General features: G+C 49.6%; 5 protein-coding genes, 3 long non-coding RNA genes and 1 pseudogene across 35 annotated transcripts; 4 read left to right on the forward strand and 5 right to left on the reverse strand.

Moving 5' to 3' along the window:
• Positions 1-52,560: 52,560 nt before the first annotated feature.
• Positions 52,561-55,537, reverse strand: ZBTB9 (zinc finger and BTB domain containing 9). Of its 2 annotated transcripts, none has more exons than XM_067753321.1 (2): positions 55,301-55,537; positions 52,561-55,045 (listed from the first exon to the last, which is right to left on the reverse strand). In XM_067753321.1, exon 2 carries the CDS (start codon positions 55,037-55,039, stop codon positions 53,630-53,632), a length of 1,410 nt encoding a protein of 469 aa, XP_067609422.1. In that variant the 5' UTR covers positions 55,040-55,045; positions 55,301-55,537; the 3' UTR covers positions 52,561-53,629. The 2 variants fall into 2 exon arrangements, with proteins under 2 accessions (XP_067609422.1, XP_067609421.1); XM_067753320.1 differs by having other exon boundaries at positions 55,284-55,536.
• Positions 55,538-55,690: 153 nt separating this feature from the next.
• Positions 55,691-61,083, forward strand: LOC137232115 (uncharacterized). Its single transcript, XR_010946876.1, has 3 exons — positions 55,691-55,856; positions 59,459-59,562; positions 60,990-61,083. It is a non-coding gene; the product is annotated as an uncharacterized lncRNA (long non-coding RNA).
• On the reverse strand, positions 56,058-58,159 carry LOC137231617 (GTP-binding nuclear protein Ran-like; annotated as a pseudogene).
• SYNGAP1 (synaptic Ras GTPase activating protein 1) lies at positions 57,355-90,898 on the reverse strand. 17 transcript variants are annotated; one of them, XR_010946873.1, is made up of 20 exons: positions 88,807-89,073; positions 85,384-85,505; positions 83,166-83,271; positions 76,792-76,883; positions 76,234-76,355; positions 73,795-73,948; positions 73,471-73,569; positions 71,457-72,083; positions 71,185-71,329; positions 70,823-70,967; positions 69,046-69,282; positions 68,714-68,915; positions 68,320-68,498; positions 67,627-67,668; positions 66,153-67,227; positions 65,545-65,718; positions 64,206-64,417; positions 62,982-63,072; positions 62,038-62,117; positions 59,153-59,284 (listed from the first exon to the last, which is right to left on the reverse strand). XR_010946873.1 is itself a non-coding variant. In XM_067753344.1 (19 exons), exons 1-19 carry the CDS (start codon positions 88,871-88,873, stop codon positions 59,138-59,140), a joined length of 4,038 nt encoding a protein of 1,345 aa, XP_067609445.1. In that variant the 5' UTR covers positions 88,874-89,073; the 3' UTR covers positions 57,355-59,137. The 17 variants fall into 17 exon arrangements, 15 of the variants coding, with proteins under 15 accessions (XP_067609445.1, XP_067609452.1, XP_067609450.1 ...); XR_010946874.1 differs by having other exon boundaries at positions 59,231-59,284; positions 62,982-63,085; XM_067753344.1 differs by lacking the exon at positions 62,038-62,117 and having other exon boundaries at positions 57,355-59,284.
• On the forward strand, positions 64,574-68,919 carry LOC137232116 (uncharacterized). Its single transcript, XR_010946877.1, has 2 exons — positions 64,574-65,136; positions 65,397-68,919. It is a non-coding gene; the product is annotated as an uncharacterized lncRNA (long non-coding RNA).
• On the forward strand, positions 72,079-72,582 carry LOC137232117 (uncharacterized). Its single transcript, XR_010946878.1, has 2 exons — positions 72,079-72,210; positions 72,342-72,582. It is a non-coding gene; the product is annotated as an uncharacterized lncRNA (long non-coding RNA).
• Positions 90,899-90,983: 85 nt separating the features above from the next.
• On the forward strand, positions 90,984-92,628 carry CUTA (cutA divalent cation tolerance homolog). Of its 6 annotated transcripts, none has more exons than XM_067753363.1 (6): positions 90,984-91,132; positions 91,534-91,742; positions 91,902-91,961; positions 92,071-92,116; positions 92,240-92,289; positions 92,407-92,628. In XM_067753363.1, exons 2-6 carry the CDS (start codon positions 91,561-91,563, stop codon positions 92,531-92,533), a joined length of 465 nt encoding a protein of 154 aa, XP_067609464.1. In that variant the 5' UTR covers positions 90,984-91,132; positions 91,534-91,560; the 3' UTR covers positions 92,534-92,628. The 6 variants fall into 6 exon arrangements, with proteins under 6 accessions (XP_067609464.1, XP_067609462.1, XP_067609466.1 ...); XM_067753361.1 differs by having other exon boundaries at positions 91,124-91,267; XM_067753365.1 differs by having other exon boundaries at positions 91,126-91,267; positions 91,583-91,742.
• A 96-nt stretch (positions 92,629-92,724) lies between these two features.
• PHF1 (PHD finger protein 1) lies at positions 92,725-98,268 on the reverse strand. 4 transcript variants are annotated; one of them, XM_067753356.1, is made up of 15 exons: positions 97,688-97,965; positions 96,781-96,959; positions 96,608-96,689; positions 96,412-96,507; positions 95,873-95,973; positions 95,629-95,777; positions 95,350-95,445; positions 95,080-95,148; positions 94,812-94,935; positions 94,634-94,701; positions 94,362-94,466; positions 94,065-94,254; positions 93,886-93,980; positions 93,533-93,613; positions 92,725-93,364 (listed from the first exon to the last, which is right to left on the reverse strand). In XM_067753356.1, the coding sequence occupies exons 2-15, from the start codon at positions 96,937-96,939 to the stop codon at positions 93,076-93,078; spliced, it is 1,704 nt and encodes a 567-aa protein (XP_067609457.1). In that variant the 5' UTR covers positions 96,940-96,959; positions 97,688-97,965; the 3' UTR covers positions 92,725-93,075. The 4 variants fall into 4 exon arrangements, 3 of the variants coding, with proteins under 3 accessions (XP_067609457.1, XP_067609459.1, XP_067609460.1); XM_067753358.1 differs by lacking the exons at positions 95,629-95,777; positions 97,688-97,965 and adding an exon at positions 98,059-98,268 and having other exon boundaries at positions 96,781-96,863; XM_067753359.1 differs by lacking the exon at positions 95,629-95,777 and having other exon boundaries at positions 97,688-97,968.
• An 868-nt stretch (positions 98,269-99,136) lies between these two features.
• On the reverse strand, positions 99,137-113,688 carry KIFC1 (kinesin family member C1). Of its 3 annotated transcripts, none has more exons than XM_067753354.1 (11): positions 113,513-113,688; positions 107,210-107,347; positions 106,957-107,050; positions 106,383-106,436; positions 106,220-106,270; positions 105,611-106,011; positions 104,156-104,935; positions 103,064-103,354; positions 102,889-102,962; positions 102,686-102,761; positions 99,137-99,242 (listed from the first exon to the last, which is right to left on the reverse strand). In XM_067753354.1, the coding sequence occupies exons 1-11, from the start codon at positions 113,522-113,524 to the stop codon at positions 99,198-99,200; spliced, it is 2,016 nt and encodes a 671-aa protein (XP_067609455.1). In that variant the 5' UTR covers positions 113,525-113,688; the 3' UTR covers positions 99,137-99,197. The 3 variants fall into 3 exon arrangements, with proteins under 3 accessions (XP_067609455.1, XP_067609454.1, XP_067609456.1); XM_067753353.1 differs by having other exon boundaries at positions 107,210-107,350; XM_067753355.1 differs by lacking the exon at positions 99,137-99,242 and adding an exon at positions 99,249-101,586 and having other exon boundaries at positions 107,210-107,350.
• Positions 113,689-115,799: the final 2,111 nt, after the last annotated feature.

The raw sequence follows: 115,799 nt of genomic DNA on the forward strand, positions 1-115,799 counted from the left end.
TTTCTTAACTTTGATCATTTTTTACTGACCTAAGAGGCTGGGAATGAGAAATAATTTTATTTTCCAACCCAGAAAATTCTGCCCCCCCCTTCACATTTCCTCCAAATTCTGCTTATAAGTTGACCAGTTCTTCCTTTAGCTCATCTCTTTCTTATAAAATTTTATCAAACACAGTTTAAGAAGGTAGGGTGGGCTTCCCTGGTGGCGCAGTGGTTGAGAATCCGCCTGCCAATGCAGGGGACATGGGTTTGAGCCCTGGTCTGGGAAGATCCCACATGCCTCGGATCAACTGGGCCCGTGAGCCACAACTACTGAGCCTGCGCGTCTGGAGCCTGTGCTCCGCAACAAGAGAGGCCACGACAGTGAGAGGCCCGCGCACCGCAATGAAGAGTGGCTCCCCCGCTCGCCACAACTAGAGAAAGCCCTCGCACAGAAATGAAGACCCAACACAGCCAAAAATAAATTAATTAATTAAAAAAAAAAACAAAGAAGGTAGGGTAGGGGGTCCCCCAGAGGAAGAGAACCAGACATAACCTTTTTAACATAAGAGAAACTTAAGCCATTCCATTTTGTAATCCAAGCCTGGCCACAATACTTGCCCTTGCCAAATAGGTCTGGTGGTTAATGATTCTAAGGGAACAAAAGAAGGTAAAAACAAACAGCTATTACCAGGCCAGGGAGATAACTTAACAATAGCAAAGATAATAAATCAGTTGTAAAGACTCCCAGTTCTGTTTCAACAGTAAAGGTTAGCCTGAAGCACATTCTTGAGCTGTTTTGCAGAATTCAAACCCCCTGGAGCACTCAACTACCAGATCAACTAAAACCTAAGGAATGATGACCTTTTCTGACTTTGGTAACAGTCAATCAACTAGAGCCTGGACTCTGTTGACCTTCGCCCCATTTCTGTGCTGAATTCTCTGCCCAAACCCCTTCATGAATATGCATGCACCCTTAGCTTAAAACTTACCTGATTTTGCTATTTGGTGAGACACTGCTTTGGAAAGGATCCCCAGTGTTCTCCTTACGTGCTGCAAGTGATGAATCCTGGCTTCTCTAGATCTTTGGCTTGGTTGTGTCTTTTGGCTGCGACCCACCAAGAGGCGACCCAGTTTTCAGTTACCAATAGTAAGATCCAGCTGACATTTTCTGCATTCTGCCTGGAAATTTCTTGGCTCAAGTCTACAAGTTCACTAGGTATATTTTCTATCACAGGTGACAGTTTTACTAATTGTTTGCCACTACATATACAGGTCACCATTTCTCCTTCTTTAACACTTTCTTAACTATTTTTCAGCCCCCCTGCCACCCTGTCCCAGAGCAAAAGTCACATATTTTAAGCTTTTGTTAAAAGCTTAACAAAAAATTGGTATTTCTGGTACCAATTTCTGTATCTGTTAGCTATTACTGAGACAGGAGAGGAGGGAAGAGGGTAAGGCACAACCCTTAAAGAATGACACAGCTGTTGAGAAAAACGATACTACAAAAGCTGGTTAGAACTGATTAGGCCCAAGTTGGCAGATGAGTCAACTTCCAGTGGACCTCGAGCCTCATTAAACACTCATTGTAATACATTAGCTAAATGACACACCCTCAGGTGACATGACAGTTCTGAGGCCGACTGTAAAAGGTCAAGAAGTGGGCAATAGTCCAATTCCTGGAAATCCCTGCCCCTTCTCCGAAATAGTTGGAATAATCCTCCCACTCATTAGCCTATGAAATTACCCAGCCTATGAGATTACCCAGCCCATTAAAAACTAACCACCCTATGTTTTGGGTTGCTCTCACCTTCTAAGATGGCCCACACTCTGCTGCGTGTGTATCTCTCTCAATAAACCTGCTTTCATTTTACTACGGCTCACTCTTGAATCCTTTTCTGCGTGAAGTCAAGGACCCTCACTTGGCGGTCCGTCCCAGGGACTCGCCCAAGACCTGGGATGTTACCATCCTCTCGCGCCCATTTTCCTGCAACATCTTTACAAAGAAAGAGAAGGAAGGTGGGCTTCTCTCTCTCCCCACTTGTCCTTTGACTGCAAAAATGTAGTCCACTTAGTTTTCAGGGCAGACCCCTCTGACTCACCTGCTTATATCCTTCTCAAGTGTCCTATACTAATAAATCCACTTCTTACCTATCACTTTGTCCCTCACCGAATTCTTTCAGTGCCAAGGCATAAAGAACCTGAGGTTTGTTACGTCCTGAGATGAGTTGTGTGGTTTCATTACTGCATAACAACTCCAGACCTTAGTGATTTAAAACAATAATTGTAGGGGCTTCCCTGGTGGCGCAGCGGTTAAGACTCTGCGCTCCCAATGCAGAGGGCCCGGGTTTGATACCTTGTCAAGGAACTAGATCCCACCTGCATGCTGCAACTAAGAGTTCACATGCCACAACTGAGGAGCCCACATGCCGCAACTAAAGACCCGATGCAACCAAAAAATAAATAAATAAATAAAACGATAATTGTAGATAATTTCTCACAACCAATGGTCAACTGAGCAGTTTTGTTGATTTAGATTGAGCTCACTAATGAATCTTCAGTTAGTCAATGGGTCTAGCTGGTGGCTGGCTGGTCTAGTATGACTTCTAGACTACTGGACTCTCTTCCATGTGTCTTTCTCACATCCCCCCAGCAACCAAGACATGTCCTCAAGCAAGACTGAGCACGTTCTTGAAGCAACTGCAGAAAAGTAAGAGAGGAAATGCCAACACGAAAGCACTTGTTTAATCTTCTGCAGGCCTACAGCCTGCTAACATCCTATTTGCCGACACCAAGTACCTGGCTAAGTCAGATGTAAGGGGTAGGGAAATGGGCTCTACATCCTTTTTTTTTTTTTTTTTGGACTGCACTGGGTGGCATGTGGGATCTTAGTTCCCCAATCAGGGATGGAACCCGTGCCTCCTGCAGTGGCAGCACAGAGTCTTAACCACTGGACGGCCAGGGAAGTCCCCTCTACGTCTGTTTTGAGAGGTATTATAAAGTCACAGGGCAAAGAATGTGGATACAGACAGAGGTCAAAAATTGGGATCACGAATGCAATCAATCTTATCACAAATTATTGACTGATTGATTGGCTAATTTTTCTTTTCTTTGAGAAACTAGATTGCTCTAAACCGATTTGATTTAAATATCAATCAAATAAGTATATTTTCTTCTTAAAATGTTTTTCTTAGGATCTTAAAAATCCTCTAATCCAAAAACACAAGTATATACACTATTTCTATTTTTAAAAGCAGTCAGACTTCCCTGGTGGCACAGTGGTTAGGAATCTGCCTGCCAGTGCAGGGGACACATGTTCGATCCCTGGTCCAGGAAGATCCCACATGTTGAGGAGCAACTAAGCCCATGCGCCACAACTACTGAAGCCTGCGTGCCCTAGAGCCCAAGCACCGCAACTACTGAGCCCACACGCCGCACCTACTGAAACCGTGTGCCGCAACAAGAGAAGCCACCGCAACAAGAAGCTGCACACTGCAAGGAAGAGAACACCCCGCTCGCGGCAACTAGAGAAAGCCTGCACGCAGCAATAAAGACCCAATGTAGCCAAAAAATAAATGAAAAATTAAAAAATACATATATTAAAAAAATTTGGCTAAAAAAAGAAAAAGCAGCCAAGGGACTTCCCTGGTGGTCCACTGTGTAAAACTCAGCGCTTCCAAGGCAGAGGGCCTGGGTTCGATCCCTAGTCAGGGAAGTAGATCCCACAGGCATGCCGCAATGAAGATCCATGTGCTACACGTGCCATAATGAAGACGTGCAGAGCCAAAATAAATAAATAAATAAATAAATCTGTTTTAAAAATTAAAAAAAAAAAAAGCAGTCAATCATCTCAAAACCCAACTGTGGGGCTTCCCTGGTGGTTCAGTGGTTTGGAATCTGCCTGTCAATGCAAGGGACACGGGAAGATCCCATATGTTGCAGAGCAACTAAGCCTGTGCGCCATAACTACTGAGCCTGAGCTCTAGAGCCCGCAAGCCACAACTACTGAGCCCACGTGCCACAACTACTGAAGCCTGCGCGCCTAGAGCCCGTGTTCTGCAACAAGAGAAGCCACGACAATGAGAAGCCCGCGCACCGCAATGAAGAGTAGCCCCTGCTCACCGCAACTAGAGAAAGCCCGCGCACAGCAACAAAGACCCAACACAGCCCAAAAATTAATTAATTAATTAATTTTTTAAAAACACAACCCAACTGTGGACAGTGGAGGAATCACAGTAAGGAGAGGTGTGCCTCCCTGGAGAAAGACGTTTTTCTTCCCTTTTACAAAACTGCTTCCCAAATATGCACACGCACCCCTGCCTTGCATTTGGAAAAAGAAGAGACTCTGGAACTTCTCAACATTTACCTGAGTTTTGGGGAAAGGTTGTGACACGAGGAAAGGAGAAAGGAAGAAATGAATATGTGTTGAGGTATTATGCTTATGACAGACATCTAAATTTGGCAGTACAGCTAAGATAGAAATTATTATGCCCGTTTTATGGACGAAGCAAAAAAAGTATAGGTAAAAGAAAAAAGTATACTAAAGAAGGAGAACATGATAGTATCAAGTAATAGTTGCATCATTCACTCTAAAGTATTCATTTTTTCCTTGCATAGATAAATAATATAAAGTAGTAAATATACTGTATTAGTTTTCTTTAAATCTAAGTTTACAGTTAGAAGGTAATTATCTGACCTTTCTCTAGTTGTAGGGGTAAATCAGGAAGATGGTTGTAGAATTGTGGCAAGAAAAATATGAACAGAAAGTATTTTATTCTATCACCTTGGGAAGAAAAATAGAAATGACTAAATAAAAACAACCCATAATGTTACTTCATTTATGCAATGGTTAGGGAAAAGATTTTGGAAGGTTGAGATAGTCTCTGTGTGTTTTTGTTTTTGTTTTTTTCCGTACGCGGGCCTCTCACTGTTGTGGCCTCTCCCGTTGCGGAGCACAGGCTCCGGACGCACAGGCTCCGGACGCGCAGGCTCAGCGGCCATGGCTCATGGGCCCAGCCAGCTCCGCGGCATGTGGGATCTTCCCAGACCGGGGCACGAACCCATGTCCCCTGCATCGGCAGGCGGACTCTCAACCACTGCGCCACCAGGGAAGCCCATAATTATCTATTTTAAATATAGCAATATGTACATGTCAATCCCAAACTCGCAGTCTATCCCCCCCCCACCCTAATCTTGTGATTTCAAACTGAATTGTGTAATTTATTTTAGACTTGTGATTTGAAGCTTGAAAAGTATAAGATAATTTGATTACATTTGTAAATGGTACGGATATCTTGAAGACAACTTGATATGCCACATTTAGAAGCTTGAATTATTAGGTTTAGGAGAGTTATTTACATGCTTAAGATTTTTTTCTTGTTTGACTTGTAAATCTGTCTATGAGGCATTTGAAGTGCTTGAAAAAAAGCAAGTATATTAAATTTGTAAATGTAGTTTAAATATTTAAGAGCATTTAATTAACTAACTTTGTAAATGGCATGAGTAATGTTCAAGCAAATCTAATATGTCAAACCCAAGGGCTAACTGAACATTAATCAAGGAACAAGTTATTGCTCTTATTTTTATACAAAAAATACAAGATTTCTAAACAGAACATTAAAGTAAGTTAAACTTAAGAAAATTTGTTTGTAAATTTAAAATTTTAATTGACAATTAAACATAAACAACTGCAAATAGTCGTTTCTCCTCTCAGATGTGTCCCTAGGATACATGCCTCCTTGGCAGCCGACTACCTTCATCTCACAGTGTTGTCCTTCCCCGATCTCTGACAGCCCTCGTTACTGGGAACTCTTTCACTGGGCCCTGTTTTTTATGGTTATTTAACTTTTATAAGAATGCACGGGGCCTTCCCTGGTGGTGCAGTGGTTAGGAATCCGCCGGCTAATGCAGGGGACACGGGTTCGATCTCTGGTCTGGGAAGATCCCATGTGCCGCGGAGCAACTAAGCCCGCGCGCCACAACTACTGAGCCCGTGTGCCACTACTGAAGCCCGCGGCCTAGAGCCTGTGCTCCGCAACAAGAGAAGCCACCGCAATGAGAAGCCCCCGCACGGCAAAGAAGAGTAGCCCCCCGCTCGCCGCAACAAGAAAGAAAAAAAAAAAGCCCGTGCGCATCAACGAAGACCCAACGCAGCCAACAATACATTTTTTTTAATTTAAAAAAAAAAAAAAAGAATTTTGAGAGTAGACTCACGTGAAGGGTTTAGCAAGTACCTGGCATGGAGTAAACCCTCAATGTTGGCTGTCCCTCCCAGCCCCATCATCTCTGTATTCCACAGCATCCACAAGCCTCAAGAAATACTCATTGAATATCCTTTCTCTTGATCCAGTATTTTCTAGGACTTTGGCTTTAAAAAAAATCTAAATAAAAAAAGCACTTTATGGTCAAAAATGCTCATCTGTGACAAAATTTCAAAGAGCTAAATATTAGGACAGTTTATTTCAACAGTAGGGAAATTGTTGAGCAATTTTATTTGTAATTTTATACACCACCTTGTTTCAAAAAAGGATTTAAGATGGTTTACAGAGGCCTAAACCAAAGAACAAGATAAAATACGTTTAAAACAAACAAGAAATATAAGGCAAAGGGATGGAAAACAATGATAGCAAAGTGGGAGGGGGCCAAGAGTAGGGTTAGCAATACAAAAAAATACACATGCTAAAGTCATATATCCTTGACCGGAAAGATTTGCTATAAGCTTTCTAGCAGCCAACACCACTCAAATTCAAAACTCGAAGGGTCCATAGGCCAAAAACTAACAAATTGCTCTCAAAAGTTAAACTCCTCTGGAAAGCGAGATCATATGAAGGTCCTCCTTTGATTAGAGTGGGGCTGTGTAATGAACCAGCACCATCCTCAAGAGCTGTTTGGAGAGAAAACACAAGGACGGGCTTCAGCACTTCCCAGAGGATAGGCAAAGACACAACTCCGCGCCTCCATTCTAAGGAAGGCCGGTATTCCCAGGCACAATCCAGGTGATTTGACATCGAATGAGTAAATAAAGGATGATAATCCAGTTAATGGACTATTACAATGCGCACCACAGTACAGAGGTGGGGAGAGGAGTGCTTCCGTGAAAGAATTAAGTGGAAAAACTGGAGATGACAAAAACACAAAAATATCAAACTATGTGTAGAAAATCATCAGAGTAAAATTCACTAAAATGTTAACTCGTTATTTCCGTATATTAGGAGTACCATTGCTTTTTTTTTCCTATTTATTATTAATTTTTAGATGTCCAATGGGAAATACAGTGGGTAAAAGTATCTTGAAAGATGACTCACATAAAATCTGAAGAGTGATTAGGCTAAGCCTCGAAGCAGCGTCGCCGCGCATCCTAATCCCGGGTCGCATGTTTACGGTAAAAGCCCTGTCCCGGGGTACCCAGGCGTCCCAGGGAGCCGCCCACAGAGACGCAGGGTCCTCCGCACAGCCTAGAGAGGACCGGAAGTCGGCTGGGGGCGGGGTCTGTGGCTCCTTCAGACTCCAGGTCCGCTGGTGGCTCGTCGCTTTGCCGCTAGAAGGGGTTCGGTCGAAATCGTGCTGTGGAGGGCAGACTAGCTGCACTCTATCCACCTGTGCTCCCCGTGACCTCAACTTGCCATGCCACCAGCGCCCGAGGTGACAGTGGGTGCAGGTCCTAAGCCCCTGGCGGGGGTCGACGCCGGCCGTGCATCGCCCCCTGCTTGGGGTCGTCGGAGCTCTGCCCCCCTCGGTGCCCCCCGACCGCCTTTTCTCAGGCCCGTCTATCCCCCACGTCTCTTGGCGAAGCAGGTGATAGGATGACCCCGGGCCATAGTGGACAAACCTTCAGTTCCAAGAGCCGGTGACCTTGGAGGATGTGGACGTGGGCTTTAGATACGAAGAGTGGAAGCGCCTGGACCCTCCTCGGAAGACTTTCTACGCGGACGGAATGCTAAAGAATTATGGAACCGTTATCGCACTGAGTAAGGGCTTTCCCGCGACCCACAGTCGGTCTGACTGGAAGGCTTAACTGCACTTTGTTTCTAACTGGGTCTTCCTCTGCACTCCCCGTCTCGTGTGTTGTGAAACGTTTCAGGGACTGGAGAGCTTCCCGAATTTGTCCAAGTAGACCTGTGAGTTCAAGTTTCTTTTTTTTTTTTGGCCGCATATGTACGTAACTTGCGGGATCTTAGTTTCCCGACCAGGGATCGAACCTGTGCCTAAACTCTGTAAGCGCTGAGTCCTAACCCCAGGATCGCCAGGGAAGTCCCCTGAGGTCAAGTTTCTAATTTCTTTGTTTGTATTTGGTTTTGTTTATGGGTTTTTTAGTATTTGTTTTTTTAGTCAGTATTTCTTTATTTTTTCTTTGCATTATTTATTTTTGATGTGGACCATTTTTAACATCTTTATTGAATTTGTTACAATATTGCTTTTTTTATGTTTTGATTTTTTGGCCACGAGGCATGTGGGATCTTAGCTCCCCAACCAGGGATCGAACCCTGAGGGTTCTGCATTGGAAGGCGAAGTCTTAACCACTGGACCACCAGGGAAGTCCCTGCATTATTTATTTTTATGTCAGGCAAAAGGCTTGGAATTTGCCTGTGTCCCTCATTGGTATGGCACTCTTCTGGTGGGTGTGCTGCTGGGTGGAGCCGTGCAGTTCCTGATCCCCCCACCCCCACCCCCCACCCCTCTCATGGACAGAGAGAGAGCCTAGAGGTGCTCCTGGGCCCCGAGGAAAGATATTTCTACTCGTAGACTCATGTTGCCCTATTCTTATCTGTTAAAAGTGGGCAGTTTTTCAGCATTCTCAGTTACTGCCTTTCTCATACCTGGAGTTCTCTATAAGCAGGATCCCAGGCCTGGGACCAACTGGTAGGTTTCTAGGGTGGCTGCCCACTGCTATTGCCTTTCATGTCATCCCAGACACACAAAAAAGATGTGCTCACCAGGACCACACTGCTTTCCAGGCCTCAGAATATTCTGACCCCAGAGACAGCGTATTTCTCCGACTTCCCCAAATATAAGAAATGAGCCTTGGGAATTCCCTGGCGGTCCACTGGTTAGGACTCAGTGCTTCCACTGCAGGAGGCAAGGGATCCCTGGTCCGGGAACTAAGAAACTAAGATCCTGCATGCCACATGGTGCAGCCAAAAAAAAAAGAAAAAAGAAATGAGTCCTTAGTTCCTTTTGTCACTGTAATCATGTAACAGAATGATTTAATTAGATTAAACTGGGGGGACATTAAGGTGGAAGACTCCTTTGCCAGCCCCTCATACTTTGTAGAAAAGGAGTCCCTGGGCTTCCCTGGTGGCACAGTGGTTAAGAATCTGCCTGCCAATGCAGGGGACACAGGTTCGAGCCCTGGTCCAGGAAGATCCCACATGCCACGGAGCAGCTAAGCCTGTGTGCCACAACTACTGAGCCTGCACTCTAGAGCCCGTGAGCCACAACTACTGAAGCCCGCGTGCCTAGAGCCCCTGCTCGGCAACAAGAGAAGCCACTGCAATGAGAAGCCTGCGCACCGCAACGATGAGTAGTCCCCGCTCACCGCAACTAGAGAAAGCCCGCGCATAGCAACAAAGACCCAACACAGCCAAAAAGAAAAAAAAGAAAAGTGGTCCCCTACCCCAAGTGCTGGAAAAAGTAAAGAATGGATAGAGTTGAACTCTGTCCTTGATATGAAAGTGGGGTGAAAAGAGATTCCCAGGATAGTATCTAAAAAGGAAAACCGGAAATACAGTGGACCCTTGAACAATATGGGTTTGAACAGGTCCACTTACAAACCGATTCTTTCCCTAAATATGTCCTGCAGTACTCTCTATCCTTAGTTGGTTGAATACACAGATGCGGAACCATGGGTATGGCAGCCCCACTGTAAAGTTATAGGTGGATTTTTGACAACTCAGAGGATTGGCACCCCTAACCCCATGTTCAAGGGTCAACCGTATAGACGAGGCTTTACCTGCCCATTGTGAGGCTTTACCTGCCCATTGTCTGTATTTCCGTAGTGACCAGCAGAAAACCTTTATCTTAGAAGCTTTTTTAGGTGAGAGTGGACTGCAAGAAAGCAGAAACCTGGGAATTCTTCAGCTAGTCCTGGGGAGAAAGGAAAGAAGGAAGGAAATGAGTATCTAGAGCCTGAGGGAAGGAGCCAAGGGGCAGGGACAAAGAGGAGGACAGCTTAACTGGGGCCCCCAGCAGAGTTGCCCTGATACCCTGATTTCTTGAAATGCTGACCCTTTTCCTTGCCCATAAATAGGATTTGCAGTTTATAAACCTGAGGTGCTAAGCCATTTGGAAAAAGGGGAGATCTGTGTATCTGGGCTGGACAAAGAACCAGAGTCAGATGGGTGAGTGCTGGAAGGCCTTGGGGCCACCGACCTGCCCTGCCTTCAACTTGTACTGATAATTACTCATAAGTAATTCCAAAGGCTTGTGAGTTCCATTGTTAAGAATATAGGCTCTTCCTGGTTGATTTTACTATTGCCAGTGATTATCCAGCCTTTTTCTCTCTGGTCTCATTCTGGTTCAAGGTTCCTGTGAAGGAAGGCTCAAGATGGTTATCTTTCCACCTTCATCAGGGCCCAATGGACTTAGGATTTCTAAATGAGCAGAGTGTAGCATTTACAGTTTTTATGTGCTCTATTTTTTTTTTAATAAATTTATTTTTTGGCTGCGTTGGGTCTTCCTTGCTGTGCACGGGCTTTCTCTAGTTGCAACGAGTGGGGGCTACTCTTTGTTGTGGTGCACGGGCTTCCCATTGCGGTGGCTTCTCTTTGCTCTGGAGCACAGGCTCCAGGCACGCAGGCTGCAGTAGTTGTGGCACGTGGGCTCAGTAGTTGTGGCTCGTGGGCTCTAGAGCGCAGGCTCAGTAGTTGTGGCACACAGGCTTAGTTGCTCCGCAGCATATGGGATCTTCCCAGACCAGGGCTTGAACCTGTGTCCCCTGCATTGGCAGGCGGATTCTTAACCACTGCGCCACCAGGGAAGTCCCATATGCTCTACTTAGAATTTGCATCTTCATCTTCCTTTGGAAATGGAAGCAGAGTAGAGAACGGGACTTGGATCTAGAACCCCCGAATTCTCAGAACCTTCATGTTCAAATAAGCACCACTCTGAATCCAGTGGCCCCTGTTCTGACATTGGACTGAGAAAAGGTGTCTGGGTGATGGTGCTGAGACCTCCAACCTTCCTCCTCACCTGTGTCCTCTTGGTGAAGCCATAGGTAATTCTCATCCAGGGGAATGGGAAGAGGACTGGAAAGTTCTCTCAACAGGAATGGCTCTTTTGTCCTTTGAAGATGAAGACCTTCCCTGGCTGCTTGGAGGACCAAGAGCCCACACCTGTTCTAGGCTCTCCTGGTTGCTGAGGAATCGGGCCCTGGCCTTAGTGCAGGACTGATGCGCCCCCGACATCGAGACAGCTTGGTGCTGCCTCTCCACAGGTTTCCTAAAGGCGAAAGGATGACTTCAACCACCAGACATTTAAACAGTTGGAGCTTTATTGCTGATAAGGTTAACCTAAACATTAAACTTAAACTGATTAGACTTCTGTTTAAAAAGTAAATCCAGGCTTCCCTGGTGGCGCAGTGGTTGAGAGTCCGCCTGCCGATACAAAGGACACGGGTTCAAATCCTGGTCCGAAAAGATCCCACCTGCCGCGGAGCGGCTGGGCCCATGAGCCATGGCCGCTGAGCTTGCGCGTCCGGAGCTTGTGCTCCGCACCGCAGCAGGAGAGGCCACAACAGTGCTCCACAACAGGAGAGGCCACAACGGTGAGAGGCCCGCGTACCGCAAAAAAAAAAAAAAAGCCAAAAAGTAAATCCAATAAAGTCATTGTTTTTATTCATTTTTGCCTCCATGGTCTTATGAGTAGAAGAGGTTGCTAATATATTTAAATAGTGCTACTAGGACTACAAATTATTAAGTAACCAATCAGAATTAGAGACTTTAAAAGTTAAAGGTCACTTTCCCAAGATGTAGTAACAATCTCTGAAGTCCAGGAGTCTTGAAAGACTCCTTAACAATAGTCTTAGGACTTCCCTGGTGGTGCAGTAGTTAAGAATCCGCCTGCCAATTCAGGGGACACGGGTTCGAGCCCTGGTCCTGGAAGATCCCACATGCCGCGGAGCAACTAAGCCCGTGCACCACAACTGCTGAAGCCCATGCACCTGGAGCCCATGCTCTGCAACAAGAGAAGCCACCGCGATGAGAAGCCCACGCACCACAAGGAAGAGTAGCCCCCGGTCTTCGCTAGAGAAAGTCCATGCGCAGCAACAAAGACCCAACGCAGCCAAAAATAATAAATAAATAAATTTATTTTTTTAAAAAAGGAAAAGGGCTGAATAAGATAATTATCGAACAGAACATGGGGATGTAATGGAATGCCATTTTCCATCTGTCACATCTGGAGGATTCTTGTTAAGTAGAACACACATCAAATTTAAGTCTCAGCTGATCCCAGCCATTCATGTCTTTAGGCCTGCAATCATAACCTCTTCTGTCACTGATGCACCAGTGGCTTTTGAGCCAGTGGCTGACCCATAACCCCTGGTGTCTAGTGAGGAAAGGGGAGCAGAGGGTGGCTGGTGGGATGGCCCCTGACCCTGCTGAGTCCATGTATAGCTTCTGCTCAGATCCTCCTCCCCTTCCCAGGCTGGTATGTTATCAGGAATCTCAGGAGGGACCAGGGGGCTAAGAGTCAGAGATCAGCTCATCTCTGCTGCCTTTTGTTTCGTCCAGGATGTCCAGAGAGGAAGACCCCAAACTCTTGTGTAGTCAGCCCTTGAAATAGGTCTTCTGAATTATTTGCTTAGGACACAGTCATTTTGATCTCAGGTGGCCTCAGCCTGCAGCGGCTTGAAGCAGGATTTCAGTTCCCAGCCAGAGACTGAAGTCAGGCCACGGCAGTGAGAGCGCTGAATCCTACTCACTAAACTAGTGACCAGTGACAAGGCTCTGGCCCTTCGGCTTTGCAGAAATGAATTCCCACAAAGACGGAAAGTAGTGAAACAAGTAAAGTGTTTATTCGGAGGAAAAAGAGTACGTGTGGATCGACACACAGGTGGGCTCAGAGAGTCACGCCCTCGTAGTAGTTTGAATCACTTATATGGGGCATTTCTTCCGGATTTCCTTTGGCCATTCATCTTGCTTTGCCTGGTTCTGAGTCCGTATTTGATTTATCTAAGGGTCCTCCCATGTGTGCGCACACGCCTCTTAGCCAAGGTGGATTCCAGTGAAGAGGCCTATGGGTAGCTTGACATCACCTACTATGCGGTGGCGCCCCCTCCCTTTTTGACCTTCAAGGAGCCTTTCTGTGCATGTGTAGTCAGGAAGGTCTCCTTGACCTTGAGAATGAGAAATATGTGCCCAGCCCTGAGCAGGGCTTAGCTCCTCCTCCTCTTCATCTTGGAGTATCTGTCCATAGGGTCAGACTCCAGCTGTTCAGCCTGGGGCCCATTTACCTCCTGCCTCAGTTTGAAGAGATTTCTTCCTGCCACATAAATAGATAATTTTCAGGTGAAGAGCTGGAATTTACCCTAGACCTTAGGGACAACTTCCATTTTAGTAGGTGGCCGTATGTCCCAATTTGCTTGAGGCAATTCCAGTTAAGACTCAATGGCCTGGTGCGATTATTAATAGCATTCTCTTTCACTGTCTGAAGTAAGAGTATTCCCATTGCAAAAATAAATCATACAGTCCGTAGAATTCTAGGACAGATCACATTTCTCCAGTATCAGTTCCTACTCTAAATTCCCTCCCCAGTCATTCTTTCTGACTGGAACCAGTCAGACTAACTTGCTTCCTGGTCCCCTGAACTGTGCAACCCAGGAATCCTTTTTCCCCACAGGTTGGTCATGCAATTGGTTTCTGTTGTTGCTGTGGCCACTGATGTTATGTGAGGATGAAAACTGTTCATTTGCTGTCTGCTTTAACAACAGCTCACTCAAAGGCTGAAAAATATTTGAAACCCAGTTGTAAACACCCTGAAGAAACTGGAGCATTGACTGGCGTGTCCTGTGCAAAAACCTGTAAAGTTCAGACCACTTTAAATTGTTCTTTTTTGTGAATAATGCACAAATTAGGGCAGCTCCAGGGTAGGTGTGGGCTATTAGGCCAGTGCAGGGTTTTAAAATAAGTTGAATTATAACACAACATTGTAAATCAATTATATCTGAATTTAAAAATTAAATAAATAAGTTGAATTGAAGTACTTCTGGGGAGTCCCCCCTCTCCAGGGAGCCATAGCCCCTAACCCTTTTGTCCAATTCCAGCTGCTTCTCTCATGTTTACCTTTCCTACCTGGTGCCAGTTTTGCCAGTTCAAAACTCACAAGACTTGTGAGTTTGTGAACTCAGCTCTAAGTTTCCTTTTCTGTCTTTGTTACCTGTTGTTCACATTGGAACAGGAGGGAAAAGCGTGCTGGCCTCTCAGCCTGGCTTGGCAAGTGGGGTCACCACAGGTGAGATAAACCTGGCCCCTTAGGCTCACACCCGTGTTTGCAAAACTATGCTATTTTCATTTCCATGCTAATAGCTGACCTTCACTGAGCAACTCCCACCTGCCTGGGCCTGTTCTGAGGGTTTACCTGTCTTGGTAACCTTAAGGGGGAGGTGCTTTTATCCCTATTTTATAGGTGAAGAAACTGGTACAGGGAGGTTGATTAACTTGCCTAAGGTAATCTGAGTGATAATTTTTTAAAAACTCATTGCTTCTCATTTTCCAATTATAGTAGCAATTATTGTTCATGACAGAAAATGTGGAAAATACAGAAAAATAGAGACGTAAATTTACAAAATTACAAAATAACACAAATCATCTCCAATTGCACCCTGAGACATAATCCCATGTTTAGTAAGGTTCTGCCAGTTTTTTTTTCCCTGAGTATATATATTTTTAAACATAGCTGGAATCATTTAGTACATCTGTTTTATAACCTGATTTTTAAAATGTCCTCAATTGTGAACATTTTCCCATGGCAGTATCTGCTCTTTTACGTCATGTTTTTTAATGCCTGCATCGTCTTCTACATATGTTCTATAATGAATTTTGTTCTTAACTGATTCCCTATTGTTGGACATTTATGTAACTTCCAAGCTGTTATAGTTAACCAGCATGCAGATTTACAACAAGAAATATATATCTGGCAAGCCAACAAGACTATTTCTGCAAGTTGGTCACACATCTTTTCCCTCTAAGAAAGTATGTGGAAAATCAAACTATATCACAGAATTCAAAAAAGGGGCTTTGATCTTAATAAGTGGGGTCCGCAAGCTAGGTGGTAGCCTGTTAAAACCTGTTTGGATAAGAATGTCTGCACTGCAGTCTTCCAAGTTACATCAAAGACCACACATGTCAGGGTCTCCTTATCCACACCTATACTGACCAGTACATGGGTTTTTCTTCCTGCCACATAAGTAGATCGTTTTCAGGTGAAGAGCTGGCATTTACCCTAGGATTCTGCATTTCTAACAAAGTATCACACTTCAAAGGCTTTACAGAGCTTTCTGCAAGCTCTGTCCAGTGACTCCTGTTTCCATTTCATTGGCCAGAACTGTATCCTGGAACCAGCTCTGGTGCAGAAAAGGCTGGGAGACATGGTCTTTTTAGCTGAGCACTTTGTCACCCTGAATACAATGTGTCTCTGTTAGTAGGAAAGAAGAGAATGGTGTTAGTAGGTGACTCTGATCACATTGGAAACTTTTTAAAAAATCTGTCCCATTAATAGTTACAGTTCATTTTTGGTAGAAGTGTGATTTCCACAGCCTACCCTGTATAGAAATATTTTCCCAAGGATGTTTTCTGTGAAACCAGAATAACTGTAATATTATGAAGTGATGGACCTTGTCATTCTTCCTGGCTACAAATTCTCTCTCCTATAGTTTCCCATTCTGGTTTGTGAAATAAGTGGTTTTTGGGAAGGGCTGGGATGAGCTCAGAGACACCAGCTCTCCTGCATGCCTTTGCTTATAAAGTACTCACCTTTTGCATTCAGCCTGTGTGCTGTTTTAACTCCAGATACAAAGATCTAATATCCTGTAGATCTATCACTATGTCAAAATAAAGAGCTAAAAAATCTTCAGATGTGGGCTTCCCTGGTGGTGCAGTGGTTGAGAGTCCGCCTGCCGATGCAGGGGACATGGGTTCGTGACCCGGTCCAGGAAGATCCCACGTGCCGCGGAGCGGCTGGGCCCGTGAGCCATGGCCCCTGAGCCTGCGCGTCCGGAGCCTGTGCTCCACAACGGAAGAGGCCACAACAGTGAGAGGCCTGCGTACCGCAAAAAAAAAAAAAAAAAAAAAATTCCAAGATCCTGATCCAACTGTATGAAATGTTTTTGAGATATTCTGGGTCATCTAGATCTAGCAGGTGAAACAAGAATGGCAGAATGTTTATGGCTGCAGTTTACTCTTTCTACTTTCGTGAATCTTAAAATTTTTCCAGGCAAAAAACTTTCTAAGAAAGTTGTTTTTTTTTTTTTTTTTTTTTTTTTTGCGGTACGCGGGCCTCTCACTGTTGTGGCCTCTCCCGCTGCGGAGCACAGGCTCCGGACGCGCAGGCTCAGCGGCCATGGCTCACAGGACCAGCCGCTCCGCGGCATGTGAGATCTTCCCGGACCGGGGCACGAACTCGTGTCCCCTGCATTGGCAGGCGGACTCTCAACCACTGTGCCACCAGGGAAGCCCTCTAAGAAAGTTTTTAAAAATTGAAAGATATCCAGAACATATAAAGTACTCCTACAATTCAACAACAGTAAAAAACTCCATTAAAAAATGGGCAAAGGACTTGAATAGACATTTCTCTAAAAGAAGTTACGCAAATAACTAATAAGCACATGAAAAGAAGCTCAACATCACTAATCATTAGGGGAATGCAAATCAAAACCACAATGAGATACCGCTTAACATCCATTAGGATGGCTAGTTATGAAAAAAACAGAAAATAACAAGTGTTGGTGAGGCTATGGAGAAATTGGAACCTTGTGCATTGCTGGTGCAGCTGCTATGAAAAATGTTATGGCAGTTCCTCTAAAAAATTAAAGATAGAACTACCATATGATCCAGCAATTCCACTTCTTGGTATATACCCAAAAGAACTGAAAACTTCAGTAGATATTTACACACCCATATTCATAGCAGCGTTATTCACAATGGCCAAAAGGTGGAAGCAACCCAGATATTCAGTGGATGACTGTATAAACAGTGTGGTATATATCAATATATGTATATTGTGATATATAGATATAGATATATAGATATCACATTGTGGGTGTGTGTATATATATATATATATATATATATATATACACTGTGAGTATATATATATATATATACTCTATATATATATACACACACAATGGAATGTTACTTGGGCTTAAAATGAAGGAAAGTCTGCCACATGCTACAACATGGATGAACTCTGAGGACGTTATGCTCATGAAATAAGACAATCACAAAAGGACAAATCCTGTTTGATTCCACTTATATGAGGTACCTAGAGGAATCAAGTTCTTAGAGACAGAAAGTAGAACGGTGGTTGCCAGGGCCTAGGAGGAAAGAGGGATGAGGAGTTAAGTTTAATGAGTATGGAGTTTCAGTTTGGGAAGATGGAGCAAGTTCTACAAGAGATAGATGGTGGTGATGGTTCCCTAGCAGACTGCATGTACCTAACGCCATGGAACTGTACACTTAAAAATTATTAAAGTGATATATTTTATGTTACACACATTTTGCCACAACCTTTTTAAAAAGAGTGATTGCTGGTTGGGTTCAGCCATGAGAAAGTCTTGTTTGGGATTGTTCTTTTGGCCTGGATGCGTTGGAGCAAAGCCATAGCCAATTACAGCCCTCATGTAACATGAGTGACAAATCAATCTCTGCTATTGTTTAAAAAATGAATACACTTTATGTTTATATTTTACCATAATAAAAATTTTTGAAAGAAAACTTTTTTTGATTATGAAAGTAATACAGGTTCTTTATGTTAAAAAAATGTGGAAAGCGAATACGTCTCTCAATTCTTTCCTTCAAGAGTTTAGAATAGATTTGTCCAGATTTTATGTATGAATATATGTTTTAAAAAGGATCAAGCTGAACTTTGTTCCACTTACAGCAACTTCCTGCATCATGAAGACATCTCCAAGTCTTTCTATATAGACCTACTTTACAGTGCGTGGTATTTCACTATGTACAATAGATATGCCGTATCTTTTTGGCCAATAGATGTACAATAGATATGCCGTATGTACAATAGATATGCCGTATCTTTTTGGCAATGGAGATTTATCATTTATGATACTTTTGTTTACTTGTTTAGCAGCCCAAGTTAAGATGGTTAGGGTGGACTACCCTGGTGGTCCAGTGGTTAAGATGCCACGCTCTCAATGCAGGGAGGCAATCCCTGGTCAGGCAACTAGATTCCCACATGTCTCAACTAAAGATCCCGTGTGCCGCAACTAAGACCCAGTGCAGCCAAAAAAAAAAAAAAAAAAAGGTTAGGGTACGTATGGGTAGATTTTAAAATTCTTAAAGTGAAGCCTAGATGGCTTACTCTCCCACTTGAGAGAGGTGGGATGCATTATTACCCTTAGAGTCTGGTTTCTGAAGCGGATTTGGATGCAGGTTCAGAACTGCAGGGCTGTGCACACTCCTCCCTTTGTAAATATTCCTGCCTTGTGTGTGTGGTCCCTCCCTGGTCATGGGAGTTGGTCAGGGCACAAAGCAGGGGGACTGCCTGTTTTTTTTTTTTTTTGGTCCAAATTCAAACTTTTGCTCTAGCTTCTGCTAGTTGTGACCCCAAAGTATCCACCCTCTGGTCATGGCCACTCCAGCCCTAGCACTTGGGTCTGGTAAGCCTGCTTCCGTTTGCTTCTTTCCCAAGACCTTGCCTTGCCACTCAAACAAGGTTTGCATTCCTTCCTGTGGTATAATAAATATATTTGGTATTTGTCCCCATTTCCTGGCACAGAGTTCCCAAAACCCCTGGAATTCCCTGAATGATAGCAGTGTCTTTTGTTAGCCGTAAGGAGCCCCTTTTGAGCACACTGGAGTTTATGCTAATGAGGTGGCTTAGGGTGGGGCCCTAGATGGCCTCAGGATGGGGCTGGACACCAGAAAGACCAAGTGATTGGAGGACTGGAACTTTCAGTCCCACCTTCCGACCTCTGGGAAGGGGGTGGTGCTGGATTTTAGCCTCTATTAAAAAACTCTTGGACAATGAGATTTGATGAGCTCTTTGGGGCTGGTGAACAAGAATGCACCCAGGGCTTCCCTGGTGGCACAGTGGTTAAGAATCCACCTGCCAATGCAGGGGACACAGGTTCACGCCCTGGTCTGGGAAGACCCCCACGTGCCGCGGAGCAACTAATCCCGTGTGCCACAACTACTGAGCCTGTACTCTAGAGCCTGCGAGCCACAACTACTGAGCCTGCGTGCCACAACTATTGAAGCCCATGCACCTAGAGCCCATGTTCTGCAACAAGAGAAGCCACTGCAATGAGAAACCCGTCGAAGAGTAGCCCCCGCTCGCCGCAACTAGAGAAAGCCTGAGGAACAAAGACCCAAGGCAGCCAAAAATAAATAAATAAATAAATTAAAAAAAAAAAAAAAAAAGAATGTGCCCACGTGCCAGGAGGGTGGCACAGCCTAGGTCCACACAGAGCAGAAGCGCTCTTCATCTGGCTGTTTACTCGTATCCTTTAATATCCTTTGTCATAAACTGGCCGGAGTGAGTACACTTTCCTGAGTTCTGAGAGAACCACTCTAGCAAATTAACCCAACCTGAGAGGGGGTCGTGGGAACCTCTGGTTTAGAGCTGGTCAGTCAGACAACCAGATGACAGACAACCTGGACTTGAGATTGTTGTCAGAAGTGGGGGCGGTCTTCTGGGACCGAGCCCTTGACCTGTGGGGTCCGACGCTCCAGGTAGAGAGTGTCTGAAATGAAGTAAATTGTGGGGTGAGAACTGCTTGGTGTAGGAACACCCTACTCCACCCAATCCTCCCCCCCACGCCCCCTCCCCCACATGCACTTGGTGACTAGAAGTATTGACAGTAGAGGAGGAAAGTAGAATTTTCCTCTTGCACTTCCTTTGCTCAGACATTTGCTGACCACACAGACATGACCACGCCCTTCCCAGCTGCAGAGTTTCCCTAGACTTGACCCCCGGCCTCTTGTTGGAGAGCTCTTCTTGCTCGTCAGACATAAACACAAGACTCAAAGCCTCCCCCTTACCCTGCTGAATCTGTCCGTGCCCCTCAGGGATTATTCTCCTGATGAGGTAGAAATCACGTGCTTCAGGATCACCTTTGAGGATGAGTGAGGCTGTGACCATACCCTTCACCCATGGGGACAGGCGCTGACCCCTCCGAGAGGAATCTCCATTAGGATGTGATGGGGAATTTGGGGAATGTGATCTGACTCAGTTCATTCCTTGCTAACCAAGTCATTGCTGCCACCCATGTGTTAGTGATGTGGTCTGAAGGTTTCCATTTAGTTAGTTTTAGTTTCTGACTCCTTGCAAACTGTATGGTCCCTTTTGATGAAAAATTGGCTATTTCTGCTTCTCCTTAATATTCAGTTCTCATGTTTTCCTCATTGGAAATGGGCAGCTTTCCTGTGCTCTGAGTCTACCCTCACCTCCCTGGCACCTGGGTCATCTGCCTGTGTATTGAAGGCCCTGCCTGTGGGAGTTTTACTTCTGTCCTGAGATGGTCGTCCTGCCTGTCTGTGCTTCCCAGCAAGCTCTCCAGTTGTGTCTCCAGCCATATCTGGCTCCCACTGACAGAAGGGCTAAGGCTGGTTTTGGTCTATTCTCTCCCCTTTCCTGTTTTTGGTGCTATGAACAGAATTTCACTTTTCCAACCTAATCTGATCATCCTCCTGGAACAAGGGAAGCATCCTGGGTACCACAACTGCAGGCAGATGAGGACAGAAGACTCACTCACAGGTGATGGGGGGAAGTCCACTAGCGCCCCCCCCCACCCCCGCCTTGTTACACAGCTCCTTCCCTTGTGCCATTTATAATGTTGAAGAATCCGAGGTGGAGTGCTGATTCAGATGAGTCCTCGTCTTCGCTTGGTCCCTAAGCCACTACGTGAGAATCTGATGGACACCCCCACATTAACACCTCGCCGTGCATTCCCCTCATCTGGGTGAGCCGCCTGCACAGAGGGGACAGTGGCCCAACGCCTGGTCAGTCTGTGTGTGGTGAAGACGCCAAAGACCTTCGGCCCTCAGCCGTTCCCCTTTACCTGCTGCTTTGTTTTCTCACCCCTTTCCGGCTGGGGCCCTACATCCCTGTTTCTTCCCCAGTGTTTTGTCCTGTCTTCTGTTCCCTCCCTTTTATTCTCCACGTAGCACCAGTACACTCTTTGTCTGCTGGCTCTTGGAAGTTTCTGTTTTGGTCCCCTTCCCGGTCCTTACTGTTCAGGGTTGTGGAGATAAGTGCTGGATGCTGTCATTCTCTCTTTGTTGCACTTGATTATTCTGTTCTTCTCAGGTTAATTTTTTTTCCCCCCCTCAGGTTAATTTTTGCTCAGGATGCAGATCAAGTCATGTGTTATTTGTCAGATGGTGAGAGCAGAACCAGGAATCAACTCTATAAGGCAGGGCCTTTCTGAGGACATGAAGTATGGAGGGAAGGCACTGTGAGGACTCCCAAAGGCTAGGCTCCAGAGATCTAATTTTGTAGAATCTCGTGGATCCCAAGAAACCACAAAAGGTCTTAGAAGAAAGGATCCTGCAGGTATAGTGCGTGCAGTAGGGATCCACCAGGAAGTCACAACTTGCTGCCTGGCAGAGAATCCTCACTGGAGAAAGGTTTGCTCTCACCTGTTCCGGCAGCCCGGAGGACTTCCACTGGCAAAGAATCTCGTAGATGTAAAGTGTGTGAGAAAGTGCTGAGAAACAGACACATGTTCTCATACATAAGGGCGCTCACGCCAGAGGGAAACCCCACACTCGCAGCGAGTATGGGGAATTCTTCGAGTCTAGTGCTGTGACCATCCCCTGTGGAGGGAAGGCCCAACAGCATGAGCAACGTGGCAGAATCATAGCCCTAGTCCCCAGCTTACACCACGCGGGGAGAAGTCTGAGTGCCGAGGGTGTGAAGAAAGGATCAGAATCACCGCTCAAGCTCATCAGTGCTTCATGATAGAGAAAGCTCCATGGGCGTCACAAGCATGGAAGAACTTTCTGAGATGTGAGGCCCTTTCTTCCCATCAATGAGCATACAGAATGGGAAGGAATACATCTGTAAGGAGTGCAGAGAGGCCTTTTCTCAGGAGGCCACTGTTACTGTCTGTTTGTTTTTTTAAAGATTTTTTTGAGTGGACCATTTTTAAAGTCTTTATCGAATGTGTTACAATATTGCTTCTGTTTTATGTTGTTTTTTTTGGCAGTGAGGCATGTGGAATCTTAGCTCCCTGACCAGGGATCAAACCTGCACCGCCTGCATTGGAAGGCGAAGTCTTAACCACTGGACCGCCAGGGAAGTCCCCAGGAGGCCACTGTTATTGTTGGTCAAACAGTCCACACTAGAGAGAAGCTGTATAGAACGTAAAGAATACAGGAGAGATTTCAGAGACGGGTCACACTTCATTACACACCAGAGTTCACATCCCAGGTGGGCCATGTACACACCACAAGTGTGGAAGAGCTGTCGTGTATATCACACTAACCTCTGTTCACTGCAGAGTTCACACCGGAGAGAAGCCCCATGGGTACAAAAGCTCCCAACACTTGGTTCTTCTGAGTAGTCACTCTGGGGAAAGCCTTGCACGTGTGGCGAGTGCAGAAAAGCCTTCAGGCATCGGCCCCATGTCACGGTCCATCAGCGTATTTATTCTGTGAAGAAGGCTTAAGAACGGTGTGGAAAAGCCTTCAGCCAAAAGTGGACTCTCAGGGTCCGTCAAGGAGTCCACCCATGGACTTCCCTGGTGGTGCAGTGGTTAAGAATCCTCCTGCCAATGCAGGGGACACAGGTTCAATCCCTGGTCTGGGAAGATCCCACATGCCGCAGAGCAACTAAGCCCGTGTGCCACAACTACTGAGCCCATGCACCGCAACTACTGAAGGCCATGCACCCTAGAGCCCGTGCTCCGCAACAAGAGAAGCCACTGCAATGAGAAGCCTGAGCACCACAATGAAGAGTAGCCCCCGCGAGCCACAACTAGAGAAAGCCCATGCGCAGCAACGAAGACCCAACGCAGCCAAACTTCTTCAACCTGGTGGGGGTTTCAGTATCTGTAAGACAGCTCACAGGATATGGCTCAGAATATTATCTGTAGCCCTTAAGAAGGCACTAAAAGTCCTTGACTATGCTTAATGACTAAACTATTATTATTTGGTCTCCTTTGACAGTTTTCCTTTGTTTCTGCATTGTCTCACTTCTCTGATTAAACTTATTCTTTGGCAAAAGTTTTTCCACGAACAAAAGGCAAGCTGAGGACATGGGGGGCATAGACCATAGGGCCCTGTTCCGTTTCAAGAGCGGAACTCGGAATGGGACACTGGGTTTGTCCAAGGGTGGTGTATTAGTCCCCTGGGGCCACCATGACAAATGACAACCAGCTGGTGGCTTGAAACAACAGGAATTTATCCTCACAATTCTGGAGGCCAGATGTCTAAAACCATAGTACCAGCAGGGCTGGGCTCCTTCCAAGGGCTCTAGGGGATCACTCTTTGCCTCCTCCAGCACCTGGAGGCTCCAGATGTTCCTTGGTTTGTGGCTGGAGCACTCCATTCTCTGCCTCCTTCTTCACAAGGCCCTCTATTCTGTCTGTATCTCTCCTTATGTGTCTCTCAGGACACTCACCATTGGATTTAGGGATCGCCCAATAATCCAGGACGATCTCAAGATTCTTAATTACATCTGCAAACACCTTTTTTTCTAAATCAGTTAACTTTCATAGGTTCCTGGGGTTGGGATGTGGACATATCTTTTGCGAGGCACCAATCAACCCACTCACTACAGGTTTAGTCGGTGGAGGGACGGTAAGGAAGCATGTGAGCCCGTTCTGGAGAGAACGGGGGCAGAGGGAGTGCAGACGGCAAGCATGTGTAGAGCTAGAGGGTAAGACTGAGTCACACTTGCCTGATGAAAGCAAGGATCCTGTTATACCCAACTCTCCGTGTCGGATGCAGCGCCCCCACACACACGTTCTCAGGAGGAGGAGATGGAGGAGGTGGGGAAGGAGTTGTATCACAGCATTCCTGTTACACAGCCATGGCCTTTCTGGAATCAGCCACTGCGGTGGGCGTCAGGTCTCTAGATGCCTGGAAGCAACACAAGCAACTGGGGGTTGAGGGGACAGCATTGCCAAAGCAGGTGGGCAGGAGCTAGAAGAGAACACATTTATAATGGCCCGAGCTCCTGTGGGCACCTCTGGAAGCCCTGAAGGTTACGCTGAAGGCTTTCAGAGACCGGGCTACCTTTGGTACTGAGGCAGCCATCCATAAAATAAATTGCATGTCCTCCTGCAGCCATGAGAGACTTGTCCTCACAGACCAAATCCAATCCCCCAGCTTCCAGGAGAAAGAAGCGGTCTACATGCAGGACACCTACATTACGCTTGGCATTAAGGCCAGTGCCCAGATCTCCAATGAATGGCAAAAGTCCGCCCCAGCTCTTTCCCATAGGATTGCTTAGACAGGGACACAAATAGTGGTGTGCTCTGGGGAATGGTAGGGTGAGGCAATCTCAGCCTTGAACAAAAGAGAAGGGGCATTGGCCAGAGTAGGCCAGATTTTGATGTGCAGACAAAAGATGGTGATGCCAGGATGAAATGACTCACTGGAAAGGGATAGCACCTGGAGGAAGATGGCTTGGGGGGCAGGATGTATTTCAGGTTAGTTGAAACATAACTTTTTCAAAAAGGTTTTCCAAGGCACCCTAAAGAAGTTGGGTGCCCTATTCTTTCAACTCACTTGTTCAGGGTCATCAGCTTACAAAGTTAGCTCCACAATGGCAGGGACTAGCTAGCATCCTGTCTAATGCAGCTGATGGAATGAACTGGAGGAGAAGGGGAGGGAGAAATAATCAGCTGTCTCCTGCATCTTCGTTCTGAGCAGTTGCTAGGTGATGTCTAGGAGGACCACTGCTGCTTGCTACCTGCAGGAGCTGTTCCCTGAGCTCTGCCCCCTGCACAGCACTGGATGGGGGAGGGGTGCAGAGGGAGGGTGCCTGGCCCTTTCCTGGACTCACTGAGGCTGGACTGCATGCAACCCTCCCTCCATAGGTTTGCCTCGCTGGCCTCTATCGTCACCCCAGCAATTGCTCATCACCTCCCAGCTCTTCCCCTTCTCTGTCCTCATCCCCAGACTGAGGAATGCCAAATCGAAGTGTTTCGAAGTGTTGAGTCACCCCCCCCCCAACCCCGTTTTTCTTTCTGCCTCTTTCAGCCAACCCTAGCTGAAGAAACGCTGCGGGGGCTGGCAGTGTCACCCCCAACACCAGCAGGAGCCCCGTATCTCCTGCCATCCTCCCATTGTCAGATGTACTTCAAACCATACGATGGAAGCAAACATTTCTGCTTGTTTTACATACACTTCTCACTGTGGATAAGATGGGCCGGACACGCAACTGTAATGTTTTCAGGGTTAGGGCTCTGCTCAACTGATCTTCTCATAACATCAATTTCTTTTTTTTTTTTTAACATCAATTTCTTTTGGAATTGAATTTGACACACAAAGTCCACATGGTTTGTAAAGCACAGGTTTAAAAAAATTTATAACCTATTTTTGGCTAAAGGAGGGTTGTAGAAAAATAGTTTCTATATAATCAAATAGTCATTTTTAAAAATTAAAGGGACTTCCCTGGTGGCACAGTGGTTAAGAATCCGCCTGCCAATGCAGGGGACACAGGTTCAATCCCCGGTCCAGGAAGATCCCGCATGCTGCGGAGCAACTAAGCCCGTGCGCCACAACTACTGAGACTGTGCGCTAGAGCCCACGAGCCACAACTACTGAGCCCACCTGCCACAACTACTGAAGCCCGCACGCCTAGAGCCCATGCTCTGCAACAAGAGAAGCCACCGCAATGAGAAGCCCGCACTGCAACGAGGAGTAGCCCCTGCTTGCTGCAAGTAGAGAAAGCTCACGCACAGTAACAAAGACCCAACACAGCCAAAAATTAATTAATTTAAAAAAAAAAAGATTATAGGCTAGTTCTAATAGGATTGCTGAAACGGGTGTATAACCTTGGAACATTTGAGAAGTATCCATTTCATTGCCTACTTATGTACCAATTGTGAAGTTTTTTCTAAGTGATGTTTCTTTGCTAGTTGTGGAGAGAGGGGAACGTCCCACAGTCACTTAGGGACCTGTCTCCACAAGTGGAGTGGACTTCTTTATAACCCAGGGTTTTGCTGGTGCGATGCTGCATTCAGCACGGCCTCAAAGTGATGTCCCAGTATCCTGCTACCCTCTCGACACATGGCACCAAATATGTAATCTGAAAATAAAAACGAGGATGGTTCCTGTTTTATAGACAATTTAAGAGGAAAACCCTTGAAATGGGAAGTCTTTTTTAAAATCAAACTTTGCTTCATCCCTCAAATTTCCTTGATCCTATTCTGTTCCTTACTTTATAAACTCATTACATATTTGATTTTAAATTTTATTAAGATAGGTTAATTTACCCTGTTAGAACCTTCTTAGAGTTTCTCCCCACCACACCTGCTGCTTGATACAGAATTTTTTGAGGGGTGGCATTAAAGGCATAGGACTAGACGGAGCTTTTTGAAAGCAGGGACCAATACTTGATCATTTCCGTATCCTCAGCACTTGACGTGAAGGCCTGACGGAATGAGGATTGAATTGAGCCAGGCCTGCCGTGCTTTCACGTGGCCATAAAGCAGCCAACCAGGTGCCTGCTCCTGGGAGGAGGTGGGCTCCGCAGTCTACCCGTCCCGCCCCTTGGACCCGGGCCCAGAGATGGGGTTACCAGCTGGGCGGCCCCCCAGACCCAGGCGGGCAGATGGCCCCAGCACCCTCGGCCCGAGAACGGCGGGGGCGACGCCAGAATGAGGCGGGGCGATGGGTGAGCGCGCCTCGACCCCCGGCCAAGGAGCCGGGGTGCAAGGAAGAGGAGAATCACCTCGAACCCGGGATGTGAGAAAGCTTACAAGGCTGGGAGGACAGGCAGGGAAAAGGTTTCCTTCCCTCAGAGGGAAAGGAAGGAGAGAGCCTGCTTTTGAAAACAAAACCCTCATCCCCACCCCCACCCACGTAACCAGATGGGCCCGGGAGGCCGATCTTCGACGGCAGAGGGTGGTATGGGGCCAGCAGATCCGCGCACAAACTGCACACGGCGCCGGCCTCGAGCCGCGGGAGAAGCAGGTTTATGAGCCCTGAAACCCTCTGAGATGAGAGAGATAATATCTATAAAATCCAGGATTGCTAGAAAGCCACAGACTTTCTTCTCCAAACTGCCGAAAATAAAAAGTTGGAAGTGAAATTAATAGCGCTGGGGATGAGAGAGGAACGAGGCCATGCACGTGTATCTTTAAAGCATCTTCTGGACACATTACATTCCGGGTGCTGACCTAAGCAATTTGCACTTCTTATGTCATTTAATCCTCACAACAACCCAAGGAGATAGGGGTTACAATCTTGTTTAATCAATGAGAAAATTCTCTTAGGTTAACTTGCCCAAAGTCACATCGCTGACTCAACAGGACCAGTTTAATAACTATGCCAGTAACTTTCAAACGTTTTGGATCCACAGTAAGGGATGTATTTTAGATCCAGAGCACATACATATAATATATAACTGAAAGGAAAATTTCATAAAATGTGTACCCTTCTTTCTTTTCTATGCATTCCGTTTTATTTAAAAGGAAATGCTGGTCCCGACCCGCTTAATGCATTTCATAATTCACTAAAGGGACAGCCCCCCACCCCCACCCCCCATCTGGAGAAACACTGTGTTACTACCTCCCAGCAGCAGAGGGGCTGGAGTGGACCCTGAAGAGGGCTTTGCCAGGCTCCCTTGAATTGCTGGCCTGAAGGGTAAATACCCTCCTCAGATAAACAGTGAGGATGTGAGGACTGTAAGGTCGTCTTGAATCTCCTGGCCCTGATGAATTACATTCCAGCAGAATGAGGGAACTTGCCTTGGAGACCTTTGAGGAAGTGCCACGGAGGAAACTGGCAGTGGATTAGGAACAAATAATAATCACTTATAAAGGGGCACTGCATGCATTCACAAGGAACAGGTCTCTGTCCTGGTGGGAATACTTCTACTAGTACTGTATACACCTGAACTTCAGCAAAGCGTTGGACTAATTTCCTAACAGCATCATGGAGAACTTGGGAAATGTAGGATGGTTTTTGGTTAAATAAATTTACTCCCAGTTGGCTGCCTATCCCAAACAGGGCTCAAAGGAGATAGTCCATGAGGGAGTTCTTTCTAAAAACAAAAGCAGTGAACAAGTGTTTTAGAATTTATATCATTTTTTTAATGGTTTTATTTTATTTTTGGCCGCATGGCATGTGAGATCTTTGTTCCCTAACCACGGATCGAACCGCACCCTCTGCATTGGAAACGCAGAGTCTTAACCACTGGGCCACCAGGGAAGTCCCTATATAATATTTAATTGCATCTGTCTCCTCCACTAGAATGTGAACCCTCTGAGGGTGGAGAACTTACTTCATTTGCCACTTCTGTACTCCCAGCGCTTAGCCCAGGCTCAGGCATTTAAATGCTCCTCAGTCACTCTTGGTGGAATGTGATCATTAATTGGTCAATATCTGCCTGAAAGAGACCTCCAGGGACATGGTCCAGGGCTCTGGCCTAAGTCCCCTCATGTTCCACATTCTTACCAGTTACTTGGACATGGGAATGGATGACATATTTATCAAAGTTTCAGGTGGCACAAAACTGGGACAGCCAAAGCACCGGATGACAGAATCAGGCTCCAAAAATAACCTAGCAGCCTGGAATGGTGGGCTGAATCAGGATGAAAAATAATAGAGATCTGTATTCTGCCTGAAGGTCTAAAACTTAACTTCATAAGCGCAGGATGAGGGGGTATCTGGTTTAACAGGAACACATGTGAGGGATTGGGGTTTTTATGGGAAGCTAACAAATGAAGCAGCAATGTGGTGAGGTCGCCGACGCTGCAGACTTAGCCTGTGAAAATGCAAGCTTGAGGCAGCGCCCCTCTACTTGGTGCAGGTCAAAGGAGGCTGGGAGAACTGGCTCTGTCTGAACAACAGTCATGAAGGATGATAATGACACATTGCAAGCCTTCTAGAGGAGGAGAGTACAGTAAATTTGCCCACACCAAAATCCAGGATTTCTGTTAATAAAGGACACCATCAAGGTACTGACAGGATAGAGAGCAGACTAGGAAAAGATATTACATTAAACGAGCAAGGAATTAATACCTACAGTGTTTAAGGAACACGTGCAAATCAACAAGAGAAAGGCAGGAGGCCGTGAGAAAAGAGGGCATTTCACAGAAAAGGAAACTTGAACTGCTTCCAGTGTCAGAAGAGATACTGGGATTCACAACTAATCAAAGAAATGCAGATGAAAACAACAGGACTTCTCTTTCAGGTAATAGCAGGGTAGCTCTCTCCAGCCACCCTCCTGCTGAAAACAACTAAGTAAGCTGGATAAAATGTTGAAAACATCCTCTGTAAAGAACTGACAAGATGGGACAGCATCACTCTGTAGGTCACCAGAACCAAAGAGGGAGGAGCCCAGAGGCTGCTCTCCCGCTAAGGAAGGACCTTTGCCCACTAGGGGAGGGTTGAACTTTCCTTTTGATGGAAGGACCTTTGCCCACTAGGGGAGGGTTGAACTTTCCTTTTGATGGAAGGACCTTTGCCCACTAGGGGAGGGTTGAACTTTCCTTTTGATGGCATCTAGAGATGAATGGGTCTCCATCACAGCCCAGGACCTGCCCTGGTGGGAAGTCAAACAGGAGACGCCTTCCCCCCAATAAGCCAGGATGAGGGTAAACTAGAAGTGGACCAACCTGCCAGAATGACAGCCTGGTTCTGTTTGCCTGGGTTACCCAGGGTATCCCAAGACTTGACTCTGGGTAGCTCAGTACCAACAATGTACCCAGGCTCCTGGAAGAAGCAAAACAAATTCTCTATGGAGGAAATTACCTTCATCCTCGCCCTCAAATTATCCCTACAAATGATTTTTCAAATAGAATGACCAGCATATAGTCAAAGATAACCTTGGGGCACAAGGAAATTAGGCTCCAGCCCACTGCCCTAGAAGCCCAATTTCTGTGGCTGCTAGACTCCAAATCTGACACCTGGTGGCAAGGGTGGCACAGAGTACGTGGCCATCAGCAGCTGTGTGTCCAGCACCCAGGGACTGTGTGAGGGGGTGACAGTGTGGGTGCATGTGTATGCCTCCAGAGTGCTGGAAAGTTCTTTCCCTGACAGAGCTGGTCAGGTTTTCTGATAATCTTCTAATTTTTCCAAAAATATGCTTGAAGAGGGCCACTTTTTCTAATTTGCTTAAAGGTGTCCTATGGCCTAGGGGCAGCCCCATGTAAAGACTTTAGATATTGAAACTATCTGATACAGACTATAAAATAACGAGGTATATGATCTTAAAGAAATAGGTTGAATATATCTGCAGGAAACAGGAAACTAGAAAAAGTAATATGGCAGGTTTGAAAAAGAACCAAATTGAACTTCTAGAAATGATAAATGCAGTAAGTGATGAGAAACTCATGTCAGTGAGATAACCACTCTACCAATCAGAGAGAGAAAAGTTAGAAGGAGGGAAGTACTCAACATTGGGCAGGATTCAGGGAGCTGGGAATCTTGGGCAATGCTTGCGGGTAGGTATAGAGTACTACCTTCTAGAGAGGCACCTATAGTGCTTTTGTGCAGTGGCGTGTGTACCCCCTGTCACCTAACAGTCCTGACCTTAGGGTCAGAGCTCAGAGAAACCCTTGCACAGGCCCATGCAGAGACAATTATGAGGGCCGCCATCCCAGCCTCGCACGGGCTGCAAGCAGCTGGGATGACGGCCCTCATGCAGCTGGCAGTGGCTTTATTAAGGCAGATGTGGAAAGAAGGTTTTCATTTAGGATAATTCACTCTGTAGCCTGTGGAAATTGAAAAAGGAAGAAGGTTTATCTTTAAGAGGCTCTAACTCAATAGGAAGCCAAGGTGATTTTTTTAGTTGAGACGATTACAAAATTCAGTTTTAAAATATTTTATTTGTATTGCTGTCATAGTATTAAAATCATCTAATTTGTTTTGTTAAAGTCAGTACACATTTGTCATAGAAGAAATAATCCAGATTATATGGCATGGCTGTTTTAGAAAAATAAAATAGTTTTATAATGTCAGTATTGTTTTGTAATGGTGGTTGGTCTTCTCACAGAGTCTGGTAAAAATAAACAGCCAAAATGCAAATCTGACCATTAGTTGGAGAGAGTTAATCTCCCAGTGACTTCAGTTATTTGCATCATCTATTTTTGCTAAGTACATTAACAAAATCATCTTTCCATTTTCTGTGGATACATTTGCAAAGTTGATTAACTTCATTTAGTTAATTATTTAACAGCATTATACTTTTTAAAGTCTGTATAATAAAATGTAACCTACAGCCAAATCTGGGATATGAAGATTATATATTAAATTTATATCAAATGACAAGTACCAACTTTTGGTGGACTGTTGATTAAATCAAGAGACCCAGACCTGTACCTTAAATAAACTCATACCATATATTTTAAATAGTGAATTGAGTCTACCTTATCAAAATCAGATTCCCTAACCCCAAATGCTGGGTGCAATTTATGTTGACAATATTTAAAACAGTTGGTAATTCCTGAACATCCCTGGCTCTTCCCTGGAAGATGACCCTCAGAAGAGCTTGACAGGCAGGAGGGGTGGGCCCAGAACCTAATGTTCCTAGTGGGCCCATCCCATCAGCCTGTCTGGGCCTGGGTAGCAAACACTGAAACTTATTGCTACCAATTGGCTTTAATGCTTCCCGGTTTATTGATGTAAAATTGTCTATGTTGAGGCTACATCTGCAAATTCCTTATTAAGGAATTAAATTTACACTTGTTTGCTTTGTTGGATTTGGAATGCTCAGCTCAGATACATTTTTATTCGATTCTGGGAGCTCTAGGGGTTTCTCATAAGTAAGCTAATTGCCTTTTTTGTACATAAACAAAATCCCAAATTGGAAAAATGAAAACTAAAATTTCTCTGCTTAAAATGCAATTCTTTCATAGTTTTATGCATTCTTTTTCCCTTTTCATTAATTATTTAACACATTTTTATGATCCATGGGGGTAACTGGCCTGAATTAAAATTGAAACTGGGAAAAAATACATATGAAGTCCAAATGATAATTCTTTTTTTCTAATAATAGTTTTGAGGGATAATGGAGTGAATCTGAAAGAGCATGAACTTTACAATCATCCAGACCTGGGTTTTAACTAGGGTTCCCCAATTAGCTATAAATTAATGACCTTGTTGCAGTTTCTGCTCCATAAAATAGGACTATCACCTTCCTTGCAGTTGTTATGAAGGTTAAAGATAATATGAGTAAAGTGCTTGGCACATGGAAGAAGTTTTTGATATTATTCCCTTGTGTGATTCTTGCCAGGGTTTGATGGCTTAAGCATGTCACTCTGGTGGGTTTTTTGTTTTGTTTGTTTATTTTTACACGGCATGACCTGGTGGATCATTCTGGCCCTTTTATGTATTCTTTTCAATGTGATTTTATTCTCACCTCGTCTTGAGACACACCATCATATGAGTTAATTTATCTGATCTTCACAATAGCCTATGAAGGTCTGTCTCAAGGTCATCAACATGAGCTCACAATCCAAAATCAGAAAACCTACAAGGAAATAATCCACAATGAATGAGAGTTTGCCTACATAACAAACAGCAGAATTAGACCCTCAAGCACTTCAGACAATGGAATTACAAGATTCAAGCTATAAGTATGATTAAAAATGATTAGTCATAAAACACAGAATCATGCTTCCCTGGTGGCACAGTGGTTAAGAATCCACCTGCCAATGCAGGGGACACGGGTTCGAGCCCTGGTCCGGGAAGATCCCACATGCCGTGGAGCAACTAAGCCTGCGAGCTACAGCTACTGAGCCCACACACCACAGGTACTGAAGCCCATGCACCTAGAGCCTGTGCTCCGCAACAAGCCACCACAATGAGAAGCCCACGCACCGCAACAAAGAGTAGCCCCTGCTCACCACAAGTAGAGAAAGCCCGCATGCAGCAATGAAGACCCAGTGCAGCCAAAAATAAAATAAATTTAAAATAAATTTAAAAAAAACAGAAACAAAGAATCAAAAGCATGAAATAAACAGAATGCTATAAAAAAGATTAGCCAGGTATCAATGATTACAAATGACGAATATAAACTCAATGGATTGGTTAAACAGAAGATTAGAAGTAGCTGAAGTTAGAATTGGGCATTGAAAGATAAATCTAACAAAAGTATCTAAAATGTAGACCAGAAAGATAATGAGATGAAAAATGTGTAAAAGAGAGGAAGAGGCATGGTGGATAGAATGAAATGTTCTAACAAATGCCTGAAAAAATTTTGAGCAGGAGAGAATAGAGAGAATGAGGGGGAGTGGAGAAAAAGGCTCATTTATTTACAGATTCATTCAACAACTATTTATAAGCACCTAATGTATGTCAGGCACTATTTTAGGCTCTTAAAACAGATAATGACATGATGAGAACAGATCATGGTTGATCATCATCCAGAACTGATTTTGGACAAGAATTCTCAGTGTCAGGAAATGAGTCCCAAGAGACACTAAATCCTCATCCAGATACATCAGAAAGAAACTGAAGAACTCAAAGACTGGGGGAATATTTGAAAAGAAAGCAGAAAGAAAACATATGTTTTCCACAAAGCAGTGAAGCCCAGACAAATAGCAAATTTCTCAACAGCAACTACAGAAACCAAAAGACAGTGCACTACTATCTTCATAGGTCTTGGAGGAAATATCTGGCAACTTAGACCATTAGACTAAGCTAAACCATCATTCGAGAATGAAGGTGACTTGAACAAACCCCCAGTATACAGTCTACTCCTGTTCAGGTTTACCTAAATTCTTATTGATTTTTTAGACAGTTGGAGAAATATGAATATAGACTTAGTATTAGATGGTGTAAGGAATTATTGTGTTATTAGTGATAGTGATATTGTGGTTAAGTAAGAAATGTCCTTATTTTCATAAGATGAATGAATACTCAAGAATTTAGGGGCAAAACGTCATGATGTGTGTAATAACTTTTAAAAAACCACAATGAGATATTATTTCACATAATGATATTGGCAAAAGTAAAAAAAAAAAAAAAATCTGAAAATACCAAGCATTGGGAAAAAGAAATATCTAGCTGCTGCTGGTGGAGGTGTAAATGGGCAAACTGGAGAGTAATTTGGTATCAAGTAATTTGGAAAAGCTGAAGATGAAATTGCCTCCTACCCAGCAGTACTACTCTTTAGATTTATATCCTAGAAAAATTCTCCTACCCGTGCAGAGGCATATTCTATGTGGTCCCAACTCATGCTAGTTAGAAGGGTTTTTATTTATTTATTTATTTAGGCTCTGCTGGGTCTTAGTTGCAGCACTTGGGATCTTCATTGTGGCATGTTTTTTCAGTTGCAGCATGCAGATTCTTAGTTGCAGCATGCGGACTTCTTAGTTTGGTATGCATGTGGGATCTAGTTCCCCGACCAGGGATAGAACCCGGGCCCCCTGCATTGGGAGTGCCGAGTCTTACCCACTGGACCACCAGGGAAGTCCCTAGTTAGAAGTTAAATGTATATGTCCACCATCTTCAGCATGCGTTTTTCCAACACTCTTCCCACTCTCTTTTTCATTGTATCCTCACTGGAATCTATCAATAGAAGTTCTGTCTAGAAAAAATCTGAAGCAAACTATTAACAAAGGACACAATTTTAGCATATAACTTTGTAGAAGAATACTTATATAACAAGTGGATCAGTAAGATATTACTGTCTTCTGATATGAATATTGCATCACCTGTGATGTGATCTAGCCAATAAAGTTTGATTTAAATCTAATCAAGCCTTTGGATCCAACTTGCAGTTTAAAGGAAATCTAGAGGAAAGAGAAACATGCTAAACACCACTACATGGAAGCAATCAGACCAGAACAGAAGGTGGGCTATTTCACAGGAAAACCAGCCTTGTCTATTCAGCTAATCGGTGTCATGAAAAAAACGACTGTTCAAAATTAGAAGGGGCTTAAGGGACACAATAAAGAAACTAATGCAGGGACTTCCCTGGTGGCACAGTGGTTAAGAATCTGCGTGCCAATGCAGGGGACGCGGGTTTGACCGCTGGTCCGGGAAGATCCCACATGCCGTGGAGCAACTAAGCCCGTGCGCCCCAACTACTGAGCCTGCACTCTAGAGCCTGCGAGCCACAACTACTGAGCCCACGTGCCACAACTACTGAAGCCCATGTGCCTAGAGTCCATGTTCAGCAACAAAGAGAAGCCACCGCAATGAGAAGCCCGCGCACCACAACAAAGAGTATCCCCCGCGCACCACAACAAAGAGTATCCCCCGCTCACCGCAACTAGAGAAAGCTCGCACGCAGCAACGAAGACCCAACGCAGCCAAAAATAAACAAATTTACTAAAAATAAATAAATTTATTAAAAATAAATAAACAAACAAATAATAAAGAGACACAGTGGGACTTCCCTGGTGGTCCAGTGGCTAAGACTCCATGCCCCAATGCAGGGGGCCTGGGTTCAATCCCTGGTCAGGGAACTACATCCCACATGCTGCAACTAACAGTTCACATGCCAAAACTAAAGACCCCACATGCTGCAACTAAAGATCCCGTATGCAACAAAGATCTATGCAACAAAGATCTATTCAACAAAGATCCCGCACGTGGCAACGAACACCCCGCATGCCGCAGCTAAGACCTGGCACAGCCAAATAAATAAATAAATAAACATTAAAAAAAGAGAGAGAGACACACACAGAAACGTTGAAAATAAATTGACAAAAATTAACCAAAAGAAAAAGCATTATTAGAAATGAAGGGGAGGGGCTTCCCTGGTGGCGCAGTGGTTGGGAGTCCGCCTGCCAATGCGGGGGACGCGGGTTCGATCCCTGGTCCGGGAGGATCCCACATGCCGCTGAGCGGCTGAGCCCGTGCGCCACAGCTACTGAGCCCACGTGCCACAACTACTGAGGCCCACGCGCCTAGAGCCCGTGCTCTGCAGCGGGAGGCGCCACCGCGATGAGAGGCCCGTGCACATTGCAACGAGGGGTGGCCCCCGCTCGCTGCAGCTGGAGGGAGCCTGCGTGCAGCGGCGAAGACCCAGCGCAGCCAATAAATAAATAAATAAATAATTTTAAAAAAAAAGAAATGAAGGGGAATCTCTACATAATCACAGATGATAAAATTCATAAGGAGGAATTAATAATTCTTAATTTGTATGCACAAAATCATAGTCTATAGATATGAAAAGCAAAAACTGACAGAATTATAAGGAGACGTTTATAATTTCTAACGACAATGGGAGATTTTTAACATATCTCTCAGAAATTTCTAGATCAAGCAAAGTAAGAAATATATTAGCACACCATAGATTAGCAAACTTGCATACAATTATAGAATTTACATTCCTATCAAGTACACATGGGACATTTACAAAAACGGCAAAAATTCACTATGTATTAGGACACAAAATAAGTCTTAACAAATTGCAAGGTTATTATCATATAAGACCATATGCTTAGACCACAAAGCAACTAAGCTAGAAACCTATTTTTTTAAAGATATTTTTAAAGCTCCATATTTTTATAAATTTGAAATACAGACACACAATTTCTAGATGAGTCACAGGTCCAGTAAAAGATACTACAGTAAAGAGATTATATATGGACAGTAGCTGCAGTCAGAATAACCACCAGATTAAGTTTATGATCGTCCACAATGATTTTTCTAAGATCCACCTGACTTTTGTAGAGGCCAAACTGTGAATTAAGTGGGGAGGCTTAAGAATCACGACCCCTGCATTTCCCCCAGGGATGCAGTATTGCTTCTGGTTCACTATCTTGGTAAGGGGTGGAAGTTCCAGAGACTTCCACTTAGCCCTCCCTACCACAGTTGACCCCATAATGATCCCATAGGGCAGAGGCAATGTGGGGATTCATCCAGCTGCCAAATATATCTAATCCAATTATACTTCCAGTAACCAGGGAAATAACCACAGGTCTGGATATTTCTTTTTCCCCAGTGTACAGTCATCTAGTAAATAGCTATAGGTCCCTTCGGGAAATGCTTGGAGGAAGATTAAGGTGTTTATTTGTGGCAGCAGTGCAAGGTCCTTCCTCAAGGGAACCTGGCCTTTTCAAAAGGCTCTGGGTCTGTGAACTGACTTAAGCCTCGGACTGGGCTAGAGGGCATCATTCTCCACTATGGTGACTCAAGTTAAGTTTTTGGGCTACCAGACCTAGAGTTTTTCCTGTTATATAGATCAAGCAATATTCTAGTAGGCTGATTATCTATTTTGTTCCTAGGGACACCATGATCAATTAGGTATCACTAAAGATCTTTGCAGACCAGAATGTTCTGATTACTGAAATACCTGTGATGCCCTTTACGGGTGATGGTTTAGTGCTTACACTTGGCCTCTGCTACAATGGAATATCATCATCTTCATTGAAATCAGGCATCTCCTACATGCATAACTGGCCTACAATGGACAGCAACCACAGAACTTTTCAAGGGTGTAGGTGATCCCCCCACTAATACAGGCATACCTCGGAAATATCGCAGGTTTGGTTCCAGAACACCTCAAAAAAGCGGCTACTGCAATAAAGCAAGTTACACAAACTTTTCGTTTTTCCAGTGCATATAAAAGTTACGTTTACAGGGACTTCCCTGGTCGTCCAGTTTGACTTCACACTCCCAGTGCAGGGGGCATGGGTTTTTTTTTTGTTGTTGTTGTTGTTTTTGAGGCAAGGAATACGACTTTATTCAGAAAGCCAGCAGACCAAGAAGATGGCAGACTACAGTCTCGAAATAACCATCTTCGAGGGCACGGGTTTGATCCCTGGTTGGGGAACTAAGGGGCTGCCGCAGGGTGTGGCCAAAAAAAAAAAAAAAAAGGAAAAAAAAGTTATGTTTACACTATACTATATAGTCTTTTTTTTTTAACTATATAGTTGATGTTCACTATTACATGTCTTGGGCATACAACATAGTGATTCACAATTTCTTTTAAAAATATTTTATTTATTTATTTACTTATTTGGCTGCTGCCGGGTCTTAGTTGTGGCAGGTGGGATCTTTGTTGCGGGATCCAGGATCTTTTTGTTTTTAGTTGTGGAATGCGGGATCTAGTTCCCTGACCAGGGATGGAACCCGGGCCCCCTGCATTGGGAGCATGGAGTCTTAACCGCTGGACCACCAGGGAAGTCCCTGATTCCCAATTTTTAAAGGTTATATTCCGTTTACAGTTATTATAAAATATTGGCTATATTCCTTGTGTTGTACTATGTATCTTTGTAGCTTATTTATTTTATAAATAGTACTTTGTACCTCTTAATCCCCTACCCCTATCTTGACCCTACCCCCTTCCCTCTCCCCACTGGTAACCACTAGTTTTTTCTCTGTATTTGTGAGTCTGTTTCTTTTTTTGTTATAATCACTAGTTTATTTCTCAGATTCCACATTTAAGTGATATCATACAGTATTTGTCTTTACCATGCTGTAAACAAAAGTGCTGTCATCCAGGCTTTGTAATTCCATTTACAGAGCACAGGCAGAGTAGATTTAGCATAATTCTTAAGGGCCCTACGGCTTTTGGAAGGGCAAATGAGCACTGGCTTCAACTTAGTCACCAGCTGCGTCAGCCCCTAACAAGAGAGTCAGCCTGTCCTTTGAAGCCAGACATTGACTACTGCTCTCTAGCTGTGAAAGTCCTAGATGGCATCTTCTTCCAATGTAAGGCTTTTTCATCTGCATTGAAAATGTGTTGTTTGGCATAGCCACTTTTATGAATTAGCTAGATCTTGTGGCTAACTTCCTGCAGCTTCTACATCAGCACTTCCTGCTTCACCTTGCACTTTCGTGTCACGGAGATGGCTTCTTTTCTTAAACTGCATGAACCAACTTCTGCTAGCTTCAAACTTTCTTCTGCAGCTTCCTCATCTCCCTCAGCCTTCACAGAATTGAAGAGAGTTAGGGCCTTGCTGTGGATTAGGCTTTGGTTTAAGGGAATGTTATACCTGGTTTGATCTACTGAGACCACAGAAACTTTATCCACATCAGCAATAAGGTGCATCATGTCCGAAATCATTGGACTTCTAATTCTGCACCAATATGCGATACCCCTGAATCTGTGTATAGTTTAACTCTTACCTTGTGGTATACCTGTGTCTTATGGGAGCATCCAGGGTACTTGCTACTTCCTGCTCCCTGGTCTAAGATGTTTTCAATATAGTGGATCGGTATAATACTCTGGAGACTATCCAGGTAATCAAGGTCATGTTAGCCTATATTGTGACAGAGAGCAAGAGAGGGTGCAAGGGAGTAGCCCTGGGAAAGACCATGACTGTACACTGGTGTCTATTCCGTGTGAATGTGAACTGTTTCTGAACTTCCTTCCTGATAGAGATAGAAAAGAATACAAGTACCAGATCAAAAGCCATATACCAAGAACCAGAGGCTACGTTGGATTATCAAATAGTCCACCACCATCCACCATAAACAATCTGGTTTTTACAGGAGCCACAGTAGTGAAAAAAAAGGAAATATAACAACTGCATTAAGTATTTGAGGATGATATTAATATCTGCCATTCCATGTAGGATGCAAAACTCCTTCTGATTGATCTTGGCTTGGTGGAGGTAGGAGAGACTGTTTTGGGGGTTTTTACTTTTTTTTTCCTACCATTATGGCTCTTACTCCATAGATCAGGGAACTACTAGGAGGGTTCTATCAGAGTCTAAATAGATCCATTCTTACTATGCTTTTGGGAATTAGGGATATTACCAGAGGATTGTTCCACAGACCCATACGACCTACTGTGAAAAAAACGGGTCAGAACTCCATTTATCACCCACCTTCCCTATACCATTTAATAGGAGGGCCATGATGTCGCTTTTTGTATCCTGATACCAGTATCATTCCGGATTCTAAAACCCACATCTCACAAAAGATCTTGTGGTTCCTCTTTTTTCCTGTGTACAGTTCCCTTAGTGAAGTACAACAGGGGTCCCTTTAGGATTAGAGGAACTTCTACCGTGCTGTCACAGAGTCCCTCGTCAAGATAATTCAGTCTTCTCCGGGTCTGAGAACTGGCTCTGGTCTAGCAATTGAGTGAGGGATATGATTCTTCTTTTCAGTAGCAAACATCAGCCTTTGGCTCATTCACTCTTTTTTTTTTTTTTTGCGGTGCGCGTGCTTCTCACTGTTGTGGCCTCTCCCGTTGCGGAGCACAGGCTCCGGACGCGCAGGCTCAGAGGCCATGACTCACGGGCCCAGCTGCTCTGCGGCATGTGGGATCTTCCTGGACCGGGGCACGAACCTGTGTCCCCTGCATCGGCAGGCGGACTCAACCACTGCGCCACCAGGGAAGCCCTGGCTCATTCACTCTTGATCTTTTTTTCTTTTTTGATTATATAGGTTGAGTTGATATCCTACCTGGCTTTCTATCTACCTTGCACTGGGAATACCTTGGCCTACTAGCCATTGCCACAGATCTCCGTCTCCTCCCTCTAGTTGCCATTCTTGCTTTGCTGCCTATTATGGTAATTATGTCTGCCTTGCCCCTGACAAGTAAGTCAGGGCCTCTACTCTTTCAAAATCCTATCATCTCCATTGACACTATGGACTCCAGTTCCGTATCAGGCTCCTCTATGATGAATCCTAGCTTTCATAGAACAGCTACTACTGATATTCCCAACAATGTCAGTGCTCATATCTAGCGGATTTCTTATTGTTTTATTGAGGGGAGTGTCCTCTGGCCTCCCAGGGAACACAGTCAACTGACGAGTTTTTGATTTAAAGGTAAATTTATTCTAGCATGTCTACATTTTTTTTTAAAGACAATTCCTTCTATTCCTTTTTTTTTTAATTAATTAATTTATTTATTTGGCTGCATTGGGCCTTAGTTGTGGCACACGGAATCTTCATTGCAGCATGCAGGATCTTTAGTTGCGGCATGAGGTACCTTCATTGTGGCATGTGGGATCTTTAGTTGCGGCATGCAGGATCTTTTAGTTGCAGCATGCAGGCTCTTAGTTGCCGCATGTGGGATCTAGTTCCCTAACCAGGGATTGAACCCAGGCCCCCTGCATTGGAAGTGTAGAGTCTTAACCAGGGAAGTCCCTAGCATGTCTACATTTTAACTTTTCCAAGGCAGTTCCAGCACCTCCACCTCTCTCACTATGGGGTATTGTTTTCCCAAGCTTTAAGGAGCTTTCTCAGTGATGTACTAGGATCAGTTCCAGGTGTCTTTGCTAGAATATTAAATCCTATATCACAAAGGAGTGTCCTTATATTATTATGTCTTCCTTATCTGGTCTTATATTCCAGTCCCCTTGTTCCAGCACCCTCAAGATCCCCATCCCCTGGTACATTCTCCCAGTTACTACTGGTACATATTAACTGGATTCTGCAACTCTTTTGGTGAATAATTTATTTTCTCCCAAAGTAGAGTCAGTATTTCCCCAGTTGAGCCATAATAAAAGATCCAAATTATTAGCCTAGAAGTCACGGAGGAATTTGGGGGCAAATCTTGAAGAGGGCAGGTATCGCTTACAAGGCATCTGCCGCAGATGTAGGAAGTGCAGGCTAAAAAAGAGTTGTAAACGGCCTGGTTAAGCACTGAAGGAGTTTTCCCAACCCAGAGCCGATCTGGAAAGACCTAGAGAGTAATTTTCCTTTCCTTTTCTTTCTTTTGTTTTTCCCCCCATAATATTCAAGATATCCAGTTTTCAACAAAAAATTATGAAGCATGCAAAGAAACAAGAAAGTATGGCCCATTCATGGAGGAAAAAAGAATATCAATAAAGAGATATAAATGATACAACAAACCAAACAGAAATTCTGGAGTTGAAAAGTACAATAACTGAAATGAAAAATTCACCAGAAGGTTTCAATAGGTGATTTGAGCAGAGGAAAGATGAGTGAACTTGAAAATAGGCCAACTGAAAGTATCCAGTCTGAAGAGCAGGAAAAAAAAAAAAAGGATGAAGAAAAATGAACAGAGCCTAAGAGATCTGTGAGACACCATCAGACATACCAACATATGCATAATGTGAGTCCCAAGAAGGAGAGGAGAGAGAGGAAGGGGCAGGAAAAATATTTGAAGAATTAATGGCTAACCCCCACCCCCAAACCGATTTGATAAAAGACATGAATATATACATCCAAGAAGCTCAATGAACTTCCAGTAGGAAAAACTCAAAGGGATCCACATTGAGACATATAATCAAACTGCTGAAAGCCAAAAATAAAGAGAATCTTGAAAGCAGCGAGAAGTGAATCATAATGTGCAAGAGATTACCAGTAAGTATTAACAACCTATTTTTAATCAGAAACCATGGAGGCCAAAAGGCAGTGGGATGACATAAAGTGCTGGGGTGAAAAAAAAATGGGGGTTCCCTGGTGGTCCAGTGGTTAGGATTCAGTGTTTCAGTGCTGTGGGCCTGGGTTCAATCCCTGGTGGGGGAGCGGTGTGGCCAAATAAATAAATAAAGTGCTGGGGTGGGGGTGGAGGAAACCTGTCAACCAAGAATTCTATATCCAGCAAAACTATCCTTCAAGAATATAGAAGAAATTAAGACATTACCAGATAAACAAAAGCTGACGGAGTTAATTGCTAGGAGACCTGCTCTATAAGAAGTGCTAAGGGAGCCCTTCAGGCTGAAATGAAAGGACATTAGACAATCTACATGCAAAATGATGATTGTGGAGCCTTACCCCACATAATACACAAAAATTAACTCAAAATGGATCAAAGACCTAAAAGTGAAAGCTAAAACTATAAAACCCTTAGAAGCATGTATATTGGGAGTGATAAAGTATATTAAGAGGTGAAAGCATAAAAGGATATATGGCCATTCATACCTTTCCATTTACTATGAATATCCTATTTCCTGTGTGTGAGAAAATAAAGACAAATTATTAAAAATGTTGATTTGGAAAACTTTACCATGTTCCTTCCAAGAAACACATTCAATTGGAAGGAATAATGCTGGAAGGAACTAAGTTGGAGGAAGAAGAGTGTTATGGAATGAATTGTGCCCTCCTCTATTCATATGTTGAAACTCTAATGCTCAATGTGACTGTATTTGGAGATAAAGCCTTTAAAGAAGCAGTTAAGGTTAAATTAGGTCCTAAGGGTGGAGCCCCAATTTAGTATGAGGGGTGTCTTTGCAAGAATAGAGACACCAGGAGTGCATGTGCACAGAGAAAGGTCATGTGAGGACCCAGTGAGAAGGCAGCAGTCTGCAAGCTAAGGAGAGAGGCCTCAGGAGAAACCAAACCTGCGGGCATCTTTTTTTTTTTTTTAAATAAATGTATTTATTTTGTTTATTTATTTTTTTTGGCTGCATTGGGTCTTCGTTGCTGTGCGGGCTTTCTCTAGTTGCGGCGAGCGGGGGCTACTCTTCGTTGTGGTGCGCGGGCTTCTCACTGTGGTGGCTTATCTTGTTGCAGAGCATGGGCTCTAGGCACGCAGGCTTCAGTAGTTGAGGCACGGGGGCTCAGTAGTTGTGGCTCGCGGGCTCTAGAGCACAGGCTCAGTAGTTGTGGCGCACGGGCTTAGTTGCTCTGCAGCATGTGGGATCTTCCTGGACCAGGGCTCGAACTCGTGTCCCCTGCGTTGGCAGGCGGATTCTTAACCACTGTGCCACCAGGGAAGCCCCCTGCTGGCATCTAAATCTTGAACTTAGTCTCCAGAACTGTGAGAAAATAAATATCTCTTGTTTAAGCCAACAGCCTGTGGTATTTTGTCATGGCAGTCCTAGAAGACTAATACAAACAGCCACTAATACTTGACAATAAATCTTTAAAGGAAAGTTTATATCATGTAGACAGAATGGCTGCTATTGATTACAAGAGATCATGATCATGACAAGTGTAGAAAAATCACATTCAAAAATGCAATCTCCAGCACAGTCTAGGGTTATCAGAAGCTGCATAACACAAGCAAAGGGAATGTTAACACCTGTACACTTTGAGTTTCTGGTCATGCTTTGTCAATACTTTCAGAAGCTGATTCACAATCATCCACTTCTGATGACTCCATTGCCAAGGAAAGCAGACTATCCACCAGCTTCTTGGATCTGACATGGATGAACCTCAGACATTTACTGTTTCACTCATTTCTTCCGAAGCTCGTTCTTCGTCACCTTCCTCCACCCCTAGACACCAACAGTGACTACAGCCTCCATATCTCCCTTCTCATCTCCAAACTTCACTCAGGAAGCACTGCAATCTTCAGTAATCATGTTTAAAAACTTGCCTTGTTTATTTTATTATTGCTAAGTGTTACCTGCCTTCATTATGTGTCTTTAACATATTATTTCACTGTTCATTTACATTACAGTACACGTTTGTTACAGTTAAAAGGAAAACACGATTTGTACCCTATAGGGTTACTGCACAAATAAAGTCATTAGTGAGTTAATTAAGTGTTAAACAATTAGATAGTGGGTGTTTTAAAGGCTTTATCTTAAGCAGAAAAACCTCATTGATTGTTTTATATATATGTGTGTGTATATATATTTTAGAGTGTTTCAGGTACTGAAAGAAATTGCTTGGGGTTTTTAGACGTGCTGGGAATATATATTTTTTTCTACTTAAAATAATGATGCACAGACTCCCACTACCTAAAAATTCACTGTCCAACATGTTTTTAAGAATGGATTAAATCCTCTGAGGGACGCCTGAATTAGAATATGAGGTACTAGAAAGAATAAAGTCATATCATTATTATATTGTTGTGAATATTACATTTCATTAGAGGACACATATAATCAACCACTAGTGATGCTAAAATTGATGACTCAACTTACAGTTAACACTTTCCCTCTTCAGATTGGAAAGTAATCTGTGTGGTGTTACTTTGGCTCTATATGAATGTTTACAACAATCAATCACCTATTGGTTTTTTTTTAAAATTTTATTTATTTTTGGCTGTGTTGGGTCTTCGTTGCTGCACGTGGGCTTTCTCTAGTTGTAGAGAGCAGGGGCTAGCCTTTATTGTGATGTGTGGGCTTCTCCTTGCGGTGGCTTCTCTTGTGGAGCACCGGTTCTAGGCCGCCAGCTTCAGTAGTTGTGGCTCGCGGGCTTAGTTGCTCCATGGCATGTGGGATCTTCCCGGACCAGGGATCGAACCCATGTTCCCTGCATTGGCAGGCGGATTCTCATCCACTGCGCCACCAGGGAAGTCCCTCAACTATTGGTTTTAACACCAGTTAAACCTTGCCTGAATCAATAATTTCATTGGAGTTTGTGAAACTATGTTTTTCTAATTATTTTGTTTCTTTCACATTGTTCACAAGAATTCTGTGAAGGCTTCTTCATTAACTAGGACTATTTGGTTATCCTAAAATAAATTTTTACCGGAAGAGCAAAATAACGCTTAATATTTTCCCTTTAATTACCAATTTTCAAAGTAAATGTTTTAAAAGTTACCCCAAATGGTAACTTTTGGTAACAAAAGTAACCATTGAGACTTTCTTGATTTACTCTCATTTTGAGTATCATCATAGAATAATGAATTTCACTGAATCAGTGTTAAACTCAATCATTATTCTTTTAGTTGCTAAGGTTGTAACAACTTTGTTCAGTGGGGACACTTTCATATGGGCTCCTGTGTCCTTTTGACATGACATTATCTTCTAAAGCTTTCTTGCTTCTTAACATGAAAAGGTATCCCAGGTGCACTTTGAAAAATGTCTGCTTCTAGACATGGAATCAGCAATTTCTCCAAGAAGCCATGCTTAGTTAGTGGAATTACATAATTCCACTACATACATAAAGGAGTCTTAAAGCACACATAGTCTTGTTTGTGTCCTTAGCTCATCTTCTTTTCCCATTTTTATTGGTTTCTTGTTTATCCCAGTAGTGCTTCTTTTTGCAAACATACTTTTCTTATTTCCTCCCTACTCTTACTGTCTCTCATACAAAACAAAGCATGTTATATATATCGTTCTGCACTTTTGCTTTTTTCACTCAACAATATATGCTGGAGGACTTCCCTGGGTGGCACAGCGGTTAAGAATCTGCCTGCCAATGCAAGGGACACAGGTTTGATCCCTGGTCCTGGAAGATCCCACATGCCGCGGAGCAACTAAGCCCGTGAGTCACAACTACTAAGCCTGTGATCTAGAGGCCGCGAGCCACACTACTGAAGCTCGCGCACCTAGAGCCCTTGCTCCGCAACGAGAAGCCACTGCAATGAGAAGCCCGCACACCGCAACGAAAAGTAGCCTCCGCTCGCCGCAACTAGAGAAAGCCTGAATGCAGCAACGAAGACCCAAGGCAGCCAAAAATAAATAAATTTTAAAAATATATATGCTGGAGAGCTTTCTAAATCAATACAGAGAGCAACTGATTATTTTGTTTTCAAGATTCAAGTAGAAAGTTTTATTAACTTGGACCAGAACACAAACCAGAATGTTTAATATAAAATTTCTGATTAGATGTTCTTACTGTATATAACTATTTCCAAATTTATTTCTCAATCTTTTAAAAAAGTGACTATATATAAATACTCAAATTATAATTAATACAATTCTCTAGAGCTCATATGTGTATTTGGCATTTTTATTCAGTCCACAACTATGCATAAATATATCTATCCATAAATAACCAATGCCATGAAAACACAAGGGCTCCCCCTCTTTTTAAACTTAACTCACAATACCATTATGACAACTAAAATTTTTAACAATATAACAATAACTCCTGATATCATCAGATGTCCAGTCAGTTGTCTCATAAAGGTCATAAAATTAAAAAAAAATCTTTTTAAAAAACTTTATCCAAGTAAGGTCCACGCATTATGATTGGTTAATGTCCTTTAAAATCTTTTAAACTACAGATTACCTTCCATTGCTTTTTTCCCCTTGCAGTTTTTTTTTTTGAAGAAAACTGGTTATTTATTCCCCAGAATTTCTTACAGTCTCAGTTTTGCTGATTGCATCACTGTGGTATGTTTTAACATGTTTCCCTGCCTTCTGCATCTTCTGTGAATTGGTAGTTATATATATATATATATATTTTTTTTTTTTAATATATTTTTTTATTTTTTTGTGGTACGCTGGCCTCTCACTGCTGTGGTCTCTCCCGTTGCGGAGCACAAGCTCCAGACGCGCAGGCTCAGCGGCCATGGCTCACGGGCCCAGCCGCTCCGCGGCATGTGGGATCCTCCTGGACTGGGGCACGAACCCGTGTCCCCTGCATCGGCAGGCGGACTCTCAACCACTGCGCCACCAGGGAAGCCCGGTAGTTATATCTTGAGGCTTGATCACATTCAAGTTCAGTATTTTTGGCCAGACTAATTAATAGGTGGTGGTGGTGTTTTCCATAAGAAGCACATAAAGTCTGTTTGTTTCTTTTTTGTGCTATTAGCAGCCACTGATGCTCAACGCCTAGATCCATTAGCTCATTAGTGGTTCATTTATTTTTTTATTGTGGTTAAATATACATAACAAAATTTATAATTTAAAGCATGTTTTAAACCATTTTTAAGCTTACAGTTCAGTGGCACTAAGTAATTCATGTTGTTGTGCAACCATCACCACCATCCATCTGCAGAACTTTTTTCATCTTTCCACACTGAAACTCTGTACCTATTAAACAATAACTCCCCATTTCCTGCTCTCCCCAGCCCCTAGGCAACCACCATTATACTTTCTGTCTCTATGAACTTGACTGCTCTAAGTCCCTCATATAAGCGGAATCATACAGTATTTTTCCTTTTGTACCTGGATTATTTCACTTAGCATGTCTTCAAGGTTCACCTATGTTGGAGCATGTGTCAGAATTTCCTTCCTTTTTAAGGTTGAGTAACACTCCATTGTATATAAATACCACATTTTGTTCGTCCATACATTGGCCAGTGGACATGCTACAGACATGGTACCGTTTCTTACAAGCCCAAAAATTACAAAGCAAAACAGAGCTTATATGGAAACATACATCGCAGCAAAATCATTAAAGTTGTTTTAATTGCATGTAGAGTCAAGAACAAGAAGCAAGATCTCCATTCCCACACAAATTTGCAACAGATACATATTCTGAGCTCAAACTACAGTTCCAGCAATGTTTTTCAGACCTCAGTGCAAGTGCAAAGGAAATTTCTATATTTCATCTAACTGTGCAATTGTGGCACTTCCACCTAACCTGCAATTGGATGTGCTTGATCTACAATGTAATGATGTGATAAGAGGCAAGTATGAAGAGAATATAAATTACAGAATTCTATAAATGCCTTTCAAGTGATGAATGTGCTCAGTTAAAATCATATGCTCTTGGGATTGATACCAGTATTTGGCAGTACTATCTGTGTGAAGACATTTTCAAAGATGAAATACATAACATTTTATTATAGATCAGCACTAACAGATGAACATTTGCAATTGATTTTAATGATAGGAAACACTAAGTCTGAACCCCATTTAAGCAACAGACCTGTACTACAAAAATTTGTGCTTAATTATTATAATTTGAATTTTGTCAATAAATTCAAAGGAATCATGGAAATTTGTTTTCCTTAATTTCTATGTACCTACATAATATCCTTGATTTTGCTTCTTAACATGCAAAGCCTAATATTTACTATCTTATCCTTTATAGAATAAGTTTGCCAACCCCTGGTCTAGAAGAACCCTGGTCAATACATGTGTCTGCCCTTGATCCACTCCCAAGTTCTATTCCTGTCTCCCACTCATTAATGGGCCTCCAATTCAACTGCTCAAGCCAAAACTCTAGAAGTCATCCCTGATTTTTTATTTTCCCACAATCTCTATATTAATCTGTTAAAACGTTCTGTCAGTCCTACCTCAAAATATAATAACAGTTTTAATCCATCTCCTTCTCTGCATATCTGCTGCATTTACTCACCTCTTGTCTGCACTAATGAAACAGTCTCATTTGTTTCCCTGCTCCCACTCTTGGCAACCCCCCCTTTTTTTTCTTCCAAGAATCTTGCCCTTTAATGATCCAATATTCGCTCTATAGCTATAGGAATCTCTTTAAAATGTGAAAAGATCGTTACTCCCCTACTTTAAACTCTTTATTGTCTTCTCATTGCAGTTAGAATAAAATCCGCATTCCTCATCACGATGTGCAAGGCTCTATATAGCCCAGCCCACCTCTTCAATCACATCTGCAATGAACTGAATGTTTATGTCCCTCAAAATTAAGTTAAAATCCTAATCCCCAATGTGATGTTACTAGGAGGTGGGGCTTTGGGGTGATTAGGTCAGGAAGGTGAAGACCTCATGAATGGGATTAGTGCCCTTATAAAAGAGACTCCAGAGAGCTCCCTTTCTCTTTGCACTATGTGAGGATACAGCAAGATGACTGTCTATGAGCCAGGCAGCAGGTCTTCATGACACTGAATCTTCTGGTGCTTGATCTTGGATTTCCCAGCCTCCAGAACTGTGAGAAATAAACTTCCATTGTTTATAAGCCACCCGGTTTGTGGTATTCTGTTACAGATGCCAGAATGGACTAAGACAACATCTCATTCCTCTCCAGGTCCACTTGTCTCATCAAATATACCTCCCTTTCTCTTCCTTCGCCTTTACATCTGCTGAACACTTTACTAGAACCACTTTCCTTGCCCTGTTTTGCATGTCTGTCTTTCTTTTCCTTTGGAATACTACATAAATGTGTACAGTATGCCTTCCTTTTCTGTTACTCTCCACCTTATTGCCTGTTTTATTTCCTTTCCCTTTTGATATATCTATGAAATACCTACATAACTGGTTTAAACATCTGTCTCTTAAAGTGACAATCCAGGGCCCAATCCCTGTGATACCTTCTGCTTTTTTCATCAGTGCCTGGTACACAGAAGACACTTATTGCTGAAGGAAGGCAGGAAAGAGGGAAGAAATCTAAGTGGGTCTGGGGGTCAGGAAAACTGGAGATAAAAAACTAAGGGTCATCAGTATTTAAATGCTTTAACTCAGGGGACTTCCCTGGTGGTGCAGTGGTTAAGAATCCACCTGCAAATGCAGGGGACACGGGTTTAAGTCCTGGTCCGGGAAGATCCCACATGTCGCGGAGCAACTAAGCCTGTGTGCCACAACTACTGAGCCTGCGCTCTAGAGCCCACGAGCCACAACTACTGAGCCTGCATGCCACAACTACTGCAGCCCGCATGCCTGGAGCCTGTGCTCCGCAACAAAGAGAAGCCACTGCTCGCTGCAACTAGAGAAAGCCTGTGCACAGCAACGAAGACCCAACACAGCCATAAGTAAGTAAGTAAATAAATAAATAAATAAATGCTTTAACTCAGGGGAGTGGATAAAAATCACCCAAGAGTGTATTAAGTTAGAAGATGGGGGAAAGGGCTCTGAAAAACTCTAGCATTTATGAGAAAGGTAATAATTAAAACAATAACATCTAATCCTTACTGAGTGCTGTATGCTTCATTTCCCTTTTAGTTGAAAATATTTTCCCTTTATGTATGTGACCCTTCCCTGAGAGAACCGATCCCTGTAAAGGTGTGGGGAATTACTGTTCTCACTCATAATAACAGTTGACATTTATTGAGTTTACTGAGTGCAAGGCACTGTTCTAAGCATTTTACATGTATTAATTCTCACAACCCTATGAACATAATAAATGCTCATGAGAAACTACAGAGACAGAGAGTGAAGATATAGAACAGAAAGGATAATTAAAAGAGCAAAGGCTCTGTGAAGGGGGCTAGCCTTGGACAGGAGAAGGGACATCTCTTCCACTATAAGGAGGAAAGGACAAAAGCAGAGAGGTGCACGTTTGTTTAAACCAAAATCTTTCATCGTGGAACTCAAGTTCCCTATAATCCTAATAACTTGGAAAGAAAACCCAAACTTCTAACATGGTGTCTTAATTTGCTTTACAGAAGTAGTAAAGTGCTATGGGGATTAAGGAGAGGGAGGAAGCAATTCTGCCCTAAGTTTGGACACCTATTAAGTGTCAGGTATACCTGAGGCTTTACGGATCCCAAGATGGGCAACATATGAAGATTGTATGGGTGGGCCTCTGTTCTTGTGGGCTGGCCAGCACCCATTCCCCACTCTTCTGTCCCAGAACTTCAATTTCCCTTGAGGATTCCAGGATTTGTCACCTCAATGGAACATATGATCAAGGTGCTCTGGTCAGAGGATGGCCCTGAGGCCCAGAGTTCTCTCCTGGAAATTTTATCTTGAGATGAGTGACAGAAGAAATAAGATTAACTGGGTCATCATCCCAAAACATATGACTGGAAAAATTCCCCAGTTCCTGTTCCCTCAACCCCTGGAGCTGACCCAGGTCTTGTCCTTCCAAAGGCTGGTCTTTTAGCCCTTCCTTCCATTCCAGGAGCCACCCCACATCCTTCAGATTCCTGTGTTGATAAGGTTAGTCAGAGCCAGTTTCCACCGCTTGAAACCCAAGGATCCTGGCCAACAGATATAGTCAGCTACAGAACATGTGCCAAAAGAATGACAGGTGGATGGGATGGTAGTAGATCCAAGGTTGGCAGCCTCCATCCCTGACCCCTTATCCAATGTGGTCACAGTCGTTACAGTGGGGATGGTATCATGGCAAGGCTCTTTAGAAAGGCTGACAGATCCCAGCTACAACTCACCTTCTCAGCCATAAAGTCATATTTTTTAGCCCCTTTAGGTTCCATACCTATTAACTTTAGAGGAACGTGCTTTGGCAAAGGCTGTCACTCCTGGCTCTATAGTTGTGACTTCAACTCATGTTCACCATTTCCACATCAATTCAGCCGCCCACACCCACTACCACACTCTGGCAATGGAGTTCTTTGTGAAACCTCTGGTGAACCATCATAGGTCTTTACTCAGCTTCCTTTGTGCCACTACAGTAGCTTGTACTGTCTCGCATCATGGACTTACCATACCACATTGTCATTATGTCTAGCTTCGGTAGTAGCTGTGAACTCTCCGAGGGTAGAGTATAAGTCAGGGTCTAGTACAGTGCTTTGCAACAAATGTAGAACAAACCAAACAATAAACATAATACATGAAGTCAGGGAATATTATAGGTAAAAATGTGAACAACCCCTTAAAAAAAAGAAGACAGAGAACGAGTTAGGAGGTACATACCACACCACCAAAAAAAAAATTAATAAAAAAATAAACAAAACAGTTCAGACTCTGAAAAATAAGGCAACTTACCAGAAGTTATTCAGGGGCAGGTCAGGGCTGAGAATCTGGCCCACTGACATCCAGGACAGTGTTCTCTGCAGCAGTGTGAGACTATCCGATTCTTCCCCCATCAACATAACCCAGCCGCATAAGGAATATGTCCAAGTCTTTGCAACTCTGTTCTCACATCGTCTCTCCCATATAAATGACTCAATTCAGTCCACTGTCAGCTTAGCTTTCACAGCAAAGTTTATTTGAAGAAATTAAGAAACTTATGACAATCTCCCCATTCCAACATCTATCCTTCTATGTGTCGACCAAGGGTCTGTCAAGTGTGGGTAGGGATGGAAAGGGAGGGGGTGTGGTCCCACTGTGCAGTTATTTCTCTAGTTTTCAGCATGTGCCGTCTCAGCCCTGAGTCCCTCTGACCATAGCCACTTCTTCAGAGCGGTGATTCTACCCTGAGAGTATTTTAGGTCAGTGGCCATCTCCTGAGTTCACTGGTCACATTCCAGTCAGTGTGATCAATATGGATGATCAGTGGTGGTCAAAGGTAGACAAGAGGGACTTCCTGGGCAGTCCAGTGGTTAAGACTCTGTGCTTCCACTGCAGGAGGCGTAGGTTAGACCCCTGGTCCGGGAACTAAGATCCTCTATTAAAGAGGGATCTAAGTGACACATGGAATGCGCAATCTGTTAAAGTGCTCAACTACAACATACAACAAAAAAGGTGTTGTAAAATTACCTACTAGTGAGAAAGCAATTTATAATCTGAAGGGTTTCTGGAAAATTTTAACAAAAGTATATAAGAAGACCTCTACTCACACAATTTCAGTAATGATGAGGGAGAGTAAAGCTTAGAGCTTAGTCTCCGGATTACCAGAACTCTGAATCAAACATATCTCTAGATGGAGACCAGCTCCCTTAACTACTCACAGAGACTGAATGAAATATTTATCATAATTTTTCTTGCTAACTCGTCTCTCATCATATAAACTTCTAATCTGAATTCCAGTTTCCTGTATGAAAAGAATATCTATTATGGGCAACTGATCGATTTACGTATGGCCTGTAAACCACTTTCCTGTAGGGTAGTTAGCCAAAACCTGGAGTGAGATGAGAAATCAGTTTCCAAATCGGTCAGGTTGAAGCCCACACCCAAAAACAAGAGGTCCATAACATAGCTATCCTCTTGGCATAATTAACAAGATACAGGATTGCAGTGCCATGGTAGTGAGGGGTAAGTACCCAACAGCAGCAGTGGCTCCCTTGTCCTGGAAATTTGTGTATGGCCTCAGTAGTCACTTGTAAGTCCAGTGAGCAGTGGCCCAGCCCTGGCCCTTGCACAGGTCCCGGTGGCGAAGGAAACAGGCATGGACTCGGAACCGGCGGCCACAGTGAGGACAGGCATGCAGGGCTCCAGCGTGGGTCTTCATATGCTCTGTTAGATGGTGCTTCAGCTTGAAGCGCTTGTTACAGATGCCACAGCCAAAGGGCCGAAGGCTGAAGGTCAGCATGATGTGCCGGTCACGCTTTGGCTTCACTGCAAACCGCTTCCCACACAAACAACCAAAGCGTTTTCCATCTGCAGGGGGTGCCCCGCCTAGCTTCACAGGTCCATGCACAGCTTGCCCTGCTCCCCCAGGTCCCCCACCCCCTGACAGGATTTCATTCCCATGAAGATCCACTGGTTTCCAGGATGGACCACCTCCTCCAGATGCTTGCCCTGCTCCTGAGGGCAGCAAGAACCCTAGCTCTCCATTCTCTTCAGTGTTCCCTCCTGGAAACACTTTGGTCTCCTCCTTTGTTCCTCCAGACTGAGTTCCGCCTCCTGATATCTCCTCCTTGGGCTCAAAGGGTTCCTGCTTAATGTAGAAGATTTTGGGAGGCAGTACAGTATGAGGGGCAGGAGGCTCAGGTGGAGCACTCTCGCTCTCTGCAAGCCTGCAAGGAGTAGTGGATGTGGGTAGGGCGTGGGATGCAGGAGAGCGGGGAAAACCCCCTGACCCTCTCTGGGGCTGAGGAGTCTGAGAGGGTACTGTTGACCCCTGGTCCTCCTCATCTTCTTCTTCCTCCTCCTCCTCCTCCTCTTCTTCAACTTGAAGCTGTAACATATCTCCCAGTTCACTCCCCTCCCCTCCAACGCGGCTCTGGGTAGAAGCGGAAGACTGCGCCACAGTCTGGAAAGGGGAAGAGCGGATGCACCAGTCTCCTGGAGAGGATGTGGTGGAAAGAAGTGTGTGGAAAGGGGTCGCTCCCCGAGTTGAAATCCCACCACCTGAGTTTTCTAGTTCTCTAAGGATCTCTGAGCACTGATCTACCACTTGCCACATCTGGAGACCACTGGCCACAAGGAGGTGGGCAGGGAGAGCATCCAGTGGCAGACGGAGGTGCCCGGAATAAATGAGCTGGAGCAGCCCCTCGAAGGCGTCGGCTTCGATGACGCTGGGCAAGGTGAGACGTGGTGCATCCCCCAGAAGTAGTTTGTCGTGGAAGTAAGGAGAGGCGGCAGCCAACACCGCTTTGTGGGCCCTAAGTTCGCGGCCCTGCACCAGGAGGGACACGTCACAGAACTTTCCCTCCAGCCTGTGGCGGTTCAGGGCCTCCAGGAGTAACGAGCTATGCTGAGGGAACTCGATCTGGATCGTCCGTGGGGCTGGGTTGCAGGCCGGGGAGGGGGCTACGGGAGGCAAAGGCGTCGAGGTATCCATGGCCTCCTGGGGAAGAGAGAAACCCCAGAGGGGTCGAGTACAGGAGGTGAGGGGTGAGGTAGAGCCCGCGCGGGAAGAGGGCTGTGAAGGAAAGGGACGGGGTCACAGAAGCTCTGGATAAGGGGAACCGTGTCTCCTCAAACGCCCGCCTCCCCTGCCCCCCAACGTGTGAAAACTTTTCAGTCGGCAGCTGTTCGGGCAGATCAGTCCCACGCACTCCCCCGCCGAGAAAACGAAAACATACCACAACAAAACACCAACCGAGGCTTGAACTTCCAGGGCCTGTGGAGACTAGGAGGTCCTTCAGCCGCGAGCCGGACCTCGCCGGCCGGGTCGGCTTCTCCCTGCCGCTCCGCTCCCACTCACGTGCCCGCAGAGTCCGGCTCCAGGGGAGGCGCGGCCACCCGGAGACCGCCAGCGCCTGCCGCCCGGCCCTTCCCGCCGCCACGCCCCCGAGAGTACACACGCGGCCCGGCGTCCAAAGCGCCTCTGCAGCAACCGTACCGCCCCGGCCGGAAGCCACCGCCTCCCCGCCGGACGCGGATGCCGAGGCGCTGGGCGGTGCCAGAGAGGCAGCCAATCGGGGGACGCCGGCCTACAAGCCTCATGTTGATTGGTTGCGCGGGTGAGAAGGCGGTGCTGGCGAGAAGCCGCTGGCCCCAGCCGGGCCGCAGAAAGGGTGGGCGTGCGCTCCCGTGATTAAACTTAGCCCCCGCCTCTAGTAGGTGCTGAGAAGGCGAGATTAAGCGGGCACTTACTGTATGGGCTACGTATTGACCGCATCACCTTGTATCCCTCGGGCTCCGCCACCAGCGAGGTAGGTGTTTCCATCCCGTTTCCTCGGGGGAAACCGAGGATGGCAAGTGGTGGCCCTGGGGCTGGACCGCACATCGCTGAGGCACCATGTTCTTTCCTCCATTCCGCACGGGAGCATTTAAACTAATTTTTATTTTTCCTCTAGCAATTAAATAAACTTCATTTCTAGGTAATTTTTTTTTAGACATTTAAAATACAACTTTATTCTGATTCTAAACGAAAAGGAATGGGAATGACGGTGACAAACAAGATTCCACCACTGAATATTGTGATGTGACTGTAGCACTCTTATATGTGAAACTCAAGGAGGAAACAACTGTGTTCCAAAACACAAATATGCAGGTCCCAAAAAAAATGTTTTTGTTTTTTTTTTAACTGCCACATTCACTCCGAAGCCCATTCATCTCCTTCAGCATCCCAAAGATTAAGCACATGTTCTGCTTAGCTATATAATAAAGTGGCAAACACCCTGCACCACCGACATCACAGGACAGTTGCCTATAAAACTAGACTTCTGACTCTGGGCTCCAGCTTCACTTTCTCACGGGTCATCATGTTCATCCGGGAGGGCAGTTGTCTGAGCAACCTCTAGATCGTGCTCGTACTGCGCTGCCAACGCTGGATCCATGACCACCTCTGGTGGGGCGAGAGCAGGCATGGCGACGAACTCCAAGTTAGGGTCTCCGATCAGTTTTCTAGCAAGCCAGAGAAGGGCTTTTCAAAGTTGTAGTTACTTTTGGCAGAAATGTCATAGTACTGAAGATTCTTCTTTCGGCTGAAGACAGTTGACTTTGCCTTAACCTTTCTGTCCTTAATATCTACTTTGTTGCCACACAACACGATGGGGATGTTCTCACACACTCGTACCAGATCGGTATGCCAGTTACGCACGTTCTTGTAACTCTCGATATTACATCAAACATTATAATGGCACAGAGCTTGGATATAATAGCCATTTCTCAGTCCACCAAGTTTCTCCTGACCAGCTGTATCCCATACATTGAACTTAATAGGTCCTCTGTTGGTATGGAATACAAGGGGATGGACCTCAACACCCAAGGTAGCTACATACTTCTCAAATTCACCAGTCAGATGATGTTTCACAAATGTAGTTTTACCAATTAGGTAATTATTTTTAAGGTACACGTAGATGTATACTTGGAATCTTTTATCAGAGAATGCTGCTGTTCCTTTTTTTTAAAAAATGTTTTATTTATTTATTTAATGCTGCTGTTCCTTGACCTCTTTACTCCTTCGGGTTAAGTGGTGCAGTGGTGAGGGGAGAGATAGACGGAGTAAGTTTGGCCAGTGCAAAACCCCTACTCTAACTAAAACAATAAATCTCCTCGCTGGTCGGGACAGCGATATTCTAGGGTGAAGACTACGGCACCACACAAGGATATACAGTTTCTCCTAGGCTGTCAGCTTCCTCTCAAAAAGCAGCTCGTCACCCTGCTGGTCCTCCTGGAGGTCCCAGCCTAGGAAAGTAACCACAGCGATAAAAGAACAATCTCCGTTTATTAAACATGATTTTTCTGTTTCACCACACACTCCAGAAAAAAAGGAAATGGGGCTGGGAGTGGAGAAAAAGGTACAGTGGCTGGGGATAGAGTAGGCTGGGAGTGGGGTAGGGTGGGGAGGGAGAACGTGAAAACAAAATAAAACAGGTAGGAAGAACATCTCCCTACCCTTAAGGTGGTGGCCGGGGGAGGGAAGCATGAGGGGGAGGGGGCCAGGAAGCTCTGTACAGAGGGGTTGCCCCCAGCCCCCACACACACACCCTGGATATGTACAGTACAAACCCCAGATAATTACAACAGCCAAAGAAGAGAAGAAGAAAGGGAGTCCAGGGGTAGGGTCTGAGGTTGGGAAAGCAAGGAAAGGGCACAGGGATAAAATTTCACATATTTACAACTTTTATATAAGTATAAATTTGGCCCCGGCTGGGTGTATGTGTGTAGTGGGATGGGACTGAAGGGGAACTGTCCATACAAAAGAAAGAAGGGTCGAGTCTGGGAAGAGTCTCAATACCAAACGCAAGAAGGGATGAGGGGGCAAGGCTGGGTAGGGGACAGCAGTCAGGGAAGAGGGGGTGCCAAGGAGGGGCTTCTCCCCTCCTGTGACCTACCCACACCAAACCCCATCCATCCTACCTCCCCTATCCCGCCAGAGAGCTATGTACAGAGAAACACCGAAAAATTGTGGACCTGGCGGGAGGGAGGAAGGTGGAGGGAGATTGGGGAGGGGGGGGAGGATGAGAGGGAAGCCCAGCCCTGTCCTACCTCCCCCGGGGGACAGAGTCATGGAAGGGGGCCCCCAACACCCCTCCTCCAACACAGGTCCCCCCACCCTGGGGGAGAGAGGCATGGCTTTTCCTAGAGTAAGTTCCCCCCTCCCCCTGGGAGTAGAGACCAAGAAAAGAGAGGGAAGGGGCAGCGGGGCTGTGTGTGTCAGGGTAGGGCAGATCAACTAGTCTGTCCTCCCCAACATACACCCGCTCCTAAACCCTAACCCCTCCCCCAAACCTCAATTCCGCCCCACCCAACACACTGGGGGAGGGGGGGGCACAAGCCCCCTCACCCCGCTCTGGGACCAGCCAAGAGCAGATCAGGTATGGGAAGAAGGGGAGACAACTCCCATTCCCCCCTTGCCACCCCCTCCCTGCCCCGGTGGCCCCTCCACCCCATCTGGGTTCTGGGTGGGGAGGGAGTAAATTTAAGAGTGGTAGGAGGAGAAGGAGTTTGTGCGTGCTGAGCCCCCCCAGACGCTCCTGAGAAATCAAGGGGTAATAGGGCCCCCTCACCTGGGGTCCCCTCCCCATAACAAGGGGGACAGGGGAGGCCAAAATGGGGCGGTGGAGGGGAGTTAGATTGTCAGCTCTGGTTACTGCTAAAAAATCACCCTGAAGTTGAAAGTTTGGAGGTGCCGCACCCCCACGGTGGGGTGAGGGTCTGTCCCCCAGTGCTCAGGGGAACGATGAGGCAGAGGATGGGGATAGCACCCCGGAGTGAAGGGGTCTGTGTGGGGTAGGTGGTGTCCTGGGGCAAGGGTTCCTGGGGGTCACAGGGGGAAGCACCCCAACAGGAAGGAAAAGGGAGCAGCTGAGGGTCCCTGCTCTCCCTCCTGGAAATGGTGCAGTGGGGGTGGGGGACTGGTGCCCCCCAGCGAGGCATTCAGGGAGGCAATCCCGCTGTCCCTCGGCGACGTCCAGTCCTGGTGGTTGGTGCCGTTCCAAGGTGGGGTGCACAGGGAGGGAGAAGGAAGTCTGTGATGCAAGGTGGGCTAGTGGTCTGCGGTGTTTCGGAACTCGCCGTTCTCAGTGATCTGCAGCCGGGGTGGGGGAGGTGGGGCTGGGGGGGCCAGGCCGTTCCAAGGTGGGGCCAGCGTCACACGCGGGTTTGTTGGACCCAAGGGGGGAAGCTGCCTCTCCTGCAAGACACCAAAGAGGAGAGCGCGGACTTATTGAGACGCTTCGCGGGGGCCTGGGTGCCAGCTTCCTAGCAGTGGCCTCCCCCAGAGCTGGCCCACTCCACAAACCACATCCCACCCCCTTCCCCCAGGACACCCCCACCCGCATCCTCCTCCTTTGTTTCTCACCTGTAGGAGAAGTTACATCTTCTGGGATCAGGGAGAAGAGAATCTCACCCCTGACTCCTAACAGGGGCCTTCAACCCAGGGAGTCACATCAGGAACCCAGTTCACAAGAAGTAAGTTTCCTATCTCACCCCCAGCCTAACCCTTGCATCTTCCCCTGCCCAGTGCCCCCCCTCCCAGGCCACCCCCAATCAGAGGTGGGAACTTTGTGTAGAGGGAACAAGGGGAAGCAGTACAGCAAAACCTCATTAATCCAAACCCCCATGGATTTGGGATTTTTTTTCATAATTTGAACAAAAACTGGGCTTGAGTTTTCCTTTATCTGTGAAGAAAGGGTGTGCTAAGCAAAATTAATAGTGGAAACGTGTATGTGGGAGGGAATATTTAACCTATACCAGAAAACAGACTTTTCAATCCTATCTACTCATTAACACATGCTCCCTGAGGGCCTCAAGTGGGAAAGCCTCGTTCATTGAGTTCTACTTACTGTATATAGTATGAAGACATGCATTTCATTAAATAGACACTGTCATTCAGTTTTGTCACTTATTCACAGTGGCCAGCTTCTCAAATATAACATTCCAAATTAGAGAGGTTTAACTGTACTAGGGGGAAAGGAAGGGGATTCAGGGAAGTGATGTGGGAAGGAGAAAACACTGTGGGAGGGGCCGCCTCTCGCTCACAATAACGGCAGGAAGGAAAGGACTAGGAGCTTCTGCAGAGACGCAGCATGCCCCGAGCTCTGCATCCCCAGGAAACAGAAGGGCTTCATTCCTTTCCACCCCCACGCTCCTTTCATTCCCTCACCCTGGGCTCCCAGTTAGAGGGTGAGGGGTACCAAACCCTACTCCCACCCCTGGTCCTATTCTACCCCTTCCTACCCCTCCTGGACCAACTCCTGGCTCCTCGCCTCAGCTCTGGCTTCTGTTCCTCTGCTGGGAGAGGAGAAGAAAGCCATGTGTTCTACACTTTGGGTTGCTTGCTTAGGCTTTTAAAAATACAGGCACATAATTAATTTTTATGTTAATGGCTGAGTTGCAGAGGGACCAATACCTGAAAGGGGTTTAGAGAATGTGTCCAAATTATTTCCTGGACCATAGGGCACTGAATCCTGGCAACCTAGCTGTGTCTGACAGAATCTCTAAAAGATATAAAAACACTCCAAGCAGAGGCTCCCAGGTCACCTCTCCTCATCTCTCAGAAGGTCACCCAAACCCAAGATTTAAGCAAAGCCACCCTCTTAGCGTGCCTCTCCCACACTTTCCACAGCCAGCAAGAGAGGAAATCCTGTCTGGTAGGGTATCCTGAGTGTGGCAGGAGAGCAGGGGAAGGAAACCTCAGATTCCCTTCCCTCTGCTTGTCTGCTGGCAACAGCACACAGGCATGCCCCCAACACCCCCATGGACCCAAATTTAGAAAGGAGATAAATTAGGGTGCCATTATTCACTTTACAAAAGAATTCACCACAGGAGTCCTTTAAATGGTGAGGTCCCCTGGTGCCTTGCAGCATCTGTTTTTAACTCACCAACTACTTTGACAGAGAGGCCGGGCAGGCAGAGAGTTAAAATTACAGTGTGAGGAGACACTGCCCACTGCAGATCAATCCCGCAGAAAATAAAGCATCTCAGAAGTGATGTCAGTGGCTGACTGCTTCCCATTTACTGGCTTTTCAGGTAGGATTCTGTGTCCGGCAAGGCCACTGGGTGGCGGGAGAGGGGGAGTGAGTGGCATTAGCAGCCCAGGGCTGTAAGCACTGACGAGAGGTTATTTAATCTGCTGGTTCTGGCATCTCTGCCTGGAATCAACATGGCTACAGAGCCCACGATCTTATTTAGGAGGACACCTCCCCCCACTTCCAACTCCCAATGCCACATGCACCAGTCCACATCCTAACATCTGTCAAGGTTCCTTTCTCGCTCCTCCTTGCTCCACTCACCCTTACTGTCCCGACATCTGAACAGCATCCTTTCCCAGCACTCCAAAGTCTCCCTTAATTAATTACCCACTCTTAATTCCCACCCAATGGGGCTGAATAGGAACCCCAGATGCCTTCTACCTCACAGATGTAAGGAAGGAGAAAGAGAGAGAAACAGGTGAGGGGTGGGAGGAAGGAGGGCTCTCTACAGAACCAAGGTGTGGGAGAAGGAAGAGGAAACCCCAGCCTACCTGCTGCAGCCAGCACAGCCCCTTTAGCCAGGGGCCCCCAACCCAGCATCACCACCACCCCTTTAACAAACCCTGACCCCAACATCCCAACCCCCAAGGACGCTTTGGTGAAATGGGGGGTGACAGACATACACTGGAGAGGTAGAGGAGGAGGACTGAGAGTCAGGAGGAGGCCACGGGGAGGTGTGTAGGAAGGGGAGTGTGATCTGGGGGATGTGCGGGCCATCTAGGGTAAGGTGCTTGGTACTGGTCAGGAGTTCTGGGAGGCGGCAGGAAGTGCTCTTGGGACAATGCCTGGGGAGACAGGTCTGTGCAGGAGGTGTCCGGAGGGTCGGGCCTGTAGAGGTCCTCGGGTGTGGGGGGCAGCAGTGAGCAGGGGAGAGGCTCCGGAGAGTCAGAGGGGAGTGGGCTTCACGACCAACCTGCAGTGGTCCGGAGTCACCTCCCCCTGTGTCCTCCGCCCGTGGTCAAAGCGGAACCAGGAGAATTACCTGATGAGGAGCTGCAGGGGGAGAGAGTGGGGTCATGGGGTCAGGAGCCTTGGTGGTGCTGGGGGGGAAGCCTGGAGGTCAGAGCAGAGGAAAGAGGAGCATGGGTGGGAAGTGAGCAGAATTGGGGGAGAACGAGGGGTTAAGGGGGCAGGAGGGAGGTCCTAAAGGTTGGCTGGTGAGAGAAAGGGCGAGCAGCCAGGAGCTGGAGAGGCCAGTCAGGAGTGAGGACCACAGGGAGAGGCAGGCCAAAGAAGGCGGCTAAGCCTTCAACACCGAGGGAAGGAAGAGAGAGCTTACAGGACAGGGGGCTTTCAGGATCTGAGGAGTCGGGAAGAGGAGGCCCAGTGGCGGCTGTCAAGGAGTGATGGGGATTGGGGGGCCCAGAGAACAGCGGTGACGAGTACCCCAAGTCCCCAGGGCACCAGCCGGAGCCTGAGGACACTAGCGCTCCTACTGCCCTGGGTTCTGTTCTAGCAAACTGCAGCCTCTGGCCCTCCTGTCCCAAGAGGAGCTCAGAGGAGGCCAAACTCCCTGACTCACACAGGGGTGGGCCCAGCAGGGGCAGGGGTCCAGGAACTTGGTGGGGTCTGAGGTTCTGGTAGAAGGTCCTGAAACGCAAACAGAAGTGGGAAAGGCAGGGTGGGGAGGCACGGCAGGGGAGGGGGGCTGACACTGCTGGGAGTGACAAAGGCACAGACAATGGGATGAAAATGGGGTCGCTTGGGGGCTGCCGGGAGCAGCCAGTGGACAAACGGAGAACAATGGGAGAGACGGATGGCGATGGGGCTGGGGTGGCTGGTGCAGTGACTGCACGAAGGACAGTGGGATGGATGGGGATGGGACACGGAGAAGATAAATGACATTGTAATTTCCACCTGAGCGTCGAGCAGCCTCTTCTTGGGTTCGGGCAGCGGCTCAGCCATGGCGGGGTGCTCCCGGCGCAGCTCCTCCTCCACCAGCATCAGCCTGAAGGGACGGGCTTCAGTGGGGTTAGTGGCGGGCACGGGCGCGGAGCCTGCCTGGGGAGCTCATGATCCCGGGGAACCCCACAGCTCTCTGGAAAAGCCTTGGGCATCCTTCTCCCCCGCGCTCAGAATCCCTCCATTGTTCTGACTCCAAAAGACGCCCTGTCATTCACCTTCCTTTCAGGGACGCTCGCATCTCCCTGCTAAGTACGGGTTTCTGTGCCTCAGAGACCCCCTACCTACCACCAGGCACCCCGGCCCTCTGCGCTCCCACTCAGGACCGTGCCGTCCCTCAGACCCTGTGGCTGAAGACCTGGCTTCTCCATCCCCCACCCCACCTCACCGAAACTAGGCCATCTCCAGGGCAGCCCCTAAACACCCCTCGCCCAAGAGGGGTCTCTGCAATCATAATTCCCGGACTCTCCCTGCCTTCTGTGACGATTCTCAAGGTAACTTCTCATAAAGGATATCAAAGCAGTGGTTTTCAAAAAGGTTTCCAGTCAAACCTTTTTCTTCTAATTAATCTTACTCAAAAATACATTTAGAATGCGTGGAAATGGAGCTGGCTCTGGTTGGAGTGGGGGTCCTACCCAGTTCTCAAGCTAACTGATCCCCTTGTTGAGGCACCTCCTTGGAGCCCAGGGCTTGACAGAGCACAGGCTATAACAAGCATCGTTTACTTTCTGATGGAATACCTTTCCACGGCTGCAGAGGAGGGTGGGCCCAGGATGGGACGGTCAGGGGCTACTATGGCCAAGGGACCCCTGCTTAGATTTGGGGTGAACATTACAGGCTGAGTTGAGAATAACCAGTGGGGGAGTCCCAGGCTAGGCCAGGTCCAGACAGAGAGAGATGGTTGGACAGTAAGAGGTACATTTTCCAAGGGCTTCAGAAGTTACTCTACTAGGAGAGAGATCAGGGTTTAGTAAAGGGATATTTAATGCACTAAGCGGGAGGTTTCTCTCCATCTGGTGATGACGGAGTGGGTGACAACCCTGGGAGGAGGGTGGTGGGCTTTCCTCCTGGTGTCCTGCGTTGGGGGATGGCGGATGGTGGTTGGGGGCTGGGGGGAGCTCGCTGGCCCTCTTCAGCCTCAGGCTCTCCCTTGCCACTCCTCCCCGGGCCGCCCCTCACCTGCCAATGATGCTCTTGATCTGTGAGTCCTTCTCTGCCTGCTGCTGCCTTAGCCTCTTCTCGCTCTGTTCCAGCCGGGCCTGATACTGCATCAGGATTTTGCTGGTCTGTTCTTCCTGGGACAGCAGCCTTCGCTCATACTCTTCCAGCTTCCGGTTGGACATGTGCAGCCGCTCCTTCAGTGAGTGGATCTCCTCCTCATACTCCTTCACCTGCCCGCCGGGCACACGACCCCGCACTGTGAGGGGGGCTGTGCCTGACCCCACCACCCAGCCTGTACCCCTGCCTGCCAAGCACAGCCACCATGTGGTGAGGGACACCCCACCAGCCTCCTCCAGCCCTTCTCTGCCTGTTGGTCATACACACACACACACAACTGGCCTTTAAGAAGGCCCTTCCGTGGGGCTGAGGCTCCCTCAAGATGGAGCAAAATGGTGGACTCCCCCACCCTAGAGGTACACACATGCCCTCACATGTGCATCTGGACACAGGAGGACCCACACAGGAGCCTGGACAGACTCATGGACACACGTGGAATGCATTTTGGCCTCAGCTTGTTAAATGGTGCTGGAAATAATTTATTATAAGGCCTGAAGATTCTCTTAGCTCAAGTCCATCTACATCAATCCCAACATTTTCCTTTGCTCAGAGACCACTTCTCCCCAAAAGCCTCTCTGCTTCCCCAAGTTGCAGTCACGTATTCTGTATATATAATCTAACCCTGTAGCTACCCTCTTCTTCAGGGTCCTCGCAGCAACGGCTCCCAAGGAACTTTCTGCTAAGTGTGTGAAGGCCAGAGCTCCTGCTGACTTTTGCTCGGGACCACCACCAGCTGAGAGTCTGGACAGTCTTTCCACACATGGGCCAATACACACCACCCTCCCCCTAACCACCAACCCTCTGTCACCGATGCCCACGGAACAGTGACTGGGTAAGCCATGCATGGGTCCTGGTACGACCACTCTGCCCCTCGCCCAATGTACAGCTCCCACTGCTAGTGAAGTACCTTCCCCTGACTTCTTCCTGAGAAGTCACAGGAGCCAGGGCTTCAACATGTTCTCCCCGGGGAAGAACACAGAGACAGCCTAATACAGAGCATGCTTTTCCCCAGACAGTCTATGATGTGTGTAACCCAAAATAACACAGTTGAAATGGGTTTTTCAATGGACTGTATCTGGCCTCCCCTGACAGAGGGCTTCTCAGGAGAAGACATCGGGTCTTTGTCCTTTCTTTTTCATCATAACTACCTGACCACAGATGTTGCCCTTGGAAGGGACTAGAAGCCTGCCCTGTGGGTAAAGGGTAAGACGGGGTTTGGGGCAGGGAGAGCCCTGCGTACCCTATCCAGCCGGCTCTCGTCCATGGACTTCGAGTATTCCTTGAGCTTGTACTCTTCCCGTTCGATGTGGGCGCTCTCGATGTCAGCTGACAGATGAGGCATGTTGGAGACCCAGGCCACCGTTCGCTCGGAGGCTGGCATCGTGGGGTTCAGTGTGGATGGCGTCTGAGAATGCTGGGACGGGGCGAGGTGGGGGCAGAAGGAGAGAGGGAAGGTGGGAGGAGGCAGAGTGCTTTTAGAGGGAGGGAGCACTGCCCAAAGAGACGAGAGTCCCCTTCCTGTCCCCCACACTAGATGAGAGTCCCCAGCCTGTCCCCTGCACTAGCACCCATCACCTCGTGAAAGCTATATTAGTTATTCATCATATCTCCCCTCAGGAGCCCCATGAGGGCAGGGAGTTTTGTCTGTCGTTCAATGCCAAGTGCACAGTGCCTAGAACAGCACGTGGCGCCAAAGCAAGCCCTCTATGAACATTTGTTTAATGAATGAAAGGAAGTGAGAAAATTGTAACTTCAAACCACAGTCTCTGTTCTACCACCCCCCCCAACCCGTTTCCTTCTTCCCTCCCTGCTCTTCACCCCTCCGGCCTTCCTCCCACCCCCACCTACCTGCTTGGTGATGGAGGGCTTGAGCCCCCCACCCCCTCCGCCGCCGCTGCCCCCGCTGCCCCCAATGCTGCCCTCTTTGCTGAGGCTCTGCTGCCGCGGACGGGCAGGGCCATAACTTGGCTCCGGCGACTGCAACAGGTTCCCGCTGGACGGCCGGGGTTTCTGGGCAGCGCTGACTGTCAACTGCTGAGACTTGCCCCTCTGCAACGGAGGCGGCTGGCCCCCGCCACCCCCGCCGCTGCCCCCACCGCCGCTCCCACCTCCAGGCCCTGGGGGAACGGGCCTCTGGGGACCAATGGTGATCTGGGGAGGAGACAGCATGTGCTGCAGGTTGTCCTGGAGTGAGAGCTGCCGACGGGTGAAGTCAGTGCCAGAGGGTCCAAACTCATCACTGTAGCTGTGGCTGTGGAGGATGGAAGCAGCGGGGGGCTTGGGGACCCCTGAGGAGAGGTCTTCGCTCTTGCTATAGCCATGGAATGGGGCGAAGGTGTCCCCTGGGGGCTCTCCACCTCGGTGGTGGTGATGGTGGTGATGGTGGTGATGGGAGGAGGGTGGAGCGTGGCCTCCGCCCCCTCCGTGGCCCCCTGGGGGGCCTGGCCCATCAGCAGCCATGTGGAAGAGAGGATTCTGGAAGGAGAGGGGTATGCGCAGTTGCTGGGCAGGGACACCGTCCGTGGTGACGCCCATCTGGCTGAGACGCATGCCGGCCGCCGTGATGGATGAGCCGCTCCCCTGGGAGAGGCGGCCAGCAGGTGCGGGCCGCAGCCCCAACGCCGCAGTCAGGGAGGCCTGGCTCGAGTGCAGCAGGTCCCCTACGGCTGCCAGGTTGGACACACTGCTGCTGTTGAGGCGGCCACCGGGCCCGTCACCCTGCAGGTCCAGCATGGAGACGCTCTTGTTGACACTCAGCATCTTCTGCTCCGGTTCTGTGATGTCCGAGCTGCTCGTGCAGTACGCAGGTGAGGACCGGGCCAGGGGTGGGCGGCTGACATAGAACAGGTCTTTCCCCCCACCAGGCGGCGGTGGGGGGGGCTTTTCCTTTGTTGGGGAGGGGAGGCGAGCCATGTCCATAGAGCTGCAGGAAGGGAAGCGGGCACACGAGTGGGAGGTAAGACCCAGGCTGCTAGCAGTAGAGCCTCTGTGGTCCAGCATAGGCCTGGGGTGAAGAGTGGGACCCGCAGGGAAGGGCTGAGAGCTGACGTTTGCAGCTCGGGAGAGGGCAGGCAGGCTGGGGGGATGGGAGGGGATGCGAAGGAAATAGGATGGGACAGGGCCCCTCCGGGAAGGGAGGGAGGCCTGGAGAAGGGGAGATGGGGCAGCAGGAGGAGGCATGAGGGGCAGGTCTGGGCAGATGTGGAGGAGATGAGGGCGCATGGAGGAGAAGAGGAGCGGAGGGAGGTGATGGCCACTGGAGTCGGGGTTGGCGGGGGAGCAGACAGGAGAGGAGAGGGCGGGGGAGGGGAGAGCCCCTCACCTGTTGAGGCCTCGAGCCATGAAGGACTGAAGGTCGATGGAGCTGGAGAGAGATGGGAAGAGGGACGAGCACAGACAGAGAGAAGGAGAGAGGCAGGTGGAAGTTGGGGATGTGTGGAAGGAGAGGCGGGGATGGTGGGATGGGTATGGTATCATGGAGGGAGAGATGCGGGCAGAGGAATGAGCAGGATGGTCATCAAAACAACGAGCGGCAGCTGCGGATCTGTGCGCCTCCCAGCCTGGAGGCTGTGGTGGGGAGGCTCTGCGGGGTGGGGTCCAGGGGCTACTGCTGTAGTGCTGAATCGGGGCAAGGTCTGAGGGGTGCTGGTGGCGGGGCTGGGGATGGTGCTGCTTTACCAACTAATACAGAGCTACCTGAATGTTCTGACACCAGGTGGCTGGTCCAACTGTACAGGCTGAACACCAGCTCTGAGCAGGGAGAGGGACCTCCTAAGCTTATGCCAGGCTGGAGCTGGCGGAATCTCAGCATGTTTTGGGGGGCTCTACATTCCTTGCTCCCTCTGGCTTGCAGCTAACTACTGACTGGACTTGTCTCCTTACCGTTTTCTCTGAGAAAACGCTTCTCTTTCCTTTCTTTCAAGCCCTCGAGAAAGGCACATGGGGCCCAGTGGAGTGTATCCAGGACAGAAGCATAAGGCGCCTAGGGCACAGGCCTGGGGTCCTGGGTGCTCACCTGTTGAGGTCCCGCATCACGTAGCCCTGCATCTCGGCCGAAGGGCCCCGCAGCACCACAGGCTGAGGCCGGGGCCGCTCGCTCTGACGGCTTGGCTGCCGTTGGATGTTGGGGTTCCTCAGAGCTGTGCTGATGTCGTTGAGGAGCCGGGGCAGTGGGCCCAGCTTCAGGAGGGCTTCCTGGAATGGGGAGGCTATTACCTGGGGGCTAACAGCCCAGCTTTAAGGGAGCCTCAGAGAGTTCAGGTAGAAGGAGTCTGAGATGGGGAAGTGGCATTGAAAGTGGCAGTGACGTGTCTGGGAACAGGAGGGGGGGAAGAATCTGCGCAGGGGGTGGTCTCCGGGCCACAGGAGCCTCTGGCGACCTGAGGACGTGCCAAGGGGCCTATGCTCACCTTGCTGAGCTGGGGCAGCACCTCCCAGAGCAGGGCGTGCAGCGTGGAGAGCTCTCGGCCCAGGTCGATGTAACCCTCAAAGCTACTGCTATTGGTCAGTGTGTCCAGGTTGGAGATCTCGTACAGGAACTGCTGCATGGAACCCCACTCCAGCTCCAGAAACTCGTTCATGAAGCCCAGAAAGTCCTCCTTTGAGGTAAACCTGGCCAAAGCATCCAGAAGGTACAGGTCACACCCAGAAAGCCTCCAACCCACGCCTGTCTCTAGGGACTCGGGAGACCCTTCCTGCCCACTCCAGCCCCGTCTGACACCCAGCCTGAGGCTTCCCTCACTTGGAAAAGTTGGCCAGGTTCTGGATGACCTTGGCGATGAGGGTGAGGGTTCGCGAGGTCTGCTCATCTGGGTACTCCTGCATGAGCCCAAAGAGACTGGGTGACATGATGGCCGGGCAGAGGAAGCGCAAGAAGAGCGAGGCGCTGATCAGCCGGTCTGCGATGTCCTCCCGGCCCCTCTCTGCGCAGCGCAGCCGCCAAGACGCAAACACCTCCTTCAGCTCCCTCGGGAACACGCTGAGGGGACGGGGTGGGGAGACAGAGAGAGAGAGAGAGAAAGAGAGAGACCGGGACTGAGCCCCAGAGACCCTCAGCTTCCACGGAACATGCTGAGGGGGGTGGAAGGAGGTGAGGGTGTGGAACCCTCACAGAGGTGAGAGCGACAGGGAGGGAGGGAGGGCGGGAGCGCAGGAGGAGGACAGGAGGCTGCTGGAGGAAGAGGGCTATGGCAGAGGGGACAGAGGGGACAGACAGGGTAGGGAGAGAGAATGCAGGGGAGAGGAGGTGAGGGGAGAGGGACACGCGGGAGAGAGACAGGGGCAAGTGTGAGAAAGACAAGGAGAGGAGGAGAAGAAAGACACCAGGGAGAGACAGAGATGGGAGAGAGATGGAGGGTCACTCGAGGTACAGGGAGCTCGGACCCCCCAACTCTTCTGGATTCCAGGGAAATGGGGATGGAGGTGTCCCAGGCATGATCCCCAGTCCCTGGAATGGCTCAGAGCTCACTCTTCCCACCTCCCTGGTCCTCCTCTTCAATGTCCCATTGACACCTTAAACTCTAACTGGTGTAAAGTGAGCTCAGCATCGCTCCCCACATCTCCAACCTCCACTGGGCTCCCTCTCCTGACTCCCCAGTTCTGTCAGTGAGGCCACCGTGGTCTCCCAACCACCAGCCTCATGGCCTTGGGAGTTGTCCTTGCTCCCCACAGACATGCTCCCTCCTTTCCAATTACCCAATGACTCCTGGTGATCCTTTCCGCAGAGGGTCCTTACAGTAGCCCCTTTCTACTTTTCCTGCTACCATCCTGACTCAGGCTATGATTTCCATGCCTGAACCATTAACAACAATCCCCAACTAGCCTGGACTTCATTGTCCCTACTCCAGCCACCTGCCACACCCACCTCCATTTAAGAATTAACCTTCTCAGTCATGATACTGCTTGGCATCCCACGACCTACCAATGAGCTCCAACTCCTTTACCTGGCAGCGGAGGCCTTCAGATTCTAACTCTCCTCGCCCTGTCCAGACACGTCTCCCATCACTCTCCACTGTGAGCCACACACTCCACTAAACTACCTCTGCCTGCTGTCCCAGGACCTCTCACCTTCACGCGTGGGCCTGTTCCACAGCCTTCTCCCGAAACGTCTTCTCAGCCCACCATATCTATACATCAGAACCTGACCTAGTCTTCCAAGCACAGCCGTGGGGGCACCTCCTCCACGAAGCCTTCCCTGCTTATCTCAGTCAAAGATCTGCCTTCTCTGACCTTGTGTTGCATTGCGGAGGTGTGGGGAGGGGGTACCCTCACTTGGAACTTAACACATACTGTACCGTTCTGTGGCTTTCTGTGTATCTAATCTGTCCCTACTCATTCTGGTGCAGGTCCTCTGAGGGCAGGGGCCAAGCCTCATGGCTCTCTGTCTGCTCTACAGCACCAAGTACAATGCTTTGCCCATAACTGGTGCTCAGTCCTCTTTGAAGATGGACAGATGGATGAACAGATGAACACACGACTCCCCCAACCCTGTCCCCCCAACCCAGGGTTCCCAGTCTCACCAATGGGAGTTGACCACCTTGCACAGGGCCAACTCACAGCACATCCGCAGGTTGGCCTGGTGCTCTGCCAGACTGGACGCCGTGCACTTGATGGGGTCCACCTCACAGTTCTCCTCAGATTCATACAGAGCACGGATGAATTCCCCTGTGGAGATGGGGGCACAGCGGAGGGCGGTCACACTTTCGAAGGGCAGGGACAGGGGCTGCCAAGGTTTGGGGAATCTCGGAATCAGGTTGGAGGGGACTCTGGGCCCAGAAGCATCAAGCTGAGGCAGGGTGGACTTGGGGTCTGGAGTAGCTACACTTAGGGCTGGGGTGGGCATCTGGCAGGTTTAGGAAGAACACCTGTGGGTAGGCCATACCGATGGCATCCTTGAGGTATTTCTGACCAATCAGTCTCATGTACTCTTCTATGGCTTTAGTGGCGAGCGTGTTCTCACGGAATATGAGGTGCTCCCGTTCCATGAACCGGTCCACCTCGGACATGGCCATGTCTGAAAGGAAGTCCTGGGGGCCAGGAAAAGCCAAGGGTCAGCCTCTGTCCAACCCAAGCTGATGAAGACAGATGTGCCCTACCCTTACTATCCCGAGTGTGCACTCCCAGGTCACCTTGTCCTGAGGGCCCAGTACTCACCTTGGCCTTGCCCGTACTCTGCAGGATGTGAACCAGCGCGCTGGCGACCTCCTCCTTGCCCTTGACATTCAGGGCGGGTTCCAACACCGCACACAGCATCCGATAATGGTTGGTGACGTACTCTGCAAACTCCTTATACAGCTCCATGGGCAGGATGCTCATTGTCTGGTAACGCGCTTTCAGCCGCACAGCCGGGCAACCTCCTTTGCCCTTGCCCCCTGAGCCACCCCCTGAGCCCCCTCCCCCTCCCGAGCCCCCCATACCCCCGGAGCCCCCACTGCCTGTCGGCAGGGTCACGGGGTACCACTGCTCTGTGAAGTGGCGCCCAGCCAGGGTGGCCACAGGCACAGTCACCAGGCCGACATAGCCCGCCTTGTCCTTCTTGCGCTTTTTGTCTGAGTCACGGTACAGGTGCAGCCGCAGGGCCCGGACGGCTGGCAGGTTGTTGAACTCGAAGTGCTCGCCCCAGAAGACGGTGTCCCCCGAGGCCGAGCGGGGCTTGGAGGTGGTGCGTGCATACAGCATATCATCCAGGCAGAGCTCGCAATAGTACCGCTTCTTGGGGGGCAGTTCCCGTGCCTCTATGATCCACAGCTTCAACACGTTGTCCACCCGGCGGCTGTTGTCCTGCCAGGGTAGGGCGGGTGCGGCAGATGAAGGGGAAGGGACAGAGAGACAGAGACACCAAAAGAGGAGAGACGGTAAAAAAGCCAGATAGTCTCCGACACCAGCAATCACAGGGCTGAGAAGGCATGTGCGGGATTAAACCGTGTCACCCCAGAATTCATATTTCATAGTCACATTAAGTGACTATAGTCACTTAAGACATGGTCGTACTGGATGAGGGTGGACCCTAAATCCAATGACTGGGGTCTATACAGAGAGGATGATTTGGAGACCAGAGACACAGGAGGGGAGATGACCATATGAAGATGAAGGCAGAAAGTGCACAGATGCAGCAAGAAGTCAAGGGATGCCTGAGACTGCCGGCAACCACCAGAAGGTATGAAGGGACAAGGGAGGATTCTTCCTAGAGCTTCTGAGGGAGCAAGGCCCTGCTGACACCTTGATTTTTGACTTCCAATCTCCTGAACTGTCAGAGAATAAATTTCTGTTGTGTTAAGCAGTCCAGAGAGTGGTAATTTGTTACAGCAGCCACAGGAAACTGATACAGAGGGAGCTCATACATCAGACGACAGAATTCGTACTGAGAAAAGATTTTGAAAGCTAGAATAATAAACCCAAAATATTAAGGTGGAATTTGAACAGGATAACTGAGGAGTCCTTTAAATACAATCAGAAGATAATTGCAAAATATGCATAAATGCAGCAGGTGAGACTATACAGTTAGTGTGAAAAGGGCCTGGAGGATGACAATGACCAGTGAGGCTCAGGTGATGCTGCAGTGTGAAAAGAGCCTGGTGTTTATACTCTGCATGGGGCAGATCACATCCAGCATCTTGGGTCTAGTTTTTAAGAAGGACATTGACAAACAAGGGTTCCCACAGAGGAGGCCACGAGGACTGTGAGCTCACTGGAAACTGGGAAAAAGAGAACAGCTCACGGAACTGGGAGCATTCCTCCTGGGAAGAACACAAACTCAGAATTTTTGAGCCAAAGGGACCTTATAGATTATGTAGTTCAACCCCATTCCTACCAGTCATACAGAGAGGAAACCAAGGTCTAAAGACTCATCTACCTGACAAATCTATGTGTCCTGCAGAAACACTGCAAGCTGGGCCCGGGCGCCCACCTGTCAGGGTGTTAGTGGGACATCCCTGCTTGCAGGGAAGATGCACCAGAGGACTTCCAGAGCCCCATCAGTTCCATAAGTCTATGATTTCTATGGTAGGGAAACATCATAAGGTAGAAAGAAAGGAAAAAGAAATGGGGGACTCAGAGGAAAATGGGGGTCCCCTCCTCCTTGGTCCCCTTCTCCCCTAGGCCCCCAGTTTCCCCTGCAGCTTGACCTTTGCCTTGCCCATGCTGTCTGTGTACCCTGTACTCCCAATACCTTGTTGGGTTTTACTGCCCGCTGTAGATTCTCGATCCATTTGTCCCTTTCGGCCGCAGAACGACAGGCAAAACATTTTGTTCCTGATGATGTTGTTACCTAGAGAGGGGTGTGGAAGTCAGTTGGAGCTCTAGAGGGGTGATGACTCCCAAGGACTGAGAGTCCATCACCATCTCTTCCTCCCCGGCCTATCCTCCTTTCTCTCAGCCCCAGAGGCTTCTGTTTCCTTGATGTCCCCACCTCTGCCGCTTTCTCCAGGACTCTCTGCCCTCCCCCTCCGTGACCCCTGCCCTTTGGCCCTCCCCAGCCCCCTACACCCAGTACCTCAAAACAGAACTCCTGGCCCAGGATGGAGCTGTGCACTGGCTTGATAATGGAATCTTCATCCAGGTTGAGCTCCAAGGCCTCGGCCGCACTGCTAGGACTCAGCAAGGACTCGTGAGAGTGCGACTCCTTAAAGCTCTGCATCAGCCGGGCCCTAGCAGGCGGGGGTCCAGGAGGGAGAATCAGGGCCCCACTCTGCTTACACACTCACAGGCTTGCATCGCCAACCTGACTCTAGGATGGAGACCTGGGGAAAGGGGCTCCTAAACCCACTTCCCACATGGACACAGACACAGACAGAAAGAAACCCAGCCTATCCCCGGGGAAGGACATGAAGGATGTGAGAGAAATGAGAACACTTTAAGAAATCCCCTCCCCTCAGCCCACCACCTAAGGGGTTGTGAGGACTGGGGACACCTAGAAATATCTCAACCCAGAAAGGGACCATGGGAGAAAAAAAAAAAGAACAGGTGGGCCTTGGACACTTCTAGGTGGGACTTCTATGTGACACCTCCCCCGCCAAAACCACAGCTTCAGTATAAGGGGAAAAAGGTGGGAGTAAAGAACCAGAAGTACAGGGGCTTCCCTGGTGGTGCAGTGGTTAAGAATCCGCCTGCCAATGCAGGGGACACGGGTTCAAGCCCTGGTCCGGGAAGATCCCACATGCTGCGGAGCAACTAAGCCTGTGTGCCACAACTACTGAGCCTGCACTCTAGAGCCCGTGAGCCACAACTACTGAGTCCATGTGCCACAACTACTGAGCCTGCGCTCTAGAGCCTGTGCTCCGCAACAAGAGAAGCCACCGCAATGAGAAGCTGGCACACCGCAATGAAGAGCAGCCCCCACTCTCCGCAACTAGAGAAAGCCCGCGCACTGCAACGGGGATCCAATGCAGCCAAAAATAAATAAATAAAATAAATAATTTTAAAAAGAAAGAAGCAGAAGTTCAAAGATGCTGGTCTGGGCCTTGGCACACAGGTAGTGCCTAAAAAGCACTTAATAAATCCAAAAATGAACGAGCTAAGAGGACAAGTTTTAGCAGAATCATGGGAAAGAGTGAGGGAAAATCATAAAAAATAGAAGAAGGATTTTGGGCAGAAGAGTGACAACGGAGATAAGGGACTGAAAATGGGGACTGGGGAAGAACAGATAGGGCGAGAAGGAGAAAAGGAGGAGGGAAAGGTGTGTGCAGAAAGACAGGATGGGAGAAGATGAGGAGAGGCCACTGAAGAGCTGGATGTGGGAACAGAGGTGGGGGACGGGGTGGGGGGTGGGGTGGGGGACGAACTTGGGAAAATCAGTGCAGGAGGGCAGAGGTGAAAGGCACTGAGGGGAGTGGAGGCCGGGACCACAGGGAAGGCAGAAGGTGAAAGGCACTGAGGGGAGTGGAGGCCGGGACCACAGGACAGTTTGCTCGGAGCCGGCTAGGGGATGAAGAGTAGAGAGCAGTAGGGAAGCGGGAGGGGGAGCTCGGGTGTGGGAGCCTCCATGGAGCTATTTATAGCAGCCCCGTCATCTTGGGCTCTGTTGCCGTCAGCACAACGCTCCCCCGGCCCCCCGCCCCCGCGGCCAGGAATACCAGGCCCTCACACCCCCCCTCCCCAAATCCAGCTCCGGTGACATGGGAAGGGGGAGGGGAAGGTGTGACTCACCTATCCCAACCTCCCCTACCTGCCCCATCCCGGGGGCGGCCAGACACGGGGGGGAAAGGAAGGACAGGGTTCTCCCTGGGGCGGGGGGGGGGGGTGGACTGGGTGAGGGGGAAACCCAAAGAGGGACCCCAAAGAGCAGACCACAGGAGCAAACAAGATTTCCTTCAAGCCCAGCCTCGGAGACAGTGCCCTCTGGACTTCTCTGCGGGCTTCTTCCTCAGGCTTCAGTCCATGGATTAACCCTCCAACCTCCCCTCCCCAGTCTGTTGACCTGCATACCCGTGCCACCTCCCCTTCTCTGTCACGCTCTACGCTGCACCTTCTCTCCTCCATAATACCTGCCAGCCCCACCCCACCCTACCACCCTTTCCTCATACCCTCTACCTGGATCACACTCTCCCCTCCTACCAACCAGCCCACCGCCCCTTCCCTGGATTCCTTAAATGTTCCTCCCAGGCTCCGTCACTCCTTCTCCGTCCTTCTGTACAGCTCCTTCCATCCTGGGCTGGAGCCCATCCTTCTGACGGTCAGAAGAGTCCATCCCTCCTTGGCTTCACCTTCACCCCCTTTCCTGCCCCGCTGCTCACCCTCTCTGGGCACCCTGCACCAAGCCCCTCTCCTGCTGCTCCTCTGTTCTGACCCCTGTCCCACCACACCTCTCAATCAATCTGAAGCCGTCAAGCTCTACACTCTGAGAACCCCCACCCCTCCAGCCTCACTCTGGAGGCCCCTACACTGCATCCAACTCATCCCACCACGCTCTAGCCCACCGCTCCAAGCCCTGTACCGGTCATGGTCAGCACTTCGGAAGCGAGGCAGGATCTGGCGAAAGCTGCTGGTCCGGTCAAGTTTGGGTTGTGACTTCGTACGTTTGATGGAGCTTTTTAGCCTCCGGCTCAGAAAGCCTTGCTGGGTGGGGGGGAAATGGGGATAGGTGTGTTTTGGGGTAGGGTCAGTTCTACCTCCTCACCGCTCAGCTGGTAAAGAGTCCCTGGATGAAGGTGGGATGGGGGGAAAAGGGAAATCTCTAGAGGCTAGGAAAGGGGGATAGGAGCCCTGCTACCAGTTTGTCTTCCTGTGCTCTCATGGATGCGAGTGTACACACACACACACACACACACACACACACACACACACACACACACCCCAGCCTGGAGAAGGTGGGAGGGCTGGTCTGAGAAGCAGGGGGGCAGAGCCAAGAAGGGGGAAACCAAAGAGGTGGGGGCACACACACACATACTCTCTCTCTCCCCTCCTTCCTCCTTTCTCATAATCCTCAGGCTCCCGCTGGGGCTGGAGGGGAGGGGACCCAGCTGAGCCACATCTGGCAGGCGCCTTCACTCACCGAGGGCCGAAAGGGTGCAGCGGGGGCGGCCTCCATGCTGTACTGCTTCCCCCCTGGGACGCTCTTCCTCCTCGAGCGACCCAAGTGGTATTCTGGAGGGGAGAAGAGGGCCGGAACAGAAGTTGGGGAGGGGGTTGCCGTTAGCCCAGGTTTCCACCCCTGGCCCCAGCACACTCGCCCACCTCCCTCTGCCCCTTAGCTCCAGCCTCACCTACCCCCCGGAAAGCAGCAGGAAGAGCAGCGGCGGCTGAGAAGCTGGCGGCGGGAAGGAGGGGGCAAGGAACCCGAGCCGGAGCCCCCGGAGGGGGACGGGGTGGGAGGCCTTAGGCCCATGACTGGGGCTGGGCCTGGCAGTCAGCAAAGGGGCATGGCTGAGAGGGTCAGTAAAACTCCAGGAATAAAGGACACCGAAGATCCACAGAACCTAGGTCCTTGGTGCCCACCCCCCCAGGAAGGGGCGAGCTGGTGGGGAAAGTCGGGTTAAAGGTCATTGACCAGAGGCAGGCCTTCCTCCTCCCTCAGCTGGGTACAACTTCCACCTGGCCCCTACTCCTGAAACCCCTCTCTGTCTGGAGGGCCAGAGCTACCTCCCATGACCCCCTCCCTGGACTGGAGGGGTAAGTCTTGGAAGGGACCTGTGAGGAGTGGAAGCGGAAAAAGCCTGGGGACAGAAAATTCAAGGAAGGGGTGGGGGGGAGGGGAGAAGGGGCTGGTTCCACGTGCACTGCAGTGGCAGGAACTCAGAAGTGAAGGGGGAAAGGGGAAAAGAGAAGAATGCAGGGGAACGGGCAGGGAGTGGGGAAGATGGGCAATGGGGACTCGGGGTACTCCCAAGTGAGGGCAGGGAGAGGAGGAGGAGGGGAGATGAATGCCGATGAAGCTCAGACTGCTCAGAGTCAAGAAGGGTGGCAGCTGGGAGGAGGGAAGCTGAGGCTCTGCTGCCAGGGAATTTAGAGGGGCCAAGTGGCTAGAGGAGAATGAAAGTGGGGGGATGCTAAGCTCGGGCTCCAGCTCCAGAATGGCTGCCCAGGCCTGGGCTCCCCCCTCAGCCCCACAGTCACCACTGCAGCCAATGGGGGGGCAGGTGCTGCATCAGGGGCGGGGCTACCATCTCCATGGCAACAAGAAGCTACATGCTGGGGGGGGGTGGACCGGAAGAGCTGCCTGTTAACCCTCTAGTTTCCAAAACAAGGGCGGGCCACAGCTACACGTTCACTGTCGGCTTCCTGAATTGCAAATCGCCTGCAAATTGCCCTAGAATAAGTCTCCAGCTTCCCTAGGCCTTTAAAACCTGGGTGTTAGGAGATGTGCACACAAAAATGTGGCTCCCATGACACAGGAACCCTTGTTAGTCCCTCAGGAACACATGTGTAAAGCACAAAAACATACACCGAGCTGTGGGGGGTACGTGCACATAAGACCCATGATACAAAAAATAAAAAAGGGATCTAGGTGCTTATGAGACATACAGGCAACTGTGAGAATGGGGGGGGGTGCCACGGGTCCACATTCTGAGACCCTGGGGCCCAGATACCCCACAGGATACATGCTTAGACATATGTGAGCACTGCAACAGGGGAGTACATACTTGGACCCAGACACTCACATGAGAGCTGCTAGTGTGGATGTGGGGCCCGAGTCCCTCGGGCAGTCATGTGGGCAGCACGTTACAGAAGGGGACATTTAACCCAGAGACACACACAGGGCCCCCACATAGGGGGAGCCACTTTAACCTCTAAAACACATGTTTGAGTATACCATGATCCTGACCACATCAAGGTATCCCTGTATCCCCAAAGCACAAACATCCTTCATTCACATGAGAAGTACAACCACAACCACTGTCTCAGGACAACCCCTTCTTCTCCCCCAGCCTTTCCCTGACTCCAACACATGAATCCGTGGTTGCTACCAGAATACAGACAGACCAAGGAGCAAACGTGTTAATTACCCTTCTGTAACACACTCAACAATGCATCTAAGGGTTCAGAATATCTCCTTCCTAGTCTTTGCCTTTCTCAGGTCTAGCTGCCTGTCTCATGCCATGGAATGTAGCTCAGCCACTATTTCCATTGGCAAGCTCCTGTAATAAAGGCAGAAAGTCTAACTTCAAATCCACTAAAATTACATTTTGGAACTAAAGAATTAACAGAAGGAGAATGGATTTGCTAATTGGTTTGCTTGGTTCTTGAAGTAATATAACGTTATACGTACAACCAAGCACTAAGATCCAAGAACTCCCATATAAGTCAGAGGTACACGGAGGCCACATACACATACACTTACAAAGACCCTCACTGCCACAGTGAAAAAAAAAGCAGAAACACAGAGGGAAAAGGGGCGGAGTGACAGAATCACAGGACATCCTGTTATTAGTGCTGCATGCAGTGACATGTGCAGAAAACAGGCACACGCCCATGTCCACACACAGAGCAAACCTGATAAGCATACACCACGATCCTGGGTCTCCATGTCCCATCCCTGCACGATGTATACACGCATGCACACGCATAACAGCCACCTACACAGACCCGTAACACAGGCATTGTGCACACACCCACACATGTACACATCCTGTATACACACACAATTGGACTCACATACACACACACACACACACACACACACACACACACAGCGAGGGCTTAGACTCCCGCCTCTCCAATCTCTCTAATCTTGCCATCACCCACAGAATCTCCCCTTGCCCTCCAATCCCCCAAATCCCTAACCTTCCCTTTGGCCTTTCTTCCCTGTCACACCCAGCTGGCAGCTCTCAAGGGGAGCCACAAAGGGAGGCTGCCAAAGCAGGTGGAGGAACAGAGTTGGACAGAGAGCAGAGAAATGAGGGGCAAATTCTGTGCTGGAAACAGGAACCTCTAACAGCAGTTCCTGCCATGCCAGGCCTCACTGTGAGCCAGCCTCTATGATGGCCTCCCCTGATCCAACCAAGCCTGATCCTACACGGCCTACACAAATCCCAACCCCATCTTGCCCTTTCTCCTCTGAGATCACTTTACCGAAGGCCTGACTCTCTCTGCCCCACAAGCTGCCTCCCCAGCTTCCAGGCCCCTTCTCCGCTGTCTCCAACCAGTTCCCCATCTTAAAACCTCTTCTCTCTCTTCTAAATCTGGCTCCACTATCTCCCACCTTCCCAGCTATTCTCCAGCTATTCTCTCTCCTGAGCTCTCTCTCCTCTGCAAGCCTCTCTCATTCCTCCTCTCCCCCAACTCCCCACTTTTCCTCTTTACCCCGCTCTTTCCCTTTTCAGCTTTTCTGTCCCCACTCCCTAACCGAGCAGGGGCTCACACCTGCTAGCCCAAAGGTGTTTCATACATGGTAGGATTCCAAGGAACACGCTCACACACTTACTCTCTCCCCCCACTTGCACACCACCCACATCCAGACACGCCCTGGACACCCATGCTGGGATTGACACAGATACCCAGGCCAATGATGGAACACACATGCAAAGACACACACTTGCCACCAGGGACACAGAAAATCCTTCTCATGCAGCCACACATCCCCACACACAGGAGGCTGATAGGAGGTGAGCCCCAGCAAGGAACATGCATTCTCAGGGTCAGAGGTGACAGGTACCAGTAAGGCCAAAAGCTGCCCCACAAGCCAGTGGTCAGCCCAGCAGCCCCCTAGGCAGGAAGCCGGCAGAGGCAAGATACGACAGGACAGACTTGAAAACCGCTGGCTGCACATGTGTGCACGAGGAACTGGGCCCCCGTGTGCACATGGCACCGACACACAGGGGACACGAGCTTGGACAGCGACACACACGCGGACACCCGGGCTGCCACCTCCACCAAGGGTCTCCAAGACCACCCCACACCGGCCGCCCCCGCGCGCTCGAGACCCTGCCCCCACGAGGCCTGTCCCCGACCCCCCGACCTCCGCTGTCCCCCTCCAGTTACCATAACTCCCCCCACTCGGAAGATGCAGCGAGAACATGCGGAAGGAGCAGCTGCTGCCGCCGCCGCCGCCGCCGCCGCGGCCTCCCCACCCCCCTCCCGGCGCCCACGCACACACGCGCCCCCGCCCCCAAGAGCGCGGCGCCCCCCCACGCGCGCGCTCCTCGTCCGCCCGGCCCCGCCCTTACCTCGCACCGCCCCCAGGAGGGGTCGGGGGGGATGTCCCCAGTGGGGGAGGGGCCCCGCCCCTGCGCGGGGGAGGGGCGGGGTGCAGCGGTAGAGGGGGCGGCGCGGCCCGGCTCGCGCCGCCCGGCGCGGTGGGGGCGGCGGCGGGGCCCGGGACGGCCGGGACAGCCGAGCGGTGACGGCCGCGGGAACGGCTCCCTCCGCCGCCGCTCCCGCCGCTGCCGCCGTTGCCCGGGCCCCGCCGCCGTTGCTAGGCGACCGCTGCTGCCGTGGCCGCCTCTGTCACGAGCCCCGTCGCCCGGAGACAGCGCAATAGAGACACGGGAGGGGGACGAGGGGACCCCCAAAACCAACCGGGCCTCCCACCATCCTCCTGAGCAGGACCCCCCATCAAAACCTCGGAGGGAACGAGGGGCTGCGGCTCCACCCAGCAGAGGAGGAGCCCTGGATGCCAATGCCCCTCAAAGGTCCGGCGACCTCTCCTGGGCTCGAGAGTCCACAGCCTTTGCACAGACCTTCTCAGACCCAGGTCCCCAGGGCCCCAAAGACTCCTATGTTCCCTGCAGCACATCCTCCATGCCCTTTACACATTCCACGTCCACCTGAGAACCCCAAACGTTCACCAGCTATCAACTCTTTCGCTAAACCCTCCCCCTAAATATATATACCCCTGGACCCCCTCCCGACCCCTATTGAACCTCCAACACAAACACCTCCACATACCGTCCTCCAACTCCAAACACACATGGGTGCCCTCCCCCTAAACACACAGGAGACCCACACCAGAGACCCCAGACCCTGAGGACTGAGGGTAAGGAGAAAGAAGGCGAATATGTGGGCTGAGACGCCAACCACCGGATATATGATAAACATGCTCCACAAGCATGTGACCATTCTGGCCTCGACACACAGGTATGCACACATGTACACAAACCTTTCCCAGACATGGACATGACTGACTCCCTCTCTCTCTGTCTCTCTCACACACACAGATGTGACAGACATCACACACATTCTCTGTACACACCACCACCACCACCTGGCTTTGCCTCACAGAGATGTGCTACCCACACACCCCCATGGTCAGAAGTTTCCATGACAATGACACACACCCCTGGCCACCCATCCACCCAGGGTCCCAGAGCTGGCCCCCAAGGGCAGTAAGGCCTGGGCCTATGAGAAGAGGGCTGAAGGGAGCCAAGGGATGGAGACAGGCCACTGGCTCTCTCCAAGGAAGAGAAACTGGAAGCCTGGATCCCTGAGGGGAGGGGTAGCTGGTGGAAGAAAGGGGTCACAAGGGGTTGAGGGGATGAAGGACCTGGACCCTTGGTCCTGGAAGGGGAACAGAGTGGTAGGGGGCAGTAACAAGGGGGTTTCCGGGGGGCTGAGGGCGTCTCTCTGCACCTTGGCTGCAGATCTCTGTTCTCTGCCTTCATCTCCCCTCACTGTTCCCATGGAAACCTTTTAAGCGAACTTCTCAGGAAGACAAAAATCTTTTTTTAAATGACTAAAGAGGGGGGTGGAGGGGGGGCAGAAAGAGGGAGGGAGGGGAAGAGACAGATGGAGAGAGGGAGAGTTGGAGAGACAGACTGAGCACATAGCTCCACAGACAGGCAGAAAGGAGATGAGATGGGGGTCTGATGGAGATCCACCGGGAGCAGAGGGGAGAGGCAGAGGAATCAAAAGGGATAGAGAAAATAAAGAAATCGGGGAGGAAAGAGAAACAAGGTGATAGAATTGCAGAAAACAGAAACAGCTGATAAGAAGAGGGGAAAAGGGTAAAGAAAATAGGGAGGGTCCACAGGCCATAAGGTCTGGAAGAAGAATCAGGAGCGTGGGGGTGGGGCTGAGGTCTGGGGGCAGGGCAGGAACTAGGTCATTCTTTCCAAGATCCCAGACCTGGGGCTGGGAGGGGCACGGGCAACTACACTCGGACAGGAAGCTAAAGATCTAAGGAGACTATTTTTGCAAGCACCGGGGAAAGAGTCAAACTTCGCTGCTGGAGAGGAAAAAGGGAGCGAAACAGCAAGGACCGCTGGGGCCTCTCACCCACAGCCTCCGTCCCGCTCAGATCCCAGAGGAGGGCGCCTGCTCCGCCCAGGTTCCCACTCGCAGAATTCGAGACTTTGTCTCCGCCTCCTCCCGGCCCCTGACAGCTCCTCGGTTCCCGGACTCCCCCTCCCATGCAACCCTGTCCACCTTCAGCCCTCTCCCCGCGACTGTCCGGGGCACGAGAGCCTGCTCGAGCCTGCTCGGCCGCCGTACCATGCTCGCCGTGGGGCCGCCCCTCCACCGGCACGGAGACTGTGCGTCTCAGCAGTTTGTTGCGACTGGACTCGCTCCTCCGGTCCCGGATCAGAAGGGGGTGTATCTAGGGGATGCGGGGGGGGGGGGGTGTCAGACCTCGCTGGCCCAGGCCGTCCCTCCTCTTTCCCTCCCCCACCAAGGAAGGATGAGCCTGCCTTTCCACCAGGCCTGACCACCTTCTGCCCCCGCCCCTCTATACTCTTTTAAGTGTCTCGGGGTGAGTGGATTTCTCGATTTCTTGTTCCCTTCTCCCTCCGAGTCTGTCTCCCTCATTCCCTTCCGTCCCACCCTCCTCTTTTCTTCCACCATTTCTTTTGAAACACCCTCCAGGGAATTCCCACAACCCCTCTGGCCTTCGCTGCTCCCTGAATCCACTTTCCCCTTGACCTTCAGTTCCTCCATTCTCCCTGTTTTCCTCCCAACCTCCCACCTCCCTCACCCCCTTCCCTCCCTCCGTGGCTGTCACGGGGGTAGCAGAAGCTGCATTTATAATCAGGATCAACAGCTTGTCTCCCTCCCACGGCCAGGCTTGCGGCCAGAATGGGACCCAACCTCCCCACCCCCCAGAGGGCTTGGTCACCTCCCCCCACCCTTCATCTCCTTCCATCGCCCCTCTCACTTCCCTTTAGCCATCACCTCTCCCTAAGCCTCATCCCCAACTCGCCCTTGCCACCTCCTTCCTAACCTCCACCCCTCCAAGAACCACCCACCCCACTAGTCCCCAGCCTGGGCTCCCCAACTCAGCCAATTCCAGCTCCCTGTGGTCCTACACTCTGTCATTTCCCACTCCCTCCCTCCGCACCCTTCCTATTTCAGTCTCTGGCCACTGGTCCCCTGGACCTGTCTGTCCCCAGCTCTGTCATTCCTTCATCCCCCCACCCACTGTCCTCCCTCTTCATCCTCACACAGTCTCCAGTTTCCCCAATTCATCCTACAGACCTCAAACCCTTGGTCAAGACCGGTGACCACTAATGAATCACTCAAATGCCCCCCAGTGCCTAAAACTTGACTCCCCAAACCACCTCTCCCTTGAGTCACCGTGTCCTCCCCTGGACACTTGGACTTGACTCTGTGCCTTGGAAGCTCTCTACCCAGCCATCTCTCCACACTCACTTGCCCCCCAGATCCCTTGAAACCCTGGTTAACCTCAAGTCCAGTTCTAACCCTGCCTCGCTACACCCTCCCTGACAGCTTTCGAGGCGCATCTCTCACCACCCCTCTGGTCTTGCAGGCTGCCCTATCACTCTCTAAAGCTGATCCCCAAATCACCCCCACTCCCAATCACGCCTCTGGGCGTCCACCCTTCATATTCACATCTTGTTTCCTCTGATGGATCCTCCACTGCTGACCCAGCTCCAAAGTCAGAACCCACACTCTAATCACCCTGCATCGCCGCCACTTCCCACAAGGATGCTCTGTTCATTTCACGTCTTTCACTCTGGCTAGTCCCTGCCCCTATCCCACTCTTACTCCTTTAGACAACTTCCCATACTCCCAGTTCCCCTCACCCCCAGGCATCTCTTCCCTTATATTCCTTCCCCATGTCCCTGGCGAAAGCCCTCCCAGTGTCTCTCTAAACCCTGATCTCAGCCTTCTCCATCTTCACTGCCAACCACACCCAGACCTACTGACCTCTGTCATCTCTCCTGGTACCCTGCAGCCCCTTCCCAGTTTCCCCACTCAGAGACCCCACTCTCTGAGTCCTGTACTCTGCCCCACGCCAGGGAAAGGACAGGGAGTGGTCAGTGATGGGGCTTACTGAGTGGGGGGAGAGGAGAGGGTCCTGACGATTGCTTTGGAGACAATCCCTCCAGAGTGATCCCCATGTCTTTACCCCTCCTCCAAGCCCCTTAGTTTCCCTTCCCTAGCCTAACCTATCCCACAATATGAGCAGGGCGAAAACAGGAGGCACCCACAAATCTTTAGAACCGTATCTCCTCCCCATCACTGTACATGGCCCTCAAAGACCCCCTGGCCAAGGGGAGAGAACACCTGCCCCTTCTGACATCCCAACCCCAATCTCAGTGGCCACCCTCCTCCCACCACTTGCCAGTGTTTCTCTCTTTGCCTTCTTTGTGTCTCGCGTCCCTTCGCTAATGAGGATTCTCCCCAGCCTTCTCTCCACATTTTCCCACACTACCCAGAGGTCTTTTCCCAGCCTTCCCACCCTGCTCACCTCGTCCTCATCCAGCATGAGAAGCTGGTTCCCCGAGATGATGCAGAACCGAGGGTTCCAACCAGGACGATCATATGGGGAATGAACGTATTGGGTTCGGTGCATAGGGGGTCCCCGTACATCTAGGGGGCAGAGACACACAGAAATGGTAAGGGAGGCTCTATGTATCTGGGAGACAGAGGTGTCTAAAATGGCAAGAAGAGAGTCCATAAAGGGGCAGAAGGGGAACCCACCCGCCTTGAGGAGATCACAGATGGGGGTGAGGCCCCCAGTAACTTTACAGGAACAGAAGATAAGCTGCTCTATCTGGGGAAAAGAGGTGAGGGGAATCACATCACAGGGGACTCTGGAGACTTGGCAGAAGAAATACAGAGGAGTGGTTCAGAGAGGGGAATTATATCATGACAGAGAAGGTACAAGTTGAGGCAGAGAAAGGTGAAGGAGCTCTCCAACCACTTCAGAAAAATAAAAAGGTGGAGGGTGCAGCAAAACTGGCAGAAGAAAAACACAGGGAGGTTGGTGGCAAGTGTCTGGGAAGAGGGAGGTCATCCAGATAGCTGCAGAAGACAAGGATTTGGACGTGGCACCACCCATCTGCAAGAGAGTAAGAGGAAGACTACAGAGCTGTGGGAAAGAAGGATGGGGATGCAGGGACATTTGGGTCATGAGACTCTAAGAGCTAAACATCTGGAAAAGAGAGGGAGTGAGGGAACTTACCTGTTCCCAGAGTCAGAGTCATGAGAGGGCCTCCCCTCCTGCCGCTCCTCTTTCCTCCACTCCCTCCTCCCCTAGCCCAACCCTGCTCGTCCTTTGGGGAAAGATCTGGTTCTGCTAGTGGTGGCGGGGAAAATGGGTCTTTGTAGGCATCTGGCTGTGGAGGGGATGGGGAGTGAGGAGGTAGGAAATATGCTGTTTGAATGAATACTGAAATGATGTCTTCCCCTACTCCATGCCCGGAGGTCGGAGGTCGAAGATTCAATACTGCCCCCTACACCACCCCCTCCCCGTCCTATCGCGTCTACACAGACAGGATGGGAGCCAACTCTACAAGTCAGGAACCTCCCCAAGGCTTGGTGAGGAGCTTGAGGAAGAAAGAGGGGAGGGAAGAATGGAAGATCCAGGCATGTGACATAAAGCGGGTCTCCCAAGACTAAAGCTGGGGTTGGGGACAAAACTTCTAAAAAAGAAGAACAGTAGACTAAGGGTCACCCCTGCTCAGAGACCCACCCCCACCCAGGGTCCTTCTTCCCCAATTTTGCTGTTCTTCTTCCCATGCCCCCATCCTTGCAAACTGCTTCCCCTTTAAACCCCAATGCCACACACCATCACAGGGACGTAGGAGACAGGCCCTATAGAAGACAGAAATCAAATTGGTGACATCAAAGTGATAGAAAATAGGCTTAAGGAATCAGAGTCAGAGTTTAGAGGAAGAAAAATCCTGTTACCTTTACAGGATAATTAATCATGGGTATATTGCAGGAAAAGAACTGTTCTTTGAACTTCATTCCAACTGAAAGCTCTGAATAGGAGTTTTGAAAAATCTAACCCCTTTCTGTCTATAAACATGTTTCAAATTTACCCAATCTGCAGGTCAGAGTCAGAGATGAACCCCCAGAATACAGGTATCTAGAAACCCCAATACTTTGAAACTCTCACTATCTCAATGCCACCTCAGAGATTCTAACCAATACCCTCTAGATACAGAGATTACCAAAACCCAGGCTCTGGGACTGCAGACACTGCAGGAAACATGTCCACTGCAATCAGACCCTGAGGACCCCCAGAGGAGACATCTGTTGATACATATCATCATCATGGGAGGGACTGGTTCAGGCTGCAGCCACAGGGAGGCAGGTAAGACTTCAGGGGACACCTTCCGGGAGCGGGGAAGGACATGGGGAACTTAGCTTAGGAGCAACTCTGGAAATATACACACACAAATATTGTCTGGATTTAAGTAAGGATGATTCTGGGAAGCAGATGCAAGAGACAGAGAAACACAGTTGAGAAAGGGGAAAGATTTACTAGGATGAGCAATTCCACAGGGCTCAGATGGGGATCTCTTGTAGGTCCTGTTCCAACCACCAAAACCTGTGTCTTTGCTCCCCAAATCTCCAACACCCCAGGAAGTAGAGGGGCCAAGAAAAGAGGAATGGGTGATAAGAGCTGGGGAAAGTGAGTAGGCACAGACTAGTGGTGATAAGATGGGGAATGGGGTGGGGAAGAGAGGATGGGGTGGAGAAGAAATAACAAGGATGGATCTAAGAGAAAAGGAGACAGGAATGATGGTAAATCTTTAGGGACAAGGGAATATACCAGAAGGGCTCAAATGGACATGGGGCAGAGAAAATGAGGTGGACCTCATAGGTACTAGGACAAGGGGGTCAAGAAGGAGGGGGCAAAGAGGTGGTAGAGATATAAGGGAGCTACCAGATAGAAGTGAGGAAGAGAATGGACACCAGAGAAGGGACTGATATAGGGGAAGGACAAAAGGGGGACTCATATAAGGAACGGACACCATATGGGGGGAAAGATATAGGTGATGGACACCAGAGGAGGGAGGGGGAATGGAAATAAGGATTGGAGGTGGGGGAGGGGGATAAAAGTGGTGAAGTGAAGGAAGTGGCTAAGACCCCAGGGATTACATTTCAATGGTCAAGGGCCTTGATGAGGGTCAGAGTGTGGGGCAGGGTCCTAACCCGCCCCCTACTCCCATCACTCAGTCTTACTTGTATTGCCCCCTCCACCCCCCCAACAAACACACACTGAATTTGGCCCTCCCCCTGCCCTGGTCTCTCCTCCCCCAACCCATTCCCCATTCTCTTTCTCCTCTCTTCCCTCCATCTGGACCCTCCATTCCTCTTCCCCCCTCCCCCCACTGCCTCCCTCTCTCTCCATCTGGCCCCTTCTTCTCTCCCTCCATCTCCTGTCTTTTTCTACCCCCTACCATACTCTGAGCCCCCCACCATATTCTTCCCCCCATCTTCTTGGCTTCTCTTTTCACCCCTATGTTTTCATTTTCTTCATTTTCCCCTCCTAGCCCCTCTCCTAAAACTCTGTCCTTCTATTTCCTTGATATTTTCCTCATCTCTCAGCTCCCACCTCCAAATTATTTCTGCAGCTCTTCCCCCAACCCTGTCCTTCTATCTTCCCACCCTTTCTGGCGATCTCTTTCCCCTTCATCATTTTCCCCTCAGCCCCCCCCTTCAAGGCCTGTTTCTTGGCTCCTCCGGCCCCTATCTACCCCTATTCTCTGACCTCCAATCCCTCCTTCCCCATTGCTCCCATCCCCGCCTTCCCGGTCCTCCTCTCCCCTTCTATTTCAGCTGCTCCCCTCCCTGGCCCCAGCTCTGCCCAGCCCCCCCACCCCTCCCCCCTTCTCCCCCCCCCCAACTGGCCCTCCCCCTCCCCTCACCACCGTACCTCTGAAGGGGGCATAGGACATCGCGGGGATGCTCCCCCGATGGATGGAGGCGCGAGACCTGCTCATCAGGCCTGGGGGGGAGGGGGCGGGGGGGCCGGGGGAGAAAGAGAGGAGAGAAAGAGGGGGAGAGAGAGGGGGAGAAGGAGGAGGAGGTGGAGGAGGAGGAGGAGAGAGGAGCGGAGAGGAGCGGAGAGGAGCAGAGAGGAGGAGAGAGGAGGAGGAGGAGGAGAATAGGAGCCAACGGCAGCAGCGGCAGCAGGGAGAGGGAGAGGGAGAGAGAGAGAGAGAGAGGGGGGCGGGGGAGCGAGCGCGAGAGGAAAGAGCAGGAGGAGGAGGAGGAGGAGAGAGTCTCTGCAGCCCCCACCCCTACTCAGTGAGAACCAGAGAGGGAGAGACCCCTGACTCAAAAACACACCAGAGACGGAGCAGTTCTAAAGATGCAGACCCCAGACCCTGTGATGGGGAGACCCCAGACCCACAGAGAAAGATACCTTGCCACCCGGGGTGGTGGGAGGGCGGGGGATAATCTGAGGCACAAACCCAAAGTCTAGAGGAAAAGAGACCCAAGTCTCAGAAAAAAAGACCCCAGGCCCCCCCGCCCCCCACTCTGAGATGGGTCAAAGGTCAAAACCTGAGCATCCTGTCTCAAAAAGGTTCTCCATAGCCACAGATATCTTAGACTCAAGACTCAGACGTGATCTCAGGGACTGAGACCTAAGAACTAGACTCAAAGAAATAGATGAGACCCAGATTCAGAAAGAACCCAGACCTAGAATTAGGTCTTTGAGAACTCAGACCCAGAGAGAGATATGAGACCCCAGACTTAGATCTCAGAGAAAAGAAACTGCAGACTCGGAGACTGACAACTCGAGAGACAGATACTCCAGACCCTGGGGGCAGTGGGGGCGGGGCCAGGAGACACTCAGCTAGCCCGGAGATGCAGAACTCAAGAGACCCCAGACTCATAAAGAAGAGTTTCTAAGATCTCTGAGAAAGGGTGATCGCGGACCCAGAAACCCCCTAAACAAAAAACAATGAAACTCAGTCCTGAGAAAGATGCCAATGCAAATACTGAAAGACCCCACAGAGATCTCAGAGATAAACTCCAAACCCAAAGACAGAGATCTCAGGGAGACCCCAGCCCCAGAGAGGCAGGTATGAAAGAACTCAGCCTGGGAAATGCCCAGTCATACCCACAGAGCAGACCAGAGACCCCAGACCTAGGAGGAAGGGGGAATACTGGGTAGGGGGTGACGCAAGAGCGTTTTTCTCCCTGCCTCCTCCCACCTATTTCTCCTCTCATTGGCCCCTGTCTCCATTTTTGGGTCACAGGATGTGCTTGGGCCCCAGAGAGTTTATGTAGGACAGGTCCTGGCTCCTAGGGGGATGGGTTAAGGGAAGGAGACCCAAGAGTGAGAGGTAGACCTGTCCCGGAGAGTGAAACAGCAAGGGGATAAGGGACAAAAGGACCATCACTACTTCCTGGTGTCCTCTCCATATCCCCAACCTGCAGCCCTTCCCCCACACCCCATACCGATTCATCAGTCTGTCTCCAGCTTTGGGGTTTCAGTTAAGAGTGCTGAGCGCCCTCAGCCCCATTTTAATCATCTTCTATCCCATTTACAGGGTCTCACTCTGTCCTCTTTTTAAAATGCATCTTTCCTCACCTAGGCATGGTCTTGCCATGCCGTGTCTGCCTAATCACTCCCCCCTACCCAGGGACAGCTGGTTCCTCAGGTTATACTTGTGCATCCCCAATTCAGGCATCTGTCACTCCTAACCAAAATGGCAGGGGGCGTTCTCTCCACCCCCTGAGGTTCAATCTCCTAAGACCCTCCCACTCCTTAAGGCCTCGGGAACAGTGTAGAGGCTGTTACTAAGCACATTCTGGGGTTTAAGGATGACTCCCCACTCCACAACCTGACGCATCGACTCTGCGGGGTCTCCAAACCCCCTTTCCTTGCGCCAGGTCTCTCATCACGTGGCCTGCGAGGCTGTCCCGCGATTGGTCTCTTCGCGTAGCTCATTGAGGTACCGCCGCCTGAGGGGACCGGCCCCCTCACGTGACAGTGGAACGCCGCTGCGGCTCTCCTCAGCCTGCAATAGGCCGTTTCCGGTTTACACGGAAACGGGTGTCCCATTTCCGTGCACGGCTGCAGACCCGGCTGTTGATTGGTTGGATCCCTCTTCGCCCCTCCCTCACTGGGAGGCGGGACAAACTGGGCCACGTGAGGGCAAGGATTGGCTGGCTCTGGGGGTTAGGGTGGTCCGGCTTCTACTGTCACGTGGTCAGCGCTGTTTTCTTATCACGTGGCTGCTGCCCAGGTAAGAAGAGGCCGCTCTTCCTAGCTTTGGGGCCCTTCCTCGGCGTAACGTGTGGCCTTTGATGTTCAACTCTCCTCTACCAGCAGAGGCTGCATGAGGGGGGGGCGGGCTCCCGCATTCCTGCTCGGCGGAGGGGTGAGTGACCGGCCCCGCCTCTTCCGGTCCTCGAAGCTTCGACCACCACCCGCATCCCAAATCCCAGAGGTTGGCCCGGGAGGAGGTAGTGAAAACCGAGTCTTTGTCTTAATTTTCCAAGTTTCTCTCTCAGCTTCAGGGACCTCTTCCTTTGGGGTGCAGAAGAGGGAAGGCAGAGCCTGAGTGTCTATCCAAGCAAAGGGTTCCCGGGGTGCAATTTCCTGGGGTATTTATGGGGAGACACAGAATTCACTTCCTGCTCTCAGGCCGCTCTGTTCCTGTCGCTTCTTTGGATGCCGGCCCTGCTGCCTGTAGTCTCTCGCCTTCTGTTGCTACCCCGAGCCCTGCTGTCCATGGCTTCAGGAAGCCCCCCGTCCCAGCCCTCGCCGGCCTCGGGCTCCGCCTACGCTGCCGGCTCGGTCTCTGCAGCCTTTGTCACCTGCCCCAACGAGAAGGTCGCCAAGGAGATCGCCAGGTGGGGACCTCAGTGTGGAGCGAGGAAGGATGCTTAGGAAGGGAGAGTTGGAGGTGGGGGAGAAGAGTGCCCTCCCGCTGCTTCCTGCCTGTCTCTGGGCTGCCAGTGCAAAAATCCGGGTCACGGGGTTTCTAAATGGGGCTGTCTTTTCACCTTCAGGGCTGTGGTGGAGAAGCACCTGGCAGCCTGCGTCAACCTCATTCCTCAGATTACATCCATGTGAGTCATAGAAGTTGGGGGGTTAACCTACCTCTCGGGTCTGACTGGCAGTCTTTTTTCCTTGGGGGAAATCTTTGCTGCCACAACGCTCTCTTCCTGACCTTTTCAGCTATGAGTGGAAAGGAAAGATTGAGGAGGACAGTGAAGTGCTGATGGTGAGAAACGTTCCCTCACCCAACAAAAACTTAATTCCCTGACCACTTACTTTGATCCCTGTCCCTCGTCTGAGATCCTGAAATCAATTTCACCTTTTGATTCAACTGTCTTCCCCCCCTTAGATGATTAAAACCCAAAGTTCCTTGGTTCCAGCTTTGACAGATTTTGTTCGGTGAGAACTTTATGGGTAGAGGTGAGGGTGTGTCCTGTGGGGTGAGACTTGCTGGGCAGTCTAAGGGGGTGGGCTCCTTCGGGTAAATCTCTGAGTGATCCCCCATCTTTTTCCCAGTTCTGTGCACCCTTACGAAGTGGCCGAGGTGATTGCATTGCCTGTGGAACAGGGGAACTCCCCGTACCTGCATTGGGTGCGCCAGGTTACAGGGTCAGTTCCTGAGTCCGGCACAGCCCCACCGTGATGAGCCTTTGTTTTTGCCACGTTCCCTTCATATACTTCAATGCCCCCTGCCTTCCAGGTGATGACTGGACCCTTAATAAAGCTTTAGTTCTGTCATTTTCCTTTTTCCTTGTCAAAAAGTGAATTTGGTTGGGAAGATCAGAAGTGCTTCTAGTCCCTTTGTTCTCATCTTTCAGAATGACTCAGAGCTGCTAAGTTTATTTATCTTTATTTCAACGATACAGAGCCCAGGATCCTTTATCATCCTCCCCTCCTCAGTCTCCGTCCCCAGGGGTTAAATAATTTTTAAAAATATTTAAAAAGCTGTAACAAAATAACATCAAAGGAAATGGGAAGAGGAATGGGGGAAGGGTCAGGAATCATGAAGGGAGTAGAGAAGAGAGAGCCTCTTCCCCAACCCCCCACCTGGATTCCAGCCTGGGCAGTAGGGCGAAGTACCCCCTACCGCCGCAGGTACATCCCAGCTGTAGGTGAGGTCAGAGGTCAGGGTATGAAAGTGCCGGTGTATGTGAATGGGGAAGTAAGTGGGCAGAGGCAGGCTGTTCAGAAGATGCCCCCTCCTCCCCACTCAACCAGGTACTGCACAGAGCCATCAGGCCGTACTCTCCGAGCAAGGACCCGGACGGGGTCCCCTCGGGACAGGTAGCCGACCCCACCTCGGACTCCTCCCCCAGTTCCAGGAGACAAACTACGGCACAGGGGAGAAGGGGGTGCTGAGCGTCTAGGAAGACCTGGGGAGGGGGCTGGGACTGAGGAAGATGAGGCAGTCATCGAGTGGGGGGCACTTTTAGGGAGGTCTGTGGGGAAACCAATGTGAAGTTCCAGGGGTGACCTAGGGAGAGAAGGCAATTGTCAGTCCAGATGGAGATTAAGGACTGACCAGAAATGGACGCCATGTGTGGATTAGAGAAACAAAAAAAAAACGGTTAGAGACCAAGGAACTTAAGAGCACAGAGGTGAAGAGGACAGAGGTATCACAGGTAAAGGAGTAGAATCTCACCTGTCTGGGGGTTCACCATCCCCAGAGGTCCCTGCGGTGCTGGCAGAGGGGTGGAAGGAAGCGAACATCCGGATGGGACTGCTGGGGTTGGGGGAGGGGGAAAGTCAGGACCCGAAGCAGGGGAACAGGACCCTCTCCCCTGAGAAGAGCAGAGCTCAAACACTACCCTCAAGGAACCCCTGTCCCCAGAATACTGGGAAGCAGACATTGGCTCTAAGTGTCTCTAGGAAAAGAAGTGGGCAGCCAAGGGAGAGAGGGGAAAGAATTCTGGGTGAGAAAGTCCAGAAGATGTAGACAACTGGAAGAGAGGTTCCAAGGGAGTACACCTGGCTGGAGGCAGGAGGTGCACTGACCTGGGCAGGCAGCGGGCATCTGTGGGCCGGAAGTTGTAGCCGCTGCTGCCCTGGTAACTCTGGTTAGGGCTGGAGGGTGGTGGAGACACTGAGGCCTAGAAGGAGCAAAGGACTGAGAGATAATCCTTGATTTCTTCCCACACCACCATTTGCCCCACGGGGTGCCCCTGCCCTTGTACCTGCAGTGCCCTCTGCAGACGAGCCCGCTCCCTCTGCTCCTGGGGCTCGGGCTGGTTGCGCACTGCTGAGGGTGGCCCCAGCTCCTCCATTTTCCCCTTCTGCCTCCTCCTCAGGGGCTCTGGCTCCGGCCTCCGGCGCTTCCCCAGGGGACGTGAGACCCCTCCCCCAGGGCCCTGCCCTGAAGGGAAGCTGTAAGAGGCCTCCTTATCCCCCCAGCCCCCTCCCGGACACCCCAAGACCTCCCCGACTCCATACATACACCCTGAGAACTTCCCCATCCCCCCTGGACCAGTGACCTGGTGGGGGCTCCATCTCCAGTAGGGGCCTCCACAGGGGGAGGGATCCGAGCATGGAGACCAAACAAGCATTTTCTCTTCTTAATCTCCCTCCCTGAAATGAAACTGGGGTAAGGGGAGAAATAATATAAGGTCAGTGCCGTAGAAAAGGGACCCTCCTATGCCATTACTCAGTCCTTTAGAGAGGTGATCTTCCAGGTGGGCTGCAGCCCCTCCCCTCCCAGGCTGCCATACCATATCTCCATCCCTTTCTGAGCCTCCCTCCAACTCACCGGTCCTTGTGGCTATTAAGAGCAGAGAGGAGCCTGGAAGAACGTTCTCCCTTGGGGGTGTCTGAGAGCTGGGGGAGGGGAAGGAAAATGGGGTCAGGGGAGCAGTGATTCCCTCCCTCCCCCTTTTCTCCACATCTCCTTGGTCCACCCTGACCCCCAGAGCTACACTACCCCTTACCTCCCCAAGGAGCAAACTGTCCCAATTCTCAGAGGTGAAGGGGAGGATCTCACGGTCAAAATCAAAGTATTTTTTCTTACAGCAAACGCTGAGGTGGTAGAGGACAAGATGAGCCACGTCCACCCTGGAGAAACATTAACTTGTCAAGGTGGTAGAAGGGTTACAAAACCCAGGGGGTGTCCCAAGGCGGGGGGCTGGGGCCTGTAAGGTGAAAAACTGGGGGTGTTGAGGGAGGAGTTACGCTGAGGTCGTGCCCCATCCAGCTCACCAGCGAAGCTGTAGCCTCCGGACCTTCTCAGGGCCCCCCCGACACACACAGCATTCAAACTCATAGAACCTGGACATGGGCAAGAGGGAGAAAAATACTTTTTACAGGAAAACTACACCATGCTGTGGCGGCGGGGGGGGGACTCCCAAGCAAGGACCGGGCCAACAGGTAAGCAAAGCTGCAGAGGTTGGGAAGAGACCAGGTCTGGGATGGGAGGGTGGGGGATGGAGGTGATGGAGCAGAGCTCTTGGAGAGCCCAGCCAGGCTCACCTGTCCCCGTAGAGGAGAGGCTTGCTCAGACACTGGGTGCAGGCCTCATGGAACCACTGTAGGCAGCTCCTGCACTGCAGCATCTTCAGGTTCCACCTGAGGGGAAACACAGGACCAGTGACCCCCAAATACCCCTCCTTAACTGCCCCAAACCCAGCTCACCACCTTCTCCCACACCTTCAACACTCCAGCCAGCCACCCTGTTCTTTCTCCCTCGTTCCTTGCATCCACCACCGCCCCCCACAACTTATTCCCTAACCCCCGCCCCTCACTACTCACTCCCCAGGGCCACCACAGTAACAGTAGCTCTGCTGCCGGTTGCTCAGATGCCCGGCGTCCCAGTCCAACCCCTTTAGTCCGTACGGCAGGGACAGCTTCATGCCCAGCATGGCCCGGGCATAGGGGCCCTTCTTCAGCGCACCTCCCCTCTGCAGGTGGAACAGGCAAGTGGCCTCAGGGGTGGGGGAAGGAAGGACTCGGGAGAGGCTGGGGGTGGGAGGCTCCCACAGGAAGGTGCCTTTACCTTGGTAGCGATGGCAAAGACACACTGGCGGCAGACCCAGGATGTGCCCTCTCCCTCTCCGGGGGCTGGGGCCCTTGGAACGTGGCAGTCCTGATGATAAGCTGAATAACGATAATATTGATAGACCACTCATTGTGTTGCATACCTGTCTGCACTAGATGTTGGGACAGGAGGAGTCTTACCCATCTCACTTCATTCTTGACCATGGTCCTGCTGGGGTGGGCGTGTTACCTTTATTTTAATAGCAGGTGAGGCAGCTGTGGCTCTTAAAAGTTTAGGGACTTGCCCAAGGTCACATGGGTAGAAAAGGGTGTATTTGAACTACTTTCTGCCTGCAGAGCTCACATGTCCCATCCCATGTTTGCCGCTCCCTGTGCTGGAAGGGAGTGAGGTTACAGGGTTGAGGAGATGGGCCAGAGCAGTGACTTGGGGACTCAGGCCAGGACAGGTGGTATAAGGACCAGTGCTAGAGGGAAGGGTGAGAGGCAGCCTGGAAGGCCCAGGGCAAGCTGGACCATTCAGGTGTCCCGCTCTCTCACCGTGGCGACACTTCTCACAGCTGACCAGCCGGTTCCCAGGGACCACAGTCTCAGAGCGACATACACAGCAGAGGAGTTCCTCCCCAGGGAGGGCAGCTGTGAAGAATACAGTGTCAGAAGGCCTGTCCTTAAGCCCCTTCTGCCCCCCACACCAGGTTTCTGTTTTCCACGGGATGCACACCCTCAGGCCTCTCACCAGGGCTGATGTCTTTCCATAGAACCAGAAACTGGGAATCATCCTCAAACTGGACCAGACACACCTCCCGAGCACTGTCCACCTGGAATGGGTGGGCACAGAAGATCAAATGGAAGTCAGAACTAGATAAGGGAAATGAGAAAAGGTAACAAGTCAGAGATCAAAGGTCTTACCTTTTTGATGGTCCCCAAGTATAGCAGCCCATCTGTCCATCTGGCCAGCACATCTTGACCCTCCCAAAGTCGAGGCCTGGAGCCTGAGGTGGGAGCAGGGGAAGCTGGGTCCCAAAGTGGGGGGGCACCAGAGCGGCTCAGCCGGGGGGGCTGTGCCATTGCATCCTGGGGGGGCCTAGCTAGAAGTGGGATGGGAGGAGAAAGTTATGAATATTGAGGAACTGGTCCCCATTTTCTTTGCCTATTTTTCTGTCAAGAACTCAAGCAGGTGTGCCCCCAGTCTCCATTTCCCTGAGACACCTGGATGGGAAACCACTGGGCCCCCCTCCCGAGCTTCTTGACTCCAACTCTCCCAACACAGTCACCACTGGCTCTCTTCTCCCTACCCCCCCCACCAACCTAGTTCTCTAGTTTCCCAGCTTCCAGAGCTCCCCTGGGATGTTATATGCTGGCCTTGAGATTTTAGCAGAAACGATGGTTGCAGAGGCAAAGGTTACCACTCAATTTCTACTACCACCTTCTATTGCTGTTTAGAGGGATCATAATTGGGGTACTGTTTCCCAGAGATGTGTTTTAGGAGCTTTTTCTGGAGACGTTTTCCAGAGTGGAAACGGTTGCCTCCCGGGCCCGCGTGTCTCATTCAGAACAATCATCTTGATGCCAGGTTATGTCAGGTTACCCTTAAATTCGGGGCTCCCGCCCCCGGGTTAGATAACTTCCCTGAGTGCCCCGGGAGGGGGGCGTGTCCCAGTCTCGGTCTCTACTCCCCATGACGGCGAGTCCGAGAGGGGACTTGAGTCGGCCCGACCCGACCCGATGCCCGGGCGACGCGGCTCTCCCGCCCGCGCCCTGCGCGCCGACCCCCGGCTCCCTGCCCCCCCACGGGCGCCTCCCGCCGCCTCCTTACCAGTGACAGCTGGGGCCGCCGGGAGCCGGGCAGAGGCAGACGTGGGAGACCGAGGCGAACCCCCCGCGCGGGGAGGGCACGTCTGGGCGTCGGGGGGCGTGCAGGCAGAGACCGGGGGGTCCCCAGGCCCAGCCCCTCCGTCCCGGCGGCTCTGGGGCGTATGACGCAGCAGCCAAAGCAGCGGCAGCGGCAGGAGGAGGAGGCGGCGGGGAGAAGGAGGGGAGGGGAGGGGAGGAGAGGGGAGGAAAGGGAAGGGAAGGGGAGGGGAGGGACAAACCGGCTCGGGGGGGAGGATGGTGGGAGGGGAGGACTGGGGGGAAGGAGGAGCCGGGGGTAGGGGGGCGGGCCCCACCTCACCCCACCTCCCTCACCTCCAACAGGCCTGGAGGGTGCAGAGCAAGCGGCGCCTTCTCCGCGGATGGGGCGTGCGGACTGTCGGACCCGGCGAGAGAGGGAATCCCCGCAGCCCCATCCTCCAAAGGGAGACTTGCCCTCGGGGCAGGAGGAAATACCCCCTCCCGGCCGCCGGCGTGCGGCCGGGCCCTCACCCCATGCCACATCCGTTAACTGCCCCCCCAACCTTCAGTGTCATTCCAAGTCCCACCCCCCAGCCCCAGTTCACGACCCCGCCCTCCACCCACCCTCTCACTGCCCCCGCCACGCCCTCCTCCCTCGAGTGCCCCGCCCTCCCCCGCCTTTGCCCCGGCCCCGCCCTCGCTGTGCCTAGCTGCCCCCCCGCCCACCGTCGCCGTGCTTCTGCGCACGCGTGACCCCTCCCGCGCGCGCGGCACCTGGGAGGACCCAGCCCCTCCTTTACGGGGCGGTGGCCCTCGGCAGTTGGCGCGAGGGAGTCGGGGCTTGCGTCCCGCCCCGCACTTCTAAGGCGGGTCCACGGACCGGGAGGGCTAGTACCGAGGCGGTGACGCCGCCGAGAGCCAGCCAATGGGCAGCGGGCGGGGCCAGCCCCAGCGGTTCGAACGGGAAGGCAGGGAAAGAGCGGGAGGAAAGAGCCAGCAGTTTGTGGGAGGGAGCGCCAGCCGCGCCCCTGGGCTCGGGTTCCTACCTTCCCACACTCGCCAGAGGAGTTCCTGCCCCGGGCTGGGGTGGCCTGTGGCAAAGGGGAAACAGAACTAGTGACTGTGGACACCTAGTGCCCACCTAGTGGGCAACTCCTAGACGCGGACGACGGGGGCAGGGTATGGGAGCTAGAGGCCACCCGACTCCGGGGATGGTCTGTTAGGGAGAAAAGCCGAAGCCCCTAACCCCGTGAAACACACACAAATGCTTGGCAGAATGGAAGATCCACAGTTCCCATCTTTACAGGCATGAAAAATATCTCCCTTATTGGGCAACAGCTAATAAAACCTTTATTTAAAAAAAAAACACAAAAACCCTCTTCTTTATTTGATAGGCCCAGGTATCACAGTGCCCCCCCCAATAAAGCACCCCCCACCGCCCCCCCTTCCCCGTCGGTCTCACACACACACACACACACAATCTAGATCCGTCTTCATTTCCTATTGGCCTGGGCAGTACCAATAACACACTGGTTCACCTGCGGGCAGGGGGTTTAGACAAACAAAATAAAAAACGTTTTCAGAGTAACCAAAAGAACAGTTTTCTCCAAATCACCTCCCAACCCCCAATATTAGGGCTGCCCTCAGAGAATCCTAAAATAAGGGCTCTGAAAGGAAGTTCAGGCTGGTCTCAGTTCTCCCATGCCCACTAGGTATTCTAGGTCTGGAAGAGAAGGAAAGGCCTGAGAAGGAACAAAAGCCCCACAAAGGAGCAGGGAGAGGAGCTTCTGTTTCTAGCAGTACCTCGGACTAGACACCCCCAAAACCCTCCCAACACTAATGCTTAATAAGCTAGATAAAACAAGAAGGACACAAATTTAGGAACCAAGGCTATTTGGAAAATTAATGATTCCAAGCCTAGGGGAGGAAATGTACAAGATGGATCTGGAGTAAAGACTACTGGGGACCTATCTAAAGGACACAGGAGCCAAGCTGGAGCTTCTACTGGCCAAAGATGGGCGATTTGAGCATCAGAATGAATAATGACCGCAAAGGATATATACCAAAAGTACAAGTAAGTATCTGTAAGATGTTACCTCCTGGATAAAAACTCAGTGTTCACTTTTGAAAGTTGCCAGGATACCAACTTATAATACTGAAAATTGATAAAGAATCTAGCATTTATCCCATCTTACCTATATAGACTGAATTTCAGAATAACCAAATAGATGGCAAAGGGGAGTTATTTATAGAAGAATTGTGATTAATAAATGTAGAACTGAGAAAATTAGAAAATCACCATTTAAAAAAAATCACCATTTAAAAACTTCCTAATAATAGATCTAGATAGCATTACTGATAAAATCACTAGGGGAAAAAGCTGATAGGGAGTTTTTAAATGGATAGATCAGGCTGACAATACCCTAATCCAATGATCAATTTTTTTTTTTTTTTTTTTTTTGCGTTACACGGGCCTCTCACTGTTGTGGCCTCTCCCGCTGCAGAGCACAGGCTCCGGAGGCGCAGGCTCAGCGGCCATGGCTCACGGGCCCAGCCGCTCCGCGGCATGTTGGATCCTCCCGGACCGGGGCACGAACCCACGTCCCCTGCATCGGCAGGCGGACTCTCAACCACTGTGCCACCAGGGAAGCCCCCAATGATCAATTTTTATATCATTAAAAGTGGAACAATTAGGGGGAGGGGGAAAAAAAGTGGAACAACTAGATACTAGGTGCCTCCTGATATGATGCAATAGAAAGTGTATCACACCATCGAAGTTTTTTTCCCCAAGAAATTTAAACCTGATTCAAATCAAGCCTCTAAATCTACAAAAATTGTGAAGGAAAGAGGAAGCAACCAGCCAAAATCTAGAATGTGGTATATTCTATAGGACAAGTGACCCTACTTCTTCAACAAATAAATGCTATAAAAGGGGATGAGATTATTATAGATTAAAAGAAACTCGGACTTCCTTGGTGGCGCAGTGGTTAAGAATCCGCCTACCAACGCAGGGCACACGGGTTCAAGCCCTACTCCCCGGGAAGATCCCATGTGCTGTGGAGCAACTAAGCCCATGTGCCACAACTACTGAAGTCCGCACACCTAGGTCCCATGCTCCGCAACAAGAGAAGCCACCACAGTGAGAAGCCCACACACCAGAATGAAGAGTAGCCCCGGCTCGCCACAGCTAGAGAAAGCCTGCACACAGCAACGAAGACCCAATGCAGCCATAAATAAATAAATAAAAATTTAAAAAGAAACTCGAGACAATTTCAACCATATGAAATGGGCGGCCCTTGCTTTGATCCTGAACAGAGCAAACCTAATGTATAAAAAGCATTTCTGAGACAATAGGGAAATTCAACATCTACTGGGTATTAGAGGATATTAAAGAGTTCATGTTGTTGGGTGTTAATGATGTTGCTAGAACTTTACTTGGGGACTTCCCTGGTGGCGCAGAGATTAAGAAAATGCCTGCCAACGCAGGGGACACGGGTTTGAGGCCTGGTCCGGGCAGATCCCACTTGCCGCAAAGCAACTAAGCCCCTGCACCACAACTACTGAAGCCTGTGTGCCTAGAGCCTGCGAGCCACAACTACTGAAGCCCGTGCGCCTAGAGCCCATGCTCCCACAACGAGAAGCCGCCGCAATAAGAAACCTGAGCAGCCCCCGCTCGCCGCAACCAGAAAAAGCCCACGTGCAGCAATGAAGACCCAAAGCAGCCAAAAATAAATAAACTAAAAAAAAAAAAAAAAAGAACTTTACCTGAACTTGCAAGATTGCAAGGGAAATCCTGATTAAAGTAGACCAGGGCAGGGTGCTAAGGTGGCTGACTACTACCATGGCAGCAAGAGTACAGAAGGGCACACAAGATCAGAGACCCTGAATAAAGCCAGAACACATCGTAGGACTATACCCTCTGGAAAACAAGTAACCAGAGGGAAAAATTGCCCTCTGGAGGCAGACAGTAAAGAAACATCCTGATTTAACTCTAGTAGAGGGAGCTTAAATCTCCTAGAGAATTCATGGCCATGGACACAGCTGATCTTCGTGGGGATTGGAGCCTGAATTCACACTATTTGGAACAGTCTGAAAAACCTGTACGTCTTTGATCCAGTAATTCCATTTCAAGGAATCTCTCCCTAGATAGTTAGATGTAACTAAACAAATATAAAATGATAATGTACAAGGTTAGCCAACATGGCTTTGTATGTAATAGTAAAAGGGTGGAAATAATCCAAGTGTCCAGTAGAGGGAACTGGTGGATAAACTTTGGTGCACCTACACAGTGGAGTCCTAGGCAGATGTAAAAATAATGGGGGCGCTCCCCGGGGCTCCCCTGGTGGCGCAGTGGTTGAGAGTCCGCCTGCCATTGCAGGGGGCGCAGGTTCGTGCCCCGGACTGGGAGGATCCCACGTGCCGTGGAGCGGCTGGGCCCGTGAGCCATGGCTGCTGGGCCTGCGCGTCCAGAGCCTGTGCTCCACAGCAGGAAAGGCCACAGCAGTGAGAGGCCCGCGTACCACAAAAAAAAAAAAAAAAAAAAGCACGGGACAACATAATATATGAGAGGGGGAGAAGAGACGTCTTATATAAGGAGGGAAATCCCATGCATGTTGCTTGTATTTGCAAAAAGAAACATTGGAAGGATAAGTAAAATGATAAATGATGAAAATGATTACTAGGGCAAGTGGAGAGAATGGGGACGGGGCAGTGGTTAAATCTCACTTGTTGTATATAGCTTTCTATTGATATAGTTTTGACCTTTCAACTACCTATTTTTAAAAACTTAATTAAAAACCCCCAAACGTCAATAGTTAAAAAAAAAAAAAAGGATCCAGGTAGGTAGTGCCCCAGATGCCTGGCAAATGTACATCCATTCTGGATGAACCATGCCCCCTGGCCTGAAGGACAGTAGGGTAGGGGTGGAGAAGGCTATAATCCCCAGGAGGTCTGACAGGGATGGGACTGGTAGTGACCGCACCTTGGAGGCAAAACGTAGGGAGTTGAGGGACTCGGAGACATTCTCTTCTAGGGGAGAAATGTTCACAAACATGAGCCTGTGGAGAGAGAGGGGGCCAAGCCCCAGCATCAGTGGCTGGGCAGAGCCTGGACCAGGTCTTCACGGTGTTGCCTCCCCAACCCTGACCCCAATGTTGTGGTTCCCAGCCCACCCCTTCCCCTCACATCTTAGCGCTGCCGCCCAGAGAGTTCTGCAGCAGGTAGGTCAGCTTGCTGTTCCGGTAAGGCACGTGGGACTCCTAGAGGGTTGGGGGGGACAGGTGGTTAGGACAGGGCTGGGTTCAGCATGGTCAGCCCCAACCTCTCCCTGGGGTCCGCCTGCCCCCACCCCCATTACTACCTTGTTGCTCAAGGCCATGATGACCAGCCCCAGCGTGGACAGGCTGCTGTTAATGGCCTGCGTTTCCCGAAGGCGTTCCCGCTCTCCAGGACCGAGGGCCAAGCCGGGGTCTAGCCGCTCACTCCCAGCCAGGTCCACAAGGCTGAGGGGGGCCGCACACTGCAGGCCTCGGCCAGCATGCTCCCCAGAGATCTGCAGCTGGAACACACTGTGACTTCGTGACGATCGCTCATTCTGGGCTGTGCGGGCCACAGCCCGGTTCTGGCGGGCCAGATGGAGCAGGGCCTCCACCTGGGGATGGACAGCAGCAAGAGGCAAAGGCAGGTAGAAGTCAGTACATAGCTAGGTCAGGTAAGGCGATGAGTAAGACTCAGCACCTGCCCTCCTGATGCTTTCTTTCTAGCCAGCAAAAGAATAAGTAAAATACACAGTGTGTCTGAGAGTACTAAGGAGTAAAATAAAACAGAAAAGTAGTGCGTGAGGGTGAGGGTTGCAATTTTAGAAAGGATGGCCAGCGGGAATTCCCTGGTGGTCTAGTGCTTAGGACTCTGTGCTTTCACTGCCGGGGTCCGGGTTCAATCCCTGGTTGGGGAACTAAGATCTCACAAGCTGTGCAGTGCGGCCAAGTTAGGGAAAAAAAAAAAAAAGAATGGTCAGGGATGGCCTCAATGCCTTAAAATCTTAAGCGAGGGAGCAAGCTCTTCCAGGAGAGGAGCAGGAATGTTCAGGCAAAGGAGACAGCACGTGCAAAGGCCCTGATCTGAGGGTGTGACGAGCAGGCTGAGGAACAGGCGGGAGGCCAGCATGGATGTCATGAACTGAGCAAGAAGAGTGGGCAGAGGTGAGACCTGAGATTGACGGGCAGGGCCCAGTGGCACCCGCTTCAGCAGGCCCATCACTTCTCTCCACTCCTTGGTTCCACAAAGCCGGATGCACCTCATAGCCCACCAGCCAAAACTGAATATGCAACCTACCCCTCACCACTCACCCTTCCTCATCCTCAGCGTTCTCCTCCCCCTGCTCATCCACCTCCATCCTTGTCACCCTGCCCATGCCTCCCCAGTGTCCAGGCTAGTGGCCCTCAGCACTTACCTCTCTCTCACAGGAGACAGGAACATATCGGGCGTTGGTGACAGTAAGCTCCTCGCTCCCCGGCCCTGCCCGGCGAATCTCACACTCACCCCCATGGCCCTTCCGGGTCCCAGTGGCCAGCAGGTCTCGGACAGTCTCGTTGTAGATCTCTACGTAACTTGCCACAAAGCTGTAGGTCCAGCCCTGGCCACTTAGCTCCTGGGCCACAGAAAAGAGGTGCCGCAGGGCCCGAGGGATCAGCCCCTCCACCTGGGGGTCTCCCCCAGGCCCACCCTCCATGGTGAAGGTCTTGCCACTGCCTGTCTGGCCGTAGGCAAAGATGCATACTGGGTAGCCATCCAGGGCTGACTGGACAAGCATGGAAATCTCTTCAAACACTTCGTCCTGTCCACTCCCTGGTGGGAATACCCGGTCAAAGGAGAAGTCATGGCGGGTGGGGGCAGCTGGCGCCCCACTCAGGGTCCCACGCCGCTCGTCAGACCGGGAAAGGCTGAGTCGGGTTGGAGGGTCGGAGGGCCCGCTGGGGCCGGAGGGAAATAGCAGAAAGCCAGGGGGTGGGGTGGACTCCCCTGGAAGGACGGGGCGGACCCGGCAGAAGACACGGACATTGCCTTTGAGTTCCTGCAGCTGGTTGTGTAGCCGCCGGCGCTCCATCTCAAGCCCATGGAGACGTTCTTCCCGGTTAGCCAGTAAGTCCGCCTGGGCTGCAGCCTCCTGGCGCAGGGATGCCACCTCTGCTTGGCTGCCCGACAGAGCAGCTTCTGATGCCTGTAGCCTCCTCTGTCCAGAACAGAGCAGACACAGAGGGTGAGATGCAACCAAGAACAAGAACAAGTCATGATGGGATGTGGGGGTGGGAGGTGGGCTGGGCCCTGCCCCCAAGGACTTCACAGACTGGTAAAGAAAGAGATAAGGAAATAGGAATCATAGTACTAGAATGGGGAGTGCTATGGGAGCATCCAGAAGGGGCACAAGGAGAATGATATCTAGGCTGACACTCAAAAAGTATGGGAGTGGACCAAGGGAAGGATGGAGTGCAGAAAGAATATTCCACAAAGAGGGACGTGTATATGCAAAATGCCCTGAATTGAGAATCGAGTCATTTGAGAGACTACAAGTAATGCAATCTAGTTGGTGCTCGCCAAGGAGTCAAATGGATGAGAAGGAGAGAGAATGCGTGGGAATTTTTATCAGGAAAACAGAGAAAGAAGAAAGGGGGCAGAGAAGTAGAGGCGATACAGACCCGAGGAAGATACGGAAACAGAGTCAGGATAGGGTGAAGTGGGGCAGAAAGCAAGACAGAGTCAGGAGTGGGCGGGGGTGGGGGCGATGGGGGAGCAGGGTAGGGGACGGAGGTGTACTGCCAGAGAGAGGTGGTCAGGGATTCAAAGCCCAAAGTGACTTCCGGGCAACCTAGAAAGAAGGGTCAGCATTTGGCGAGAAGCTGGCCCTTACCTCCTGCTCCTCCAGCTGGGCAGCCAGCCCCCTCCGCTCCTCTTGCAGTTCCAGCTGTTCTTTCTGGAGCTCTTGCACTAAGCCCTCCTGCGTGCCCAGCCGCTCTTCCAGCTCTAGGACCAGAGTGCTCAGGTTCCCCAGCTCCTGTTGGCCCTGCTCAGCCTGGGCCCGCACCCTGGCCAACTCCTCTTCCAGTGTCCTGCGCTCTGTCCCCAGGGCCGTGGCCTGTTGCTGGGCCTCCCTGAGCTGGTTCCGCAGCTCTTGGTTCTCCTGGTCCAACATCTGGGTCCTCTCACGGCAGCATTTCAGCTCTGCGTTTAGGTCACATAACTGACCCTTTAAGTCCCAGGCTGGACGTTTGCTGGGTTTCTTCCTTCCCACCACAGGAGGAGCAGCTGTTGCTAAGATGGGCACAGAAAAGACAAAGGTCAGGGAACTCTTGGCTCTGTCTCGCTCTCTCCTCCCTCCTAGCCTTTAGCGCCTCCACACCTGACCCTCCATCTCCTTCTTCTTCAGACAAGGAAGAGACCAAAAGGATTTTTCTAGGTACTCACCACCTCCTCTTCCCTATCCCAGCCTCTCACCCAAGGATTATATTTGGTCACCTACTGCCAGGCTTCTGGGCAGGAACAGCAGGGCCTGGCTTCTGATTCTTCAGCACTAGAGAATTGGGGAGGTGACATAAGGAATTATAGCATCAGGGTCCCTCCACCTCCATCCTTCTCCCTTTACCCCCAATCCCTTCTCAGCCCCAGGTCTTAAGCACTGTTACCTGTGGCGATAGCTGTGGAACATGGGGGTCCTGTCTTCCTGGGAACTTTCGGCACTGTCGGGAAATTGGACAGAAGAAAAGCAGAGTCATGATTCTCAGGGTGGCATGTACTCTGACTGGGCCGAAGGCAGAGGAGCTGCTTTTTCAGAGGATTAGAAGAAATAAGATAACTTCCTTCTTCCCTTAAATCTGACCAACTCCTAGAGATATCCTTCCCAGGACCAACAAGCCAAGAAACAAGTTGGACCAAGACAAGCAAAAAGAGCAAGGGGGCAGAACCAGGTGTATGTAAAGTACGCTAGCATGTGTGTAAAACATGTTGGGGAACATGCCCATATTTGCTTGCAAACCCACAGAACATCCCTGGAAGGACTCACAGTTGCCCCTGGTTGGGGGACTGGGTGCCTGGGGAACATGGGCAGGAGGGAGATTTTTCACTGTATAACAACTTTCGTGCCTTCGGAATTTTGAAACAAGTAAAACATATTACCTATTCAAAATAAGCTAAGATTGAAAGAAAAGAAAAAGAAAGAAGTGAGTTGAAGAGAACTGGACTTTGTGCCCTGGAGCCCACCTGCGGTCTGGCATTGTGTCTGTGGCACAGTGGTGAGGGCCGTTGCTCTGGGGCGGGACGTGGCCACTTTGGTGCCCAGGCCTCGTGTCCTTTTCTGGGGAAAGACAAGGATGGGGGGTGGAGTCCATGATTACCCTCTGATGGTTTTATACACACACACACACACACACACACACACACACACACAGACACACACACACACACAGACACACACACACACACACACGTACATGGATTTCCAAACCCAGCTCACCTTCTCAGGCTCCAAGTCCTCCTCCATCTGGTCGGGACCCCTCTTCAGCCTGCTTCCCGGGAGGGGGAGCCGGGAAGGGGCCTTGGCCAGGGCTCTCTTCAGCTCTATGTTCCCCTTCACTTCCAACAAGGGGGACCTCTGCTGGGAAGAGAGAGACCCTTCAGACAATACCCTGTGGCCCAAATGTCCCAAGAACTCCCGTTTATGGTCCCCCAGCCTAATTCTCATCACCACCAACAAGCATTATATAAGTACCCCTTGTGCCACAAACTGCAGCTCACAGATGATGTGCCGTCTAAAAACCATGGAGAGAGGTGGGACGTAACACAAACCCTAAGGGAATAGCTGGACAGATGCCGAATTTCAGCTAAGTTTAAGGGCAGTACTTAAAAAAGCAGGGAAAAGGAACACTCCTTTCGGAAGGCAAAACCTTAAGCTTGCACATGGTACAGCTGAGAAACCACTACGCCCTTTTAGGGAAAGCTGAGATTATAAACAAGGGAGAGAGTTGGGAGAATAAGTTTGAAGACTGGGTAGGAGGAGCAGGTAACATTTATTGGGAACTGTTTCAAATGCTTTATCTGTATCAACTGACTTAAACCTCCCAGCCCACTGAGGAGGAGCTATTATTAGCCTCATTTTGCAGATGAGGGAAGGAAGGCTGAGAGGTAAACTAGCTGGTCTAAAGTCATCAGTGAATAAAAAGCAAAGCCAGGGTTAGAATCTAGACAGTCTGGTTCTGGAGGCCATGTTTGTAACCACTTGATCACACTGTCTCATAGGGCATTGATGCTAAGCTAAGGAGTTTAGGCTTTAGCCCTGCATATATGGAGAGCCAGATACAGTTTCTGATCAGACATGTGAAAAACATACAAAAGAGCCTATTATAAATAATAATAGGGACTTCCCTGGTGGCACACCGGTTAAGAATCCATCTGCCAATGCAGGGGACACGGGTTCGAGCCCTGGTCCAGGAAGACCCCACATGCAGCGGAACAACTAAGTCCATGAGCCACAACTACTGAGCCTGTGCTCTAGAGCCCACGAGTCACAACTACTGAAGCCTGCGCACCTAGAGACTGTGCTCTGCAACAAGAGAAACCACCGCAATGAGAAGCCCGCGCACAGCAACAAAGAGTAGCCCCCGGTCACTACAACTAGAGAAAGCCCATGTGCTGCAAAGAAGACCCAATGCAGCCAAAAATAAACAAACAAACAAACAAATAAATAAATAATAATGAGGTGTAAGTAGGCTGACTTGCATGAGGAAGACGAGGAAGCAGGGGCATGACCAGTCTGGAGACCACCGAAGTACAGGTATGAGGTAGGGGCGTGGGAAAGAAAGATCCTCTCCTCTAAGCAGCCCAGTTCAGTACCTGGGGATCATGCCCACCCTATGGTTACTCCTACGTAGGATGACCAACTATTCTGGTTTGCCAAGAACTGAGAGGTTTCTTGGGACACAGCATTTCAGTGCTAAAACCAGGTAATTCCTATGCAAACCAGGACAAGTGGTCACCCTACTCCTATCCCACCATCAGGAAAGTACCATGTATAGATCAACTTCTGATTTTCACTATAGGTAACTATTAATTCCAAGGCCAATCTCTCTCTGCCCTTCAGTTTACTTCATTCATTCAATATTTACAAAGTGCCTATTACATGCCAGGAAATGATCTGGATTCTGGAGTAACAGACGTGGTCCCTGCCCTCAAGATTGTGACAGGACAGTAGGCAAGCGAAGCATTTAAAGAGATGATTAAATCTTTACCAAGTGCTATCATAAAAGGATCCCAAAGGAGGGGGTGGGCATCCAGTTTAGATGGGGAGAGTGTCAGACACAATTCTACAAAGTATCTTCAGGCCAAGCCTTGAAGATGAGGAAGAGTTGGCTTGATGGGCTTGGGCCAAGGAGGAGCATTCCAAGCAGAAAGCAAGGAGAGGGACTTGTAAGGAATGACAAATCATTCTATTCAAGTGAACACAGGGATGTACATAGAAAGTGAGGAGAGGAAAAGAGAGGTAGAAGGGAAAGATCGTGGTATGCCGTGATAAGGAATCCGGGGTCTACTGAAGACAAGAGGGACACTGATGATTTTTAAACATGAGAATAGTATGACTCGATCTTTACTGAAAAAGTGAACTGTGCGCAATGCAAAGAATGAACGGAAATAGAAGATGAGGGTTATCACAGCAGAGGGATGGCGTCATTCCTTCATTCATCCATTCAACAAGGATTTGTTGCACTAGATTTGTTGAATGACTGCTCTTCTAGGCTCTGGTGTGAGAGTAATGAATGTAAAGTCCCTGCCTGCCCAGAGCTTACTTTCTAGGGCAGCCTTTCCAAACTGGGGTACAAGAGAATTAAGCTCTACAGAAAATGATGTGTTTTCTCAATTCTCCCAAGAATATAAAAAACAGCTCTTACCATTCTAGGTGCCTCAGAGAGAAGTTAATGCATTAGACACAAAGGGTGCCTTAGGGCATTAGATCTTAATTCTCATGGAACTCAGTTGAGAGGGGATGTTCTAAGAGTTTGATGGCTAAGCAGAGCTGGCGTGGGGGTGGGGGGGAGTAGCTAGAGGTCAGGCAGTGAAGGAGATGGAGTCCAGGCTGACTCCAAGAAGCCTGCCCTGGTTCCCAAGATCACAGAAGGAAAATCTGGGTTTGTTTGTTTTTTAATTAAACTTCTCATTTTAAAACCACTGTAGATTCACATGCAGTTGTAAGAAATAACATGGAGAGATCTGAGAGTGCCTGAAGGGCTAATTTTTAAGAGATGCTAAGTTCAACTTTGGGAAAGTGAGGTTAAGGATGTTCACAGAACATCACTAAAGAGAAAACTCTGAAACAATTTGATATCCTGGTTTTTAAATTATTGGTTTATTGTCTTTCCTAACATTAGACTGTGAGCATCACAAAAACATGCCTGTTTTGTTCACAACTATAGAACCAGAGTGCCCAGTACAATGTCTGCTACATGGTAGGACTCAATACTTTTTTTTTTTTAATTTTTGGCAGCGTCGAACAGTCTGTGGGATCTTAGTTCCCCGACCAGGGATCAAACCTGCACCCCTGGCAATGAAAGCACGGAGTCCTAACCATCGGACTGCCAGGGAATTCCCTCAATACATTTTTCAAGGAATGAAATTAGATGTCCACCAGCAGGGAAATGCTCAAATAAACTGCAATGCATCCAAACCATTGGCTCCTATACAAATAAAAAGGGAAAAAAAAGGAGGTGGTGTTCTCTTTTCCTGCCACCTGCAGAAAATGTGCACAAAGAATGCTGATTTTAATTCACTTTAATCAAATGTAGTATGAAAACTAAATTTTTCTTTTAAGTATTTCAAGGTCAAACACTGAATTTTTTTAATTACCTGTGCCTTCGTTCTCCCTACACTATGATAGTGGATCAACTAAAGGCCTACCTCCCAGGAATTTGTGTGGGTTCAGAAAATGTGTTCAAAGGTTTGTTTATACAGGACAACTCCTAAGAGTACAGTATTTATTTTTCTCCCATCTATAAAGCTAGACAAGATGACTCCCAACTTTCCACAATAAGCATATGCACTTAACCTTCTATAAAAACAGATTTTCATGGAACCCCTCCTATACCCACTTCCCAGGATCAGAGATGGATACCCTGCTGCTAAGGAATCTCCTGCACGTGAGCATCTGCTCCCACCCTCACCCACACAGGAATAGTGCTCCAGCAAGCCTTCCTTCTCTCCTCTGCACCATCATTTTCACTCTCTCCTGGATCATTCCAATCAGTATATAATACATGTTATTATTACTTCCAACCAAAAAGAGTTTTTCTCTCCTAACCCTGTCCCAGTCAGGCTTTCACTCCCACCATTCCACCAAAACTGCCCTCAAGGTCACAAGTCTGCTTGTGTTGCTAAACCAATTCTTCATCTTTTTGTTTCTTGACCCATCAGCTGCGTGTAATACAACTGATCACTCTCTCTTCCTTAATACACTCGCTTCATTTAGCTCCTGGGAGACCATCCTCTCCTGGTTTTCCTACCTCGCTGGTAGATCCTCTTCATATACCCAAACTTTAACAGTGGTCTTTCTATTCTCTATCTACACTCTAGGCCACTCCTATGGCTTTAAACACCATTCATATGCTGACAACTCCCAAACTATTGTCTCCAGCCCAGACTTTGAAATCTTAACCTCCTGACGTCTAACCCTCCTTCAACCTTGCTCTTGCAGCTTCCTCCATTTCAGTTGATATAAATCCATCTTTCAGCTGCTCAAGCAAATACACCCAAAGTCCTCTCATTCTCTTACGTACCACAAAGTCTAACATCAGCAAACGTGGCCAACTCTATCTTCCAAATAGATCCAGAATCGGACCACTTGTAACCACCTCCCCTGCTACTACCATGATCCAGGTTACCATCATCTGTCACCTGGATTATCACACTCTACTGGTTCTCAACTAGGGATGGTTCTCAACTAGGGATGACTTTACTCCCCAGGGGACGTTTGACAATGTCTGGAGACACTTTGTCATGATTAGGTGGAGGTTGCTACTGTCATCTAGTGGGTAGAAGCCAGGAATGCTGCTAAACAACAGACAACTTATAGGACAATCCCCCCCGCCCCCCATAAGAAGTCAATATGTGAAAGCTGAGAAAACCTGCCCCATTCCTAAAAGCTCTCCTTGTTTCTATCCTTTCTTCCTTACAGTCTAATCTCAATGCAGCTGCTAGAGTGGTCATCTTTTTTTTTTTTTTTTGCGGTACGCGCGCCTCTCACTGTGTGGCCTCTCCCATTGCGGAGCACAGGCTCCGGACGCGCAGGCTCAGCGGCCATGGCTCACAGGCCCAGCCGCGGCATGTGGGATCTTCCCGGACCGGGGCACGAACCTGTGTCCCCTGCATCGGCAGGCGGACTCTCAACGACTGCGCCACCAGGGAAGCCCCTAGAGTGGTCCTCTTAAATTGTAGGACAGATCTTGTCTCTCTTTGCTTAAAACCATCCAGTGATTCCCCATCTCACTCAGAGAAAAAAAATCAAAGTCTTCAAAACGGCCCCTGCGAGGAGCAATGCATTCAACAGCCCCCTCTGCTACCTGACATCCCTTCCCACAAACTTCCCCGTTGCTCATTCCATTTCGGGTTTGCTACACAACTCTAGTGGCTTTGCTCTAGCGGATTCCCTCTGCCTGGAATGATCTTAATAACTACTTGCCTGTTTCCCTCACCTCTTTCAAGTCTTTATTCAACTCTCACCTTCTTAACGGAGCTTACTAAGACAACCCAATTTAACAGTCTATCTTGTCAGCTGGCCTCCCCTCCCTCTCTTAATCTGCTCAAAATTTTCCTTTTCTCCATAGCCCTTATCACCTTCTTAACAGCATTATATAATTTACTTATCACATATTGCCTGTCTCCCATGGAATGGCAGCTCCATGATGACAGGGATCTCTGCTTGCTCACTGCCGCATCCCAAGCACATAATAGGTGCTCAGTAAATATGTGATGAATAACTATGAGAAGCCTTCTATTTTTTTTCACTGTCACATCACACTGCTCTGCTCTCTGGCTGGCAGGATACAAAGAGTATCTCTTCAAGTTGAAACCTGACTTTGGGTAAATCTGAATGTGAAATACTAGTAAACAGAGGATTCAGGCAGGAAGCCTTTGCTGGCACCAGAAGTCAACCCACTCTCACTGTCACAAACACACCTCTCTCCACTGGAGAGGGGAGGTTGCAGGTGGTTGTGAGGTGCAGCAGGGCACTGATGAGAGAAGAAATTAAGTTAACCAGTCCCACTGAGCAGAGATCTCTGCAAAACCTGGGGAAGGAGAGATAATGAGGAGTCCTTCAGTTCACAGTACTCCATTCCCCTTCTCCCCTTCCTACACCCCGAAGAGGCCGCAAAGAGGAGAGAGGACACGAAAGGACATCAGCAGGGATTTGGCCTCAGACACCACTTCCCTAGAGCTAGTGGTCATCTCAGAACACACACTGCAATAGTGAGTAGGAATGGACAGGTGGGAACGTGTTCAGACAAGCCTGAGAATTCGAAATGGGAAATCCTGGAAACATGAAAGTGAGCAAGGGCGTGGGGGACTCCCTGAAGCTGCGGGAAGGCAGGCAGACTCCCCCCACCTCCACTCCTGGGGCTGCTCCCTGCCTTCTCCACTCTCCACCCCTCATCCCTTTCCACTGTGCGGGGGCGCACGACCTTGGCCCTGCAGGCAGGCAGAACTGAGGCCGCCGGCACGTCAGCACAGCGGGGTGGGGCGACCAGCTGTCGTCCCCGCGCCGACCCCTACTCACCTGCGGCTCCATGTCCAGCTCCGTGCCACACACGGCAGGGAAGCGCAATGGAAGAGGACAGGGCGCCGGGGCTCCCGGGACCCGCGTTCTCTCGCGCGCTCGCGACACAGAACACGCACGTCCCGGACTCCGGCGCTGCCAGCCCGGCGCCACACCCGCCACTTTTGAATTTCAACGGCCGCCACCCTGCTCACCTCGCTCCGCACTCAGGGGCCAATCGTCGCCGCCGCCACAGCCGAGGGCCAATCGCAGCGTCGTCCACCTCCCGAGGCCACACCCCACTAGGCCACCGCCTTCCCGTTCCTGCTTCCCATGCCCTGGGAGACTGGCGGGTTAGTCACACTTCCGGCCTCACTATTTCTTTTCTCACCCCACCCCTCCTCCAGTGGGAGTCGCTCTGGACTTCCGCTCGGCTCCCGGCCGCCGCTCGCCGCGTCAGAAATTGCAGGGAACACGCCGCCCTAACGTAACTCGTGTAGGGGCGGGGACGCTGGAGGAAAGGAATCACGCGTGCGCAAACAGAACCCTTGCGGGGCGCGACCAGTGCTCCCTAGCGGCGGCAGTAGGAAGCGCACTCGTTAGCCCCGACTGGATCGATGTGTTTGCGGATGGTGCGCGACGTCTCCCAGATGCTTAGAACTGATCCCGGAAGTTGATGCTGGATCCCTTATGCGGATGTCAGAGTGGCTGAGGCTGCCCATTCCCCGGTCTCTTTGGCATTTATCACAAAACTTAATGACCTTGAGTACAGCTTGGCGCTCCATGGAAGCCCGACGGTGGGAATTCGAGGCCCAGGAGAGGAGGATTTTTCTCTCCAGTCAGCCTCCTCGCCTTACCTCCTACGTACCTGGGCGCTGCTACTGGTGCTAGAGAACTGGCTTGAGTCTTTCCGAGCCTAGAGCCCATGGAGGCCTTACTGCTTACGTTTATGGAATATTTTTTATGCTTTTCAGACTAACTGTACCCGTGCGTTATCCCTTTTAATGATCCCTCGATTCACTGGGCTCTTACTATGTGTCAAGTGCTTTGCATTTCTTATTTGCAAGCTAGGTGAAGGAGCCAGGTTCAGAAAGGTGAAGTTAACAAGTACAAAGTCACACTGCTGATTGGGAGTGGATCTAGATTCCACTAGTTTTGAAATACAAGCTATGGGCCTTCCCTGGCGGCCCAGTGGTTAGGACTCTGCGCTTCCACTGTAGGGGGAACGGGTTCGATTCCTAGTTGGGGAACAAAGATCCTACATGCTGCAAGGCGTGGCCAAACAAAACAAAACAAAACAAAAGACCCCACCAAGCTATATCGGTTATCTCACACTACTTCTAATAACCTTAGTAACAAAAACAACAACCTCTTACCTGTGAATAATTTGCAGAGTTGTTCTGCTACTCTTAGTTACCAAACATCCTGGAGGTAGGCAGGGCAGGGATTTTATTTATGAGACTGAAAGGCAGGAGACTTAAGGGATTTGTCTTGGTGCATAATTGGAGATTGACCGAGATTGGAACTCAAGCCACATATCTTCTAATCCAGTGCTTTGACTTGAATTCAAACGTGCTTGTGGTGGGGAGCAGACTGTGGGGAGACACAGCGTCTAAAAACCCTGCCATCATCCCCCAACCTTTGAAATCCTAGGAAAGTACACGGAGCAGGAGCTTGAAGAGTGAGTAGTGATGGAGGAAACTGGAAAAGACCAACCCTGGATGGGTGAAGAGAACTGAGAAGGGAAACAGAAGAAATGTATATCAAAAGACATTTATCTGGGGCTTCCCTGGTGGCGCAGCGGTTGAGAGTCCACTTGCCGATGCAGGGGACACGGATTTGTGCCCCGGTCCGGGAGGATTCCACATGCCACGGAGCGGCTGGGTCCGTGAGCCATGGAGCGGCTGGGTCCGTGAGCCATGGCCGCTGAGCCTGCGCGTCCGGAGCCTGTGCTCTGCAACGGGAGAGGCCGCAGCAGTGAGAGGCCCGCGTACTGCAAAAGAAAAAAAAAAAAAAAAGACATTTATCAAAGTTAAAAAACAGATGTTAAACTAGGAGAAATATGGACATTAAAGAGGAAAAAGTTTATTCATCTTAATCGATGCAGAAAAACTACTCAAAATATTCAACATCCATTGATATTGAAGAAAAATGAACATAACCTGTTAAAGGACATATTCAAAAATCCAACAGCACACATCACAATAATGGTGAAGTGTTGAAAGCCTTCCTCTTTTTATTTATTGCAGTGCGTGGGCTTTTCATTGCGGTGGCTTCTCTTGTCACGGAGCACAGGCTGTAGGTGCAC

Source organism: Pseudorca crassidens, chromosome 10 (assembly GCF_039906515.1).
Source record: "Pseudorca crassidens isolate mPseCra1 chromosome 10, mPseCra1.hap1, whole genome shotgun sequence".
NCBI classification, from domain to species: domain Eukaryota; kingdom Metazoa; phylum Chordata; class Mammalia; order Artiodactyla; family Delphinidae; genus Pseudorca; species Pseudorca crassidens.

What these genes read in the sequence shown, in the direction of transcription:
- SYNGAP1 (XM_067753347.1), bottom strand. Translation starts at nt 88,873, where the DNA reads ATGAGCAGGTCTCGCGCCTCCATCCATCGGGGGAGCATCCCCGCGATG. An exon ending in GTCCTATGCCCCCTTCAGAG is followed by an intron (nt 85,506 to 88,806) that starts GTACGGTGGTGA and finishes TCTGCCCCCTAG; the next exon opens with ATGTACGGGGACCCCCTATG. An exon ending in GCCAGGAGTTCTGTTTTGAG is followed by an intron (nt 73,570 to 73,794) that starts GTACTGGGTGTA and finishes ACCCCTCTCTAG; the next exon opens with GTAACAACATCATCAGGAAC.
- CUTA (XM_067753360.1), top strand. Translation starts at nt 91,226, where the DNA reads ATGAGGGGGGGGCGGGCTCCCGCATTCCTGCTCGGCGGAGGGGTGAGT. An exon ending in AGAGGTTGGCCCGGGAGGAG is followed by an intron (nt 91,353 to 91,582) that starts GTAGTGAAAACC and finishes TGCTGCCTGTAG; the next exon opens with TCTCTCGCCTTCTGTTGCTA. An exon ending in ATTCCTCAGATTACATCCAT is followed by an intron (nt 91,962 to 92,070) that starts GTGAGTCATAGA and finishes TGACCTTTTCAG; the next exon opens with CTATGAGTGGAAAGGAAAGA.
- PHF1 (XM_067753356.1), bottom strand. Translation starts at nt 96,939, where the DNA reads ATGGCACAGCCCCCCCGGCTGAGCCGCTCTGGTGCCCCCCCACTTTGG. An exon ending in ACTTGGGGACCATCAAAAAG is followed by an intron (nt 96,690 to 96,780) that starts GTAAGACCTTTG and finishes CACCCATTCCAG; the next exon opens with GTGGACAGTGCTCGGGAGGT. An exon ending in CGGAGGCTACAGCTTCGCTG is followed by an intron (nt 94,936 to 95,079) that starts GTGAGCTGGATG and finishes ATGTTTCTCCAG; the next exon opens with GGTGGACGTGGCTCATCTTG.
- ZBTB9 (XM_067753321.1), bottom strand. Translation starts at nt 55,039, where the DNA reads ATGGATACCTCGACGCCTTTGCCTCCCGTAGCCCCCTCCCCGGCCTGC.
- KIFC1 (XM_067753353.1), bottom strand. An exon ending in AGGACTTGGAGCCTGAGAAG is followed by an intron (nt 107,051 to 107,209) that starts GTGAGCTGGGTT and finishes GTCTTTCCCCAG; the next exon opens with AAAAGGACACGAGGCCTGGG. An exon ending in CCCTACGTTTTGCCTCCAAG is followed by an intron (nt 99,243 to 102,685) that starts GTGCGGTCACTA and finishes CCCTGCCCGCAG; the next exon opens with GTGAACCAGTGTGTTATTGG.